At 41.9% G+C, this 144,179-nt stretch overlaps 1 protein-coding gene across 1 annotated transcript; it reads right to left on the minus strand.

Moving 5' to 3' along the window:
* Positions 1-23,379: 23,379 nt before the first annotated feature.
* On the minus strand, positions 23,380-51,998 carry LOC124121509 (thyrotropin-releasing hormone receptor-like). Its single transcript, XM_046484521.2, has 3 exons — positions 51,631-51,998; positions 27,041-27,870; positions 23,380-25,876 (listed from the first exon to the last, which is right to left on the minus strand). The coding sequence occupies exon 3, from the start codon at positions 25,849-25,851 to the stop codon at positions 24,784-24,786; it is 1,068 nt and encodes a 355-aa protein (XP_046340477.2). The 5' UTR covers positions 25,852-25,876; positions 27,041-27,870; positions 51,631-51,998; the 3' UTR covers positions 23,380-24,783.
* Between the last annotated feature and the right edge of the window lie 92,181 nt (positions 51,999-144,179).

A 144,179-nucleotide genomic window follows, 5' to 3' on the forward strand; every position in this document is an offset into this window, starting at 1 on the left:
CTACATCGAAACGTACGCTTAGAATGCCAACCAAACATATTTATAACCGCGTTTAGTCTTACACCGATATTCTGTGAGGCGAAACTGTTTCAGTATACTTAAAATGCTAAATATCTGATTGACATGATAAGTAAATTGCATGTGTATGGCTACACAGAAAAAAACATTGTACGAATTGTGGGAATTTGTCATTGACATAATCAGGGGTAGACAGATAAAGCAACTATATATAGAAGATATCCGTCAGGTTTAATAACTGTAACGATAATCTGTTGAGAAATGTTAATAACTGTAACGATAATCTGTTGAGAAATGTTAATAACTAACGATAATCGGTTGAGAAATGTTAATAACTGTAAGGGTAATCGGGGGAGAAATGTTAATAACTGTAACGATAATCGGTTAAGAAATGTTAATAACTAACGATAATCGGTTGAGAAATGTTAATAACTGTTAAGGTAATCGGGGGAGAAATGTTAATAACTGTAACGATAATCGGTTAAGAAATGTTAATAACTAACGATAATCGGTTGAGAAATGTTAATAACTGTAACGATAATCGGTTGAGAAATGTTTATAACTGTTAAGATAATCGGTTGAGAAATTTTGATAACTTTAACGATAATCAGGGGAGAAATGTTAATAACTGTAACGATAATCGGTTAAGAAATGTTAATAACTAACGATAATGGGTTAAAAATGTTTATAACTGTAACGATAATCGGTTGAGAAATGTTAATAACTTTAACGATAATCAGGGGAGAAATGTTAATAACTGTAAGAGTAATCGGGGGAGGAATGTTAATAACTATAACGATAATCGGTTAAGAAATGTTAATAACTAAATATAAACGGTTGAGAAATGTTTATAACTGTAAAGTGATCGGGTGAGAAATGTGAATGACTGTAAAGATAATCGGTTGAGAAATGTTAATAACTGTAACGATAATCGTGTGAGAAATGTGAATAACTGTAAAGATAATCGTGTGAGAAATGTGAATAACTGTAAAGATAATCGTGTGAGAAATGTGAATAACTGTAAAGATAATCGTGTGAGAAATGTGAATAACTGTAACGATAATCGTGTGAGAAATGTGAATAACTGTAAAGATAATCGTGTGAGAAATGTGAATAACTGTAAAGATAATCTTGTGAGAAATGTGAATAACTGTACCGATAATCGGTTGAGAAATGTGAATAACTGTAACGATAATCAGGTGAGAAATGTGAATAACTGTAACGATAATCGAGTGCAAAATGTGAGTAACTGTTATGTTTATCTGGTGAGAAATGTTAATAACTTTAATGATAATCAGTACAGATTTATATTTCGGATTTATATCAGTACAGCTGTCACAGACACAGTACTCCATCAAATACATAAAACGGATTTAGACCGGTTTGATTTAATGCACGCTGATGAAGAGAAAATATATTCTATAGGATGTTTTTATATTAGAAGCCGATCCAGCTGAGAAGAGGAAGTCCCCCAACCCCTCCTCCTTCCTCACTAAGTCAAATATGCTTCAGTCGTGTGATTGGTGGATTGAAAAAATAATGCATGATGATATTAATATATCAGTAAATACAAGTAAAACGTTCAGAATATTTTTCGAACACTTATGCGTGGAATATGAGTTAGATTTTCAATAGTAGGAAAAATGTACGTAAAATAATTAAGCGTGTTTTAAGTAGTACGGAGAAAGGATTTACGACAAAATTTAAAATCAGCGTCCTTGTTAACAGGCATGCATGGACGTTTATTTTGATGCTTACTATTGACATCAACAGGTTTGCATGCTCTCACCATAGTTTGTGCTCCTTGTTCTGGTGTCAACGTTAATGTTTACACAATCCGACCACAAGCTAAGACATTCTCACATGTGCATTCATTTTATAAACCCTGTTTGTTCAGCGTTTAATTGGCGAGGTAACCTTATCAATGGTAACGTGATTGGTATTCAGAGATGTCCATCTTTTGCCGAAAACAATACAAAAATGGCATGATTAATAAAGCAAGGAATAGAACCTAGAGCCTGAAGCGCGAACGCACAAGTCTCCAACCCTAGCGAACGAGCCTTCCTTTATCACGTTGTTATTCTAGAGGTAATCACTCTTGTATATGGGTCATAAACCAGCAACAGAATAGATTCAGCAGTGAACACATCAATAAGCCGCTTTACAGACTTGGTTGATCGATAAATCGATTACAGTTAAACGTTTCTTTAATACAGAATTTGGAACCAGATTCTGTCAAATTATCCACTGCCGTCTCAAACTTGGATGTAGTGAACTAAACGGACATAAACTCGACAGATTCTGACACCCCAACCCATGTGGTCACTACTATGAAGCACCGCTACACTGCTTCTTTGTTTGTTGCCACCATGACCTAATTTGAAGCATTTATTTATATTATAATTATAAAAGGATATGATATTAATACATTACTTTACGGATGTGAAGGCAAATCATCTGAAACAAATCGAGAAATTCTTCAATCTATCCATACTTTCATCACAATTTCTGGTAGATTTAAACTTAATACACTCAACCATCACATATAATATATATGTATCTTGTGTACATGATGTAGTACTTTATATTACCTATAATCTCATCATTGTGACTATCAAAGCTGAACACTGCTGATCATTCTTGATAACTGACCACAAAGGTATTTTTGTGTAAACATTACTTAAACACCTTGACTGTCTTCTGTTACTTTATTATATAACATTACTTAAGCAACTTGACTGTCTTCTGTTACTTGATTTTATAACATTACTTAAACACCTTGACTGTCTTCTGTTACTTGATTATATAACATTACTTAAACACCTTGACTGTCTTCTGTAACTTGATTATATAACATTACTTAAACACCTTGACTGTCTTCTGTTACTTGATTGTATAACATTACTTAAACACCTTGACTGTCTTCTGTTACTTGATCATATAACATTACTTAAACACCTTGACTGTCTTCTGTAACTTGATTATATAACATTACTTAAACACCTTGACTGTCTTCTGTTACTTGATTGTATAACATTACTTAAACACCTTGACTGTCTTCTGTTACTTGATTGTATAACATTACTTAAACACCTTGACTGTCTTCTGTTACTTGATTATATAACATTACTTAAACACCTTGACTGTCTTCTGTTACTTGATTGTATAACATTACTTAAACACCTTGACTGTCTTCTGTTACTTGATTATATAACATTACTTGAACACCTTGACTGTCTTCTGTTACTTGATTATATAACATTACTAAAACACCTTGACTGTCTTCTGTTACTTGATTATATATCATTACTTAAACACCTTGACTGTCTTCTGTTACTTGATTGTATAACATTACTTAAACACCTTGACTGTCTTCTGTTACTTGATTATATAACATTACTAAAACACCTTGACTGTCTTCTGTTACTTGATTATATAACATTACTTAAACACCTTGACTGTCTTCTGTTACTTGATTATACTCTGTCATGTTTACCGATCCCAATTCTTAGTTGAAATAAGAATATGTGTAAACTATAAATCGGTTGACTGATGAATGGACACAAGGCAGTGCTTTGTACCACGACGAATAAAATGTTTAACTATTGATCTTATCTTTGAGGCTTACGAATGTGATACGTCACACAACGTAAAACATCAAGGTAATAAACAGACCAGTCTCGATCATCTGTCGAAAGCGGTTAAAATACAAAAAAGAGGTGACAATTATGTGAATGGATCACTGCAAATCAGGTGTTTGCAAAAAGGGAAAACAACTCCTGCATTTGGGTAGCAACCGCCAGGTATCCAGTCACTTGATAGCGCAATTTGCTACTTTTGTTGAATCTAGAACGATATGTTAATTTTCAAATTACGTCTGCTGTGTATGGGTGAAGATATTCTGCTGCTTGCATGTAATGTACGAAATGTACATATGAGCTTTAATATTAAGTTCCACCTACTTTTTCGGATATATGCTCCATCAAAAAAATGATTGGTGAAATTCCTTTTTTGAAACAGGACAAAAGAGTTGTAACATAAAGTCTGGCACCACCACCTCTCAAATAATGAAGCTGACCCTAGCAATAGCTACAGATTTATTGTTGTTATGCGGAGAAGTCTCAAAACGTTCATTTCAATGCTGACCAAAATCAGCACCAGCTCACATCGCGAATCAGACTGTCACATAATGCACTGACTATTATTGCCACCCTAGGAATCACCACTGACTCTGCAATCAGTATGTAGAGTATTTACTTCTCTCACGGATTACATTCGCGAAAATGGCTTGTCTGAACGAATGTTAAATGTTCGGCTCCTAACAGACAAAATTACGTGTTCTAAAGCAGTACCTGAAGAAATGACTTACACAAATCCCAGACCCGCCCCCACATTATTAAATGGTGGGTGCCTTGTAATGACTGTGATGACGAAGCAGGTGTTCTTAAATTGGTAAGAACGACCTAGCAATCATGACATACGCCATCTGTTGACGTCAACAGTGTTCTCATTTTTTCCCATTATCAAAGGTTACCTATCACGAATCGTTTAAAATCGTCTGTCGTAGCAGTTATATGAAAGGTCAGTGCACGAGCACAATCAGTCTTGATCATCGACATTGTCCTAAATTTGTGACTATTATCCTTTGACAATGCACAAAACAATGAAAACCGGGCCTCATAATGACAAATTTAACAGACCCATTGTATATTTAAAACTAAAATTAACTTGAGTTGTTCCCAACTGAAGAATCTTGACCTTTTCTTTATGGCTTACCTATTTGGCTTGGCTTACTCGGCTTACCTTTTTTTATTCATACATACATGCTCATGATATAGTCGGAATCGTACGGTTGACTGTCCTTTGCCAGACATTTCTATTAAATATGTAAAAGGTTTGTAGCTTTTCTTCGACATTCAATCACAACGCACACTTCCTTTGCTGGGCGTTAGTGCCAGTATAGATCTATCACTGCAGATGACAGATTATTAACAGTAACACATCGATCACTTTCTATGTTCGTGATTCACACGTCAAACGAAAGTAAAAACGGTATGCGGCTCCTGCCGATTCAATCTCGTACATAGTATGTGACCGGTGCTGCCGATATGTAAGAGCAGTCGGCCTACATTTAGAGAAGAAGAAAAAGAAAATTAATTTTATTAAAGTGTCGTATTATTTACGTAATGAATATGAAGATGATGGCAATTGTGTATAACACAAGGGCCCCGGCAAGGCCTATGAAACACTAAATTAAACAAATCACAAAAAACGATGGATTCAAATGTAAAACTTAAAATAAAAGCATAAAAAAGGGAAAAAATGAAAAATAAAAATAACAAATACTTAAATCAAGAAGATTAAAACTTAACACAATGAATACCTGAATTATACTGAACATGACAAATATCCGATTATAACATTGACTTAAGAGTTACAAATAGACGATTGTATATACATTATTGAGGTAGTTGCAGAGAGGGCTTTAACTAATCTTTAAGTACATTATAATACTGGTTGGTCATGAGGTGACATGTCTGGACAGTCACTGTATAAAACGGATACAGATTACCAAGAGACAGAGTCTTTGGTATAAATACTAATCACAGTCCGCCTGAAAATGTCACTCATCCTCTAAACATAGCTGATTACAACATTGACACGTTCGATAATGTAATAGGGTTCTGGTCTAAAAATATCCTGACTTCAGCTTCTTATATCTCCATTATACTAAAATGGTAAGCTGGGATCTATGTTTAATAGTAGGATCGCGACACTTGATGTTCCTATATGCTCTTTATTTGTTTCCATTAACTACGCCTTTGTCAATCCAAAGTACCTTCACCGTCCATTTTAAACAATTTGTTCTTCACAACTTTGAGATCTTCAGGTGATAAATCAAATATATCCGTGGTCGGTAAACTTAAAGCATTACATAGTCGGATAACACTTTTATCCCTTGATTTACAATACCTGACAGACCAACTTCTTATTTTACCTATTATGCCATTTGGTCGAGGGTAAACCTTCTAAAACGAATATATATTAAAACGAATATTTAAAAAACCCGACAGGTTTTATTCTGGAAATTATTAAATCACCTCATTCTCTACCTCCCTAAATCGCTGAAACATATAAGAAAATTGGCAAATCTACATTTGTGTACAAAGTATTATATTAACATCATGGGCCAACTACCAACATCATACTACCAACATATTTTAGTTATTTTTGAGTGGGGGGCACGGGTGGCCCAGTCGTCTAAGGCGCCGCGATTCGCTGTGCAGAGTTGTGTCCCTTGGGCATGCCATAAACCTATGATTGTGGTTTCGAATCCCGGTTCGCCCCGATTATGTTTCTAGGTTTGTCAGCACCATACTCGTGCTCGTGGGTCTCACCGAAGTGGTAAACGTCTTAGACCTGCATCACTTCGGGATTTCCTTCCACATTAAGCTGACACGCCGCGATATAACTGGAATACTGTTAAAAGCGGCGTTAAACCCAACTCACTCACTCACTATTTTTGAGTGCACCAAGTGCTCTACCGACGGACCAAGCAATTACGTTACATTTCTCTACTTTTAAGGTTTTATCGAGCATGCCCTCTCCTCCAAGGTTTCAAAGAGCCTCATACGATCCTTGCTCAGACGACCTTTGATCAAGGTTACAACATTCAAGGCTTCAGTGAAGCTTTCAAAAAGCATAATGGTAAACATATGGAGGACTTCTTCAAATTTGAGGCATCAATGAGAAATGATGTCCGATGCAATTCCTATTTTGACTTATACCATCTGTTCCCGTGTTTTGTTTCAGGCGAACAACTAACTTTCCCGTAAATGTGTTTGTGACGGGTGCCCCTGGAGGAGAAAGATGCTGACCACATACAATCGAAATTTCTTATGAATATGGAAAGGGTTTTGTCGCTTTTAATTAGGTTTTACGGTTTAAACCCAAATGCGCATTCAGCTAAAGCCAAGATACGTATAGGCATGAATTTTATCTAGTTGGTCTTTCTTCACATAAAATCAAACTTTTTTGGTTTCAAGAAGAAGGGCGATAATGGAACTATTTTAGTTTTTTAACTTAAATATGTAATTGTCACTTTTTACACCAATCAGTAACCAAGGTCAACATGCGTTGTAGTGATTTTTTTCAGCTGCAATAAGTGCTATATCGGTTGTGTCTTGTAGAGTATTTATAATAGAATCATAAAAAAATATCACAATGCAACTTGAAGTTTCAATATCAAACAGAAATAATGTTAGCGATAACACATATTTCACCCCGCTGATAACTGAAAACTCAATTAAACCATGGGTCTCCTTGATATATTGTTGTCATATTAAGACACCACGACTGAACAGAATTTACATGTTACTCCAAGATTGTGTACCTCATACCAGGTCTATGTTTACCCTGTCAAACGTCATTATTGGTCAATGTAGTAAACAAATGTCGATTTTAAAAATCAATCATATTAATAATAATGGAATACATATATCAATACGGACATTTCTTTTTCTCTTGCTTTGAAAGCCATTTTGTTCATCAGCTAACAATTCCTGCAAGTCAAGCCACATTGTGAAAAAACGCTGAAACATTGTGGAAAAGCGTTGAAACATTGTGAAAAAACGCTGAAACATAGTGAAAAAACGCTGAAACATTGTGAAAAAACGCTGAAACATTGTGGAAAAACGCTGAAACATTGTGAAAAAACGCTGAAACATTGTGAAGAAACGCTGAAACATTGTGGAAAAACGCTGAAACATTGTGAAAAACCGCTGAAACATTGTGAAGAAACGCTGAAACATTGTGGAAAAACGCTGAAACATTGTGAAAAACCGCTGATTATAATTATCGACATATAGTTTACCAGGTATAGAGATCTATGGTATTCCTCTACAGCTGAGAAGGTCTTAAGGGTGTGTGTCAGAAATTAAAGCTAGCTTTATCCTCACTGTTATAAAGTGCTTTGAAGTGATTTAAAGTCCTTTTTGCTAACCTGAATATCGATTTATATTTAAGCCAAACTCATCGGCCTCGCATAATACATTCCAATGAAGCTGCAGATCATTGCATCAGTAAGGTTTGTAAATAGATATAGCATTCAGCACCATAAAGTGTTCAAACTCGTCACAATACCCTATGACGTAATTGTGTGAAATAATTTTGCAAGATCCACCGGCGAAACAAGGCAAAAGCTCCTTTCAGTGATCTGTTTTCTCTACAGGTGCTGCGGTTGGATAAGCCAAGCGATGTTGAGAGTTTATAGATATCGTTACAGCCTGCGGAGTATTTTACGACAAGCGCTAGTTTATGAAAGCACTTTTCTTTTCAATATATTCTATACTTCGATGTCAACTTAATTCAGAGGGATACAGGGATTATACATGGATAATAATATAAATATAAATGTTTAGTAATTCAATTCAGTAATTTTAATCATTATGCTCAGTTGGTTGGTTCGTTGGTTGTGTCAGCGTGCATGTTGACGGGGAATTAGCTCTTGGGGGAATAAAGGACAAAATCGACATCACTGTCCCGGAACGCTTTATGCACAACATGTAAACAATAAACAACAATTGCACAATGAGCGGAATACCTGCTCTGACAACACAAACACAGCGATGAGCGGACGTTCCAGCTCAGGCGAACAAGAGGTGAGCGGAGCTCCAGCTCACCTCAGGGCGTTTCCTACGAGCAGCACATCCTGCTCGAGGTCGTCCCTATGCCAGCACTCGGAATACCAAGCCTGACTAACACCCTAGTAACTGTGTAATGGTAGCACATATATAGTAATGAACAACAATGGACAGACAAAGAGACAACGACGTTGCTTTGGACACTGGACATGTGGGCGTGATTAACAAACACAGTTCATGGGATGATCAATTAGGGCAATAAATGTTATACTATAGAAAACAGTAATTAACGGGAAGTGATAAAGTAGCCCAGTTTGGCTGTCAGTCGATATACAATGGAATGTTGGTGAGGATTAACAACAGGGATTAGCGCCTAAAACGTAATGACAATTAAGTAATGGAGACATGGCTACAGGGTAATTTGCCTTCGGAGTCAAATGTACTGCAGACAATGGTAGTCATAAATCAGTCGCTATAACAGTTGTTTAACGCCGCACTCAGCAATATTACAGCTATATGACGGCGGTCTGAGAAATAATCGAGTCTGGACCAGACAATCCAGTGATTGACATCATGAGCATCGATCACCGCAATTGGGATCGATGACATGCATAAAAAAAGTCAGCTAGCCTGACCACCCGACCCCGTTAGTCGCCTCTTACGACAAGCATAGTCGCCTTTTACGGCAAGAATGGGTTGCTGAAGACCTATTCTTCCCCGGATCTTCACGGGTCTATACATTATGCTCAGGTTGCAGGACATTAGGTATATAATTATGGACGATGCACACATCCAAATGTGTATGGTCCGAACAATGTCTACCGTGGGAACTTTTTACAATAAGGCAATTAGTTTTATAGGCTCTGGTTTGTAATGAAAACTATGAGTGATATCTAAGACCTGTGAGATGGGTAACATTCTTTTTTCACACAAAAACGTCGAACGAGCAGAATGAAGTGAGAGGTGAGGTGAAATTGGGTTTAACGTCGCGTCCAAGATTATTGCACTTATATAGCGACTTGCATACATGTGTTTGTGTGAGTGTGTGGTTGCTTATACTAGTCCGGACTGATGCCAATGTACAGTGCTAGCTCACTTAGATACCATGCCGCAGGTGTAACAAGAATACCCCACTCACTGACTCCGAGCCGACCAGTCCTTGTTTTAGCCCCGTAATGCCGAGCGCCAGACAGGGTAACAACAAGTACCATCTTGTAACGTCTTTTGGTATGACACGGCCGGGGATCGAGCCCCGGACCTTCCGCTCTCCGGGCGGTCGCTCTACCACAAGACCACGGAGGCGGTCCGCAGAATGAAATGGTTTAGTATCGAATATATTGGCTATAAGAAACTGTGCTGGAACCTCCTGCCATGCCACTTAACCCGCTACATTTGTTCAGTAATTATTTACAACCCTCGTGGTATTGGTGAATTTGAAACGTCGGGCGCCTATATCGGCTCATTCCACACCACTGATATCTTGAAGGTTATATTTATAATTCATATTTTGTTCAAACCATTAGGGGGCACGGGTGGCCTAGTTGTCTAATGCGAGGCGATTTGCTGTGCAGAGATGGTCCCTTGGGCACGTCAGAAACCTATGATTGTGGATTCGAATCCCGGTTCGCCCCGAGTATGTTTCTAGGTTTGTCAGCGCCATACCCATGCTCGTTGGTTTCACAAAAGTGGTAAACGTCTGAGACCTGCATCGCTTTGGGCTTTCCTCTCCATTTAGCTGACGCGCCGTGCTATAACTGGAATACTGTTAAAAGCGGCGTTAAAACCAACTCACTCATTCAAACCATTATGGCTGTTTAGTTTCTAGAAAATAGTTTAAATATCAATGTTGGCAGCATCTTTTGGCTGTCTTTGCAGGTAATTTTAACTTTTGACTACATGTCCTGGTGCACGACAATGCCGTGGCATCGTTTTTGAATTCTAGCAGATCACGATAAATCTTTCTCCATTGAAAATGTTGTTAGATGTAATTCATGATTGTTCATCATAGGGAGCTTTCGAATGTTTCTGCCCATCATACAGTAAACTACGTTTATAACGAACACGCTTATAAAGAACTGACCGATATAACGAACTTATTTTTTAGTCCCGACCTTTTGTTGTATAAATGCTGTATGTATGCCTATAACGAACTACGGTTATTACGAACTAAAGTTAGTGGTCCCTTCGAGTTCGTTATAACCGTAGTTTACTGTATACGCAAGTCCGATAATATTGTCAGAAACTGTTTAGTGCATCGTTTACAGCTGCAGAGACGGAGGTCACGGTGAACCACCTTTGAGAAATTTGTTCGGGGTCTCAGGTCGTTCTGAAATTATCTAAGCATATAACATTCAATTTAAATTCCACGTCAACAGATTCCGGAAAATACGATAACACACTTGCACGCACACAAACGTGTACACACACTCGCTCGCACACTTTGTAATCATTCAATGACATATTTCACCTGTTAGTTTCCACCTATTGTAGAATCCTAATGCGTCTTCGTTGGATCAACTCTCGCACACATTCTCTCTCCTTCAGACACGTACGTGAAGATCCGGGGTAGAATAGGTCTTCAGCAACCCATGCTTGCCGTAAAAGGTGACTATGATTGTCGTAAAAGGCGACTAACGGAATCGGGTGGTCAGGCTCGCTGACTTGGTCATCGACCCCAATTGCGTGGATAGATGCTCATGACATTAATCACTGTATTGTCTGGTCCAGACTCGATTATTGACAGACCGCCGTCATATAGCTGGAATATTGCTGAGTGCGGTGTTAAAAAACCAACCAACCAACCAACCTTTCTCCTTCACTCTGCCTCTTTCTCTCTCACACACATGCACGTTGCTTTATAAGTGAAATATTTTGAACGTGACGTTAAACCCCATTTTTATCACAGCTATAGATAAGGACATGTAAGAAAAAAAGTAACCTGACCAACACCATAGTGACACACGTTTATGCTCACGAAGACACATGCTTGGTTGGTTGGTTGTTTTACGTCGCACTCAGCAATATTCCAGCTCTATGCCGGCGATCTGTAAATAATCGAGTCTATCCTGAGCATCGATCCACGCAATTGGGATCGATGACATGCATCAACCAAGTCAGTGAGCCTGACCACCCGATCCCGTCAGTCGCCTCTTATGACAAGCATAATCGCCTTTTACGGCAAGCATGGGTTGCTGAAGACCTATTCTACCCCGTATCTCCATGAGTCAGCACATATGCAGGTGGATTGCGAATTAATATGCTTCAACTTGTCAATGCAAAAACACAGTTCTTACGGAAATACTATTTATAACAAATACGAGGTGATGTACCTTTTTTTCGAAATTTGTAATTCAATATGTGTACAAACAAGAGCATTACAATTGCAAAACACAACGTAACTACATAATAGGTTCGCTGACAGAACTCGTTGAATAATACATATATGCAGGATTATGCAAATTAATCCCCTGTACACCCAAATCATGCTGGGAACATCTATTCGTCCTATGATTTGATCACATGGAAGGCATCCTGCTGGTAACAATGAATTCTCAGCACGACTTGAGAGGAAATGATTCACCACTATGAGGATTAATCACGCTAACAAGCATGCCTCCTTTGGTAATTGCCAACAATCGACAGTCAAAGAATACTGAACAGTGTGTTGAATGTCGACAGTAATGATAACACCATCACATCAGAATGAAAAAGCCAGAGAAGACAAGGTGTTGATCATGTTAATTTGCGGTTATATATATACCAACACCGTGTAGGTCTGTGTGGCAGTGTGTTGTGGATGACAGGTTTGCTGCCTTAAAGAACCTCCGTGCATTATAGATACACTTTGGACTTTCGCAGCGAACTGGACAACTGAGAAATCATTTCGTAATTATCGAGCGTGAATGAAATCCTTGCAGGTGATTTAAAGTCTTTCCATCTTCGTAAATGGAACCTTCATAACAGTGAATCGATTCTGGCTGATTCAATTAGTAGTATCTATGAATATTAGAGTGTATATGGGTCTTCATGCTCTGGGTGTCATTGAGAATTAGGTCTTCATGCGCTGCGTGTCATTGAGAATTGGGAACCGTAGGGTATTCCTATTCTCCTCCACAAAAAGTCCGAATCGTATAGTAAAAAATCAAAAGCTTTTCCTGAAGGATTATGCCACTAGGTGTTGATGAACCTCGTGAGCGTGTCTTGTCCTAATGACGGGGTTCTTAAAGTGTTGTGCTCCTGATTCCTGATTAGTTTGTTTGTTTGTTGTTTAACGCCGCACTTAGCAATATTGCAGCTATATGACGGCGGTCTGTGAATAATCGAGTCTGGACTAGACAATCCAGTGATTGATATCATGATCGTCGATCCACGCAATAGGGATACGATGACAGTTGCAATGTGCTCCCCAAGCCTTCATCCGAATGATCATCTGACAAAAATAGTTTCTTCCGTACTTGATTTTATAACCAAACTGTTATAGCTGTATGTTGGTTTCCAGGTTTGGATTGTTTATTTGTTGTTTAACGCCGCACTCAGCAATATTCCATCTACATGACAGCTGTCTGTAAATAAGTCTGGATCAGACAGTCTAGTGATTGACATCATGAGCATCGATCTTCACAACTGGGATACGATGATGTGCATCAACCAAATCAGCAAGCCTGACCACCCGATCCCGTTTGCCACCCTCATGAGACCCGTGAAGATCCGGGGTAGAATAGGTCTTCAGCAACCCATGCTTGCCGTAAAAGGCGACTATGCTTGTCGTAAAAGGCGACTAACGGGATCGGGTGGTCAGGCTCGCTGACTTGGTTGATGCATGTCATCGACCCCAATTGCGTGGATCGATGCTCATGATGTCAATCACTGGATTGTCTGGTCCAGACTCGATTATTTACAGACCGCCGTCATATAGCTGGAATATTGCTGAGTTCGGCGTAAAACAACAAACCAACCAACCAACCTCTAACATGAACGTCAAGCATAGTCGCCTCTTAAGACAAGCATGGGTTGTTGAAAACCAATTCTAACCAGGATCTTCACGGGTTCGTCATTTGGTGTGATATCCATAATAATATAGCGTGATGCGGTTCTATGTTTACATGTTGACTTCATTGTATTCATACGCACTTCTTCTCATTGTAAGGACATAGCGTAATTTTATTGATAATACATTAAATATGACGGTTGGTAATAGTAGGACACACAGCTCGTTCCAATTTCATGTAAAGTTATGTCCCTCGGGAAATATATGAAATATCTTTTGTCTGTAAGTTAACAAAATTTAACTTTGGTCATAAGATTGACATCCGTGAAGCTCGTTTAATATCCTGTAATTAAGCAGCGCCGTTTCCCTGTTAAGGGCATGCCTTGCTAGGATCACAGAGATTGGGCAGAAATAGATTGGCAAAATGTCTTGTTCCAGTTGTACAGCGTTAAAGCGGGTTACATAGAATTTTATCAAAACGCTGTTGCACTTATATAACGACGTGTGTGTGTGTTTGTGTGTGTGTGTGTGTGTGTGTGTGTGTGTGTGTGTGTGTGTGTGTGTGTGTGTGTGTGTGTGTGCCCAGACTCATGTCGGTGTTATATCCCGTAGTATCATTGTACTGCTATAACGACGTTCATGCACTCAGACACAGTTGACCGACTCCGAGCCGGTTCATGGCTATCCAGAGGGTACAACAAACTGTAATCCTGAAAAAAACCTTTAACTGATTATTTAGCTTAAGAGAGTTGCAGAACATATGTGTGTGTGTGTGTGTGTGTGTGTGTGTGTGTGTGTGTGTGTGTGTGTGTGTGTGTGTGTGTTTGTGTGTGTTTGTGTGTGTATTTGTGTTTGCCCAGACAGTGCGTGTGTGTGTTTGTCCAGGCTAAAGCCGGTGTTATATAGCCCGTAGTATCATTGTACTGGTATAACAACGTTCATGCCCTCAGACACAGTATACCGACTGAGCCGATCACTGCTTGTTTTGTAACCTTAATACCGAGCGCCAGGCAGGGTAACAACAAGTACCACCGATCCCGTTAGTTGCCTTTTACGACAAGCATAGTCGCCTTTTACGGCAAGTATGGGTTGCTGAAGACCTATTCTACCCCGGATCACGGGTCCGTCTCAAGTAAGCTTGGATCAAAACAGTTGTACAATGCGTTTCGTACATGACCAGTACTCAAGCTCACACGGTGTTTGGGAATGTCACTTGCACAAGAGAACGAGTTGACAGATGCCGCTTTGAAGAGAAATTTAGATACAGTAAACTACGGTTATAACGAACTCAAAGAGATCACTCATTTTAGTTCGTTATGACCGTAGTTCGTTATAAGAATATGTACAGCATATATACAGCAAATATGCAGCAAATTGACGGGATCAAAACACATTTCGTTATATCCGTCAGTTCGTTATAAGCGTGTTCGTTATAAATGTGACGTGAATCTATTTAGCCAGATCTCAGACGGTAGATCTTAAGAAAAAAACTAGTAAAAATGGCGATAAAGCAAAGGTCGTAAACAGGTAAACATTCATGAAGCCGTGTCAGCTGAGACAAATCTTAACGACAACGACAAGAACTACGACTGCGATAAGAGCCATCTTGTAGCTATTTTAAACCCACGTCATCGACACATATCTTGGCTAAGGCAGAGAGCTCTTTTAAGCTCTTTTTAGCTCTTTTTAGCTCTTAAGAAAATTAAGCCCAATGACGTCATCTATTTATCATGGAATTCCCAAGAGTGAAACTAATGCCGTACTATCGCCAAAATATTAGGGAGCTGATGATTTAAATGTAGGTATCACTGAGGGGTACATTGACAAATACAGTGGCGTCTGGACACAATATCTCATTACACAGTTGTGGGGCGGTCGGGTAGCCTAGTGGTTAAAGCGTTCGCTCGTCACGCCGAAGACCCGGGTTCGAATCTCGACATGGGTACAATGTGTGAAGCCCATTTCTGGTGTCCCCCGCCGTGATATTGCTGGAATATTGCTACAAGCGGCGTAAAACCTAACTCACTCACTCATTACACAGTTGAACCAATCAACTCAACTCGAAAGAGTGCACGGGAATCACGGACGTTGAGACGCCCAACGCTAACACCGTATTCATGCGTGCGTGATTCCCGTTCACCCTTTCGAGTTGAGTTGATTGGTAAAACTGTGTCATATGGCCCTGTGACGCAGGGGTAGCATTATGCAGATGTTTCAATGAATGCTCGTTCCACCCGTGACGAACAGGTCTGGTTGTTGATGAAATAAAGTGATAGCTAAATAGACAGATTTTTTATTCATGCACCGATTGTCTTTAAATGTAATATCCAGTTATGTATGACTGTTTACTAATCTCATACCAACTTTGACTGGAGTAGGTCCGATAGTTTTTCAGATATTGTAGTAAACGTCGGTACCTTAAATTACCTTCCAGACTACACGGAAACGAAAGTGTGTGCGCTTGTAGGGAAACTCACAATCCCTACAACAACTGAGCTAAGCATACGCTTATGGTGCCTCCGAGACAGCGTCTCAATGAACAGGCATAATAGTCGGTCAATATCCCAAGTTGCCCGAATGTTTGGCAAATCAGACAGTGTAATTTATCGACTGTTGGACATGAACCGCCGACCCGTGAAGATCCGGGGTAGAATAGGTCTTCAGCAACCAATGCGTGCCGTAACAGGTGACTATGCTTGTCGTACGAGGCGACTAACAAGTCAGGCGGTCATGCTCGCTGACTTGCTTGATGCAAGTCATCGTATCCCAATTGCGGAGAGCGATGCTCACGATGTCAATCACTGGATTGCCTGGTCCAGACTCGATTATTTACAGACCGTCGTCATATAGCTGGAGTGTTGCTGAGTGCGGCGTTAAACAACAAACAATCAAACAAAACACGAACCGCCAAAAGGGTGGGATTGCATTGAGACCTGAGCGTCGCACGCCGAACAAAACGAAACCTTGACAAGATCGTCTCATTACATTGGGGCGGTCGGGTAGCCTACTGGTTAAAGACTTCGCTCGTCACGCCGAAGACCCGGGTTCGATTCCCGACATGTGTACAATGACTGGTGGCGCTATGATTGAGCCTAGGAATTCCAACCAAGTTCGGCAGGGGTGGAAACTTGACTTTTAAAGTCAGCCTCGGTAAGATGCGTGGAGAAGGCACACGGACATTTGACTTGCCCGATTAGTCCCGTGACATGTCCCTAATAGAGCATCAGTGCAATATTGTCCAAGAAATCATTAGTTTATGAAATTAACAAATAAACTGCATGCTCTTTAGTGCATCATTCGCCACTCTAAAAAATAGCTATCATCAGGTACTATGCAATTTTACGCTCCTGTCTGACAAACACCTTGTCCTGACTTTCACTGCCTATCACATATGTGTATGTATATGCTTGTCTGTGACAGACCGCCTCCGTGGTCTAGTGGTAGAGCGTCCGCCCAGAGAGCGGAAGGTCCGGGGTTCGATCCCCGGCCGCGTTATACCAAAAGACGTTAAAAGATGGTACATGTTGTTACCCTGTCTTGCGCTCGGCATTAAGGGACTAAAACAAGGACTGGTCGGCTCGGAGTCAGTATACTGTGTCTGAGTGGGGTATTCATGTTAAACTGCGGCATGGTACCTCAGTGTGCTAGCACTATAAATCGGCATCAGTCCGGACTAGTACAAGCAGCCACACAAACACACACACGTGCATGCACTATATAAGTGCAATAATCTTGGACGCGACGTTAAACCACATTTCACCTCACCTCACCTCACCTCACCTCACCTCACCTCACCTCACCTCACCTTGTCTGTAACATGTTGTTTAAGTCACTTGATATAATAACAAATGTCCGATTGTCACAGTCATTGCGTCAGTGTCTGGCATGGGGGTGATCGGGTAGCCTAGTTGTTAAAGCGTTCGCTCGTCACACCGAAGACCCGGGTTCGATTCCCGACACGGGTACAATGTGTGAAGCCCATTTGTGGTGTCCTCCGCCGTGATATTGCTGGAACATTGCTAAAAGCGGCGTTAAACCATACTCACTCACTCATCTTGTATGGAATGATTGTTAAACGATCATCTGTTATCGACTCACTGCTAGAAATTGAAAAGTTATAATCCGTAGATGCGATTTCTGTATTCGTGTTTTGAAAGAAGAAACCACTCGGTTTTGTAGTCGGGAATTATACTGTAGACATAAAATCGCAAATTGTTTTCTCCATCGTCCCAGGTCTGACATTTTTTGTCGTGAAATAAAGATAACTTTTTCGCTACGACACCTTCCGACAATGGTATCGCTTAGACAGCTTCATGAACAGACAGTCATTCGCATAAGGGGTCGAAACCATGACCTAAGCCCTGTGGCACACGTTAGAGCCGCAACCGTGACCAGCTAATTGCGGTCTCAAGGCCACACGTTAACACTGGAATTAAGACGTTACATTCATTCATAAACACTTGCCTCGTTCAGACTCGATTATTTACAGAACGGCGTGATAACTTGAATATTGTTCCCTGAAACTTTTAATGGATGGGAATATCACCCTTTACAGGGGCGGTCGGGTAGCCTAGTGGTTAAAGCGTTCGCTCGTCACGCCGAAGACCCGGGTTCGATTCCCGACATGGGTACAATGTGTGAAGCCCATTTCTGGTGTCCCCCGCCGTGATATTGCTGGAATATTGCTAATAGCGGCGTAAAACCATACTCACTCTCTCACTCACCTTTACACATGTGTTGAGTAGCACTTAGGTTTCTTTGCTTGACGAACGGACCCCGTATATACTAGGCTTCCCTACTATACCTTAATGGCTTCAGAGTAGACGCAGTAGCTGGAAGGTTTCATCTCGAAGGAGCGGTTAGATAGCCAAATGGGTAAAGCGTCGACTCAGTGCGCCGAGTTCGATTCCAGATGTGAATAAAAGCGATAAAACCATGGTAAATCTCTTATGATTCCTACTATATCAGACCGCCTCCGTGGTCTAGTGGTAGAGCGTCCGCCTGGAGAACGGAAGGTCTGGGGTTCGATCCCCGGCCGCGTCATACCAAAAGACGTTAAAAGATGGTACTTGTTGTTACCCTGTCTGGCGCTCGGCATTAAGGGGCTAAAACAAGGACTGGTCGGCTCGGAGTCAGTATACTGTGTCTGAGTGTGGTATTCATGTTAAACTGCGGCATGGTATCTCAGTGAACTAGCACTATAAATCGGCATCAGTCCGGACTAGTACAAGCAGCCACACAAACACACACGTACATGCACGTCGCTATATAAATGCAATAATCTTGGACGCGACGTTAAACCCAATTTCACCTCACCTCACCTCACCTCACCTACTATATCACGAGCATGTGATTATGAATCACTATGACATAGTTATAATACCACCGAAAAGGTGAGCGTATCCTGCCCCACCGGTGAAACCCGTCACAGACACACGCAAAGGCAAGTCAGCTTGAACATATAGTAATAGTACATATTGCAGTCAAAATAGAGAATGCATCTAATATTATTTTTGTCACTGATGCCTCAAGTATGGAAATGTTCCCAACATGTCTACCATAACTCTTTTTGAGAGCTTTACTAAGGCCTTGAATGTCGTAACCGTGATCAAACAACTCCTGAACAAGAGTTGTATGACGCTTTTTGAAATCTTGGTTCAAAGAACATGCTCGATTGTAGCTCAAACGTTGTGAAATGTAAACACCAAGGGCTGGAGCTGCTGGGATAATGTTAGACATAAAGGGGAAGTTGACTATTGGAAGGTTGAAGTCATCTCTCTTGTCATACAGTCTGGTGGAGAGTGTTTTCATGCATAGATCTTAATAGGAAACAGATGAAGCTGACTGTCTGGTCTCCTATATTTCTAGTTCAGGTGGGTACATCAGTGGAAAGGATTGGCTAGTTGATTTTTATTGAACGATATCAGATCATCGATATACCAGAAGCTTAAGTTACATTTCTTGGCTAATTACCTTGTTTTGACTTTGCCAATCCGTGCATAAATTCTCATATTCACAAAGAAACAGCAAGAAATACCCATTGGGATGCTAACTTCATGCCTACATGTTTTACCCCAAATTCTACATAAATTGTATCAATGAGAAAGGTCAGCATTTCACATATTGTTTTCCCAGTAAACTTTAGATGGCATTTGCTTTCATTTTTGACAAATTGACCTGAACCTCTGAATATAGAGACGTAACTGTATCTGTGGTCACCACGTTTTGTAACAAAAGCCCTATGGATCAAGGAATGAAACTTTCAATAAGTGTTGTACAAGTTAAAAAATCAAATGATTTAACAAAATTGAACCTGATTCTTTTTTAAGTCAAGCAAATCCTTTGAGTTTTTGAGAATCCTCATGGTATTAATTGTTTCCAATACTTTCTGTGAATATAAAGACAGTCCTTCCTTGATTGTATTAAGGATTATGGTTAATATTGTGATAGGGATTTGGTGGTACATTCGCTGGACTGATTTTTATGGAGCGTTGGAATCCTGTACAAAAGAGGAATGGACAGGCACAGGTCTTAGAGTCAAGTCAACAGTTGCTAGGACAGGTTTCTTCCTCAGTTGACATACTGACCTTAGATGTGGCATTTGGTGAATATTGATTAAGGTGTTCTGTAAGCTGATTTGTTGAAAAACAGTGTAAATGGAATTGGATACAGAACCTTTTTCGAATTGTTGACTTCGTATGAATATTTCATCAATATATTTTATAATTCCAAATTTGAAAAGAAAAACCAACCGTGTGATTCGTCATGGTGTAATGGATAACACGTCAAAAGATATATATTAATTTTGCACGACAGCCTTTATTTGGAAAAGCTAGTATTTTTGCTACACTCGTTTAATCAGGCGTCTTGATACCACTGTTCACATGGAAGAACGTGACGGCATCACGTTCAAGAGTGACGTCATAGCATCGCAGAGTGACGTCATGTCCGTCAATGCATGAGAGAGTTGTTGATAGCTTTTGTAATTCGAAATGTCAGTAACCATTATGTGCCTCTGATTAGTGGCCGTTGTGTAGTCCATTCCCGGATATATCAACATTAGTTAAAAATTAAAGCTCATTAATAAAAACTTAATGAATCACTTCATCTTCCAGTGGTAACACTATCTACTCTGTCTACAAATGTCAGAGGACACGCATGGCCCGGTCGTTTTAGGCGCCGCAATTCGCTCTGCAGTATTATGTCCCTTCGTGCGCACGTGAGACCTGTGATTGTGGGTTCTAATCCTATATTCGCCGGGATTATATTTCTATTTTTGTCAGCTCCATACACGTGCTCGTGGGTTTCATTAAGGTGGTAACCAGTGTCTGAACCTCAGCGGAGTAAACTGATAGCATATAGGGCCAGCTCATTTAAAAAACTGTTGGCCAAGTGGAAAATCTGAAGGCCAAAACAATTTAGCTGATGCAGGGAGACATACTCCTGCAATATATATTACAAAACACAACCAGTCAACCAGTAGCGTTCCTCAGCGAAGAGATGAAGCCTACATTTATCAAGGAAATTATCAGCTTGTAAAACATCTTTGCTACTACATGTCACATACAATTTGAAAGGTCGAATCCTACTGTTTAGTAACATAAAGGTTATCTAAGTAATGCATTAATAACTTAATTAAGATTTTGAAGACTTTTATTTTCATTGTTATAGTAATCGGAAAATGATGATAAAACAAATTTAGTTCATAGTTCATGTAGCTTGACGTCGAGATTGCGCTAAGACGCCAAAAATGGCAAAGAGAGGGGCTCAAGTCGCTATTCGGCTAGTCCCGGAATAACACGAGTTGGTCACGAATGTGTTTGGAGAGTACTCACACGACCCGGCGTGATTTTTAAAGTACCAGCTATTCACCAACAAAAGCAAAGGAAACATGCATATATTTATTGTAGAATACATTTAACAAAATCTGAGAAAAACGCACGCTGTGGCCGAGGTAACTAATACGTAAATAGTAGCTCTGTGGCACCAGTGGTGAACTACACCGACATGCGCAGATGGGTAGCGTATCGGGGTCGTTACGCTAGATTCTTCTGCGCATGTGCGTACCATTTCACAATAGTTCATCGCTGGAAAAGCAAAGACGTTGGTATAGGTCTCATGAGGGAGAGACCCGGCTGTCATCCTCAATGTCTATACCTGATGCTGTTGAGTACAGCGCTAATTGACGAGGGTATTGTCAGTTTTCTAAAATATGACCATTACATTGAAAGAAAGAACAAGCTTAAGTATTTTATCCTTGTTACTCAGGAGAGGACAAGAGCGGGACATGTAGCTCAGTTTTTGCTGAAATGTCCACAAACGTTGTCTCAGTGGGAGGCTACGGATTCGTCTTCAAATCATATCTGACCACTGCATCTCCAAAGCCAGACCGTATGTCTCTGAAGGCTGGCCACGCCCAGACCAAACGCCGACCACACCCAGGTGTACCTTCACTATATATTGGCCACAACGTCTCTACACCATGGCCACACCTCTGTCTTGTCCACACTGACCTAACACAGGCGATGTTCTTGGCACATAACTGCCTCGTCCAGTACCCTGGCTGTCACATACCTTAACCACACTAAGTCGAGTTATGTCAAGACCACGCACTATAATGTAGACATTAATGGAGGATTCATCATCACAAGGCACATGCTAAACATGACCATCGCCTGATTTTGTGGAAATAGTGTCTCGAATAACACTCATGTCTCAACAGCATCCTATACGTTCCTTTTCAAGTAGAACAGAATAAGGGAGGAACACACATATGCCCACTTACGTCCGCCCTTTCCCAAATCTAGAAGGATCGGTTATCTCCCTTTGGTATCCGTGACGTCAAGCTGTCGACACTCTTGCATCATAGGATGTAACTTTGAATGAACACCAGTTTGAGTCAGGCAACACGCGTCCTCAAATCCTAATCGTTATAAACCCGACTCTGACAATATGAAGGCGTTGATGCGTTATCCAACTTCATCGACGAAATTTGTTTTCCTAGCGCTGCACACTGTCATTTTGGTGTCCTAGGGCTGCACACTGTGTCACTTTGATGCCATAGGGCTCCCCACCGTGTCACTTTGACGTCCTAGCTCTGCACACTGTGTCACTTTGATGTCCTAGGTCTGCACACCGTATCACTTTGATGTCCTAGGGCTGCACACTCAGTCACATTGCCATTTTATGGGTGCACACTATGTCACACTGCTGCCTAAAGACAGCACACTCTCATTGTTGTCTTTCACGGACACACACTACTGTCCTCGGGCTGCACACTGTGTCAGACTGCTGTCCTAGGGCTGCACACCGAGTCACACATATGTCCTAGGGATGCACACTGTTTCACACTTGTTTTACACCGCTGTGCTAGGGTTGCACACTGTCACACTGAGTCACACTAATGTCCTAGGGTTGCACACTGTCACACTCAGTCACACTGCTGTCCTAGGGCTGCACACTGTGTCACACTGAGACACACTGCTGTTCTAGGTTTGTACACTGTGTCACACTGAATCACACCGCATTCCTAGGGCTGTACAATGAGACACACCGCATTCGTAGGGTTGTAGGGGGCACGGGTGGCCCAGTCGTCTAAGGCGCCGCGATTCGCTGTGCAGAGTTGCGTCCCTTGGGCACGCCAGAAACCTATGATTGTGGGTTCGAATCCCGGTTCGCCCCGATTATGTTTCTAGGTTTGTCAGCACCATACCCGTGCTCGTGGGTTTCACCGAAGTGGTAAACGTCTGAGACCCGCATCACTTCGGGCTTTTCTCCAACATTAAGCTGACACGCCGTGATTTAACTGGAATACTGTTAAAAGCGGCGTTAAACCCAACTCACTCACTCACTCCTAGGGTTGCACACTGTGTCACACTCCTGTCCTTGGGCTGCACACTCACACTGAGTCACACTGCTGTCCTAGGGCTGCACACTGAGTCACACTGCTGTCCTAGGGCTGCACACTGAGTCACGCTGCTGTCCTAGGGCTGCACATTGTGTCACGCTGTGTTACACCGCAGTCCTAAGGCTGCACACTGTGTCACATTGCTGTCCTAGGGCTGCATACTGAGTCACACTGCTGTCCTAGGGTGCACACTGAGTCACACTTTTTTATACCGCTGTCCTAGGGTTGCACACTGTGTCACGCTGTGTTACACCGCAGTCCTAGGGCTGCACATTGTGTCACACTGCTGTCCTAGGGCTGCACACTGCGTCACACTGCTGTTCTAGGATTGCACACTGTGTCACACTGCTGTCCTAGGGCTGCACATTGTATCACACTGCTGTCCTAGGGCTGCACACTGCGTCACACTGCTGTTCTAGGATTGCACACTGTGTCACACTGCTGTTCTAGGATTGCACACTGTGTCACACTGCTGTCCTAGGGCTGCACATTGTATCACACTGCTGTCCTAGGGCTGCACACTGCGTCACACTGCTGTTCTAGGATTGCACACTGTGTCACACTGCTGTTCTAGGATTGCACACTGTGTCACACTGCTGTCCTAGGGCTGCACACTGAGTCACACTGCTGTCCTAGGGCTGCACACTGTGTCACACTGCTGTCCTAGGGCTGCACACTGAGTCACACTGCTGTCCTAGGGATGCACACGGAATCACTCTGCTGTCCTAGGGCTGCACACTGCGTCACACTGTTTCACACTGCTGTCCTAGGGCTGCACACTGTAACACTCAGTCACACTGCTTCCTAGGGCTGCATACTGTGTCACACTGTGTCACACTGCTGTCCTAGGGCTGCATACTGAGTCACACTGTGTCACACTGCTGTCCTAGGGCTACACATTGTGTCACGCTGTCTGACACCACAGTCCTAGGGCTGCACACTGAGTCACACTGCTGTCCTAGGGCTGCACATTGTGTCACACTGCTGTCCTTGGGCTGCACATTGTGTCACATTGATGTCCTAGGGATGCACACTGTGTCACACCGCTGTTATAGGGCTTCACACTTAGTCACACTGTGTCACACTGCTGTCCTAGGGCTGTACACTGTGTCACACTGCTGTCCTAGGGCTGTACACTGTGTCACACTGCTGTCCTAGGGCTGTACACTGTGTCACACTGCTGTCCTAGGGCTGGACATTGTGTCGCTCTGAGTCACCGAGTCGTTGAGTCACACCTTAGTTCCCTCCGTTGTCTGGGACACAGGAGCATACACCTGGCAGCGCCTGCATCCACCCCCAAAAACACCCTTCCGAAAATTAGCACTGAAGGCGAAAAATAAGAAAAACTTGATATAAAAATTGATGTAGGACACCTGCTCAAAAATCAACAGGATGAAACTCAAGAAGATTGAACTATTTTGTGTATAGCCCAATATCTGTACCGTGAGCGCGTACAACCTGACGCTGTGGACGGGGATGTTGAGTAGCAGGTACGTCAAGGAGAGAGCAAAAAGCATCTTGGCCACACGGACCTGAGGGCAGCTGGATGACCGCTGGCTCTCCCGTGTCGTTCTCTTCCTTCTCTTCCTCAGGGATGTGACGATAGCGCACACAATAGCCACCAACATGAACATCATTGCAAGGAACGGCAACAACAGCGTCAGAACGGTATCTATAAGGGTGATGATGGTCATGAAGGTGCCCCAGCTCGGTTTGGTCTGACACATGGGGATGCCGGTATACGAATTCGTAGCAACGTGGGTGGAGAATATATAAAACATATATATCAGAAGCGCGGATACAAGTAAAGATATAACGACTCCACGAGCTCGGGTTAGAGTACAGAGTGTTCTTATCCTCATCGGATGGCATATCGTGATGTAGTTCTCTACAGTGATGCACACCATGAACCACACGGAGAGGAAACTAAAACAATACTGAAAGTACACGTATAGCTGACATATTCCTGGTTTGTGGGTGAACTTGTACCCCAGCGTCTCCAACCACTGAAACGACATCGTCAACAACAAGCCGGTGTCGGCCGACAGCACAGATAACACGTACACACTGGAGGACAACTTCCTCAGCTCCTTGCCCGCGAACACCAGGATGGACACAATGTTGGCAACCAGGCCAACGAACACGTCGGTTGGGGTCACGTATTTATGAAACATGGAAGCGACTGTCTGCAGCAGCATGTTGTCGTGATTGGTGGTGTCGTAGTAGGGCATGGTGTCGGTAACGTTGAGGTAGTCGTCAGTCGGGCAGTCGACACAGGAAGATGTGGAGGACTCCATCGTCAGAAGCGTGATGGTGAGAGCTCTACATAGAAAAGGTTACAGCCATTGAATACTTATATAATATAATTAATAACATGACTTTATAACAAGTACAATATTAAAAATGACACGTGGACAGTGTTATCGATACGATAAACTAATCCGATAGATTTGGTTTCACGATCCTTGAAATATGAAAATGAGATCAAATATCAAAAATACTTCCAGCCTGCTTTCATCGATATCTGCTTCTCAATAACCTATTGACCAACCCGCCCAAAAAATCCAATAAAGTTTTTTCCAATGTGTGGCTGGTCATACGGATAAAAAATACTAAACATCATTCGCCACTATATGCAAAAAGTGGCGTTTCACTCAAACACTGTACTCGCATGTGGTTTCCAAAAGTTACTTTAAAGATCGAAATTACGTCTAAAACATCGACTGATTTGAAGAATGACAAAACATGACTGAAATTATTACCTTCGTGTGTTTCCGTATCGTAAATATGAAACATTATGAGAAAAGATCGCATAATACATGATATGTATGATACGGCGTGAGTGAGTGAGTATGGTTTTACGCCGCTTTCAGCAATATTCCAGCATTATCACGGCAGGGGACACCAGAAATGGGCTTCACACATTGTACCCATGTAGGAAATCGAACCTGGGTCTTTGGCGTGACAAGCGAAGGCTTTATCCACTGGGCTACCCAGCCGTCCCTTATGATACAGAAACTCATCCAGGTAATAATCTCTATGTATCGATGCAACTTGAAATATAATAGGGAGATTATTGTGTATTGACAAAGATTTTAGCCCAGGCTGTTAACACTGTATAAAGTTGTGATTGGACTATTCCAATTAAGTTAAGAAAAATCTTGCTTTTAAAAAATGCTTCCATAAATTTCTTCACAGTTTTAACCTAAATTCACGAGGTGTAAGGGGCGGTCGGGTAGCCTAGTGGTTAAAGCGTTCGCTCGTCACGCCGAAGACCCGGGTTCGATTCCCGACATGGGTACAATATGTGAAGCCCATTTGTGGTGTCCCCCGCCGTGATAATGCTGGAATATTGCTAAAAGCGGCGTAAAACCTCACTCACTCACGCACGAGGTGTAAATATACTGAATGTAAAACACGTAAAAAGAACTTATCATAGGCTATGATATGATAATATTAAAATTTGATAAATGTGAAAAAACTTACTTTACAGTCCTATCTGTTTCCTCAGTGGTGATGACTGGCGAGATGAGCTTGAGCAACGTTATGACACTGTTGACAGTTTGTATGATGGCTTGAGAACGTCTCACAGTGTATCAGGTATCCCCGACTCCACTCCATGGGAGAAGAAGCCAACGAACACTATTGATTCCTGTCTTTCACAGATTCACGTATGTTGAGCACATGCGACTCATCATATTGACGACATATTTGTCTACAAAGCTCCCATTCTGTATATTTCCACACAAAACAATGTAACATGTTTAGACCAACATTCGACAAACATCTTATCTCGTTATCTGGCAAATGTGGTCGATAATTCAAGGTTACTTACGACGAATGGACTTGGTGTATCAAAATAGATGCTCCTTCCTTGAAATGAATCAGCTGTATTATCGATGCGCAAACATCCGATACTTTTCGAATGTGGTTGATCGTAAGGGCAAAACCAACACGCCTCACTTAGTCGAGCGTCGGAAACATTAAACAGGTTTGAAGTAATGGCACTTCTTTCAAGTAAATATTGTTAATCGAAAGAAGTTTTTTTTTCAACATATGACAAAACCACAACGTGTTTGAAGACTCAACGGAATATGGATTGTTTTAAATGAATGAGATTCGAGGCAGGTACCAATCTGCTAACTCATAGCGATCGTTGGTCTGACTGCCAGCACACCTTGCAGACGTAAGCATCACACGGAGACAACCACGAGAATCCTCTTCTAGTCGGTGGATAATTGCATTGATCAGGGGGTACGATGGTAGCAGCGTGCAGGGCTTAACATCGATCAGGCTTTAAAGCGTCTTCTCACACCCTGCAATAAAGTGACAAACTTGTAAACACCATTTATAGTGACTGGCGGGACGATTAACATAATGGCCAGATACAAGCCCAATATTGTTCCGTGAACCAATAGGGAGCGATGTGGTCAGTGGAAGGACAGTGTCAGACTGCGTTGGTGCCACGGCGGGGAATTATTGAGGTAACAACTTCAAAATATATCTTTCATTTAGAAAACAGCACATTTATTTATACGTATTCGATTTTGGTGTGGCGCTCTGTGTAGTTAATGGCGAGTGTGGTTACCTGGGGACAGAGTGGTAGGTTCGGACACAAACTTTGTGTCACCGATCATTTGGTATTGTTGGGGTTGTAGTGGAGTTTATCTGTTTGTGTTTGCTCGGTTTGTTTAGTGTTTTTTGTGTTGTTGTTTTTTGTGTGTGTGGGATTGTGGTTGGGGGATTAAGAAAAAAAAATATGAAGAAAATAATGAAAATGAAAATATATATTATCTCTAACAATAAATACCCGCCCTGAAACCGCTGTTATTTGGGCATATATGGCTTCTGAAACCCGTTATTGGGGAGTTATTAAGGAAAGAGCTCGTGCACATCCCTCCCGGTGTCCCGTATACTGCATTCTTCCCATGTCTGAGACTGAAATTATATATATAGCCAGTGGACAGTTCCAAACTTGACGCGTCAGTAACAAATATGATGTCTCATGCAGTTCCCTATTTTGACTTGTACCGTATATACTCGTGGGTTTTTTTCAGGTGAAATATTGACTTGCCTTTGCATGTGTTTGCCGATGGTGTGGCAGAATACGGTCACGTTTTTGCAAACACTTCGTATCATCACTACTTGATAGTAATTCATAAACACATGCTTATGATATACTCGGAAACGGACAATCGACTCTGCGTTTATTCGAGATTTGTTACGTTTCTTGGAAGGGTTTTGATTTGTTATTGACTAGGAAATTTGCATAACTGATACAAGATGAAGTGAACGTCGCGCTCTTGATGAAATGATGGAAAACTATGAAACATTTTTTATTAAGTATACAAAACTACTTTCAATTAAATCATTATTGTATGGTTCATTAAACAAATATTTGTATTTCTGATCCTTCATGTAAAATAGTTTCCTCATTATGCAAATATTAAGTTGTCGGTAGAAAAGTGTATTACAAATGTGAAACAGACACTGATGATATATAAATATACAAAGAAACAATATCACTTCTTTGATAGGTTATTAACTGCACATTTAGAACATCGTTCTATGCGGGGGCACGGGTGGCCCAGTCACCTAAGGCGCCGCAATTCGCTGTGCAGAGTTGCGTCCCTTGGGCACGCCAGAAACCTATGATTGTGGGTTCGAACCCCGGTTCGCCCCGATTATGTTTCTAGGTTTGTCAGCACCATACCCGTGCTCGTGGGTTTCATCGAAGTGGTAAACGTCTTAGACCTGCATCACTTCGGGCTTTCCTCCCTCATTAAGCTGACACGCCGTGATATAACTGGAATACTGTTAAAGGCGGCGTTAAACCAAACTCACTCACTCACTCGTTCTATGTATGATTGTGAAGGCCAGAAGTTTCTGACCTTGATGACTTGTGTGGTTCTGTATACCGTGGTTGAGTGTCATGTGATAAAATTGTTTAAAAAAAAACCCCAAACTACAAAACAGTCCGTATGTCAGAGCGGTGGTTCAAGCTGACATCCAGGGAGCGCATCAGAGTGAGTGAGTGAGTTGGGTTTAACGCCGCTTTGAACAGTATTCCAGTTATATCAAGGCGTGTCAGCTTAATGTGGGAGGAAAATCTGAAGTGTTGCAGGTCTCAGACATTTACCACTTCGGTGAAGCCCACGAGCACGGGTATGGGTCTGACAAACCTAGAACATTATCGGAGCGGACCGAGATCCGAACCCACGACCAAAGGTTTACGGCGTGCCCAAGAGTGGCAACTCCGCACAGCGAATCGCGGCGACTTATAATTAAACGACTGTGCCATTCGTGTCTCCACAACGCAAATGCAGTTAAGAAGAAAAAATAGAATTGTATGTATGCAATGCATTTTTAGAATAATATGCATATGTATAATGCGCCAAATCCATGCCCTAATGCATGCTCAAAGCGCTGCATTATTGCCCCAGTCAATGGATCAGTGAGCACTCGAGTTTCATTCTCAGCTCCCTGGGGAGTATACAACCCAAGCTGTCTGTGAGGCGATAGAAAGGTAACACCTACATTACATCTCATCCTACCGGATATATATACTTTATTTCTTTTCTAAGATGCTGATTTTTATTTTATTGGTTCTGGGTTTAAAATCAAATCCGTGATGGCCTCTGACGTAAATTGAAAATCCTCGAACAGGGCGAATTGAAGGGCTCTTCCACCTTATTGCTTGCATCATTATGTTAAGGAACATATCTACCTTTTGAACATATTAAAACACAACTAAAATAGGTAGTTTGTTATTTAAATTCGTCATATTTCATTATCCGTTCAGTGTGCGGTTGTCAATGATCCCATGCAGCAATAAGTAGGATTTTTAACTTTATGGTTTTAATATTAATTTGCTTCAAATTAATCACGTGACACGAAGCATATCACAAGTGCATTGTGGGGCCGAGCTGAGAAATGTAAGCAAAGCCAGCCAAAGTTCGCATTCGTGACCAACTCGTGTTATTCCGGGACAAGCCGAATAGCGGCGAGTGGTGACGAATGCCGAAGTTTGGTGTCGCTGGATAAATTGTGAGTTGAGGTGTTTTCTGTTGTACAAGATCCAACTTCGTTAAACCACTGATGTTAGTAAACTGCAGCAACTGCAAGCTATAAAAGTGTGTGCTTGCCGAGTTGGTTGCGCTACACGATACCGTTACCGAGGAAGAGCAATTTAGCGGCCATTTTGGTTGACTGTAGTATACTGCAAAACGTACTCTTAGCAACAAGTGTACGTGTGTTTATGAAACGTTTCATGGAGCGCTCATTCCTTTTGGGTAGACTGCAGTTGACCTATTCCTTTGTCCAGGGACAGACATAATTCGGGGCACCAGCGTCCGCCTCGGACAGTTGTATGACTACTGTGGCATGGATACAAAGGTTTGAATATGTGTGTGATAAGCCTGCGGCAAGATTTGTTTGCTTGTTTGTTTGTTTGTTGTTTAACGTCGCACTCAGCAATATTCCACTTATATGACGGCGGTCTGTAAATAATCGAGTCTGGAATAAACAATCCAGTGCTATACAACATGAGCATCGATCCACGCAATTCGGATCAATGACATGCATCAACGTTAACCAAGTCAGCAAGCCTGACCACCCGATCCCGTTAGTCGCCTCTTACGACAAGCATCGTCGCCTTTTACGGCAAACATGGGTTGCTGAAGACCTATTCTATCTTCACGGGCCCTGCGGTAAGAGAGGAGGTTGACGCCATCTTACCGTATATCTTCCAACGTAATAATATTGAAATATTAGACAAGATTAAAAAAAACTATAAAACATTCTGTAACTATTCATAAACTATAACGTTGTCACCAAAGATGCGTCAAATCGCGGGGGAGGAAATTTGAACAGCGCCATGATGTTAGTCTATTATGAACGAACTAAAAATGTTTAAAAAAAATAATACTATGAACAATGATATAAGTTTGCTACGCCATAAATCGAAAAGAACAATAAAGAACGAAGTGTGGTTCATTTCACGAAAACAACATTGTCTATCGTGACGCCATTTCTGGAGATTCGAACATGCGCTCGCAACTTGATGACGTCGTATATTGGACGTCGTTATTTTTGCGAGGGAAGTGTCTAGTGAGTTGTTCCCTATGGATGTAGCTGGGGTACGCAGATAAACGTGATGGCCGAACGATCGCAACCAAAAACGGGAGTGATATGGGCATCGTCATCGGGAAAAACAGATAATCGACGTGAGGATTGTGAGAATATGCGAAATATGCCCAGCTGTGCACAAACTGGACTTGTCTGACATTGCCGAGGTCGAATTCTATAAAGGGAGTCGTCATTATAAAAATATGGGTAAATATTTTTCAAAGCTTTTTCCCTTCGTCATCAACCTTAAAATATGTTGATATTAAGGTGTATTCTCCCTGCAGTGTTTTAGTGTTTTATATCTATATTTAATGGATGCTAGTGCATATTACATTTGAACCACAGAGACCCGCCTTACATGATGGATAGGGATATATGTGGTTTACGTGATTAAAAGTAGTTATGAAGAAGTCAGTGCGAGTGTAAAATATCGCCTACACAAAATACCGTTGCTCAAAGAACATGCAATATATAGTTTACTTTCTAAAAAAACATGTTTTTGAAAAGAAACGTATATATTGCAAGGTGAAAGTGAGGTGAAATTGAGTTTAACGTCGCGTCCAAGATTATTGCACTTACATAGCGAGGTGCATGCACGTGTGTGTGTGTGTGGCTGCTTGTACTAGTCCGGACTGATGCCGATTTATAGTGCTAGCTCACTGAGATACCATGCCGCAGTTTAACATGAATACCACACTCAGACACAGTATACTGACTCCGAGCCGACCAGTCCTTGTTTTAGCCCCTTAATGCCGAGCGCCAGACAGGGTAACAACAAGTACCATCTTTTGACGTCTTTTGGTATGACGCAGCCGGGATCGAACCCCGGACCTTTCGCTCTCCAGGCGGACGCCCTACCACTAGACCACGGAGGCGGTCCTACATTGCAAGGCCAACGCAAGGCGTAATCTTGTGACATCACAGGGAGGCTGCAGCAATCTACAGATTTGAACGCATCGGTGATGCTTCTTGTTGGGGTATACACACACTGGCGTCACAATTTTACACTATTTTGTAGGGATGGGTATTGGATGTTTAAAGTGTATTACAACATTCTACAATGCAGAAAGTCGTTTTGCGATACGTATCACAATATAATGTATAATTCAAATTTGGTATTCAGAAGCAATTTGAAACATCAATGTGCAGGAATTAAAGTTTATAAATGGAATAAAACAAGATGCTGGAACAGCATAATGTTTACTCATTCAAGAAATCCACAAGGATGCATGCTCCGGGACAGTGATGACTTGGTGTTACACCGCTGCCACAGAAGAACTCCAGAATGCGAACTTGGATTTTGGAATTACGGAAACATTTCGAAGGTACATGTACTTGGCAAGCGTATAACATTAAATACATGATAATAATAACTACTATTGGAAGTCACCCGACATACGCGCATTAAAACAAGATATTGTGATACGTATCGTGGAAAGAATGAACCTCAATACCGCGCACCCTTACTATTTAGTATACATGCCACCTACTGATATTGATTTAGACAGTGAAACCTCAATAGTCCGGACTCCTGCTGTATGAAATCACCGCCCTCTATATAGCATGAGAAGTTCCCAATCGCATCAGTGTTTATTTGTTGCTGACGCTGCAAACACAAGCTCTCCAGAAGAAATTGCACTTTGAGCGACACCTTCCAGATGACCGATGTTCAACTGTGTTAACATACACGCAATTTACGGTTAAAAATCTTACTCCACGGGACTATTCAAAGGAAATAGTAGAATATAACGAATAGACATAATGCGTTCACAGAAGTATACCTGACGATTCAGAATTAAACAAATCAGTGACAATAAAGACACCGTTTTCAGACACCTGATCCGCTGACCAAAGCCCATTTGTTGTTCCTTTGTCGAAACACAGACGTTAACGACGTACAGATAATTGAACCAGCAAGCACCTTTCTGATTCTTCCAAATCAAACCCAGACAAACCGCTGCTAAACACGCTACCTTGTGCAAAAACTCATATCGTTAACTTTAATCCTCAACCACTAATTTTGTAAAACAAACAGACCAGTGCGGGCTGAACGCAACAACGCTCTCCAGAAAATACGTTCAGAACATTTTATGTTTTAATTCTGTAATTTTTGTTAATTCTTGACATTAACACCGATAAATTGGTAGTCGCCTTTGCTTGCAATCCACGATCTGTTTACAGGGCGGGCCGTGCTCGACCATTAAATTGTAAAACGGCTTGAGCCAAGATTTGTTTGAAGGACAGATTATGCTCCGACCGTCAGAGTATAAAACGGTTTAAAGCAGTTGCGGGCAACATTCAACGCACCAGAAACCCATTATAAATTGATTGTAACAAAGTACCCTTCTCGATCGATCGCTCGTCATACCTGCGCGGTCTTCCATTGCTCGCCGAGAGTACTTACTACCTAGTTTGTTAAAGGGGCAGACAGCTTACTCCTGTCGTACGGGAGATAGGGAAGGGTTGTTCTAGGCAAAATCCCGCGATTGACAGCAACGATAACTGAAACTGGATCTATGGTCGTTTGTCACTGTCTCTAAATGGTATCAAACACTAGATTTGAACATGAGTGATAAGACGTTTATTGTATGGCACGAAGTATAACCCATGGGGGTTTCCACCGAATCTCATTGAATATATCAGGATCTTTGCTCAACGAGGTAATTGGAAAGGAAGCTCCATCCCTCTGTATCTGGTGATAGTTTCAGAGGTAATTTAACACATAAAAGAGAAAGCAATGTGGAGGAAGATTTCCAATTAAAGATAAAACTATTTGTGTTCTTGGCTTTAAAACAATCAAATAGACAATAGACTCAAAGTTAATAATCCTACACGTCTGGGGACCCTTAAATGGGAAAGAGGAGAACTTGTTAAAATGAGCTGACTGCTCACAACACAATGTATTCTGTGGGTATCAATTACCGCAAATGTGTTAGAAACTCGGGAAAATGAATTATGCTTTTTCGTAATACATTGCCTCCAGCAATATGTAAAACGATTCTTTAGAATGGCAAGAACGAAAAGTTAGCATTTGATAAGCACCTGAAAATGCTTTAGGGAGTGGAAAAAGATAAGAGTAAATGTAAGTGTCCTATATCATAAAGGGATGGCAGCTGAAAAACTGGAGAAGGATTCCACATCCATCCAACAGAAAACACCAATCAAACCATGTTTTTATTTGCCACCACGGAATGACATATTTTTTATATATTCATACGCAGTTTCCTGAAATGTGAGATCTACTGATATAAAAGCCAAACAGACGAGGCAACAGAGAGTTTTAGTGAATAGGAAGGACTTGCTTGTCGTGGCAGTTTTGACAAAAGGAAGCTTTCAGGAGGAAATTGTTTAAAACTTCAGCACACGGTTATACGATTTTAAGGATTCCCAAAGGTCGTTCCAAGTCCGCGTATAATAGCGAGAAGATTAGTAATCTACTTAACCGATTGACTCCTTAGGTACCTTTGGCGACCGACCATTATTGGTACAGAGCTGTAGTGGAGACAAGTATCGAGTGATATTAGAAGTCTAGGGGTGGCTCGTCACATTCATAGTCCTGTCAAATATTCTGCCAGAGAAACTTTTGTTGTCGGCATATTACGATCTCAAGGGCAAATGTCAAAACGCTAATCTTGTTGGTGGGTGTGCACCAAGTAACTTGGTGTCTGCAAGTTGATTGACATTCTAACAAATGGAAGTCTGAGAGCTCTGGAGTGAAAATGTGAGCCTATGCACACCGCAGTACCTAAGCATGTTTTGCTTTGCTTGTTGTTTAACGCCGCACTCAGCGAAATTCCAGCTATATGACGGCGGTCTGTAAATAATCGAGTCTCGACCAGACAATCCAGTGATTGACATCATGGGCATCGATCCACGCAATTGGTTGGTTGTTTAACGCCGCACTCAGCAATAGTCCAGCTATATGACGGCGGTCTGTAAATAATCGAGTCTGGACCAGACAATTCAGTGATTGACATCATGAGCATCGATCCACGCAATTGGGATACGATGACATGCAACAACCAAGACTAAGCATGCGAATCTTCGACCACCTCATTACAAATGTGAATCTAAGGACACTGCAGTGGCATTTGTGAATCTTTGGTCGCAACAGTTCAATAATGTTGTTTGTTTGTTGTTTAAGGCCGCACTCAGCTGTATGATTTTTGGTTTGGTTTGTTGTTTTACGCCGCACTCCAGCAATATTCCAGCTATATGACGGCGGTCAGTAAATAATCGAGTCTGGACCAGACAATCCAGTGATTGATATCACGAGCATCTTTTCACGCAATTGGAATCGTTGACCTGCATCAACCAAGTCAGCGAGTCTGACCACCCGATCCCGTTAGTCGCCTTTTACCACAAGCATAGTCGCCTTTTATGGCAAGCATTGGTTGCTGAAGACCTATTCTACCCCGGATCTTCACGGGACCTCAGCTATATGACGGCGGTCTGTAAATAATCGAGTCTGGGCCAGACAATCCAGTGACAGACATCATGAGCATCGATGCATCGACATTGCTATTAAACTATGTGAATGTTTGAATGCGCAATAAAAACAAAACGAAAGTATGTGTTGTCAGTTTGTATGTTTTATTATTTACAACCATTTTGCAATTATCAATAGCTTTTACCCCGGACTCGGCTTTTCAGATATTGTTTTTAGGATTATGGAAAAAGTTGTATTGCTTGTGTTTGAAGTAGCAAGAGTATTGGCGAAATAATATGAACAATTCTCGCTTGGCATTGTCACGAATGCTCAGTGCTTCTTGACTGAAGAGGTCAGGTGATCGAAAGCGACTGTCGTTGCAGCAATCATGACAGCATGTGTGGGAGTGTAACGGAAGCTCATTACAACGCGTGTCTGAGTGTAACGGACATTCATTACAACATGTGTCTGAATGTAATGGACACTCGTTACAACATGTGTCTGAATGTAATGGACACTCGTTACAACATGTGTCTGAATGTAACGGACACGCATTACAACAAGTGTCTGAATGTAATGGACATTCTTTACAACACGTGTCTGAGTGTAACGGACACTCGTTACAACATGTGTCTGAGTGTAAAGGACACGCATTACAACATGTGCCTGAGTGTAACGGACACGCATTACAACATGTGTCTGAATGTAATGGACACGCATTACAACATGTGTCTGAATGTAATGGACACTCGTTACAACATGTGTCTGAGTGTAATGGACACTCGTTACAACATGTGTCTGAGTGTAACGGACACGCATTACAACATGTGACTGAGTGTAATGGACACGCGTTACAACATGTGTCTGAGTGTAATGGACACTCGTTACAACATGTGTCTGAGTGTAATGGACACGCGTTACAACATGTGTCTGAGTGTAATGGACACGCATTACAACATGTGTCTGAGTGTAATGGACACTTGTTACGACATGTGTCTGAGTGTAACGGACACGCATTACAACATGTGTCTGAAAGTAATGGACACTCGTTACAACATGTGTCCGAGTGTAATGGACACTCGTTACAACATGTCTCTGAGTGTAACGGACACGCATTACAACATGTGTCTGAGTGTAACGGACACGCATTACAACATGTGTCTGAAAGTAATGGACACTCGTTACAACATGTCTCTGAGTGTAATGGACACGCATTACAACATGTGTCTGAAAGTAATGGACACTCGTTACAACATGTGTCTGAGTGTAACGGACACGCGTTACAACATGTGTCTAAGTGTAATGGACACTCGTTACAACATGTGTCTGAGTGTAACGGACACGCATTACAACATGTGTCTGAGTGTAATGGACACGCGTTACAACATGTGTCTGAGTGTAAAGGACCATCGTTACAACATGTGTCTGAAAGTAACGGACACGCATTACAACATGTGTCTGAGTGTAATGGACACGCGTTACAACATGTGTCTGAGTGTAAAGGACAATCGTTACAACATGTGCCCGAGTTCCATTTCCCACATCTGGTGTTCCTCGCCGTGATATTGGTGGAATATTGCACAAAGCGTCGTAAAACCATACTCGCTTCCTCAATACAGCATGTGTCAACGTTACATGTTGTATGTACGTGATTGTAAAAGCTAGTAATTCTAGTTATTTCTACGATTCATTCACATTCCAATCACCTCTTGCTACCAAACAACATGTGCTTTTTATCACGCATAACATATATTGGTTTATTGACGCCCGAGTGGGAATCTGGGTTCTAAGCTCCAATCAATGCCAGATTCCAACTGATAAATTGGAATAGGATTTTGTGACAGTTGGTCCGCCTCCCCAGTGACAAAGGTCGTGAAGTGTGGCCCAGAATGCATGCAGCTGATCACTGGCCGCGCCATTATTGGGAACAGAACAGATTAATTCATTAAAAAACACGTTCTGTGCCGGCATCCTCTGGTCGGCCGTTAGCCATATCTGAACGCAAAATGATCTCTGACCAAATCAATAATGCAGTGAGATTAATTTAATATCGGTTTAATCATTTCATGCACAATTATCTGATGTTTACCGAAAGTGTGCCGAGCATCGGGACTATCTGCCGGACATGATCACTTTGACATGACGCAGCTACACCATATTGCAGACTGTTGCAAGTCTGCAATTGCATTCCAAAGTATGGTTCCAAATATTTAGATATGCATCTGTTGATATATAAAATTTGATATAATTATGCTGTTATCATATTAACAATAATTTGCCTTTCTGGAGAAGGGTCACTCGCTCGCTCACTCACTCACTCACTCACTCACTCACTCACTCACTCACTCAATGGTTAAATGTACACAACTTTAGCGCTGCGACTGTTGAAGTCTATGTTAAGGTATGGGAGTTACGATCACCTTAGAGCTGAGATGGCTTTGTACAACGGCACCCTGGTTCGGTTGATGTACCCCGACGGCGTGGTCTTACTCACTGTTAATAATACCCGTGAAGATCCGGGGTGGAATAGGTCTTCAGCAACCCATGCTTGCCGGACATGGTGATTATACGGCCATGATTTTTTAAATGACATTGAACTGGGTGCGTGATACAACAACGTGTCGTTGTGATCGAGGTCCCCCTATTATCTACACTTAATGATACAAATTACCATTAATAATCTTTCTCTTGTTCGTAATTTTATTTGTCATCATCATCATCATCATCAGCTGTATGATCAACATCATCATCAGCTGTATCAGCAGCAGCAGCTGTATCATCATCACCATCATCATCAGCTGTATCATCATCATCATCCTCATCATCAGCTAGGGAGCACGGGTAGCCCAGTCGTCTAAGGCGCCGCCATTCGCTGTGTAGCGTTGCGTCCCTTGGGCACGCCAGAAACCTATGATTGTGGGTTCGAATCCCGGTTCGCCCCGATTATATGTTTCTAGGTTTTCCAGCACCATGCCCGTGCTCGTGGGTTCACTTAAGTGGTAAAAGTCTGAGACCTGCATCACTTCGGGCGTTCCTCCCACATTAAGCTGACACGCCGCGGCGTTAAAAGCGGCGTTAAACCAAACTCACTCACTCATCATCAGCTTGACGTAAAAAGCGACTACTCCTGTAAGAGGCGACTATTGGCATGGAGTGGTCAGGCTCAGTGACTTGGTTGGTGCATATGATCGTATCCCAGTTGTGTGGATCGATGCTCATAATGTCAATCACTGGATTGTCTGGTCCAGACTATTATTATTTATATACCGCCATCATATAGCTGTAATATTGCTGAGTGCGGCTTTAAACAACAAACAAACAAACACAATATCATCATCATCATCATATTTTCATGTTGCCATTCCCATTAAGCTATCCTGATCCTCATACAGAGACCTGTGAAGATTCCGGGGTAGAATAGGTCTTCAGCAACCCATGCTTGCCGTAAAAGGTGACTATGCTTGTCGTAAGAGGCGACTAACGGGATCGGTTGGCCAGGCTCGTCGACTTTGTTGAAGCATGTCATCGTATCCCAAATGCGTGGAGCGATGCTCATGTTGTCAATCACTGGATCGTCTGATCCAGACTCGATTATTTACAGACCACCGCCATATAGCTGGAATATTGCCGAGTGATGCGTTAAAAAACACACACAAAAAAAACAAAAAAAACAAGCATCATACAGCAGCATTATTTTTTGTATGATCATCATACATTATGATCATTATGATTCATGGTAAGTAAACCTAAAGGAGACTGGGTGTGATATGCCTATGGGCTCCGTAGCTGTATAGAACATGGAACACGAGCATATACAGTGAATTATTATGCGTCTAAAAGTATTCGTTTGGTATAATATGTATACCATGATGCTACTTGTACATTACGAGGTCTCTTACACCATTCACATACTGCAAAATCCCATTAATCGGAGGTTCAGTTTAGTGTAAAATCATCGAAACTGACCGAGATTTCCGGAGTGACGTACAACGACGTGACGTCCCGTTAATTATAGGAGGCTCGCTTCCGGGGACGGGATTACACTCGGTAACAAAGGACATGTCAAGAACAGCAGCAGGCTAAATTAAAATAACCAGCTTCACCTGAAGATGCTTGCTTATCGTTACACTGCTCAGGGTATTTGTATACGTACGGATCTCACAGGACCATGTTCTATTGGCCAGATGTCTCCGTCCCATGAGAAAGAGAATTTTGACCTTCCTTTCGAAAACCGTCGAAGACAAACATAAGATTACAGTGGAGAGATCTGAACCATATGTGCCCAGCGTCAATAAAGCAAACTTAACCTTTGACGACGAATGCCAAGACGTGGATAGGAACAATGTCACCGTGCCACAGTTACAGAAAAAAACACTTATTTAAGGCTAAAAAAATAATAGTCTTGGTTCTCAGGCACAGCCCATGCCATATCATCATAAAGTTCATTCCACGTTTCGTTTGTGGTTCCATTTTCAATTTTGTGCATTGTGTTTAAGTATTAGGATTTTTATATCTTTTTGAGGTGAGGTGAGATGAAATGGGGTTTAACGTCGCGTCCAAAATTATTGCACTTATATAGCGACGTGCATGTACGTGTGTGTGTTTGTGTGGCTGCTTGTACTTGTCCGGACTGATGCCGATTTATAGTGCTAGCTCACGGGGATACCATGCCGCAGTTTAATATGAATACCCCACTCAGACACAGTATACTGACTCCGAGCCGACCAGTCCTTGTTTTAGCCCCTTAATGCCGAGCGCCAGACAGGGTAACAACAAGTACCATCTTTTAACGTCTTTTGGTATGACGCGGTCGGGGATCGAACCCCGGACCTTCCGCTTATATATCTTTTTGAAAATGGAAATAAAAACAAAACATGTGGCAGACTTTTTAGCCTAACCGTTATCATCTGTTAAGAGGGGCTGTGGGGTAGCCAAGTGGTTAAATCGCTCGCTTGTCACGCCGAAGACCCGGTTTCGATTCCCGACATGGGTACAATGCGTGAAGCCCATTTCTGGTGTCCCCCGAGGCTCAGACAATATGTGGTTATCAATATTCCGCTTGAAGTCTGTAATGTTTCAAGTACTTACATTACGAACGGCCAGCTCATGAATCAGGACTTACGGACAATCTGTTTAGTGTTCAACCATAACTTTGGCAATTCATCACCAGAGAGCCGCCAGACAGCGTGTTTCAATGAGGACAGTATCGGGATAAATGATGATAATAATTATTGGCAGGTCATTATTCAGGGGGTTGAATCAGTTTAGGAGATGCCCATCACGTCCACCAGCATCAGACCACCATCTGAACCAGTAATGGTTTTGTTTGTTTGTTGTTTTTCGTGGACCAAACAATAGTCCAGCTATATGACGGAGGTCAGGAAATTGTCGAATCTGGATGAGACAATCCAGTTATTGACATGATGAGCATTGACCTACGCATCTGAAATATGATGACATGCATCAATTCAGCGAACCTGACCACCCGATCCCGTTTATCGCCTTCTTTCGTACCTAGCATTACTTTACAAAATTACGAGGTTTTGAAACAAGAATAATATAGTCGTCTAAGCAATCTGAATGTCACTGTTTGAAATATATCAGGGTTGGCACATGTGATTACTCTCACTTAGCGATAGATAAGTCAAATCAATGTTTTCAATCAAGTTCAAAGAATGGTCTGGATATGAAACATATTTCAATGTGACAATTTTATAACTAGTTGTCGAGTCTGGAATGTTTAGACGTTATTTGTTATATTTGTTAGGAGGAAGAAACCAATACCCTTGACACGCGTGATCTTCCTGAAACTAGTTTCATGAAATCAATCGAAACCTCGGCAGATATATTGGCGGATAACCCTCGTCAAAACTTGTTCGTGTAAAACCATCGATTATCAAACTCCAACACCACCATCATCAATAGCAGTACCCAAACCAGCAACGACATTAACACTACCAATATCACCAACACTACCAATACCACAAACACTACCAATACCATCAACACAACCAAAACAGCCAACACTACCAATACAACCAACACTAACAATACCATCAACACTACCAATACCACCAACACTACCAATACCATCATCACTACCAATACAGCCAACAGTTAGTGTGAATACCATCAACACTACCAATACCATCATCACTACCAATACCACCAACGACATCAACACTACCAACCACCAACAATACCAATAACACAACACTACCAATACCACCAATATATACTACCAATACCACAACATTACCATTACCACCAAAACTACCAATACGACAACTCTACCAATACCACCAAAACTACCAATACCACCAACACTACAGATACCACCAACACTACCAACACCATCAACACTACCAACACCATCAACACTACCAATACCACCAAAACTACCAATACGACAACTCTACCAATACCACCAAAACTACCAATACCACCAACACTACAGATACCACCAACACTACCAACACCATCAACACTACCAACACCATCAACACTACCAATACCACCAACACTACCAATACGACAACTCTACCAATACCACCAAAACTACCAATACCACCAACACTACAGATACCATCAACACTACCAACACCATCAACACTACCAATACCATCAACACTACCAATACCACCAACACTACCAATACGACAACTCTACCAATACCACCAAAACTACCAATACCACCAACACTACAGATACCACCAACACTACCAACACCATCAACACTACCAACACCATCAACACTACCAATACCACCAACACTACCAATACGACAACTCTACCAATACCACCAAAACTACCAATACCACCAACACTACAGATACCACCGACACTACCAACACCATCAACACTACCAACACAACCAACACTAACAATACCATCAACACTACCAATACGACAACTCTACCAATACCACCAAAACTACCAATACCACCAACACTACAGATACCACCAACACTACCAACACCATCAACACTACCAACACCATCAACACTACCAATACCACCAACACTACCAATACGACAACTCTACCAATACCACCAAAACTACCAATACCACCAACACTACAGATACCACTGACACTACCAATACCACCAAAACTACCAATACCACCAACACTACAGATACCACTGACACTACCAATACGACAACTCTACCAATACCACCAAAACTACCAATACCACCAACACTACAGATACCACCGACACTACCAATACCACCAACACTACCAACACCATCAACACTACCAATACCACCAACACTACCAATACGACAACTCTACCAATACCACCAAAACTACCAATACCACCAACACTACAGATACCACCGACACTACCAATACCGCCAACACTACCAACACCATCAACACTACCAATACCACCAACACTACCAATACGACAACTCTACCAATACCACCAAAACTACCAATACCACCAACACTACAGATACCACCGACACTACCAATACCGCCAACACTACCAACACCATCAACACTACCAATACCACCAACACTACAGATACCACTGACACTACCAATACCACCAACACTACCAATGCCACCAATGTTAGACTACAGAGACATGAAAGAAGGAGTCTAACAAAATGTCTTTTGTCCAGTGAAGAAATTCTTTGTGTCAAACATTTTTTTCAAACATATTTATTTACACATGCCAAAGAGCACTCAGTTTCGAGTATACACCGATAGAGATATCATTTGGCGTAAAAGGCAAAATAGCGATGAAATCTTTATGAAAATGGATTACTGAAACTCTGGTTGGTTGGTTGGTTGGTTGTTTCTTGTTTAACGCCGCACTCAGCCATATTCCAGCTATATGACGGCTGTCTGTAAATAATCGAGTCTGGACCAGACAATCCAGTGATTACTATCATGAGCATCGATCCACGCAATTGGGATCGATGACATGCATCAACCAAGTCAGGAAGCCTGACCACCCGATCCCGTTAGTCGCCTTTTACGACAAGCATAGTCACCTTTGACAGCAAGCATGGGTTGCTGAAGACCTATTCTACCCCGGAATCTTCACGGGTCCTGAAACTCAGGAATGACACAAGGTGTTTGCGAAGAGGGCAAGCATTATACTGCCGGTAGCGCACGCCACTCACACAATTTGCCAATTTGATTGTTGCCTAACGCAACACAGCATCACTCCTGTCATGCGACGGCGGTCTGTAAATTATCCATCTGCAAAGAGCATGGCATTTTAACATCAACGTTTATTCAATGCTGCCATTGCAATGAGTCGACGTCAAACTTCAAAGCCTCATGATCGCTCATGTACGTATGGTTGTCTCGTATTAAGTTCAAATGAAAAACAAAAAAAATTATTTTTCAATTTTCCAGGAATAGAGTTTGAAACGTCCACTGGTATTTTTAACACTACAAACGCGTGACATTTCCCCTCGGAAGTGGAATCTCTGATGGTATTTTGAGGCAGATGGAATCAGGTGTCATCTACTCATCAAACAGGAATACCTTTGGGATGAGATGTCAGCCGCTCTGGTCCTAATTCAGGTTGGATACTGACTTGAGACAAACCGTTCATAAATCTCAAGGCCCGGTGAGGGTGACACTGCTACATGTTTGAGCCGAAGATAATGCTTAATGACAGCCACCATTTAAATGTAATTAATGCATTGGCTCCGTTACAACAGGCGATATTACATGTCCTGCCTTTGAACTATGTCAGTCATGCTGCAGCGTGTCACTCGAAGATGACGAGAAAGTAATGTAACACAATGCTTAATCGATTCCCCCTCATGTGCAGGTAAGTACAATCGTATAATTAATGTACATATGAGACTCACACGGGCAATTTAAATGACTGAGTGAGTTAAAATTTAACATCCCATCAACAATATTGCAGCCATATCGCGATGACAACAGGTTAATTATTACTGAATGCCCGTCCACAAAGTAAGGTAAGTTTAGGTTAAAAACACTGGGTCAAAATTTAAACTAACCATTTTTCAGTAGGTTAGTTTGGGATCCCCTCTCTCCCCTTTCCTTACTGAAATCAACATGACACATTTTGAAGAAGCCAGCAACCTTGACCTTGATCATGAGCTTAAACATCTGCAGCATGTCTTCACCAGTCTCATTCAGTACCCTATCAAGCTGGCACGGGGGACCTCAACACACTCCTCCCCAAACCAAAAAGCAACCAACTGCAGACCAGCATCCGCCCCCAACACAGTCACTCTATCATACATTGGCAAGACCTCTCATCAAATCAAGAGATGGCTCCCCATCCTCCAGAACCATCCTCCAAGCCAATGCCCCCCCCCCCCCCCCCCCCCCCCCCCCCAACAAGCAACCCCCCAAAGGAGTAATCGAAAGATTAATTGTGTGACTGTGGTGACTCGTACATTGGTGAAACTTCCCGCCTAGTAGATACCCGCACATGAACTAGATTGTTCACATACATTTGCCGTTTGTAAAGGGTAAGAGTATTAGTTAGAATAATACCCAAATGTACACATGCGCTTTACGTATATTTTTTAATGCTTGATAATCATACATCCATGTCAGAATGATGAGATCTGATTGATCCACGTGATCGTGATAAAATACTGTGTAATTATAACCCGCCTTGGAGGGAAATACATTTCTCAACTAATGAATAAATATCTTATACCCCGCCACGAGCAATACAGGATGCACGTGGATTTCGGGGAGGCAGAATAAATCCCCTATACCCCGCTTCAAAGCAAAAAGCCGCACGCTTTTTCCGGGTCAATGGAAGTCACGTGATATAGCTCAAGGTAACCTCAGCTCAATCGAACAACAGCTGTCAATTTTGAATTAGTGTTAATTCTTTACAATGTCACATGAAAACATGTTGTTGTGATAAATTCGTTGTAGCATGATCACTCGGGGTACATGGGATTTTATGTCTCCGACTCGTGGTATAAAACCTAACGCGAGACGCATAAAACCCCATGTACCCCTCGTGATCCTGCTACAAGTTATATTATCCCATGTGAATGCAGATATATTATACTCGTGTGTTAATATACCTCCGCAGTTTATGACAAACAAACAAAAAATGGTATAAATCGTTTCGGAAATATTATTTTATATCTATTGCCAAACTGGAGGAACAACCCTTGCGTCATTTTAGGAGGAGACTTATATGCACGAACTGGTTATTTGTCTGATTACTCGAGTGATAATATTGCTGCTGAGAATAGAGATCCTTAGATGCTCCCCGTAAATCCAAAGATACTGTTGTAGACAAATGTGGTCAAAGCCTCATTGACTGATGCATTTCCTTAGATATCCACATAATAGATTACATGAGTCTTGGGCAAGAAAACGTATTTTATGGACAGCAACGTGTGGTTATTGCATATAGCGATGATGTGGATTCTTGCACCGTTATCAAGAAGTGACCTCAACCAAGTGATGAGAGGTATATATGCATCAATATTAAGCTTTATATATCCGACTCGGGCACGAACAAAATTGGTAGCAAATGTAGACAAGGTCGAATCTATAATTAAATATTTCTCATTAGTCAACATAAGTCTCAAGTACTTATATTCTGACAGTAATTCATGTAAATCGAGGAATAATTGTACACCTCTTCGGCATATATAAAAACATTCAACTCATTGATGTTTTGCTGAGGATGGAACCACTGGTGAATAATTGTACATTTTTTATCAGATTATTGTCTGTTATCTAGAAACCTTTTCTCTTGTTATAAATCATTTTAAATTCATAGCAGAATGAAACCACTTTCCTCTGCGCATGTCCTTACCAGCACAATCTGTGCACTCTGAACAAACACTATTCGTCATGAACGTTATATGTGGGACGAGTGTCGGCGTAGGGAGTACTGTAACAGATTGCATTCTGACATTTGTAAACATGATCTGATCTGTACTACTGTGACGAAGGCAGTACTGACGTCTTTTCACGTTCGTTACTACAAGCGACCTCTATATTTATGCGGAATGGTCTACTAAGAGATACGTCTCAGGGAAATGGTAATATGATAAAGAATGTCACAATAGTCAGCTGGAGGCCTTTGAAGGTATAGAAGCTGTAAAAGTTCAGCTTCGTTAATAATATTTTAGCAGCTTCGAAATAGATATCACAAGATATAAATTCCCTTCATTTCGGAAAGAGCAGCTGCCTACATAGAGAGATCGCTTTATGACAGTAAACTACGAGTATTTTGGAAGTTAAATACATGAGTTATAATCAAATAGTTTTGCAGATAATTGGTATGAGTTTTTAAATGATTTGTTTCAGGTTTCTGCTAGAAAAGAGATGAGTTTAGACATGCACTGGATGTTTATGGTTTTTGGTCTGTTGTATTACGCCACACTCAGCAATATTCCAGCTATATGACGACGGTCGGTAAATAATCGAGTCTGGACCAGACAATCCAGTGATTGATATCACGATCATCGATCCACGCAATTGTGTTTGATGACATGCATCAACCAAGTCAGCGAGCCTGACCACCCGATCCCGTTAGTCACCTCTTACGACAAGCATAGTCACCTTTGAAAGCAAGCATGGGTTGCCGAAGACCTATTCTACCTCGAATCTTAACGGGTTTATTATTAATGAGTTGAATGTTTTTATATATGCCGAAGAGGTGTACAATATTTTTTTATTATTCCTCGATTTACATGAATTACTGTCAGAATATAAGTACTTAAGACTTATGAGGACTAATGGGAAATATTTAATAGATTCGACCTTGTGTACATTTGCTACCAATTTTGTTCGTGCTCGAGTCGGATGTATAAAGCTTAATATTGATGCATATATACCTCTCATCACTTGGTTGAGGTCACTTCTTGATAACGGTGCAAGAATCCACATCATCGCTATATGCAATAACCACACGTTGCTGTCCATAAAGTACGTTTTCTTGCCCAAGACTCATGTAATCCATAATTTTATTGCAATAAAGCTGCAGTAATTATAGCTCTGAAATTGATAGCTAAGACATTGCAGTTAGGATCATCCCACAATAGCACGACACATCCACGCTGCTTGGTATTTTAGTTTTACATCCTTAAACCTATAAACGCGAGACCGTCTTCGTGTTCATGCATTCTGAAACTGATACAGTGTACATATGTATCAGTAGTCAGCTGGAAGAATGCATCATGATGTGTGTATTCAAAAACAACGATCACATTTAACAGTCACAAAAAAATAATAATGAGTTATCATATTTAACTTAAATGGTATGATTTACGTTATGGAAATATGAGGAAAACACATAACGGTACCTTCCAGCGTTTCCCGATACTGCGTTATCCACGGCTGCAGCTTGGTAACTGACACTGACACTAGGTCCAATTTTCTTCGACGATGGTGCCAACGGGAAAGGCCAATATGGCAGAGGTATCGGTGATGGATCAGAGTCGGAGATTAGATTAAACACACACATAAGTTGGGTCACTAGGTGATCGGGCAGGTTTGTGACGTGATATGTCTTTCCGGAGCACTGATTAACCTTCTGTTGTAATGAGATCGATAGTAATTCACACCTTCCGCAGGTGAGTAACGAGATTGGAAGCCAGCAATGAGAGTCGATAGAGTATGACAAATATGTATTATAGCAAAGCATACCCTTATCAGACAGACTGGCGTGTAGGATTAGAAGTCGAGAAATGTCATTAACTGCAATTTGGCCATGATAGATGAGCCTTGTTCATATCTCCTGAACTCACGGCTACGACTATAATGAGTCGTCTATACAAAGACTAAGGGAAATGAGGGGGAGGCGGGAGTTCTCTAAGGCGCCGGAATTCGTTACGCAATGCCAACATTAGGCGTGCTAGAAATCTATGATCGTGGGTTCAAATCCAAGTCGGGGCGGTCGGGTAGCCTAGTGGTTAAAGCGTTCGCCCGGGTTCGATTCCCGACATGGGTACAATGTGTGAAGCCCATTTCTGGTGTCCTCCGCCGTGATATTGCTGGAATAATGCTAATAACGGCGTAAAACCATACTCACTCACTTAAATCCTAGTTCCACCACAATGGCATCGCTCTGTAATTTCCTTCCACACCACGTTGACACGCCATGGTAGAACTGAAATATAACACTCACTCATTCATCCACCCACCTCCTTTGTGAGAAAGAAATGTATAACATTGTCTTCTTGCGCTGTAATACTTGGTATCAAACAAATATCCAATTCCCAACGACCTGATAAAATTGGGCGACTTAATATGAGTTATATAGCACACTGAGATACTATACCGCATTTGCACATGGTTACCCCTCTCAGACGCATTACACTTAAGACCTGTGAAGATTCCGGGGTAGAATAGGTCTTGCAGTAAAAGGCGACTATGCTTGTCGTAAAAGGGGACTAACGGGATCGGGTGGTCAGGCTCGCTGACTTGGTTGATACATGTCATCGATCCCAATTGCGTGGATCGATGCTCATAATGTCAATCACTGGATTGTCTGGTCCACACTCGATTATTTTACCGACCGCCGTCATATAGCTGGAATTTTGCTGAGTGCGGCGTTGAACAAAAAACAAACAAATATTACGCTTGACTCATGATCACGCAGTCACCCAGCCCTTGTTTTATCCCCTTAAGTCTGACAGAGAGTCAGGATGACAAATACCAAAAGGCGTTTGCAATGACGCGGCCGAGGATCGAACCCCCGACATCCCCACTCTGGGCACACGCTCTATCTACTAGACTAGTGCAGTAGTACATGTAAGCATACGCCGGCAGCAGTGACTGATCGAAGCAATCTGAGATGCGTCCAATAATATAGAAATATTACTTGTCGAAGTGGCACACCAAACACATGAAAGTTACATCTTTCGCACACAGAACTACTTGAAGTGTCCGTCAGGAGGTGACATGAATAACGACGACCTTTTCTCTCACTGTGGTTTGACCTGAAACACATCGATCATAACGCCTCTCCGTTTCTGTGAAGTTTAAAAGGATGTTGGTTGGTTTGTTGTTCAAGGCCGCACTCAGCAATATTCCAGCTATATGATGGCGGTCTGTAAATATTCGAGTCTGGACCAGACAATCCAGTTATTGATATCATGAGCATCGATCCACGCAATTGGGATTAATGACATGCATCAACCATTCAGCGAGCCTGACCACCCTACCACCCGTTAGTCGCCTCTTACGACAAGCAGGGGTTGCTGAAGACCTATTCTACCCATGATCTTCACGGGTATATTTAGGAGATAAACATACTGTGTTTTCAATGTAGAGCTAGGTTACCTGTAGATTTAACCCGGCTAAATTGAATTTGGAACCGAACGCGCAGCGTGAGGTTTCAAATGTTAAATTTAGCGGGGTTAAATCGACAGGTAACCTAGCTCAACATTGAAAACACAGTATGTTTATCTCCATTCTACCATGACTAAATAAAATGCGAACTCTTTGGTGTTAGCAAATATACTGAGTGAAGCGTCATGGGTTGAGTTCAGTGTTTTGAGTGCGTTATCGATCTGAATTACGGAATCACCGAAAAAAAAATATGGTGCTGTATATCCTCAAGCAGTTTGTTTATACCGTAATACTTCAATCGAACATATGACAGGCATTGGAAGCATATAAGCACGGCAACTTGGTAAGCAAACATGAGGTGGACATCCGTAAAGAAAACAAAGCAAGCTTTGCAAGGCTTTCGCTCTACATCGCACGTCACCATTATGACGTCATGCCGCTCATTGTGACGCAAAAGATATGACGTCACAGTCATATATAGAAAAGCGCCAAAATTCCAAACTCTGTTTTGTCTCCAAAACGTAAATACATTCCCTTTGTTGATTTCTGTCGTGTTTTTCTGCACAAAATGTATTGCCACACATCCTTTGTATATTGTATTAACCGCATCTGTGCATTTTGTAACCTGTAATTGCAGATATAATTATTTAAATACGCCTACCGGCAATGACTGAAAATAGTACCATTCTACGAATATTAGCTTCCGTGGTGAAGCGGCCGTCAAACCAGCTGTTTCAATCAGAGGGGGTTTATTGTGATTTAATAGCCTCTGATTGACCAATCAGAGTCGAGTAACTTCCAAATTCATGGTAGAATAAAGGATGACTGGTTTTTTGTGTGTTTGTCTTACTGAGTTTTTGTTAACCACACATGTACCCGTATACGCTCATGTATACTTTAGATGATGTATTCTCGAAATGTATGTGCGACATTAAAGGTCCATGTACAGATTCCCAGGTCATTTTCCCCAAGGTCTGATTCATACACATCTGAATTCATATGAATATTTATAATCTCTGTAATTTCACCTTGATTTGAATGAATTTATTACGAATATTACCATGTACTGTTGCCTACATAGACATGGCATTGGCGGTGTTTTTGTGTGTGGTGGAACATTGCGCAATGATTTTATATCACTTTACACTTTCAAGAATTTAATCTGCATTGGAAGCAACAACAAATGTGGGCTAAATATGTTTTAAAGTTTGAATTTGAACTTGAATCAATGACACGTACCTGTCTCAAGCTTCAGCTGTTCCGTGGCATGTCATCGTGTCTTGGTCCACACTTTCCTGCAATAGATAAACACAGTCCGTGAAGGCAAACACCCAACACGCACCACCGTCGATGTTCGCCATTTGTCGTTGTCGGTGTAGTCGCAGTAGGAGGAGGTTATTTCTGATCATTAAGGGTTCCGTTTACTCCTGCCGCATTCCTATCCGCGCGGACGTGTATTTAATTCAGTCTACCATTTATTTAATCGACCGTAGCCAAATCTCATAAGGGCAAATGTGATGACCCGTTCTGGAGATTAGACGGAATCTTGGACCAGCTCTCTGTTCATGTAAAGAAAATCCACCGTGTCTCACCAACCTCTTTCCCCACGAGTCAAATATTCTCGACTGCATTGCTTGGAGGGTTGGTCCAAAATAGGCTGATCCAGTGTTTACGCAAATCGTATTACGGAAAGCCCTGGGATGTAGAAAGACGGAGCCGTTAATGACTACAACATCGTCGTGCCCATGGAAGCTGGAAGAACCCTAAGCAATAGGCCAATAATGCCCCAAATCCCATCATTTAATACACTCAAATAGGAATGATCCGAGGATATGCGCTTTCCGACAGGAATATAATCGTTGTCCTTATTAATGTAGAGTGGCATAAATATGGACTGACATTACTTGATAGATGGATTAATTAATGACAAGGCTGTGGTCGTCACACGGAAAGATATAGATTTCTCTTCATCTCTTCGTCGTCATTTGAGTACACGACAAACTTAGCGCCATGCACTTTTGTTATACGTTAACACGGTCATCGATCGTTATGTTATTCCACTGTTAAGTGACAATCGGGTAGCATGGTGATTAAAAGTTCGCACGACATACCGAAGACCCGATTTTGTTCCCACCTGGGTAAAATGTTCGAACTCATTCCTGGTTGCGACACCTGGCTATTGTAATGTTGACAGCACTGTAAACCCTCCGTCTCGCACTCTCTCTTCCAGTCACTGTGGTATTCAATACATTGAACGGTTGAAAAAAGATTGTAACCCAAGTGTGCAACTTATACTTTATATTTAAACCTGAGCTAGCAGAACAACTGTGCGGCATCAGGCTTCAAATACGTTTTTATCCCCCCGGCATATAATGCGGGGGGACATAGCGATCAGCCAGTCTGTCTGTCCGTCCGTCCGTCCGTCCGTCCGTCCGTCCGTAATCATTTCCTTTTCCGGGGCAGAACTCGAAAACAATTCAGTGTATTTGATCGAAACTTGGCAAATCTATCAGTTACATACTGACGTTGTGCCTTTTGCTGTTTAGGAATTTTAGACATTTTTATTTTTTACGTTTCCATGGCAACAAGTTTTAATATAGGGTGGGTTCACTTATGGAGTAAAACAAATAAACTGTTAAATATTTCCATGCCAAACATTGCATGTCTACGAGATATATAAAGCACATACTGAACTGGTGCAATTTGATATTAAGGAAATTAATAAGTTTTAGAAATGTTTATATTAGAATTTCCATTGCAGCTATTTTGACATGGGCTAAGAGAAATGTTGGGTCACTTACCTGGTTTGGGACCATAACGTGTTAAAATGGGTGGGGGATATAGATGACTTCGTTGACAATACGCATGTTTAGTTATTGTTTCTTGTAATTTGTCATTTGTTTGCATAAAACCACAGAGTACAGAATTGCACATTTACTTGTGGTTACTTTACAGACGGGGGGGGGGGGGGGGGGGGGCTACCGAAAGGACATGCCATGCTTACCCTTTTCGCAAACACCTGCTTTAACTGGTTTTCAGTGATCCATTCACATAATATTCACTGCTATTTTGCCTTTTACAATGAAATCTGTTCGTCGGATAATCGAGATAGTTATTCCCTGGCTTGACGTTTTATGTGTTGGTTGGTTGCTTAACGCCCCACTATATATTCCAGCTATATGACGGCGACTGTAAATAATCGAGTCTGTGCTTGCATATGGTATATATTTTGACTTTTCTTTCCTTCTTTAGTTATCTCAACAGATACAGCATATATATATATATACATATGTCATGTCAAAATATGTGGTACATGTTATTCAAGAGGTATTAAGCTATTGGGGCGGTCGGGTAGCCTAGTGGTTAAAGCGTTTGCTCGTCACGCCGAAGACCCGGGTTCGATTCCCGACATGGGTACAATGTGTGAAGCCCATTTCTGGTGTCCCCCGCCGTGATATTGCTGTAATATTGCTAAAAGCGGCGTAAAACCATACTCACTCACTATTAAGCTATTTATGCATATGAATTCTTGCCTAATAAGTCAATGTGCCTGTATCAGTGTGTATTACTGATTTGCTTTTAAACAAAGTGTGGAAGGAAGACCAGAAACTAAAAAGGTTTGCATAGTTACAATTTGAAATGACATTACCTTTGTAGCATTGTTATAATTCATTTTATTACTTTCCCGTGAAGAGATCACCCGTTTAATAAACATACAGCTTTATTACACATTGTGTAATACCAAAACGCGTGCTTATGTACTCTCGGAACACGTTTCACGAACAAATATTGAAAGCTCTCAACATCCCTTGGCGTATTCAACGACATTGTGTGTGGAGATGATAGATCACTGGGAGGAGCTTATGCACACTCGATGACCCCAGCAACCTTGTTGCTAGGCTGACGTCACATGGCATTGTTTCGCCGATGGATCTTGCAACAAAATTCAACAAATTACGTCATCGGGTATTGTGACGTCATTGTAAACTTTGAGCTGCAAGGCCCCGTTCCACAAGGCGATCGTACTCTAGCGCAACGAGAGTCTTTAGTCTAAGTTAAATTATGTGAGTTGTGATAGCCTTAGCACTACGATAATTTTGTGGGACGAACGCCTGAATTCTAAAGGTGGACCATTGTATGATATTAAATTCATACGTTTCAACTTTTGACGTGTTTGAAGTATTATTCTGTTAAACTCAATTGGATTATGCCATGGATCGTGTAGGTGTCAGCCTATTTACACTCAACAGTATAATTCTAAAAACATTATAAATGACAAGTAATAAATAAAATACTAAACTCGCTCTCGTGTAAAACCAATTTTATGAAACTCGTGAATAGTTGTGGTATCTGACTCGCTTTCGCTCGTCAGATACCAGAACTATTCACTCGTTTCATAAAATTGGTATTACACGGGAGCTCGTTTAGTATTCTATATATAGGGGCTATATTTTTAAAATGGTTCCTTCCACAACGGTTTTTTATTCAAATGTAGGAGTCGACACGAGCGCCAATGTGTCGCAGTTTGATTTACAACGCACTTCTACATGGCCACCATCAAAAAATGTTTTTAGATATACAACCAATATCTTGCTTTTTCACTCGCCTCCAAATAAGCATACTTTATTTTATCAAAAGCTATTTTTTTATGAAGACATCTGATCGAAATCATAAATCCGACAGCGCCCTCACAAATTACCTTTTTTTTATCTTGTGAGTCAAAAAGACTCCCGGTACTCAAATAAAACATAACAACGCAGCTGAACCAAATTCAGATTCCAGCATACACTCCCATTCACTCTATACATCATACATAATGTTTCAATTGTCATATCGTTCTGTTCTCATCAACACGCGTGCGGGCATTGTTTGTGGGGCACTGGTTGTTCATTACCGTGACTTACGTTGTTCTGATTTACGTTCTTATATGAATATCGCCCAACAATACGGGGATTCGTGTCTATGTAAAAGTATGGGCGTATACGCGGGAACCTGGAGTCATCACTGATTTTAGTGATCCATTCATATTGTCATCACAGTTTTGTCTTTTACACCCAGTGGAATCTGTTTCGGAAGATACTCGAAACTTTTTAATTTCTAGTGAGTGAGTATGGTTTTACGCCACTTTAAGCATTATATTCCAGGAATATCACTGGGGACACCAGAAATGGGCTTCACACATTGTACCCATGTCGGGAATCGAACCCAGGTCTTCGGCGTGACGAGCGAACGCTTTAACCACTAGGCTACCCGACCGCCTCTTTTTTTATTCCTTTTTTTGAACGTTTACGTTTTATATTTGGAGGTTGGTTGGTTTGTTGTTTTACGCCGCAAACAGCAATATTCTAGCTATATGATGGCGGTCTGTAAATAATCGAGTCTGGACCAGACAATCCAGTGATTGACATCATGAACATCGATCCACGCAATTGGGGTCGTTGACATGCATCAACCAAGTCAGCGAGCCTGACCACCCGATCCCGTTAGTCGTCTTTTACGACAAGCATAGTCGCCTTTTACGGCAAGCATGGGTTTGCTGAAGACCTATTCTACCCCGGATCTTCACGGGTCTAATAATATTTGTAGAACCGGACTATTAATGCTTTCCACGCCAAAAGACGGACCCTGGGTTTAGTTGCAAATCAAATGAACTATACAGCAACATAGTTCTAGGCACTCTCAGCAGCTATATGACAGCTCTACAGGCGGAGCCAATATTTGAAGATTTGAATAACAACATGGAAAGAAATTTGACAGATCTCATCTCGAAATATATTTCCAAATTGATATTAATACGTTCTATATTTTGCAGGTTTCCGTGTTTTCCGGATAAAACTTCGAAATTTATATAAAAAGAGATGCGTCTCAAGTTCAGGATGTCCAGAGACAAGGCTAAAGTCGATACTCATGAAATCCTCTACTGTCGACTCACAGACATATATCTTCATGACACGCAATCTCACTGTACCGGAATAAAGGTCGGTGAAGCTCAATCCATAAAACGTATTTGTTCAAAATAGAGTATAGTTTTAGGTTTTATGTCGTTTTCAAGGACAAATTTACATAAGAGACATAAAGGTTCTTTTCTATTCCTATCAGTGACTTACCATCAGGAACACCCACTCGAACACGACCTTGGAGTTCGGGAGCATCTCTAAAGGTAAAGTACAAATAGTGTTACGAAACTTTAAGCAAATATGATATGGAATAACACTTTTAGTTAATATAAAATATCAGTTATATTGACTTGTAAAATCCACAGTGACGCAGTGAGTCTGTATATATAGTGTTGACAGATCAAGGATAATATACGGGATTCGAACCAATGACCGGCATATCCCTGCGCAGGTTTATCTGTATGTAGGATATAATACGCCCGTGAAGATCCGGGGTAGAATAGGTTTTCAGTACCCCATGCTTGCCGTAAAAGGCGACTACGCTTGTCGCTTGTCGTAAGAGGCGACTAACGGGATGGGTGGTCAGGCTTCCTGACATGGTTGATCCATGTCATCAATCTAAATTGCGCGGATCGATACTCATGATATCAATCACTGGATTGTCTGGTCCAGACTCGATTATTTACAGACCGCAGCCATATAGCTGGAATATTGCTGAGTGCGGCGTTAAACAACAAACAAACAAACAAACAATAGAAATATTCTGTACTAAGATTTTATAGGGCTTCCGTCCCACTATCAGGTTGGTTGGTTGGTTGGTTGTTTAACGCCGCACTCAGCAATATTCCAGCTACCTTACGGCGGTCTTTAAATTATCCAGTGATAGATATTATGAGCATCGATCTTCGCAATTTGGGATCGATGACATGCATCAACCAAGTCAGCGAGCCTGACCACCCGATCCCGTTAGTCGTCTTTGACGACAAGCATAGTCGCCTTTTACGGCAAGCACGGGTTGCTGAAGAACTATTCTACCCCGGATCTTCACGGGTACCACTATCAGGAGGACATAACGTTTACAATTCTTCAACCCATACTCAAGGTGTCATTATACACACATCTCTGTAGAAATAAAGTATGCTGTAAATAGTTGTGTGTGCCTGTACATACATACGTTATGTCTCATTAACATACATTTCCATGCTCGTTATCTCTTTGCCAAAGAAATCCGCCATCGTTATGGACATGAAAGAAATGGAGCTATTTGTGTGATTCTGCCTAGCTCCTGCACAGCCGATGGCTATTGAATCTTTAACTTTTGACGTAATGGAAATTCGCAGTAAGCTACGATTAAGAATCTCCATCCACCTTTATACGTGGTCAGGTCCCATCGCGTTCTCTTTCCGAAGATAAATACATCCTTTGATTACAGATACATGGCTGCTGTCAAAGAGGTCGGCTTCTGTGCTTGATAAAACTACGCTTTGCTTGCTCCTGCTGAGGTCATGGACGTACGCAGTCATAACCGCTGGGCAGCTCTTTGACATGTGATGTTTTAACTTCAAAGACTGTCGCCCAAATGCTAATGTGTTGTCATAGTCGATGGTTTCGTGGCTGCCTTGATCTAGCTTGCCCATGGCTGACACGTCTACCAGCACTTTCTGTACCAGTTCCCGGGAAAGTCTGAAAATACTAGCAGCTGTTTGTCAATAGACTTTAACCTTGAGACCGCTGGGGGCGTGCCTGCAATAATTAGGATCTATAGGGCAAATGTAGACATTTGTTTGTCTCTTTATCGAACAGGGGGGCACGGGTGGCCCAATCGTCTAAGGCGCCGTGATTCGCTGTGCAGAGTTGCGTCCCTTGGGCACGCCAGAAACCTGTGATTGTGGGTTCGAATCCCTGTTCGCCCCGATTATGTTTCTAGGTTGGTCAGCACCATACCCGTGCTTGGTTTCACCGAAGTGGCATCACTTCGGACTTTCCTCCCACATTAAGCTGACACGCCGAGATATAACTGGAATACTGTTAAAAGCGGCGTTAAACCCAACTCACTCACCCACTCACTGTATCGAACAGTCGTTAAATGGAAGCCAGGCTTCAACCAAAACTCAGTGCAGTTTATGGATAAATAAAGTTTATTATAAATCCAAACACAATCGCGGAATTGAAACACTAGCGGATACTAAACACTTCAATATAGACAGACTCACGTGCCACTGTCATGGGCACAGTAATTTTACACTACTTTAACACCCAGAGTGGCACCGCCTTCAATAATACCACCCTATTCTAGTAAAATCAAAATTTATCAAATAATACTTTTTACTTTAGAAAATGAGAATGAAATAAACACTGATATTATTAAAAAATCATTTTAAGATGTTAAATGATACCAGTTATCCCTTGTGAGAGAAAAATTAACACAGTCAAGCTAAATATTCTTGACTGTGAGTTTCTCGTCACAAGGGACACAAAACGGAGGATCCTCAACTTTAAAAAAAACATTCATGCGTATATCAACTTTTGCCAATGTGACATCGTCGCAAAACAACTTCATCATGTCTCGAATGTCAACTAAAGTAGGTATAACATGAAGTTTGTTGATACCTACTTGGGGTGTACCAGTTCTTCTGCATCAGATCTTTGATGTAGTACATAATTATGGGCGTGTAATCACTGTATGGTAAAAGATGTGGTGTCACTGACTTGGTTGTTGCATGCCATCGTCTCCCAATTGCCTAGATCGATGCTCATGATGTCAATCACTGGATTGTCGGGACCAGACTCGATTATTTACAGACTGCTGTCATATAGATGGAATATCGCTGAATGCGGCGTTAAACAACAAACAAACAAACAAACAAACAATAGCATGTGATGTGTTTCCATAATACAACTGAGGAAGTGACGTTTGTAAAGACAAGGCCTTCCTTCAACACAGACGTCTGGAATGTTGTCAGTGTGAACAAGCGCGACAGAGGGTGAAATGAAGAGGTGGGTGTATATGTTACAAGGCCCGTGAATATCCGGAGTAGAATAGGTCTTCAGCAACCCATTCTTCTCGTAAAAGGCGACTTAGCTTGTCGTAAGAGGCGACTAACGGGTTCGTGTGGTCAGGCTCGTTGACTTGGTTGATGCACGTCATCGATCCCAATTGTGTGGATCGATGCTCACGTTGTTAAGCACTGGATTGTCTTGTCAAGACTCGATTACTTACAGACCGCCGTAATATAGCTGGAATATTGCTGAGTGCGGAGTTAAACAACAAATAAACAAGCAAACAAACATGTTACAAGATCAATGGATAAAAGGAACATAGAAGATATCATGTCTCTGGAAATACACCCCTCCCGCACACAACTACTTCTACACCTCTGAAAACCATTAAGTCAGATTCTTGTGAAGATGCAATGGGCAAGGCCTGTGATGACTAGATCTTTGAAAGCTGCAGTTAACACTGTACATTTTAAGAATTTCACTAGAGTCTTCAGTGATTTGTACGTTATTGATTTTTTATTTATTGCATATTTCAAAGACAAAGATTTTTTTCACAATATCACTTTGAAGGTTCATTTGTTTAATTTGTTTAATGTAAAGATTTTTAATTTAATCATAATGATAGAAATAGAACATGATTATGGTTTATAGAATCTCTACGTGGTCTGGTTAGCATATCGGGACAATTGACATTGCTTTTATTTACAGATATTACTGAAACAATGATTGTACTAAAAGTGATTATTTTATTTCATCGATGGATTTATATTGGTGGAAATATGACAACCCATTGCACAATGTAGGAACACAAATCCAAATCGCCCAAAAAGGCAGCATGATTTCGCTGGCACAAAACATACTTTTGATAAACATGCTGGTAATAAGACTTTTTTCCATTCAAGCCAAACAAATATTTTACACCAGTGTTCTTAACAATTGCGAGTTATTGAAAAGTAACTTTGTGAGTGGTTTCTCTTGCTGATAGTCAAAGGCTGAGTAATCAACGACCTTTAATGTCGGCCAACAACAACCTACAAGGCTCTTTCATAACTATCGTTGTATGGTTACCGCAGGTGAGTAATATACACTTTATTTAACATAAAAAAGGACTTTATTTTTGCGTAGGTGCTATCACGAAATGTCTGCAAATAGTCTCATTTGGTGATTTACCCAAGGCTGTGTTATTATAATCCATACCTGAGACTGTCAAACCCGACATGACCCTCGTTTACGAAATGGTTTATTTGAGAAGAACTCTTCATGTATTTCATTTCTTTGGCTGTTTGTTGGCAGTGATAAACAAGTGTATACCGTTATATAACAAGAGCTCATTATGTATTATGTTTATTTGGCTGTTTGTTGGTATTTATACCCAAGAGTACACCGTTATCTAAACATAGCGTCCTATGTATTATGTTTTTTTACTGATAGTCTGTATTTATGACATTGAAGAATACTTGATTGTGACGTCACACACATGCAACACCCCCACCACACCCCAACCCATCCCCGTGTCGTTAAATGCCGGCTGGTCTGCAGCCTGAAAAACGGATGTTCAGTCATATTCCATTGGCAGCAAGCTCATTCCCAACCTCAATCGCTTGGTTCCAGTTGACAATGGGACGCATCAAATTTCAAACACAGTAGGTTTAGTACCTAAATGTATACCGTTATCTGACAACTATCAGTCGAGTAGACACAATACCCACAGAGCTCTAGTTTGGTAACGGTATACACTGGGGTATATACAGCAACTACCCACATTGAACTCCGTACAGCAATAATTCATGAACATTAAACTTCATGTAAGAATAGTTCATGAAGCATCAAACTTCATGTCACAATAATTCATGAAGCATTAAACTCCATGTAAGCTAAACTTCGTGCAGCATTAAACCCCATGTTACAATAATTCTTGAAACATTTACCCAAATGTGACTCTGGTTCATGAAGCATGAAACTTCATGTCACAATACTTCATGAAATATTAAACTCCATGTAATCTATAGTTCGTGCAGCATTAAACCCCATGTACCAATAGTTCATGAAGCATTAAACTCCATGTAATCTATAGTTCGTGCAGTATTAAACCCCATGTAACAATAGTTCATGTAGCATTTAACTAAATGTACCAATAGTTCATGAAGCATTTAACTTCATGTCACAATAGTTCATGAAGCATTCAACTCCATGTAATCTATAGTTAGTGCAACATTAAACCCCATGTAACAATAGTTCATGAAACATTTAACTAAATGTAACAATATTTCATGAAGCATTAAATTTCAAGTTACAATGCTTCATAAATCATTAAACTCCATGTAATCTATAGTTCGTACAGCATGAAACCCTATGTAACAATAGTTCATAAAGCATTTAACTAAATGTGACAATTGGTCGTGAAACATTAAACTCCGTGCAATATATAGTTCGTGAATCATTAAAATCCATGTAAAAGTAATTCATGAGCATTAAAGTTGTAACAATCCTATATGAAGCATTAAAAACATTGTAACACTTGCACACGAAGCATTACCAAATAGTGGTCTTTGTCTTTCTACCTTACAGACCAGGCGAGACATGTTTTGGACTGCGAGTTAAAAGCGATTTGGTAACTGTTTCTCTTCGAAAGATAAGATCATATAATAACACAGTTGTCACAGTTCAGGGAAAAGTCAGGGAAAGTTGATATTCAGAAAAAGGTCAGGGAAAACTGGCTTTTGTAGATCGAGGACTGTCAAGTGTACGAAGAGATGTTAATGAAGTTCTCATCTGACTGTTCATATTCGCGAATCGTCACGATATGGCTGAAATATTGCCGATGTGACGTTAAACCTTAAACTTTAACTCACTCACTCATATTCGCGAAAAAGTTCTAATGTTTAATTTCAATTATAGATACCAACGTGTTAACCAACAACATGGTATAAGTAAGTAATACTTAAACAGTCTGTGTTTAATTTTGTATAGGTTAGACCACGAGGATCCCATATTTAATCGTTGAAATGGTCAATTAAACCCCGAGGCGCGGATTAAACATGGGAATACCGAATGGTCTAATCTAACCTGGTCAACATTCACAGCATCTAAATATGTTTTGTGAAAGACATGAAGGAACTCCATGTGCAAATATGAGAAAATTCTTTGAGAGGCCCCTGTGTGATGCACGTGAAATATGTTGCCCCGAGCCTTTCGCACGTGCACCTCGCACTTTGTTAACTCGTGTTAAGAAATGCATATCCCTGGGCAAGAGTATTATTCATTATGGACCAACTCGAGCACGTTTATCAATTTCCTAAATAGTACTTGCCGATGTTGATAGGCCAATGTTAAGAAAAACATAGCCCTGATCAAGATAATAGTAATATTATTTATTTTCCATTTGCTCGTTTCGTTGTCCGAAAAGCTACTAAATCACATGTACGTACAATGCATAGAGTAACATAAAACGTACTACATAAAACACATATTTGGCATATATATGAACTATGATAAAAAAATTCGACAGTGTCACACATGCCAAAGCGTAAGCTCGACCAGTAGATCTCATATGAATTTAGTTGGCTTTGTAGGGAAATCTTGACCACAAAATATTTAATTTTAGTTTCTCATTTTTTGGCTTAACCTTATCTTTCGCATCGTTCGGGTGATAACCTAAAAATATTAGGCCAGAGAGGAATTTGTGTATCTTTGAGTTCTTATATTTAATTCATGTCATCTATGCTAATATAGAGCCTGATAATTTGCAATGCTTGATTTATCTTGTAGATTGTCAATACAGGTTTAATGAAATGAAACATAACATTTAAATATATGCTATGGGTCTGTTTCAGATTACTCTACAGGCTACCAGTATTGGTTACTTTGGATTTCCACTTTTGGGCAGTAATTTAAATTATCACTAGGAACAGGAGGGGATTCCTTGCTCCACTATGGAACACCAGTATTTATGCTTTTATATTTCTATGTTCATCTCTTTTTTATTTTGCAAAAAAAAGAATGTTCTCTGGAGTTAATGGAAATCAAATACCCACTGTAGCTCATCATAGTACATTTCAACCTGCAAAAGTAGATTGTAGCTAATATTAAAAAAAATGGAACTGATTTCGGCTAATTGCAGGGGTTTAGAGAAAAGAAAGGTCTCTATTATTTGTTTGCAAGACATTCACATTTAAAATAAATGATGTTTCTCTTATGATGAATGAATGGGGTCTACAAAGCATAATTGCACCATATAAATCCAATGCTGGAGGTGTTGCTATAATATTTAATAGTAATGTAAACATTATAATTCACAGCACTAAGGTACATCTATATGAAAATGACAATTATATAACAGCTGATATAACTCTGGCAGGTACAAGACTTAAATTAACCAATCTCTATAGACCTCATAGTGATGACCCTGATTTTTATAAACATCTATTTGATAATGTGGATAACTTTAAAAATGATTCATTAGTTATTGTAGGTGACATAAACCTTATTGTTAATCCTGCAGTTAATTTAGAAAATGATAAAAATATAAATAACCCGAAAGCAAGACGGATAGTATTGGAAAAAATAGAATAATTAAATATGAGAGAGAAGGTATATGGAGAGAATTGAATAAAAACTTTAAATAAGCAATTTACATGGTGGCAGAAAAACCCAAGATAACAAGCTAGGATGGACTTCTTTTTAGTGTCTGAAGATATAAGAAATATGACATTGGAAACAGATATTTTACCCGGATATAAAAGCGATCACTGTCATAACGTTATCTTTCTCTTATACAATTACTCAAGAAAGTGAACGCGGATATTGGAAATTAAATACTTCACTCCTATTAAATAAAGATTATACAGATTTTGTTAAAACAGTTATAGAAGAAACTAAAAAACAATATTCTGAGAATAGTGATAGTGAACAAAGTGAGTTAAACATCAAACTTAAAATGGATGACAAGATATATGCAATAAAAACGGATTGATGTCATTTGCAGAACTGAAACTAAGATATCCGATAAAAGGTACAATATTAGACTATAGATATTTGATTTTCAATATACCATAATTATGGAAAACAACAATCAAGAAAAATAGAAAATATTTTTTACAGAATTTGTATAATACACGATTGCTTAAGTGATCTGATGAAGCTTGTTTAAGGCGCTAGAAACATTTATGATAAATTAACATCAAATGAAATAATCCTAAAGTTTGTGATAAATGACAATCAATTTTGTTCAAAACTTTAATTTGAGAAATATATTTACTGTTTATAGATGTAAACTAAAGGATGTAAAACTTTTAGATTTTCAGTACAAATTTCTACATGGAATTATCTACACAAAGAAGGAACTATAAACAATGAATCTTGTACACAACAGTGTTTGTAGCTTTTGTTGTGTGGTCAATGAGGACACCAGCCATGTCTTTGGGGAATGTAATGAAACTAAACGATTGTAGAATGATCTTGAACTTTGGCTTAACAATTATCTTTCACAAACAAATATATTGAGAAAATATCTCGTTTGGTTTGGTTCTAACTACTCTAATACTTTAATCAATTCGGACTTTTATCGGGAAAAAGGCATTCATGTAAGGGGAATCAAAGGAACCAAACCGAAAATAGATATACTTTTAAAACTACTTAAAAACATATATTCAATCGAGAAATATTTTGCTGTAAGAAAGGATGACAAAAATAACTTTAACAAAACATGGTCACTTTTATTCTCAGCATATGCATTTGATTCTTAGTTCTCTGTTGATACATGCTATGTTTGAACCTATTTTGCAACCCTTTTGATTTGAATTATGACCATGTTTGTGTCCACCCCTGTAAATTTTTAAAGAGTGTATTTTGTCATTCTATAGAATCCGAAAAATGTTTTTGACGGAATACTGTATTAATCTACAACTCATGGAGCAATACAAAACACAAAAAACTATGATAAATATTTAGTTGTTCATTTCATACAATTTCATCAATGTCTCCGTTGCAGAAAATTACATTCATCTGGTGAAAAAAAACATGGTTTAATTACAATTTTCCATTGTTCGTGCTTTCAGATTTTCAAATGTTTGGTTTTAATCATGTAGATCTCTGTACCTTTTTGGGGGAGTGTATCACTGAAAACAGTAAACTTGCTATTTACCACTGACAACCAGTCCTTTCCCATGTTAATTTGCATGCTTTTTATGTTGAGCAAAATGGGTGAAACGGGAAAATGGAGGCCGTTAAACATTAGTGTTTTGTGTTTTTGTATTAAAGTAGATAAGTGAAAATTGATATCTGATAGGGAATAGTCAGTGAAACGTCAAGGAATATTAAATTCACGAAGCGTTCTCACAAACGTTGGTCATAATATTTGTTCTGCTTGCTTCTTTTTTGCTTCATTTCCCACGCAGATGATGCTGTATAAGAACTTGGTGGGAGAGTTTGCAAACACCTCAGCTGAAAATCTCGAATTAATATCAAAGTTCAAGGAAATGTTTATATAATGCTGAGGAAAACAGATTAAAAACCCACGTTATAATGAGATACTGAAGTTGATGCCTAATGTGAACTAAATCGCTTCGATGCATCTATATGTACCAGATTTCTGTAAGAAATGACAGCAGAATGTTTTTTTCTGATTCTATGACACATTATGGAATATTATATTTCGTCAGAAGGTCAGAGAATTGTCAGTCGGACAGTGACAACAGTCGATATAGTTTAAATTGAAATCTGTTTCCTTGACGTGTCGTTAGTACATATAGGCAAAATACCAGTTGCCTTGACATATTGTTTCTACTTGCCTTTTAGCGGCAATCCATTTGTCTGCTCGCTTGACATATTGCCCTTTGCCAAAGAAAAGCTGCTCTAACCCTAGCAAGTCATGTTTATAGAATCTGCCTCTCCTTTCATACCGTTACAAAGTACAGAGTCAGAAGTACCCACAGAGACAAAATGAAATACGGTAACAATTTGCGCATATTGCGGCCATAGACAACTGTTTTAAATCAGGGAAAAGCCCACAAGCCACAAAGGTCTACAAGAACATATGGAACATTGATAACCGATCCCTGTTTGCTGGAGTCGCTTATTTCATTAAAATAAATTTGGACTCGATCGCCGATTGACAAGGTCTTCAATGTCGTCTTCAAAACACCACAACCCCATTCCTTCCCAGCAAATCCCCTCCCCTCCCCATCAGCAACCTGTCAGCTACACTAACACCCTCCCTACACGGTCACCTCATCCCCCACCTTCCACCGCCATCAAACCAACATCCTGTTAACCTGTTAACCCTATATCCCTCTTTCCCTACTCAACTTGTGTATGGTTCACTCCGACCAAAGGGACCACTTGATACTCGAAAACGTGAAATTAATGCACCTCCAAATGAAGGCGACCGCTGGCCCCTAGCCAAAAATGCGACTCAATATGAATGCGACACCCCCTCCTCTCAAGCATCAGTGGATTTATATCTAAACAAAATGTCCTCTGTCAGGTTTACAGGAGAATCCTCACCTTAATCCAACCTTACATTAATCCAATCACACACCAAATAGCACTGCTTATTAGCGCTGAGTAGAGTACTTCAGCTAAAACAATACGTGCGCGCTGGCTCGTGTCGGCCTTTGATGCAGTCGCAAAGAGCAAAGACACCGTGTTGGGTGGCGTCTGTCTGGACTTGCAGGTGTGATCAGTGATGACATGAGTGAGTAGAACGCTTTTCTTGACCCCAGCAGTGACAATTCACAGGATGTAGAATTCTGGAGGGAGGCGTCTACCCAGGACAAGGGAGTTAACTCACTCTATACGTCCAGTTTCCTACCTTGCCGAATTAGGCTGGAGTTTCTGGGTTCGATTGTAGCACCACCAAGGGCTAGTATGAGTTATATCCCTCCTATGTCCCTCCCATTGACCAATCAAATTCCACCCCTCATATCACTTGCATTTGCTCCGTGCAACGTGGCAGCGCCCAGCGAAGACGACCTGATCATAAATCAAGATCTGTATATTAATTATACGGGTCTTACTTCGAGAAGTGCATCAAATCATGCGAACTTCTTGATAAAAAAACTGAAAAGATTTTGGAAATGTAAGTTGACGGTACACATGCTTTGCAAATCCTTCATTCGACCGAAATCTGCACGGCACTCTACGAACTTGATGTCGATTTCGATACGCGATTTTGATTGGATATGCATAGTTAGTCCAGCCAAAATGGAAACTCCATAATTCCAGCTGGGATGAAGGCTAGGACTTTTAATGGAGATCACTTTTTTTTGTTTTTCAGCTACACCTGCAAACCAGATATTTTTGTATTTAAGAAAACCACCCAGCAATAAAGTATTTTTTATGGCATCCAGTTCCCTTTTATTGCAGCAGATTGAATAATAATAATTTTATCAAAAATTCCCAGGGAGAATATATTGTTTTAACCCCCAACAACCCCTAATCCCCCACCCCCAGCATGCCAAATGGTCTGTCCCCAAGAGGGTGAAGGCTTTTCATTCAAAACACTAAACCATTGTCGTTAATACGAGTGGAACCTCATGTAAAGATTACTGTTCCATCGTTGCAGTTATATGAATTTCAGATTCAGACATCCAGAAATGCTCTTCTGATCCACTTCATTGGCTGGTAACGATCCGTATCATCCTCTACCCTCACTTTCTGGATTACGTTTTGTTTGAAACTCATTACGACTACCTTGTCTCGTTTGAGCCGAGATAAACCGAGTTAAAAACGTTGTGTGCAGTTTTTCAATCTTGGCTGACGTTCGGATCAATCGTGTGGACTCAACTAAATCAACGTTTTGCAGCAATTCAGTTCAATTTCCATAAGCAATTACCTTCAGTTGACCTGTCAATAGGAATCTCTATAGAAATTAACCATCCTTTATAACCTGAACAGTTGAGTCGCCTCCGTGTGGCTATGCCTATCGCTGTAGTCGGAGATTAAACGGTTGAAAATTGAGAATCAGTTATAGCTATCTCTATGAAATTCAAAAGCAGCAAGAGTCGTGTTCAATGCCAGTTTGAAGTGCCAGTTTAGATCACGGAATTAGTTTTCAAATGTAATCAGACAAAACTAATCTGCTAACTGTTCAGTGTGGCGTTAAACCCAATAATTGTCTGCTCCTTTCGGTAAACACCTTCACAATCATAATTTAAGTTATGACATTTGTTCATATGAAAGCGAATTTGAGTTTCTTCATCACGACAAATGTTGGTAAATGTACATCTCAAAGGTGTCACGATACTTTTCCAAATTCCGTATCTTCAACAAATATATATACCCTCAGAAATTCGCAAAATATGGAAATTTCCTTCACGAGACTAAAACCTCTATGTTATTCTTTTTTCCAATCATCTGTGATGCTGTGGAAGGGTATTGAAGGTCAACTCAACATTTTAAGACACTTATAAGTCAAAATCAGCCCAAAACCCCATCATGCTTCTCCTGTGGACATAAACATAATATTTTCCACAAGTCCTTTGGGCATAGGAAACATGATATTATCCACACTAAGCTAAGACATAAGGTTAGTCAGCTTAATTATGATTTGGTTTTCATGCGTAAAAGATACATTTTACTTAGAAACATAAGCAGTATCGCCGAAGATACATCAGCTGATCTCAATTTGAACGCTTCCTGACAACCTCTGAGTAAAATGTGTCGTCCTTCATTAAACACGCCACATTCAAAGAAAAAAAGATATGCATGAATGCCAAATTTAACTGACTAACCTTATGTCTTAGCTTAGTGTGGATAATATCATGTTTCCTATGCCCAAAGGAGAAATATGATGGGGCTGATTTTGGCTTATATGTGTCTTAAAATGTTGAGTTGAACTTTGCGTTTTTTCATTTAATGGAATATCCTTACACAGCTTCACAGATCATTGGGGAAAAAGAATCACGTGGAGGGAATTTGGATATTTTGCGAATTTCTGAGAGGTATATATTTGTGGAAGATATCGAATTTGGTAAACTATATTTTAAGTAAGATAAGGCCAAGTTGTGATGTATTTTATAAAAAAGGCAACGGTTTCGTTTCCTTCTACGTTCTCAATATGACATTCAATGGAAATGGGGATTCACCAAAACAAGATAACAATTATAAACAAACTTTCAATTGTGTACAGAGTTATATGCGTAATACAAAAAGATTTATGTTACTATTTTTTCTCACTGTTCACTAAGCTTTTATATTCTTTTCTTGTTTTTCTGTTCTGTTTATGTTGAGTACAAGTTGTACATCAATTGTGTAAATATCTGGGAGAAGGTGTCCTAAGTTGGAGAACTTGTACCCAATCTCATTCACTTTCTGTGGTTTCGTTTGGTTTGTTGTTTAACGCCACACTCAGCAATATCCCAGCTAGATGACGGCGGTCTGTAAATATTCGTGTCTAGACCAGACAGTCCAGTGATTGACATCATGAATATCGATCCAAGCAATTGGGATACGATTTGCTTTGGTTTGTTGTTTTACGCCGCACTCAGCAATATCCCAGCTAGATGACGGCGGTCTGTAAATAATCGAGTCTGGACCAGACACTCCAGTGATTGACATCATGAGCATCGATCCACGCAGTTGGGATACGATGACATGCATCAACCAAGTCAGCGAGTCTGACCACCCGATCCCCTTAGTCGCCTCACTCACTTTTGTGAATAAAATATGTTCAAATCGGGAAGAGGTTTTCTCACATTTGAACATTAGCAAGTCTTTGACCCAAACGTGTTTCACTGAATTGAAGAGTTTGTTTACAAAACCATACCATCGCATGACGGGAGAACTGCAGTGTGGCCCCAGGCAACAAACTTTACTCTTCATGCAAATTGTGTGAGGACAAGGGGAGTATATATCAACAACTTAGTTTTGACTTTGTTTCTGAAAAGTTTCTGAAAATTAACTTAGCCTAGTCAAAAATTCTGCCGTGAGATACTAATTTCATCGAATGCTATCATGTGATCACTAAGGACTATACCATCTATTTTTAGTCTACCCATTTTACTAATAGAGAGAAAAACGTCATAGGGGAATACCCGGACAGCCCAGACGATAATAAACATCGCGGCGAGCTCCAAGATAGGCCAACACCATGACTGAAGACTCGACACAAAGACGGCCAAACTTTACCAAAGAAGAGTCGTTATTACTGAAAAGCTGGTGGCAGGAAACAAGGTCTTTCTTGAAGGAAAGTTTGGCCCCGGCATCACCTCCTTGAAGAATATCTAATTTCAATCAGTTCCAAATTTCAGAAATCAGCTTTAGTGTAAATACCACTTAGGAAAAGACGAGAACAGAGATAAAATCTTAAAACGGTATACATTGTACAATGTGGTTCTAGCAGGAATTAATACTGTCAAAAACCATTGCCAAATCATGCCATAGCTGTTTTACATGATGCATATGTGTAACGATACAGGATTAAAATATGAAAGGTAAGTGTGCATGGCATACAATATCGTCAGACAGTAGGATATGGATGTCATATCATGATATATATTTGGGAAAAAATATTTAAAAAAAAATCTACTTTTTGGCTAATGTTCATATCATATAATAACAGTAATTACATGTATATTATTCTCTTGAATGTCCATTTATATAGCTTACAAGAAAGCTTATTATTATTATTCAAAACCATTTCGTGGCCTTAATCTAACGACAGATATTTCTAAAGTGTTTTTCTGGCATCATATGTTATGTGTATAGGTTTAATTTTACGACCATGATTTATGAGTCATAACTCATTGTAAGGGTTAAGGGGCATAACTTGAACTCGCATTTGCCAAGTCTCACCTTTGGATGAAAGGCGATTTCATTGTAATACTTAATTATATACAATATGGTGTCAGTTAAGATGCAATCAATCAAAACTACCTCTAGGCGTCTATTAGTGTTGTTCCAATTAAGATCGGTGATGAAGTATGTTCAAATTATTTTGCCATATTTTGCTGGGATAATTATAATGCGGTCACACTTCCAAGGCCTGTTCCTTGTGAAATGTCTCCCAGACCATGGTTTACATCCATTAATCTATTGACGAGGCATTTCCAAAACTCCGCCTCGCCTTAGCTGACAATTTGAGTATTTGAGCTTGGCAATATTGACAATTTAATTCGGCTGCCACATAGAATATATCTTTATGGGCCACTACTCAAATATATGAATTTTGCTGAATTTGTCAAAGAGTGAAATGTATGGTCTGCATTTAAAATATGTTACTATGAATCTCAGAGTGAGTGAGTGAGTGAGTGAGTGAGTATGGTTTTACGCCACTTTTAGCAATATTCCAGCAATATCACGGCGGGGGACATCAGAAATGGGCTTCACACATTGTACCCATGTCGGGAATCGAACCCGGGTCTTCGGCGTGACGAGCGAACGCTTTAACCACTAGGCTATGAATCTCAGATATATTTACCTAAACATTCTCTTAAGCAAGATATGACATAAGTGAAAATAATGAATATTGAACATCGATACAGATACAGAATACAGATTTGGAAATCGCATTGTCTTTGTTTACAAGTACACGTGACAGTGAGTGAGTGAGTCAGTGAGTGAAATGTGAAATTTATGAAATGTTACTGTCTCCATTGAATAAAAAATAATGTTCACTGTATTGTGTTTGTTTATTTATCAACTTACAGTATATTTAATCCTGACAATAATTATTGTTAAAAACAAATATTTCTATTAAAGTCTAAGTCTGTTATATAAATTAAGACTCTCAGTGTTTTTACTGAAATCGAATAAAAAGAAAAAAAACATTTTTTAATTTCTATACCTTGCAAGAACATTTTGGAATGGCTAGTAGTTAGTCTAGATTGTATAGATTAAGTCGTTAAGACCGTAACTATCGTTAGGAATACCCCGTGTCAAAATTTTCGACGTTGCATGATTAGACATCACATTTCGACTTTCACTTTCATGATCTGGTAAGCGACGCTCTGATTGGTCGTATGAAAGGTCGTTGTGACGTGACCCCTAATGGGATGTCCTCAGTTCTTTGTTTTGCAGTAGCGAGAAGATTTGATTTTTTAATGAGATTGGTTGTAGTCTGTCTGTGTTCCTGGAGAGGACGCAAAATTGGTTTTAGGATCCATCTCCGACAAGGGTGGCCACTGTTGCCAAGCAGACGCCAACTTACTGGCAGCCGGGCCCCCTAAAACATCCGACATAACCCACTTGTGGTCAAAATGCGGGAGTCGTGCGTTGAGCCAGGCCAACGTGCCACAATGTCGATGATGCGATCGTCGCTGTCAAACACTATTTGTGTCTTTACACTATGGTAATTATGGCTGTTGACACATTCATTCTCGTTAACCAATGGGGCCTGAATCTGAATGTGGGTGCCGTCAGCTACCGGGTTAGTTGGCAGTCTGAAAGAAACGATATTGATGTCGTCTTATGTCTTGGCTTCAGTATTCCAGTTATATCACGGTGTGTCAGTTTAATGTGGGAGGAAAGCCCGAAGTGATGTAGGTCTCAGACGTTTACCACTTCGGTGAAACCCATGTGCACGGGTATGGTGCTGACAAACCTAGAAACATAATCGGGGCGAACCAGGATTCGAACCCACAATCATAGGTTTCTGGCGTGGCCAAGGGACGCAACTCTGCACATTGAATTGCGGCGCCTTAGACGACTGGGCCACCCGTGCCCCCTCTTATTTCGTGGGGTTGCACAGGGAAGGTGACAGATCTACGAAGAATACGGTGACTTGTGTGGGAGTCAAGCGTTTGGAAGATAACCCTAGAGATAGTGGGTTGGCTAAGACCATTGTCATCACCATTACACATTTGAAACTTGCCAGTAGCAAGATAGCGCAAAGTGACAAGCACCTTGGTAACGCAGGACACGGCACAGCTCCTCTGGGTTGTCAGACTCAACTCCTACTCAAGGATAATCACAAATATAAACAATACTGTTCCTAGCAAATCTGTAGCGCTGTATCAGTTCAGTATCATCTAATGAATTTTATTTTAATACATCTCTTCTCTCATTAAATATTCTTGGATTACGTCTGGCAGCCATTTTGTTTTACATGACTTTAGTCAAACATATATATTTTAAGTCTAGCGAGGTGAGTATTAAGGTTAAGTCAACAAATGACAAGACTTAAGTCTATGTCTTTTGATAAATATGACTTAAGTTGTTCCACTAAACTTAAGCCAATAAAACAAGAAAACTAAGTTTTTTAACTTACTTAAGTTTGATAAATACGGCTTCAGGTGATACATGTGTTGCAGGATATTCTTACCCTTTCCGTGAACATCTAGTGTCATCACCAATTGTCAGTGATCCATTCATATAATTTTCACCCCTATTCTGCTTTTCCACCCAATTGGAAACTGTTTGAGTGGATAATGGAGACTAGTTATTCTCTGGCGGGTTCCGTTTTAAACGTAAGAAATCAGGAGGAAAACTAACAATTTTCATACCAATATGTTGAAGTATTTCGCAAATGTAAGATTTGCCATTTCCAGTTCTAAGAGGCTAAACTACTGACTGGGGATAACTTTGTTTACACACCTGCGAACATGAAAACGTTGCTGTTATATATTTGATGCTCAAATGCCAGGTTTAAACAGAACCACAACACGTTTGGATAATCACGACACTGATGATGTGGAGTTAGAAGACAAGGGCGTTTATGAATCCTGACATTTCGAGACTGTCAAAATGTTTCAAAGAACTTTTCGAAATAGGACTTACTTTTTTGTTGGGTGAGTGGCGGGTGATACCGGTAGAATATGCTAACCCTTTACCCCACCTGGCGATCATCCTCACTGAGTTTCAATTGACCATTCATGTGATTGTCACCACGATTTTGATTCTTGCACCCAATGGAATCTGTTACTTCAGACAATCGAGACTGATTATTCTCTGACATTGTCGATCTATATTCCAAGGGGCGGTCGGGTAGCCTCGTGGTTAAAGCTTTCGATCGTCACGCCGAAGACCCTGGTTCCATTCCCGACATGGGTTCAATGTGTGAAGCCCATTTCTGGTGTCCCCCGCCGTGATAGTGCTTGAATATTGCTAAAAGCGGCGTAAAACGAAAGTCACTCACTGTATGTTTCAATATTCTGTGTTTAACTAAGCCTACATCATACACATTCACGGTTCCACTCTTATCTTTGCATTTCATCTTCTCTCCAGACATCACGTAGGAAGGCGAGTCTTAGGAGAGGAACATATGTTGATGCTTGGAGGTATATTGGATTTGAGAAATAATTGCAATGATCAATCACCTCAGAACGATTATTTATCAGATCCAATTCACACACCCTCCCTTCATGTATTGTGAACACCCACCGCGGTCCGCGTTATTCACGCTCTGTGACGGTGGTCTGTAAAGAATCAAGCCGAAGAGACCGGAAGCGTGAACAGACCGAACGCATGCACAGACCGGAAGCATAAACAGACCGGACGCATGCACAGATCGGAAGCATGAACAGACCGGACGCATGCACAGACCGGAAGCGTGAACAGACCGGACGCATGCACAGACCGGAAGCATGAACAGACCGGAAGCGTGCACAGACTGGAAGCATGAACAGACCGGACGCATGCACAGACCGGAAGCGTGAACAGACCGCACGCATGCACAGACCGGAAGCGTGAACAGACCGGACGCATGCACAGACCGGACGCATGCACAGACCGGAAGCATGAACAGACCTGACCCCGACTTCGGGACACACTGACGCGAAACCATCGATGTCGGAGATCCTGATCATCCGACCCAAAGTTTAGTTTTCTCTTGAGGTTAACATTGAGGACTGGGTACGTGTTCTGACCCAGCATACCAGACCTGTGAGGAAAACGATTTATATGCTTTAGGCCATAGTTACAGTTTTCTCACAGCGTTACATCTGAATGTCAACCCGTGAAGATACGGGGTAGAAAAGGTCTTCAGCAACCTATGCTTGCCGTAAAAGGCGACTAACGGGATCGGTGGTCAGGCTCGCTGACTTGGTTGATGTATGTCATCGATCCCAATTGCGTGGATCGATGTTCATGATATCAATCACTGGATTGTCTGGTCCAGACTCGATTATTTACAGACCGCAGTCTTATAGCTGGAATATTGCTGAGTGCGGCGTAAAACAACAAGTCAACCAACCAACATCTGGACGTCAGGGCAAATACACAATGCAGTGCTGCATGTCGTGGATGCCGTGTCTAGTTGACCCCCAGCACGGGTATGGTGTTGACAGAACAATGATCATGATCAGGGCGAATGTGTTACCATCAGAGGATTCTGACACATCGAAGGGGAGACATTGCGCACAGTAAGCCTAAGACATCAACTCCAGTCACGAATATTTATCGAAACAGATTCCATTAGGTGTAAAAGGCAACATATTGTGAAAAGTACATGTGATAAATAGGGGTCCGCAACATGTACAATCCGCCAGTCAAATGATTTTTAGTGGCAGTGAGTGACTGTGTGAGTGAATATAGTTTTCGCCGCTTTAAGAAATATTACATCCCTGCCTGGCACTCGGCATTAATTGGAAAAAAAACAAGGAGTGTTCGGCTGGGTGTCTGTATGTGGGATCTGAGTGGTTTATCACGTTAACACCACGACATTGTACCTCACTCAACTGCCACTAAAACAGACATTGGTCCGGACCAGTACAAGCAATAACACATACACGTGCATGTATGTCGAGTGACATAATCTTGAACGTGACTTTAAAACCCACACAAGCGTCTCCAAAATTAGAGGACACGAGCGAGGTTTAAGGTCTTCCTTCCACGATCTGACTTGCTGTCGTATCTACTTGTCCAGTGCAGAGAGGATACCTATCGGAAAACACTCGTCTTTCTGCTTTCCCTGCTTCTAGAACTGAGGACGTACGTCAACCTTGGAATCAACCCGTTACACTACCGTAACGGGATAAGCGAACTTGTGTTCACAAGGCAGGAAATGGATGTAATTAATGGTTGCGAATATCCGAAATAGCTTGAATTACCTTGGCAGAAGAACGCAGGACAATGTATATCGATTTAGAATCTCTTTTGTTACAATACTTGTGTATGATTATTTTCTATTGTATAGGGATAAAATGTGAACTATTAAATGTTTTATCACAAAAGATGCAATGAACCTCATCTCTTAGTTCATGAACACAAAACGACATACAAAGAAATGGAAGCAGACCCACATTAAGACGAGAGAGAGAGAGAGAGAGAGAGAGAGAGAGAGAGAGAGAGAGAGAGAGAGAGAGAGTATGAATGTCGCCCTGTTGGAAGATACATAAAACATTCATCTTAAGGGGGATGGTAGTTCGAGTGGGATAAGCATGTAAACTATGATCTTAAGAGAGAGAGAGAGAGAGAGAGAGAGAGAGAGGGGGGGGGGGGGAATTTGAATTTAAAAGGTGTGATTACATCCCAGTCGCTGATGTAATACAGTGATAAATATATATATATATATATATATATATATATATATATATATATTCAGTCAATTTAGAATCTCAAACACACAAACATGCACACACACACACACACACACACACACACACACACACACACACACACACACACACACACACACACAGAGTTTTAATACAATGGTCATCGCAAAAATAGTTTTTTTTATATTTACAAAAAAACAAATATGATTATTCTTCAATTACAAAAACAATATGTCATATTTCTTTATCAAATGAATCATTTTAGAAAACAGACGGCTACAATAGTTTTACTTTGTCACAAATTCGGGATGAATATGACCGTGTGACTTTTCACTTCTCAATATTTGTGTGATATGAACCCAAAGCGGTATAATGCCAACTCAATCGACTGTGCTGTTTGGCCCGCCATGTCCGTAGGAAACATGAGCTGTTTGTTATACATATCTCAGTCTTTTACTTTATCAATAACAAAAACTAAAAGGTCAGGCGTCATGGTTGCCATAATGGTCACGAAAACACCATTGTGTCCATGAGGCTGAAAATGAAATGTAAATAATGGCATCTGAAAATAGACTTAAATTATCTTAGAAGAAGAAGCTCCAAGGATCTAGAAGCGGAGAAACTCCAAGGATCTAGAAGCGGTGCATACCCGTGAAGATTCCGGGGGAGAATAAGTCTTCAGCACCCGCTGCTGGCCGTAAAAGGCGACTATGCTTGTCGTAAAAGGCGACTAACGGGATCGGGTGGTCAGGCTCGCTGACTTGGTTGATGCATGTCATCGATCCTAATTGCGTGGATCGATGCTCATGATGTCAATCACTGGATTGTCTGGTCCAGCCTCGATTATTTACAGACCGCCGTCTTATAGCTGTAATATAGCTGAGTGCGGCGTTAAACAAGAAACCATACCAAAAAAGAAGCGGAGAAAATTTATGCAGAAATTCTGCCGTTAACAATATTGTCCTATATAGATGCATGCATACATGTTATGTGTGTGTGTGTGTGTGTGTGTGTGTGTGTGTGTGTGTGTGTGTGTGTGAAGGAGAGAGAGAGCGACAGACAGACAGACAGTTGTTTAGGTGACAGACAGACAGACAGTTGTTTAGGTGACAGACACACAGACAGTTGTATTCGTGAGTTCATGTTCATATCATGGCGGGGCCAGACCGATTATTGGTTGCATACTGAATACGGCATGCTTGGCTGGTTGGTTGGTTGGTGGGTTGTTTTACGCCACACTCAGCAATATTCCAGCTATAAGACGGCGGTCTGTAAATAATCGAGTCTGCACCAGACAATCCACCGATTGACATCATGAGCTTCGATCCACGCATATGCGATAATTCAATTATTCCCTTTTTAGATTACTTTGGTCATTGAGTGAGTGATTAGGGTTTCAGGAGTATTCAAATAGTATAATGGAAGGTCAGCATAATGTGGGGGAAATGCCTAAAGTGATGCAGATCTTAAATGTTTGCCACTTGTATGGAACTCACGAGAACCGGTATTGTGCTGACAAATCTAGAAACATAACATTCCTCATTACATATTACACAATACTAGAAGGTGAGGTGAGGTGAGGTGAGGTGAGGTGAGGTGAGGTGAGGTGAGGTGAGGTGGGTAGGGTAGGGGTGGGGTGGGTTGGGGTGAGGTGAGGTGAGGTGATGATATGTGGGTTGGGATGGGGTGAGATGAGGTGAGGTGAGGTGAGGTGAGGTTGCACGTATGAATTCGGTTTTACACAACTTTCACCAATATTTCGGCAGGGAGAACCAAACATGAGCTTCACACATATGTACCTATGTGGGGAATCGAACCCGGGTCGTCTGTGTGACGAACGAACGCTTTAATCACTTGGCTACCTCACCGCCCCTTTAACATGAATACCCACTCAGACACAGTATACTGACTCCGAACACACCGGTTATTTTTTATCCCCTTCATCCGGAGGAACGCATCCGTGGTCTAGTGGTAGAGCGTCCACCAGCAGAGCGGAAGGTCCAGGGATCGAACCAGCCGCGTCATACCAAAAGACGTCAAAAGATGGTACTTGTTGCTACCCTGCCTGGCGCACGGCATTAGGGGCTAAACAAGGACAGGTCGGCTCGGAGTCAGTATACTGTGTCTGAGTGGGGTATTCATGTTAAACTGCGGCACGGTATCTCAGTGAGCTAGCACTATAAATCGGCATTAGTCCGGACTAGTACAAGCAGCCACACACACACACGTACACACACTCACACACACACACACACGGGGATGGAACCACCGACCTTCCGCATTACCCGACAGACGCTCTCTCAACAAGACAATGAATGTGGTCTACAATAGTAGGATAGACATACTATACATTATACATATTGCAGCTTATGTTTAATGTATTTCATAAAGAAGTGTATATCCATGGCATGGAATATTACTTCATTGCTCATTTCGTTCAAAAATTGAAAATTAAAGCCTACACGTTGAACGGGAATTGAATCCCTTAACCTTTAAATCACATTGAACCCATATAAATAAATTGCAAGCCCTTTCGTGGCATTTGATTGGCAAACCGAGCAATATTTTTCGCGTTTATTTTCCATAAACCAAAATAGAATAGGCCACGCCCCCCTAGATAATACTGTTTCCTGATTGGCTGATACTAGGATGGGCGGGGCTTGTGTTGCATTATTGAGCTGAACGATGTACCTGATTTCGTACTGTTGTCTACAGTTTTGTGTGTGTTAATCATTGAAAAAGAAGCATGTGAAGTAATTATTGTTGACTCTTTTTATTTATAAAAATTGACTTAAAACCGGTGTGCACTATTTGCGTAAATCTCCATAAAGTCAAAAATCAATTCAAGTCGATTGTATCACAACCCCGCTAAAGTAGGTTATCATCTGAAACATGCTAAGTACGTTGCCTTGGAGACCGCTTCGGAAAATGGGAAGTTCAACTTTGTACCATTTAAGTTAGTGATAGATTAGTGTCAAGAAAAAAATGTTGCCGGTGTCCCGGTATAAACTCTCCCCCGTACAAATTCTCCCCCCGGAGATTTTATACCGGTACAGATTCTCCCCCGGAGAATCTGTTCTGAAATAAAATCTCCCCCGGGCGGATATATATTTAACGCCCCCCTCAGTATAAAGTCTCCCCCTGATTATTCGGTTTGTTGCAATGTTTTTAAGTACTATATTCTTTAAATAGTTATCTTTAATGTAAGGAGGGTTACTTTAAAAAATAGATTATGAAACATGGTCATAATGAATTGATATTTCAGCATATTTTACTTGGTAACTGTACCTTCCATCCTAAAATAATTATAAGACATAATCTTTCCAACCAAATCTGAATGAAATGACATAACAAATACATGTACGGTTACTGTTGTAACTGAATTCAGAAATCTTATTAATCGTCGCAAACATTCGGTTTTAACACTAACGACGTAAAAGCTGTCAACATATCCATGCGCGCCTCCAGCTCAGGCTGTCCGTTATACTCTGATTTAAGATCTAAAATATTTTCCTTAATACAGGCTACGATTTGAAAATGGTAACAGTGTAACATCAGTGGCTAGAATATCATGGTGCTACCAGGTTTCTGTTAGCATTCAGCGTCTGCTGAAGTAGGCGACTCCACAGCGATTTGAAAGTGAATTGTGTGGAATTAACAATTTAATCGTTACATTGTGGTAATAGCTTATACCAACACGAATAAGGGAACTTATGATTCAAATGTAGCTATGGTTGAGGTGTACTATTAAAACACTGTGAGACCCGTGAAGATCTGCGTCAGAATAGGTCTTCAGCAACCCATGCTTGCTGTATAAGGTGACTATGCTTGTCGTAAGAGGCGACTAACGGGATCGGGTGGTCAGGCTCGCTGACTTGGTTGATGCATGTCATCGTATCCCTTTTGCGTGGATCGATGCTCATGATGTCAATCACTGGATTGTCTGGTCCAGACTCGATATTGCTGAGTGCGGCGTTAAAAAACACCAAAAATCAACATTTTGGCGTTGCACCCGAACGCAGTATCTAATCGCAATGAACCTTCACATCATGCACGAACAGCACATTGTGCACGTGCACGCTAAAAGCCAAAATGTGTGCGTATAGAAGGGAACTCACAACAAATGGGATAAGCCCACGCTTAAAATGCTTCTAAGACAGTTTTTCAATGAAAAGAAAGAATTGTGGGTACGCTCGAGAAGGGGGTGGGTCGGGTGGTGCGACGTCAACACCCCAAGTTGCCCGAAAGTTGCCCGAAAACTACCAACAAAACAAAAAGAGGAACTTCACGAGTGTGGTTGCTATGCGACCTGGCGTGATGCACACGTTCATTCGCAAGAGTTTTATGCAGAAACATTGAACTGCGATTTGACAATGCCAGACCACATCGTGGCCAGGTCGTACTCGATTATCTCCGACGAGAAAGCAACGGACTGGCCCGCTAATGCATGTCCTTAATGGAGCATCCGTGGGATGAAGACTGTACGCTAGAGACCCAGCATCCACCCACGTGGCCCAGTGTGGGGTGGCTCTTGATGCGGATTGGCGGATAGTGACAAGGGCAACCGTATGTAAGTTAATCAACAGTATGCCACCATGGTGTATGTTTCACGTTTCACGCAGTGTGTGGATAATTACCTACACGACCTCCAGCTCTCAATTCAAATTACGTCTCTCTCTCTCTCCCTCTCTCTCCCCCTCTCTCGCTCCCTCCGTCCCTCTCTCTCTCGCTCTCTCTCTCTCTCGCTCTCTCTGTCTCTCTCTCTTCTCTCTCTCTGTCTCTCTCTCTTCTCTCTCTCTGTCTCTCTCTCCCTCTCTCTCTCTCTCTCGCGCGCTCTCCTCTCTCTCTCTCTCTCTCTCTCTCGCGCGCGCTCTCCCTCTCTCTCTCTCTATCTCTCCCTCTCTCTCTCTCCCTCCCTCTCTCTCTCCCTCCGTCTCTCTCTCTCTCTCTCTCTCTGTCTCTCTCTCTCTCTCTTCTCTCTCTCTCTGTCTCTCTCTCTCTCGCTCGCTCTCTCTCTCTCTCTCTCAGAGCGACGTATTCACGAAGGGGATTTTTACATTGTGATCTCCATATTATGCGATCTCTTAAACGAAACATAAACATAGTCATTTGAGATGAGCCTCTAATGTTATTTGTTTTTTACGGCGAAATGCAGAGCGACGTATTCACGAAGTGTATTATTACACACCGATCTCCATATCATAATCCACTCTAAAACGAAACATAAACACAGTCATTTGAGATGAGTCTCTAATTTTATTCGTTTTTTTATAGGTCACTGGAGACTTATGGGTAAGTAATAGAAAATACAACCTATGAATTATAAAACAGTGTTTTTATCTTTTGATTGAAGGCAAAATGTTTTGTACACACGAATCATTATCAAAAGACAACAAGTGTTATTTTTAAGACACTGTGGCTTCCAGAGTGTTTTAAATGCTACCCTGGCTCATCCCTGAGCTGATGGTTGCTTTATAAAATCGACTTTTTTCACATGGTCGGGAGCATTTACAAGCTCTGGAGAAGTATGCTATGATTATTTGCCGAACATAATTTGTCTGTTTAATTTATTAAAATGAAAACAAAACCCTTTCGTTTATCGTAGAAAATATCGGCTAAAAGATCATTGCGCTACCGACTATATCATAAGCAATTGTTTATGCATGTGTTTGAGAAAGTTCACTATTGGAAATTAAAATCAGCCCTCTGTCATACAGTCTTTTGGATTTTTTTGTCACTCTGAATCTTTATGCGCAGTTCTCTATATGAAACAGATGAGGCAAAATGCTTTAAATGACACTTGTGTTTGTCTGTTTTTATGTTGTTTAACGCCGCAATATTCTAGCTGTAACATGGCTGTCTGCAAATGATCAAGCCTGGACCAGAAAATCCAGTGATTAACATCAGGAAACTCGATCCACGCAATTGGGATACAATGACATGCCTCAACCAAGTCAGCGAGCCTGACCAACCGATCCGTTAGTCGCCTGTTACGACAAGCATAGTCGCCTGTTACGGCAAGCATGGGTTGCTGAAAACCTGTTCTATCCCGGATCTTCACGGATCCTTTAACAACTGAAAGCATGACATCTTTATACACACATGAGACTTCATCAATCATGCATGTAACAGTATTCAAGATATTCATCTGAGGAATCATAACACAGTCAGTCATTCCCTCTGTCCTACCTGAGTGAAGCAGACTGATGTTGTCCCGGTGTCCAGAGCGTCAGTTCTGACGTACAACGTTGTGCTCTGTCAAAAGTCCAAATACGGACGTAGCGTCTCAGCCTTGATTTCTATGTGGGCCGAATCCTTCCGTATGGTAATTAGTCCGCTCGATCAAACACCATATAAACTCGGGAATATGACAGCATCGCCAGCAATGGACATAGTTCTGCTACTTTCAAACCATTTTTGGAAAACGCACCACAATCAATACTGTAGATGCCTCGTATGATCCCACTCAAACGCAAGCTTAGAGCAGACGTGGTCGGCACATTGCCTCGCCGTTTGACCGGGAGAGAATACTACAGGGAAGCTGTCGTTGTCAAAGACGTTGTCACTTTCAAAGACGTCAAAGCCGCGGTCCATTACCTGTAGGCATCTAGGTCAGACTCGCAGTAACAACAGGAGAGCGCTAGCAATGTTCTTGCCTTTGGGCTTTCACAAGAATAAGTCTGACATTTGACTTAAAAGACAATATCCCCATTTGTCCGATGTTTATAGAAAGCAAATGCATTTCAGATACATATTTCAATATAAATGATTGATTTGATATTCGTGTGTTCTTATTTCAAAGGGTTATTAATGTGTTTGCTGTTATCTTTTGATGGTTGTCACGTGGACATAAAAAACCCAAACACTGGCGCCATTTCGTGCAGCTTTGCCAGTAGGCTGTCGCCCCGAAGCCTGTTTTCTCTTCCTCTTTGCAAGTCTTGGCATGGCGCTAGTATCGATACAAGAATGTTGGATCCAAGTATTGGGGAGCCTTTTATCCGAAAAGCACAAGGAAACGCAAGTGAATTTTGGTTTCATGGAAATAAAAGCCACAAAATCCGTTCATATTCATAAAAAAATGAGGTTTGTATGATCAGATTGTATCATGATCATGTGTTTTTGATTCACTATCAAATACTAGTAGTGATGATACGAAGTGTTCGCGTGAGGTGAGCGTATCCTGTCCTACCAGTGGCACCCGTCCCAAACACATGCAAAGGCAGGCCAATCGTCACCTGAAAAAAAACACGGGAATTGCATCAACATGATATTTTTATCACTTATGCGTCAAATTTGAAAAATGTCATCCACATGTCGACCTTAAAATTTTGAAAGCTCAAGTGATGCCTTGAATGCTGTAGCCTTGGTCAAACAACTTCTGAGCAAGAGTTGTAGCGCTCCAGGAAATCTTGGTAGAAAAAGCATGCTCGATTGTGAGCATGTCATACAGTCTTGTGGAAAGCGTTTTGTCACAATCTTTATGCACCGATCTAAATCTGAAACATATGTGATGTTTTCGCTGATCTCCTATATTTCTAGTTCAGGTGGGTAAATCAGTGGAAGGGAATTGGCTATTTGATGGTTATTGACCGATATCAGAACATCAATGTACCTGAAGCTTAAGTTAAACTTCTTGGCCAAATTACTCTGTTTTGACTTTGCCAATCCGAGCAGAAATTCCGATTCATATGCATAAAGAAACAGATCCGCAAGAAGGGGAGGACAAATGCTTTCCACGGTGAAACCTACTACTTGGCCGTGAAGATTCCGGGGTAGAATAGTTCTTCAGCAACCCATACGTGCCGTTAAAGGTGACTATGCTTGTCGTAAAAGGCGACTAACGGATCGGGTGGTCAGGCTCGCTGACTTGGTTGATGCATGTCATCGTTCCCAATGGCGTGGATCGATGCTCATGATATTGATCACTGGATATTTGGTCCAGACTCGATTATTTTACAGACCGCCGTCATATAGATGGAATATTGCTGAGTGCGGCGTTAAACAACAAGCAAACAAACAAATACATAAACAAACAAACTTGACTAAATGTCTTACCCTCAAAGTTTACATGGGCGGTCGGGTAGCCTAGTGGTTAAAGCGTTCGCTCGTCACGCCGAAGACCCAGGTTCGATTCCCCACATGGGTACAATGTGTGAAGCCCATTTCTGGTGTCCCCCGCCCCGTGATATTGCTGGAATATTGCTAAAAGCGGCGTAAAACCAAACTCACTCACTCAAAGTTTACATAGAAGTTGTTAATGAGGATGTCCCGGATTTCACATTTGGTTTTTAAGTAAATTTCAGATGACGTTTGCTTTCATATTTCTGAAGATAGAATATTCTATCTTCTCGATTATTTACAGACCGCCGTTATATAGCTGTAATATTGCCGAGTACGGCGTTACAAACAAACCAAACCAAACCTGAAGCATAGAAAAAAATTGCAATTTTTTCCATGGCATTTGATTGGTAACCAAGTAACAGTGTGTTCAGGTTTACGGTTTCACGAACCTGAAACTAACTAGGCCAATAGTCACTGTTTCCTGATTGACTGATAATAAGGTGGGTGGCGTTCGTGTTGATCGATGTCACGTTTCGATGTATCGTTTTGTAATTTTTTAATTTAATCATAAAATACGCTGTCCGTGAAGTTATTATTTTTGACTTATTTAATTATAAAAATTCGAGAATGGAATCCGAGCAGAAACTCCAATTCATTTTAATACTCTCTGAAGCATTGTGCAAAATCGTAATGAAATCAATGACATGGAATTTCTGCAATTTCAGGTTTGTGATTGGCAAAATCAAACCAATGGATTTTGGAAAGAAGTTGTCCACTTAAGATACGCGTATATCGATGATCTGATGTCGTTCAATAATGGAAAATAAGCCAGTTCTCTTCCACTGATTAACACACTTGAACCTGAAATAAATGTGAGAAGTGATGCCGAATTATGTGTTTCGGATTAATTTATTAGATCTGTGCATACATATTCGGAGTATCAGAGAACTATCCACAGGGCAGTGTGGAAAGAGGGATGACCTGAATATTACAGGGGTCAATTTTTCCTTCATGTCCAGCAATAGTCCAGGGGGAAGGGGAAAACCCGGAGTGATGCAGGTCCAAGACCACTTTGGACCCGTGAAGATTCCGGGGTAGAATAGATCTTCAGCAACCCATGCTTGCCGTAAAAGGTGACTATGCTTGTCGTAAAAGGCGACTAACGGGATCGGGTGGTCAGGCTCGCTGACTTGGTTGATGCATGTCATCAATCCCAATTGCGTGGATCGATGCTCATGATATCAATCACCGGATTGTCTGGTCCAGACTTGATTATTTACAGACCGCCGTCATATAGCTGGAATATTGCTGAGTGTTGCGTTAAACAACAAACCAACCAACCAACCAAGACCACTTTGTGATATCAAAGAGCATGGACATGGAGCTGACATGCCCAAACACTTTGTTCTCAAAGAACAGAAAGAAGATTATCATCCTGGCAACGAAAGACCACATGAAACAACATTAAACAACTTAGTGAACCGAGCTATCACAAGGTTCTGTGATGGAGCAAGCTTTTCGTAAAAGCGAGAATAGTGCAGCTAATTGAACAATGACAACAGGAGACCCCAAACAAAGAAGAGAATTTGACCAGAAACGTGAGACATACGAGGCTGAGAATATTTCAACATCTGTAGTCTGATATGAACTATAGCTTAATGGGTATGGAAATGCCAATTAACCACATCGCTACGCATTGCTGACTTTGAGGTGACTCAGAACAAACAGAAACTCCCATACTTCTTTGGAGTGAGTCAGTGAGTGAGTGAGTTGTGTTTAACGCCGCTTTTAACAGTATTCCAGTCATATCACGGCGTGTCAGCTTAATGTGAGACGAAAGCCCCAAGTGATGCAGGTCTTAGACGTTTACCACTTCGGTGAAACCCACGAGCACGGGTATGGTGCTGACAAACCTAGAAACATAATCGGGGCGAACCGGGATTCGAACCCACAATCATAGGTCTCTGCGTGCCCAGGGGACGCAACTCTGCACAGCGAATTGCGGCGCCTTAGACGACCGGGCCACCCGTGCACCCCCCCGTGCACTTGGTTGATGCATGTCATCGATATCAATTGCGTGGATCGATGCTCAAAATATTAAATACTGGATTGTCTGGTCCAGACTCGATTATTCATAGACCGCCGTCTTAGAGCTAGAATATTGCTGTGTGCGGCGTAAAACAACCAACCAACCAACCAACCAACTCTTGAGAAAACCCATCCGAAGAGCAAAAGATCAAAAGTTTGATAGCAAGTTGAAATAATCTAGCAAATTGAACATACATTTTACTTTCTACTGTATGCGTTACATGTAACACTGATATACGTTACGAAAGATATGATCTATTCAGTGTCAAGAGGAACGTTCCTTAATCTGATGCAGATCACTCTCCCTGAAAATTATGGCAGCTGTACTCTATCAATCTCATCAGATAGTTGACACCTCATCATACACAGTGATCGATACGTTTGTTGTTAGCACACTGAGAAACCATGTCGCAGTTAAACATGGATACTCCACTGAGAAGCATTATACAGACTCAACATCGACCAGTCCTTGTGTTATCCCTTTCATGCCCCGCGATAGAGAGGGGAACAAGAAGTACCCTCTTGGTAAGTATTTTGATATGACGCCCGGGGGATCTTTGGGCAGAGCCTTTACCCCCTAGATGAGCCAGTAAGTGAGTGATGAACCATGATGCGAGTCAGTCATCGTGTTGGGTCATGATTTTGACATCATCCGTTTTGCAGCCATGTTATTCCTGCCATGGACGTCTCTTGAGAAAACCCATTCGAAGACCAAACGATCCAAAGTTTATCAGCATGTTGAGTGAGTGAGTGAGTAAATATGGTTTTACGCCGTTTATAGCAATATTCCAGCAATATCACGGCGGGGGACACCAGAAATGGGCTTCACACATTGTACCCATGTCGGGAATCGAACCCAGGTCTTCGGCGTGACGAGCGAACGCTTTAACCACTAGGCTACCCGACCGCCCCTTGATAGCATGTTGAAGTAATCTTGCAAATTGAACATGCATTTTAAAAGGAATTTACACAATATTCCTGTTGTCTGTTTCCTTTGCTGTATCATAAGAGAAATGAGATTATGATTGACCAGCTGATTTGAGGGCCGCTTCAACGTGCACTTTTTCTGCAAATATTTTCCATTCCTGATATTTCCGCTAGATCTGATGCTTCCTTTCTAGCTAAGCCAATGTCATTTTTTCAGTTTGTGTGAAACACCAGCCTTTCCAATACAAGCGTGTGTCTGTTTGTTGTTTAACGCCGCACTAAGACATATTCTGACAATGTGACGGTAGTTTGTAAATAATCAAGTTTGGAACAGACACTAAAGTGAATCAGCATCGATATAAGCTTTTGTTGATTCGATGACATGCATCGACCAAGTCACCGAGTCTTTCCTCTTACGTCAAGCATGGGTTGGTGAAGACCAATTCTAAGACAAGTGATAAGTCTTGTGGATGTGTTGTTACTTGAAAAATGGATATCATATTTTCAATGAAAATATTTACTATGAACGCCACCACTACCAACTCGTTCCATACAACTTCCAACATTAGCCACAATCAACACGTTCGACATCACTTCCAACAGGTCAAACTCAACTACATTGTACCAACACGCCCCATGTCATTACCAACACGTTCCACGCCACTACCAGCAAGCCCCCAAAACACCAACAACACGCCTTACGCCACTACCAACAAGCCCCACGCCACTACCAACACGTTCCACACCACTACTAACACGTTCCACACCACTACCACCATGGCCCTACGCCACTACCAACACGTTCCAAACCACCACAAACACGTTCAACACCACCACCAACACACCCCACGCCACTACCAACAAGCCCCACGCCACTGCCAACACGTTCCACACCACTACCAACACGTTCCACACCACTACCAACACGCCCTTCGCCACAATCAACAAGCCCCACGCCACTGCCAACACGTTCCACACCACTACCGACACATTCCACTACACTACCAACACGTTCCACACCACTACCAACACGTCCCACGCCACTACCGACACACCCCACACCACTACCAACACCTTCCACACCACAACCAACCCGCTCCACGCCACTACCAAAACATTCCACACCATCACCAACACGTTCCACACTACTACCAACACGCCCCCACGCCACTACCAACGCGCCCCAAGCCACTACCTACACGTTCCACTACACTACCAACACGTTCCACGCCACTACCAACACGTTCCACAACACTACCAACACGTTCCACACCATTACCGACACGCCCCACGCCACTACCAACACGCACCACGCCACTACCGACACATTCCACACCACTACCAACACGTCCCACGCCACTACCGACATACCCCACACCACTACTCACACCTTCCACACCACTACCAACCCGCCCCACGCAACTACCAACACGTTCCACACCATCACCAACACGTTCCACACCACTACCCACACGCCCCACGCCACTACCAACGCGCCCCACGCCACTACCAACACGCCCCACGCCACTACCAACGCGCCCCACGCCACTGTCAACACGTTCAACACCACCACCAACACACCCCACGCCACTACCAACACGTTCCACACCACTACAAACACACCCCACACCACTACCAACACGTTCCACACCACCACCAACACGCCCTACGCCACTTCCAAGTCCCACGCCACTACCAACACGTTCCACACCACTACCAACACGTTCCACACCACTACCAACACGTTCTACACTATCCCCAATACACCCCACGCCACTACCAACACGTTCAAAACCACTACCAACGCGCCCCACGCCACTACCAACACGCCCCACGCCACTACCAACGCGCCCCACGCCACTGTCAACACGTTCCACACCACCACCAACACACCCCACGCCACTACCAACACGTTCCACACCACTACAAACACACCCCACACCACTACCAACACGTTCCACACCACCACCAACACGCCCTACGCCACGTCCAAGTCCCACGCCACTACCAACACGTTCCACACCACTACCAACACGTTCCACACCACTACCAACACGTTCTACACTATCCCCAATACACCCCACGCCACTACCAACACGTTCAAAACCACTACAAACACGCCCCACGCCACTACCATCACGTTCCACATCACTACCATCAATTTACACAACACTACCAACACTTTCCACATCACTACCATCAGTTTACACAACACTACCAACACGTTCCATACCACTACCGACACTTTCTACACCATTACCATCAGTTTACACACCACTACCAACACGTTCCATACCGATACCAACACACCCCATACCACTACCAACACGTTCCATACCACTACCAACACGTCCCACGCCACTACCGACGCACCACACACCACTACTAACACCTTCCACACCACTACCAACCCGCCCCACGCAACTACCAACACGTTCCACACCATCACCAACACGTTCCACACCACTACCCACACGCCCCACGCCACTACCAACGCGCCCAACGTCACTACAAACACGCCCCACGCCACTACCAACGCGCCCCACGCCACTGTCAACACGTTCCACACCACCACCAACACACCCCACGCCACTACCAACACGTTCCACACCACTACAAACACACCCCACACCACTACCAACACGTTCCACACCACCACCAACACGCCCTACGCCACTTCCCAGTCCCACGCCACTACCAACACGTTCCACACCACTACCAACACGTTCCACACCACTACCAACACGTTCTACACTATCCCCAATACACCCCACGCCACTACCAACACGTTTAAAACCACTACCAACACGCCCCACGCCACTACCATCACGTTCCACATCACTACCATCAATTTACACAACACTACCAACACTTTCCACATCACTACAATCAGTTTACACAACACTACTAACACGTTCCACACCATCACCAACACGTTCCACACCACTACCCACACGCCACTACCAACGCGCCCCACGCCACTACCAACACGCCCCACGCCACTACCAACGCGCCCCACGCCACTGTCAACACGTTCAACACCACCACCAACACACCCCACGCCACTACCAACACGTTCCACACCACTACAAACACACCCCACACCACTACCAACACGTTCCACACCACCACCAACACGCCCTACGCCACTTCCAAGTCCCACGCCACTACCAACACGTTCCACACCACTACCAACACGTTCCACACCACTACCAAAACGTTCTACACTATCCCCAATACACCCCACTACCAACACGTTCAAAACCACTACCAACACGCCCCACGCCACTACCATCACGTTCCACATCACTACCATCAATTTACACAACACTACCAACACTTTCCACATCACTACCATCAGTTTACACAACACTACCAACACGTTCCATACCACTACCAACACTTTCTACACCATTACCATCAGTTTACACACCACTACCAACACGTTCCATACCGATACCAACACACCCCATACCACTACCAACACGTTCCATACCACTACCAACACGTCCCACGCCACTACCGACACACCACACACCACTACCAACACGTTCCACACAACTACCAACCCGCCCCACGCCACTACCAACACGTCACACATCAGTTCCATTAGGTATACACACAACTGCCAACATATACATGTATTTGTAATCGAAATGCAGCGATGCAGCAATCCTGGTTGTAGACATTATGGCATTGAATCAGTTCCATACACCTTCCAAAATTTACCACAATCAACACGTTGGACATCACTTCCAACAGGTCACATTCAACTACCAACACGCCCCACGCCAGTACCAACACGTTCCACGGCATTGTAGGGGCTTGATCAAATAAGCCTTTGCTCTCTGTCACGGCGACCTCTTTCATCAGATGACACCATATCAGTTTTCCTGCACACACACACGCTGGTCTTCTCACGGCAGCTGAAAAAATAATTATTAGAATGTGATAAGGCGAATTATGACGATCCCTATTAATTTGCCATCTCTGGGAGATCTCCATCAAAGTCATATACGAGGATTCCACGATGAAGGGTTTGCTATAGGGTAATGGTATTAGAACTAACAGGTAGAACACAGTCGCCATGATATTATGTTTTAGCTTTGATGATCATGTACTTTAGTCTTTTCTTAAGAGTATTCCGATGACTAGATCGGTTCTAAGACATGTAGCAAGTATGCAAACTCTACAAGTGGACTGTAAATTGATATAAATGGCATTTATACTGAAAAACCCTTAGACCCTAGAACGTCCAGTTCATTTGTGGCAAAAATTACAGACAATGAAAATTGTTGTTTAGGCCCGCACAAAAAGCGGACAAATTTACAAGGTATATATAAACGCCTAAGCGTACAATTCGCCAATCCGAAATTGTATGAAATAAGCCACAAAGGTGGGGGAATCGACGCCACTATAGTGGAACACTATGCCCCCACCCGATGACGGTCTGGGGACGAGTTTTAGTAACGTATCAATAAAATTTAAAGCAGCTTCCTCCTCCCTAACTCTATGCACGAAATATGATATATGCAAGCTATTAAATTACGTATGGAATATTTGTGAAAGTTTATTGTTCACTGCCTTACAAGGCCCGCGAAGAGTCTTGCAACTTTGATCAAAAATGTTTCCGGATTCCAGGAAAATGTTCCATGTAACTCGATCTGCATTGTTTTTTTTCCCATAAAACATTTTTTTTGAAAATGTTGCATTTATGGCAATATAAGATCTGTGAAGTAATGACGAGATGAGGTTTAACGTAATCCCATTTCAATTATACCATCTTCGCATCTCTTTTGTTTTCCTTGGATCTCGCTAACTTCTTAAGCACCAGAAAAAATTATCTAAGTTAACAGATATCTAAATAAAAGCGACTAAACTCTTTCCATCACACAAGACCTCTGCTAAAGCATTAAGACTATAAGTAGTACTCTATTCGCAATTAATCTGCTCATTCTACGAGAGTGAGCTTTGGATCTACCAGATATTCCCTCAGTGGCTCACAGATCAATACAATCTCTTTGAAGAAAAAGAAGAAAAGGCAGCCACTTAAATAATTGAAATTTTGCTTTTGATGAACAAATTTCTAATTGAGATAAAGCTCAATCGACGCAAGTAGGTTATGCATGTCGTGCATCTTCAAGGCGTGTAGAAAAAACGGCGACAAGAAGTTAATATACACTTACCAGATCATCTGGATGCTTCCTAATTTTGCGATATTGACTTCAAATTGAAGTGGATGAGGATATAAACGTCAGCTGTTTTAATTAAGAATGTCACCAAGGCTCTCTTTCATACCGGATCCCCTCAAAGTGAGCTGAACATTAAGAAACCTAAAAATGTTGGCCACAATTCCCTGCTAATTGGCCCTACATGGATTTAAAGAAAAAGCATTTATACTTGCGCGTTTGAATACTCAAACATAAACTCTTTTTCAAAAGATATGTACACACGTTTTGGTTTTGTTGGTGTAGGAAATATATCAAATCGTAATCGTTGAATTCCATCTGAAAATGCTTCGGCATAGGATTATTGACGTCAGCAAAAGTATTGTATTACTTTTTTACGATCACGTGTAAATCTTATTCAGCCGTAAAAAAACGAACGTCTAAGAGGGCTGATACGACACGTGAGCGTCTACTGGTCATCTTCTGCATTGTGCCATGACCTTCTTCCTCTGCTTTATATAACATTGATCTGTTCGTGTTGATTCACATAAACGGATTTAGAACGAAATAACATCGCAAGGGCGCTTAAAGTCACGAGGTATCAAATGTGTCACTCTGATACAGCTAATCCAAAATTACAAAACTGTTAGGAGAAACATGGCATGACAAGGCTCCGTTTTGCTGTAATGATCTGCATAATTTAGGACATGAAAATACATTTACAGATATTTTGTTTGGTTGTTTGCTGTTGAACGCCACGCTCATCAATATGCCAGCTCATTGAAGATCGTTTGCAAATAAACGAGACTGGACAGGTCAAGCAAGGGATTGACATGAGCATCGATCTTCGCAATTGGGATATGATGACATGCAACAATCAAGTCAGCGAGCCCCACCATCTGATCCCGTTAGTCGCCTCTTATGAGAAGCAAGCTGCCTCTCACGAAAAACACAGTCGCCTCTACCGACAATCATGGGTTGTTGAAAACCTATTCTGAACCTGATCTAACTGAATGTCAATTCTTTAAAATATAAGGACATCACTCACTCCGTACCCAATATTGTTTCTCTTTGTTAATCCGTAGGATTTCAAAGGGAATAACGAGGTTTCTCAGTAGATGTTGACAATGTTGAAGTGACTGTGCTGTTGACATTGTCTAGGTATTGTTGCCAAAGGAAATAAGAGATGATGCACCTACGTAAACGCCTCTTCTAAAAAAATATTTTCGTCAGCTTTAACACGTAGACATCAGAAAACACCTGTGTCGACATATTTACGGTTTATGTTCCTATCTCGTCCCCTAAAAGAGGAAGCAGTGACCTTGGTTTTCACAGACAGTTCTGGAAAAATCGTGAATGATGATTCATTGTCAAACAAAGGTAAAGGTTTGTCTGTACATCAGCACTAAGAAAGTAAGGCGTATACATGATCATACAGGGTGTATTGTTGGTGCACGCGTTTCTTGTCCTGAATGACATTTACATATATATGACACAAGGTGTTCGTGTGACAGTGTGAACTCTTATCCACGTGACATTCATGGGGGAAACACAATTGAAATCACATTTGTTTCATGACAAGAAACGTGTTCAATGAACACTTATTTTAAATCTGAGTCATTTTGTGTTTTCCAGCAAACCTCAGTATATCTCCAAACAAGAATATCAAATCCTTTGCCACTTAGACATTATCGACAAAGTCTTTCACGGACATTTGTCGATCACTGGCTTGTCAGCTCAAGACTCGATTGTTTACCGGCCGCTGTGGTATGGCACAAGAACTGCTGTGTGGCGTAAGGCAACATACACTTTATTTTTTAAGTGAATTGTGTGAGTAGGTGATCCTGCTGTACTCTACTCGCGACATTCCGGTGTCGTCGATGATTTTCATGATCCATTCATATGATTTTCACCGCAATTTCTCATTTTTCGCTCATTGGAATCTGTTTGGGCAGATAATCTGAATAGATCATTCCCTGCCACTGACGTTTAATATATTTTACTTTCTACCATATGAGTTACATTTGACATGCCTGATATACGTGAAGATCCGGGGTAGAAGAGGTCTTCAGCAATCCTTGCTTGCCGTAAAGGGTGACTATGCTTGTAAGAGGCGAATGACGGGATCGGGTGGTCAGGCTCGCTGACTTGGTTGATGCATGTCATCGATATCAATTGCGTGGATCGATGCTCATAATATTAATTACTTGATTGTCTGGTCCAGACTCGATGATTCATAGATCGCCGTCTTATAGCTAGAATATTGCTGAGTGCGGCGTAAAACACCCAACCAACCAACCAACCAACTCTTGAGAAAACCCATCCGAAGAGGAAAAGATCCAAAGTTTGATAGCAAGTTGAAATAATCTAGCAAATTGAACATGCATTTTACTTTCTACTGTATGCGTTACATGTAACACTGATATAAGTTACGAAAGATATGATCTATTCAGTGTCAAGAGGAACGTTCCTTAATCTGATACAGATCACTCTCCCTGAAAATTATGTCAGCTGTACTCTATCAATCTCATCAGATAGTTGACACCTCATCGTACACAGTGATCGATACGTTTGTTGTTAGCACACTGAGATACCATGTCGCGGTTTAACATGGATACTCCACTGAGAAGCATTATACAGACTCAACATCAACCAGTCCTTGTGTTATCCCCTTCATGCCCCGCGCCAGAGAGGGGAACAAGAAGTACCCTCTTGGTTAGTATTTCGGTATGACGCCCGGGGGATCTTTGGGCAGAGCCTTTACCCACTAGATGAGCCAGTTAGTGAGTGATGAACCATGATGCGAGTCAGTCATCAAGTTGGGTCATGATTTTGACATCATCCGTTTTGCAGCCATGTTATTCCTTGCCATGGACGTCTCTTGAGAAAACCCATTCGAAGACCAAAAGATCCAAAGTTTGATAGAATGTTGAGTGAGTGAGTGAGTGAATATGGTTTTACGCCGCTTTTATGAATATTCGAGCAATATCACGGCGGGGGACACCAGAAATGGGCTTCACACATTGTACCCATGTCAGGAATCGAACCCAGGTCTTCGGCGTGACGAGCGATCGCTTTAACCACTAGGCTACCCGACCGCCCCTTGATAGCATGTTGAAGTAATCTTGCAAATTGAACATGCATTTTAAAAGGAATTTACAAAATATTCCTGTTGTCTTCCTTTGCTGTTTCATAAGAGAAATGAGATTATGATTGACCAGCTGATTTGAGGGCCGCTTCAACGTGCACTTTTTCTGCAAATATTTTCCATTCCTGTTATTTCTTCTAGATATGATTCTTCCTTTCTAGCTAAGTCAATGTCATTTTTTCAGTTTGTGTAAAACACCAGCCTTTCCAATACAAGCGTGTGTCTGTTTGTTGTTTAACGCCGCACTGAGACATATTCTGACAATGTGACGGTAGTTTGTAAATAATCAAGTTTGGAACAGACACTAAAGTGATTGAGCATCGATATAAGCTTTTGTGGATTCGATGACATGCATCGACCAAGTCACCGAGTCTTTCCTCTTACGACAAGCATGGGTTGGTGAAGACCAATTCTAAGACAAGTGATAAGTCTTGTGGATGTGTTGATACTTGAAAAATGGAGATCATATTTTCAATGAAAATATTTACTATGAACGCAACCACTACCAACTCGTTCCATACAACTTCCAACATTAGCCACAATCAACACGTTCGACATCACTTCCAACAGGTCACACGCAACTACATTGTACCAACACGCCCCATGCCACTACCAACACGTTCCACGCCACTACCAGCAAGCCCCAAAAACACCAACAACGCGCCCTACGCCACTACCAACAAGCCCCACGCCACTACCAACACGCCCCATCCCACTACCAACACGTTCCACACCACTACCAACACGCCCTACGCCACTACCAACACGTTCCACACCACTACCAACACGTTCCACACCACTACCAACACGCCCTACGCCACTACCAACACGTTCCACACCACTACCAACACGTTCCACACCACTACCAACACGCCCTACGCCACAATCAACAAGCCCCACGCCACTGCCAACACGTTCCACACCACTACAAACACGTTCCACACCACTACCAACGCGTTCCACACCATTACCGACACGTCCCACGCCACTACCGACACATTCCACTACACTACCAACACGTTCCACACCACTACCAACACGTCCCACGCCACTACCAACACACCCCACACCACTACCAACACCTTCCACACCACTACCAACCCGCTCCACGCCACTACCAACACGTTCCACACCATCACCAACACTTTCCACACCACTACTAACACGTTCCACACCACTACCAACACGTTCCACGCCACTACCAACGCGCCCCACGCCACTACCAAGACGTTCCACACCACTACAAACACGCCCCACGCCACTACCAACACGTTCCACAACACTACCAACACCTTCCACACCACTACCAACACGTTCCACGCCACTACCAACACTTTCCACACCACTACTAACACGTTCCACACCACTACCAACACGTTCCACACCACTACCAACACGTTCCACGCCACTACAAACACGTTCCACACCACTACCAACACGTTCCACACCACTACCAACACGTTCCACACCACCACAAACACGTTCCACACCACCACCAACACACCCGACGCCACTATCAACAAGCCCCACGCCACTGCCAACACGTTCCACACCACTACCAACACGTTCCACGCCACTACCAACACGTTCCACACCACTACCAACACGTTCCACACCATCAACAACACGCCCCACACAACTACCAACCCGCCCCACGCCACTACCAACACGTCCCACATAATTCCATTAGGTGTACACACAACTGCCAACATATACATGTAATGGATTGATGCAGCAATCCTGGTTGTAGACATTATGGCATTGAATCAGTTCCATACAACTTCCAAAATTTACCACAATCAACACGTTGGACATCACTTCCAACAGGTCACATTCAACTACCAACACGCCCCGACCGCCTCCGTGGTCTAGTGGTAGAGCGTCCGCCCGGAGAGCGGAAGGTCCGGGGTTCGATCCCCGGCCGCGTCATACCAAAAGACGTTAAAAGATGGTACTTGTTGTTACCCTGTCTGGCGCTCGGCATTAAGGGGCTAAAACAAGGACTGGTCGGCTCGGAGTCAGTATACTGTGTCTGAGTGGGGTATTCATGTTAAACTGCGGCATGGTATCACAGTGAGCTAGCACTATAAATCGGCATCAGTCCGGACTAGTACAAGCAGCCACACAAACACACACACGTACATGCACGTCGCTATATAAGTGCAATAATCTTGACGCGACGTTAAACCCCATTTCACCTCACCTCACCAACACGCCCCACGCCACTACCAACACGTTCCACGGCATTGTAGGGGCTTGATCAAATAAGCCTTTGCTCTCTGTCACGGCGACCTCTTTCATCAGATGACACCATATCAGTTTTCCTGCACACACACACGCTGGTCTTCTCACGGCAGCTGAAAAAATAATTATTAGAATGTGATAAGGCGAATTATGACGATCCCTATTAATTTGCCATCTCTGGGAGATCTCCATCAAAGTCATATACGAGGATTCCACGATGAAGGGTTTGCTATAGGGTAATGGTATTAGAACTAACAGGTAGAACACAGTCGCCATGATATTATGTTTTAGCTTTGATGATCATGTACTTTAGTCTTTTCTTAAGAGTATTCCGAAAACTAGATCGGTTCTAAGACATGTAGCAAGTATGCAAACTTTACAAGTGGACTGTTAATTGATATAAATGGCATTTATACTGAAAAACCCTTAGACCCGAGAACGTCCAGTTCATTTGTGGCAAAAATTACAGACAATGAAAATTGTTGTTTAGGCCCGCACAAAGAGCGGACAAATTTACAAGGTATATATAAACGCCTAAGCGTACAATTCGCCAATCCGAAATTGTATGAAATAAGCCACAAAGGTGGGGGAATCGACGCCACTATAGTGGAACACTATGCCCCCACCCGACGACGGTCTCGGGACGAGTTTTAGTAACGTATCAATAAAATTTAAAGCAGCTTCCTCCTCCCTAACTCTATGCACGAAATATGATATATGCAAGCTATTAAATTACGTATGGAATATTTGTGAAAGTTTATTGTTCACTGCCTTACAAGGCCCGCGAAGAGTCTTGCAACTTTGATCAAAAATGTTTCCGGATTCCAGGAAAATGTTCCATGTAACTCGATCTGCATTGGTTTTTTTCCCATAAAACAATTTTATTGAAAATTTTGCATTTATGGCAATATAAGATCTGTGAAGTAATGACGAGATGAGGTTTAACGTAATCCCATTTCAATTATACCACATCAATGTCCAAACAGCTTCGCATCTCTTTTGTTTTCCTTGGATCTTGCTAACTTCTTAAGCACCAGAAAAAATTATCTAAGTTAACAGATATCTAAATAAAAGCAACCAAACTCTTTCCATCAAAATGCTAAAGCATTAAGACTATAAGTAGTACTCTATTCGCAATTAATCTGCTCATTCTATGAGAGTGAGCTTTGGATCTACCAGATATTCCCTCAGTGGCTCACAGATCAATACAATCTCTTTGAAGAAAAAGAAGAAAAGGCAGCCACTTAAATAATTGAAATTTTGCTTTTGATGAACAAATTTCTAATTGAGATAAAGCTCAATCGACGCAAGTAGGTTATGCATGTCTTGCATCTTCAAGGCGTGTAGAAAAAACGGTGACAAGAAGTTAATATACACTTACCAGATCATCTGGATGCTTCCTAATGTTGCGATATTGACTTCAAATTGAAGTGGATGAGGATATAAACGTCAGCTGTTTTAATTAAGAATGTCACCAAGGCTCTCTTTCATACCGGATCCCCTCAAAGTGAGCTGAACATTAAGAAACCTAAAAATGTTGGCCACAATTCCCTGCTAATTGGCCCTACATGGATTTAAAGAAAAAGCATTTATACTTGCGCGTTTGAATACTCAAACATAAACTCTTTTTCAAAAGATATGTACACACGTTTTGGTTTTGTTGGTGTAGGAAATATATCAAATCGTAATCGTTGAATTCCATCTGAAAATGCTTCGGCATAGGATTATTGACGTCAGCAAAAGTATTGTATTACTTTTTTACGATCACGTGTAAATCTTATTCAGCCGTAAAAAAACGAACGTCTAAGAGGGCTGATACGACACGTGAGCGTCTACTGGTCATCTTCTGCATTGTGCCATGACCTTCTTCCTCTGCTTTATATAACATTGATCTGTTCGTGTTGATTCACATAAACGGATTTAGAACGAAATAACATCGCAAGGGCGCTTAAAGTCACGAGGTATCAAATGTGTCACTCTGATACAGCTAATCCAAAATTACAAAACTGTTAGGAGAAACATGGCATGACAAGGCTCCGTTTGGCTGTAATGATCTGCATAATTTAGGACATGAAAATACATTTACAGATATTTTGTTGGTTGTTTGCTGTTGAACGCCACGCTCATCAATATTCCAGCTCATTGACGATCGTTTGCAAATAAACGAGACTGGACAGGTCAAGCAAGGGATTGACATGAGCATCGATCTACGCAATTGGGATACGATGACATGCAACAATCAAGTCAGCGAGCCCCACCAACTGATCCCGTTAGTCGCCTCTTATGAGAAGCAGGCTGCCTCTCACGAAAAACACAGTCGCCTCTACCGACAATCATGGGTTGTTGAAGACCTATTCTGAACCTGATCTAACTGAATGTCAATTCTTAAAAATATAAGGACATCACTCACTCCGTACCCAATATTGTTTCTCTTTGTTAATCCGTACGATTTCAAAGGGAATAACGAGGTTTCTCAGTAGATGTTGACAATGTTGAAGTGACTGTGCTGTGTACATTGTCTAGGTAATGTTGACAAGGGAAATAAGAGATGATGCGTAAACGCCTCTTCTAAAAAATATTTTCGTCAGCTTTAACACGTAGACATCAGAAAACACCTGTGTCGACATATTTACGGTCTGAGTTCCTATCTCGTCCTCTAAAAGAGGAAACAGTGACCTTGGTTTTCACAGACAGTTCTGGAAAAATCGCAAACGATGATTCATTGTCAAACAAAGGTAAAGGTTTGTCTGTACATCAGCACTAAGAAAGTAAGGCGTATACATGACCATACAGGGTGTATTGTTGGTGCACGCGTTTCTTGTCCTGAATGACATTTACATATATATGACACAAGGTGTTCGTGTAACACTGTGAACTCTTATCCACATGACATTCATGGGGGCGACCGAAATCACACATTTGTTTCATGACAAGAAACATGCTCAATGAATAATTAATTTTAAATCTGAGTCATTTTTTGTTTTGCAGCAATCCTCAGCATATCTCGAAACAAGAATATCAAATCCTTTGGCACTTAATCGACAAAGCCTCACACCAATATTTGTCCATCACTGGCTTGTCTGGTCAATACTCGATTGTTCACAGGTCACTGTCGTATTGCATGAGTACTGGTGTGTTGCGTCAGGCAATAAACACTTTTTTTTTATGTGAAATGTGTGAGTGGTGGATCTTGCCGGAAGGCACACATGTGTACCCTTTTAGCGAAATTACGGTGTCATCGATGATTTTCAGTGATCCATTCATATGATTTTCACCTTTGGAATCTGTTTGGGCAGATAATCTAAATGGATCATTCTCTGCCACTTACGTTTAATATATTTTACTTTCTACCCTATGAGTAACATGTGACATGCCTGATAAAAGAAGACCCGTGAAGATACGGGATAGAATAGGTCTTCAGCACCCTATACTTGCCGTAAAAGGTGACTATGCTTGTAAGAGGCGACTGACAGGATCGGGTGGTCAGACTCGATTACTTGGTTGATGCATGTCATCGATATCAATTGCGTGGATCGATGCTCATGATATTAATTACTGGATTGCCTGGTCCAGACTCGATTATTTACAGACCGCCGTCATACAGCTGGAATATTGCTGAGTGCGGCGTAAAACAACCAACCAACCAACCAACTCTTGAGAAAACCCATCCGAAGAGCAAAAGATCCAAAGTTTGATAGCAAGTTGAAATAATCTAGCAAACTGAACATACATTTTAGAGGGAATTTACAAAATATTACTGTCGTCTTATTTTGCTGTTTAATATGAGAAATGAGATTATGATTCAACAGCTGATTTGAGGGCCGCTTCAACGTGTACTTCACCCAGCACTTTCCACACTACCACCAACACTTTCCATACCACTACCAACAATTCCCACGCCACTACCAACACGTCACACACCACTACCAACACTTTCCACACCACTACCAACACTTTCCACACTACCACCAACACTTTCCATACCACTACCAACACTTCCCACGCCACTACCAACACACCCCATACCACAACCAACACGCCCTACGCCACTACCAACACGTCACACACCACTACCAACACGCCCTACGCCACTACCAACACACTCAATACCACAACCAACACGTCACACACCACTACCAACACTTTCCATACCACTACCAACACTTTCCACACTACCACCAACACTTTCCATACCACTACCAACACTTCCCACGCCACTACCAACACACCCAATACCACAACCAACACGCCCTACGCCACTACCAACACACCCCATACCACAACCAACACGTCACACACCACTACCAACACTTTCCACACCACTACCAACACTTTCCACACTACCACCAACACTTTCCATACCACTACCAACACTTCCCACGCCACTACCAACACACACCATACCACAACCAACACGCCCTACGCCACTACCAACACGTCACACACCACTACCAACACTTTCCACACCACTACCAACACTTTCCACACTACCACCAACACTTTCCATACCACAACCAACACTTCCCACGCCACTACCAACACGTCACACACCACTACCAACACTTTCCACACCACTACCAACACTTTCCACACTACCACCAACACTTTCCATACCACTACCAACACTTCCCACGCCACTACCAACACTTTCCACACCACTACCAACACTTTCCACACCACTACCAACACTTTCCACACTACCACCAACACTTTCCATACCACTACCAACACTTTCCACACTACCACCAACACTTTCCACACCACTACCAACACTTTCCACACTACCACCAACACTTTCCATACCACTACCAACACTTCCCACGCCACTACCAACACGTCACACACCACTACCAACACTTTCCACACCACTACCAACACGTCACACACCACTACCAACCACTACCAACACTTTCCACAGCACTACCAACACTTTCCACACCACTACCAACACTTCCCACGTCACTACCAACACGCCCTACGCCACTACCAACACGTCACACACCACTACCAACACTTTCCACACCACTACCAACACTTTCCACACTACCACCAACACTTTCCATACCACTACCAACACTTCCCACGCCACTACCAACACGTCACACACCACTACCAACACTTTCCACACCACTACCAACACTTTCCACACTACCACCAACACTTTCCATACCACTACCAACACTTCCCACGCCACTACCAACACGTCACACACCACTACCAACACTTTCCACACCACTACCAACACGTCACACACCACTACCAACCACTACCAACACTTTCCACACCACTACCAACACTTTCCACACCACTACCAACACTTCCCACGTCACTACCAACACTTTCCACACCACTACCAAAACTTCCCAAGCCACTACCAACACGTCACACACCACTACCAACACTTTTAACAACATCACCAACACATCACACACCATTACCAGCACATCCCGCACTACTACCAACACGTTCCACGCCACTACCAGCAATACCCACGCCACTACCAACACACCCCATACCACTACCAACACGTTCCACACCACTACCAATACACCCCAAGCCACTACCAACACACCCCATACCACTAGCAACACGTTCCACACCACTACCAACACACCCAACGCCACTACCAACACACTTCATTACCACTACTAACACGCCCTACGCAACTCCCAACACGCCCTACGCCACTACCAACACACCCAATACCACAACCAACACGACCCACGCCACTACCAGCACACCCAATACCACAACAAAACACGACCTACGCCACTACCAACACACCCCATACCGCTCCCAACACGCCCTACGCCACTACCAACACACCCAATACCACAACCAACACGACCCACGCCACTACCAACACGTCACACACCACTACCAACACGTCACACACCACTACCAACACTTTCCACACTACTACCAACACTTTCCACACCACTACCAACACTTCCCACGTCACTACCAACACTTTCCACACCACAACCAACACGACCCACGCCACTACCAACACGCCCTACGCCACTACCAACACGTCACACACCACTACCAACACTTTCCACACCACTACCAACACTTTCCACACTACCACCAACACTTTCCATACCACTACCAACACTTCCCACGCCACTACCAACACGTCACACACCACTACCAACACTTTCCATACCACTACAAACACTTTCCATACCACTACCAACACGTCACACACCACTACCAACCACTACCAACACTTTCCACACCACTACCAACACTTTCCACGTCACTACCAACACTTTCCACACCACTACCAACACTTCCCAAGCCACTACCAACACGTCACACACCACTACCAACACTTTCAACAACATCACCAACACATTACACACCATTACCAACACATCCCGCACTACTACCAACACGTTCCACGCCACTACCAGCAATACCCACGCCACTACCAACACACCCCATACCACTACCAACACGTTCCCCACCACTACCAACTAACCCAACGCCACTACCAACACACCCCATACAATTACCAACAAGTTCCACACTACTGCCAACAGGTTCCACGCCACTACCAACACGCCCCATACCACTCCTAAAAAGCCCTACGCCACTACCAACACACCCCATACCATTACCAACAGGTTCCACACAACTACCAACACGTTCCACACAACTACCAACACGCCCTACGCCACTACCAACACGCCCTACGCCACGACCATCACACCCTACGCCACTACCAACACACCCTACGCCACGACCAACACACCCTACGCCATTACCAACACACCCTACGCCACTACCAACACACCCTACGCCACTACCAACACGCCCTACGCCACTACCAACACACCCTACGCCACTACCAACACACCCTTCGCCACGACCAACACACCCTACGCCACGACCATCACACCCTACGCCACTACCATCACACCCTACTCCACAACCAACACTTTCCATACCACTACCAACACTTTCCACACCACTACCAACACTTCCCACACCACTACCAACCACTACCAACACTTTCCACACCGCTACCAACACTTTCAACACTACTACCGACACGTCCGACGCCACTACCAACACACCCTATGCAACTACCAACAGACCCTACGCCACTACCATCACACCCTACGCGACTACCAACACACCCCATACCACTTCCAACACTCCCTACTCCACAACCAACACTTTTCTTACCACTACCAACACTTTCCACACCACAACCAACACTTTCCACACCACTACCAAACACTGCCAACACTTTCAACACCACTACCAACACTTTCGACACCACTACCAACACGTCCCACGCCACTACCAACACGTCACACACCACTACCAACACTTTCAACAACATCACCAACACATCACACACCATTACCAACACATCCCGCACTACTACCAACACGTTCCACGCCACTACCAGCACATCCCACGCCACTACCAACACACCCCATACCACTACCAACACGTTCCACGCCACTACCAACACGCCCCATACCACTGCAAACACGCCCTACGCCACTACCAACACAACCCATACCACTACCAACACGTTCCACACCACTACCAACACACCCCACGCCACTACCAACACACCCCATACCACTACCAAAACGTTCCACGCCACTACCAACACGCCCTATACCACTACCAACACTTTCGACACCACTACCAACACTTTCCACACAACTACCAACACGCCCTACGCCACTACCAACACGTTCCACATCATTGCCAACACGTTCCACACAACTACCAACACGCCCTGGGCCATTACCAACACGTTCCACAACACTTCCAACACGCCCCACACCACTACCAACACACCCCACACCACTACCAACACGTTCCACAACACTTCCAACACGCCTCACACCACTACATTCCACGCCATTCCACGCCATTATCCATACGTCCAACGCCACTACCAACGGGTCACACATAACTGCCAACACATATCTGCAGTGACATACCAGTCCCGGTTGTAGACATTCCGGCACTGTAGGGGGCTTGATCCAATAAGCCTTTGCTCCCTGTCACGGCGATCTCCTTCATCAGATGACACCATATCAGTCCCCCCCCACCCCACCCCCCCCCCCCCCACCCCCCACCCCCCACCCCCCCCCACACACACACACATACACACACACGCTGGTCTTCTCACGGCAGCTGAGTAAAATATTCATTAAAATGTGATAAGGCAAATAATGACGATCTCTGTGTGCACTCCATCAAAGTCATCTACGGAGATGAAGGGATGCGGTAGTAGTTGTACAACTAACAGGTTTAGCACAGGCGTTAGGATAATATTTGATATCAAGGGTATTATGTCTCAGCTTTGATGATCATATTCTTTAGTCCTTTTTAAGAGTGATGAAATGACTAGATGGGTTCTTAGACATGTAGCATGGATGCAAAATGTGTATGATCCCTGGTAATTGATCTACATGACATTTTATGGCAATATAACATCTGTGACGTACTGGCAATATGAGCTTTAAAGTTTTTTAATCCGGGAGGGAGCTCTGGATCTACAGATATTCTTTTAGTGTCTCACAGATCGAAACGGTCTCCATGAAGCAAAAAAAGCCACATAAATATATTTTTAGATTTTTTAAGAACATATTTCTAGCTGAAGTTCAATCGGCTCAAGTAGGTATGCACGTTGTCATCTTCAAACGCAAATACAGTGTGTAGAAGAAAAACGGTGATCAAAAGTTTATGTGCACTTTCCAGATCATCTAGATGCTCACTAATATTGCAACACTGACTTAAAATTGTAGTGGGATCTATATAAACGTATTTGTTATCAGCTCTTAATTGCCAATTTCACCAAGGCTCTCATCTTAACCATGTGGGGGGCACGGGGGGCCCAGTCGTCTAAGGCGCTGCGATTCGCTGTGCAGAGTTGCGCCCCTTGGGCACGCCGGAAATCCCGGTTCGCCCCGATTATGTTTCTAGGTTTGTCAGAACCATACCCGTGCTCGTTGGTTTCACCGAAGTGGTAAACGTCTGAGACCTGCATCACTTCGGGCTTTCCTCCCACATTAAGCTGACACGCCGCGATATAACTGGAATACTGTTAAAAGCGGCGTTAAACCAAACTCACTCACTCACTCTTATCCATGTGCAATCAAAGTGAGCTGAACATTAAGACACCGTCAGCCATCAGGAGATGAGTGCGGCTGTTTTTTGGCTTTGTGTTTGAGTTTCCGAAAGTAATCGCATCTGGACCAGACAATCCAGTGATTGACATCATGAGCATCACTCTACGCAACTGGCAGTCGATGACATTCCAACCACGTCAGCGAGCCTGACCACCCGATCCCGTTAGTCGCCTGTTACGACAAGCATTGGTTGCTGAAGATCAATTCTAACCCGGAATCTTCACGGGACATTTGGCTTTGTGACGTTGGACATTGTTCAGAGGACAAAATGATATCGATTTTGTTATGTTTCGTTGACAAGGTAACAGATAGTCGTGCTAAAAAAACAGTATTTGAGACATTTGACTTTCGCAACATCTTCAATGGACAAGGTGAGGTGAGGTGAAATGGGGTTTAACGTCGCGTCAAAGATTATTGCACTTATATAGCGACGTGCATGCACGCGTATGTGTGTGTGTGTGGCTGCTTGTACTAGTCCGGACTGATGCCGATTTATAGTGCTAGCACACTGAGATACCATGCCGCAGTTTAACATGAATATCCCACTCAGACACAGTATACTGAGCCGACCAGTCCTTGTTTTAGCCCCTTAATGCCGAGCGCCAGACAGGGTAACAACAAGTACCATCTTTTAACGTCTTTTGGTATGACGCGGCTGGGGTCAATGGACAAAGATGAGCAGATGGTGATGTATTGTTGTTTCAGCAGTTACTGAATTAAGAAAAGAAGATTCATTCTTGTTTCAAACAGCACGGTTCTTTTCCAAACCCCATTGTAATGCTACATAGTCTGCCCAAATATCAGCCTTTTCAGCCTTTGATTTATGGGAAGATGATGGTTAAACATATGAGAATGTTGTTTTATTCCTTGCCCTTCAGAAATAATGTCCTACCTGTGCGTTGGAGTTTTTTTAATTTTTCTGAAAATAAGTGAGTGAGTGAGTTGGATTTAACGCTGCTTTTAACAGTATTCCAGTTATATCACGGCGTTTCAGCTTAATGTCCGAAATCCGAAGCTACGCAGGTCTAAGACGTTTACCACTTCGGTGAAACCAACGAGCAGGGGTATGTGCTGACAAACCTAGAAACATAATCGGGGCGAACCGGGATTCGAACCCACAATCATAGGTTTCTGGCGTGCCCTAGGGACGCAACTCTGCACAGCGAACTGCGGCGCCTTAGACGACTGGGCCACCCGTGCCCCTTTTGTTCTGAAAGAAAGAAGCCTCTGTTTTAAAAACAACTTTTTTTTAAAAATTGTACACTGGCATGAATATATTTGAGTTCATATTGATGTGGTCTTGGTTTTTGTTTTATGATTTTAGAAAGAGTATTGTTTAACCACTGAATCAATCAATTCTTGAAAATAGCAGAAAATAATAACAAATCCTAGTTTGATGCTAAACATCTTCCCAGCAACAAATACGATTTTTCACACTATCAATTTAATCTAAGAATAGTAACACCGGCCGGCGAAGTACATTCGAGTCATTCGTATTGACAGGTACACAACGTTTGACCAAATACATTTACAATCTGTGACGTACTCAAAGATACATATTTGGAACAAGGGGGTAAAAACACTTCCCACGATGTAACAAATGTTATATTTGGGATAACACTTTCTTAAAAGGACAGATTCTCGTAATTTTGGGTTGAGTCCCGTCGATTGAGTGTCGAACCAACACTGCCAGAGTGAGGCACCTAATTAAGCGTCTGCATACATTCAATATACTCTTTCATGTGGACAGTCACCGTGCTTGTCAGAGGGCCTTAAAAGGTGAAGTCAAAATGGCCACAAAAACGTTATAACATAAATTAAAAAAGGCCAAAACACCACAAAAAAAAAGAGAATACAAACTCAATTATTGTGTCACAATAAAGACAATAGACGGTTTACTCATTAGGGTCAATGTTTATTGATGTTTTGACAACAGAATGGTACACTTGCCAGTACAGAGATGAAGATAATTTAATCAGATGGATCCCAAACCACCAAACATATTAGTGACTTTTCTGATCTCTAATTTTCGAAGGCATTATCAAACCTGTTATCAATTGCAAATTAACTGATTCAATTTCCTCTCTAAAACAATGTCAAATTGGCTTAAGATTTTTCTTTCTTCCTATAAGCAACACAATTGTTTAAATGAGTGAGTATGGTTTAACGCCGCTTTTAGCAATATTCCAGCAATATCACGGCGAGGGACACCAGAAATGGGCTTCACACATTGTAGCCATGTTGGGAATCGAACCCGGCTCTTCGGAATGACGAGCGAACGCTTTAACCACAAGGCTACCCGACCGCCCCACAATTGTTAAAGAGAGTTCGAGCATGCTGTTAAGCTGGATCTCTGTTGTACATGCAAAATGTTATAAAGTGGTTTAAAATAGATTGCCATAAGCTATACGTGAATGAAAACACATATGGATTTAATTATACCTTTGTAGAGGTATGATATCATCCTAAGCATTAAAGTCAACATCATTTATTTATTATTTCAACGAACAGCGGATCCAGGAACGGACATTACTGACCTACGGACATGGGGTAGTAACAGCGAAGCAGTACAGTGATGGCTACTAGTACATTTAGAGGGAGACGACGGGAGCAACAAGAAAAATAAAATTCTTCTTCTCGCATGACCATCCTAAAGCGATATTGACTAGCATTTCCCATGCTTTTAATGTCTAGTGGTATTTATATACAGCAAGTTTTACTATATTTAGAGCTAATACATTTTCGGCCAACAAATAACTTAATGTTTTGATTAACATTGAGAGAAATGCGAAAGAGCCCCGGGGAACAACGGATTATCTGCCCCGAATGAATGAATAGTTTTAATCCCGAGCCTTGTTAATTCCTAGTTTCGAATAGATTATTCAATTTATTCGTCATATCGTATTTTTCTCAACAATGAAACACTGTGGCGTCATATGGCTTCAATTGACCAAGGGGCACGGATGGCCCAGTCGTCTAAGGCGCCGCGATTCGCTGTGACACGCCAGAAACCTATGATTGTGGGTTCGAATCCCGGTTTGCCCCGTTTCTAGCTTTGTCAGCACCATACCCGTGCTCGTGGGTTTCATCGAAGTGATAAACGTCTGAGACCTGCATCTCATCGGGCTTTCCATCCACATAAAGCTGATAAATACTGTTAAAAGCAACGTTAAATCCAACTTACTCACTCACTCACTGAATTGACCAATAAGCATTGCGAATCTCTTAAATGCACAGGTGGTAACATTGGAAAGATATTACACACAATCATTCTACCCTACTTGGTAATGTAACAAACGTCAGCTTGTCATTCCCACGAACGAACTGAAATCCTTGGTGCCCGAACTTTCGAAGTAACTGCTGCACGAAAATCTGACTTCTCGTAGCGTTCGAAAATCAGGCAAAAAACTAGAATGACTTTACTTTTAAATGTTGCATTTTGTCTAAGAAAAGTCTGGATCACGAACAAACATGGACGCTGCTAAGCCACTAACATTCCTCCGCATGGACAAAGTAAACACATCCAGATCTGTCAAGGTAATGTATAGGTAGATAAACTGATAAATAGATCCTTTCTTTGAAAATGCCAGTTGTTCAGTTTTCTCTGAAATGTCTGAAATCTCTTTAAAAGGACGATCTTTTTGCAATTCTGATTACTCTTTCTTCTTTTGTCTCACGCATAGTGATTTTTTCATTATTTTTGTCACATTACAAGCACTTTTTTGGCTATTTTGGCTAATCGCAGGATACTATCTAAATGTCGACTTAATATCTAGAGCAAAGTATTCTATAGTTCATTTACCGTATTCGACGTCATAAGAGCCCAGTGCGCTCTCAAAATTAGAAATAAGGGGCTCTTATTAGAATATTATTTTGGTAAATGGTGAACGTAAATTTTGTGGTCTACGCTGCCACCCTGAAATGTTTATATACGACTGATATATTTTTTCCAGAATTTAATTGCCCATATAACACACGAGTGCGTATAATACACGAATAAATAAGTCTTGTGTACATTGGTCAATCGGAAGGGGTGCTAATTGGGATTGTTCACTAGCCAATATATTAGCTAATATCGCCATGGGCGCTTATTACGTCGAATACGGTAATTTCTGTTTTGAGGTGATTACAAAAACGCATATGACTATAGACTCTACTAAATGCACACACAATACGAAGAGGATAAATTCAGCTTTTGGATGATCACATGATACCATCTATATATGTATGTGTACCTAAAACATTTTGTTTTAATAGTTCCTTTGATAACAGTTTTAAGGTGATTGCTTAAAACGTATTTGACTAGCATACTCTTCTTACAATACAAAGAGATCAATTTTAGATTCGATTAATCGCAGGATACTATCTACATATAATTCAGGAACTGTAAAGACATTTTATATCCGCCCGTTTTTCTTAGTTAGAATCAAGAAAGTGCACGCATGATAAAAAGGAGGAATGGAACAATTGTTTAAAGAAACATCCCAACCCCAACCCCAACCCCAACCCCAGCCCCAACCCCAACCCTAACCCCAACCCCAGGCCCAACCCTGACCCTTACCCCAACCCCAGCCCCAACCCTGACCCTAACCCCAACCCCAGCCCCAACCCCAACCCCAGCCCCCGACCCTAACCCCAACCCCAGGCCCAACCCTGACCCTAACCCCAACCCCAGCCCCAACCCCAGCCCCAGCCCCAACCCCAGCCCCAGCCCAAGCCCCAATCCCGGCCCCAACCCCAACCCCAACCCAAACCCCAACCACAGCCCCAGCCCCAGCCCCAGCCCCAGCCCCAGCCCCAGCCCCAACCCCAACGGTTGTGCTCTTACGGTTGGTGAAGAAAACGTGGTTCTATTTCCTTTTCTTCATCGCACTGTTATGTATCCCTGTAAACGATCTCAAACGTTACATTCAGGGACATTCTAAGTTTATCACTCCCTGACAGTGATGATGGGAGCGAGAAATTCAATCAGACATACTTTTAGAGAGTCTGGAAATGGCATTAGGGTCTAGACTGCTAATACAGTTAAAATTGCCAGAGCATATTGTCCTTTAAACTTGTGAGACCTGCAATGTGCTGACCACAGCTGATGTCATTCCGCATCCGTGGAAGCAATGTTGAGGAGAGCTCGTTGTTGAAACAAGGCGACAGTTGACTTGGTTTTGGTGTTATGAGGCCCAAGTAGCTCCAATGGGATAAGATTAGGGTTAGGGTGGAAAGATCGCGTTCACAAGTTTAGTATTTGCTTAGCTTAGCCACAGGTTACCTAATGGAGAAAACATACACAATGTTCATCTCTTTGTGAGTGAGTGAGTGAGTTGTGCTTAACGCCGCTTTTAACAGTATTCCAGTTATATCACGATGTGTCAGCTTAATGTGGGAGGAAAGCCCCAAGTGATGCAGGTCTTAGACGTTTACCACTTCGGTGAAACCCACGAGCACGGGTATGGTGCTGACAAACCTAGAAACATAATCGGGGCGAACCGGGATTCGAACCCACAATCATAGGTTTCTGGCGTGTCCACGGGACGCAACTCTGCACAGCGAATCACGGCGCCTTAGACGACTGGGCCACCCGTGCCCCCTTATCTCTGTGTGAATGCAGTTGATATGTAATGGTCAATAACAGTTTAATATCTGAGATTATCAGTGCTGAGAGTGTGTTCCCACAAGAAGTTGATACTCTATGAAGTTATGTTCATCACTAGAACACATACATTTTGGCATAGGCAAAATATAGTCGCCGTATTGTGTACAAGGATCCTCCTTTAATTATCACCCTGAGAACCAGGGGTAGAATGTTTCTCCAGCACCATGTTGCTTGTCGTTAAGGGTAACCGCATTGGGCAATCTGTTTGCTGTGGGTTGCGCCCCTGTGTCGGCAGAGGAAAGGAGTCTGATGGTTGAGGACGCCGGAGCCGGCAAAAGCGTTCATTTTCCCAATACACCTATTTGACCCTTACTTCACCTAGACGGGCGATAGGATGGGCCTGGTCCTATCAATCAGCTGGTCATGACAAGCCCTGTGCATCAATATTGTGTGGCACTAGTGTGTCAAAATGTAGAAATAATTTGTTTTAGTCTTGGCCAATTGATGTTTTACTTACATTCCAAATGTATAGCTTAAAAGTTACAATTTGCCTGGAGTCGTATGCCCACAATGTGGTGTTCTGCTTGAGAATAGGTGAGGTGAAATGGGGTTTAACGTCGAGTCCAACATTATTGCGCTTATATAGCGACGTGCATGTACGTGTGTGTGTTTGTGTGGCTGCTTGTACTAGTCCGGACTGATGGCGATTTATAGTGCTAGCTCACTGAGATACCATGCCGCAGTTTAACATGAATACCCCACTCAGACATAATATACTGACTCCGAGCCGACCAGTCCTTGTTTTAGCTCCTTAATGCCGAGCGCCAGGCAGGGAAATAACAAGTACCAGCTTTTGGTATGACGCGGCCGGGGATGGAACCCCGGACCTTCCGCTCTCCGGGCGGACGCTCTACCACTAAGCCACGGAGGCGGTCTCTGCTTGAGTATGACATTACTGTATCACTATAGTATAAGTTTCCTGGAAAACAGCATCTGCCTTGCTGGCGCACCGCGGTGGGCAGGGTACAGGTTTGCTGAAGCACAACTAATACAATCAGGGGGAAAAACAACAAAAAACAAATAAAAAACACAAAAAACACGGCAACTCCCAATCTGATTCTGAACTCGATTCATCTTGAGATGAAACAGTGACAAGGTTATTGTAGTCCGAGAGGGGTACTCTGTCTCGTTCCTTGTGACTGTATGCTAGCTTCGTATTCACAATTTCTTTTAGAAAAAAAACAACAAAAACTTCAAAGGTAAAGCTAGGATGAGTTGAAAGGATGTAAAGAAATTACGATCGGGCGCTCTTTTGATAGAATGTACCAGGAAAAATAAAAGACATAAATTTAATTACTTTATAAAATTGGCTGATATCCCAGCTAACTGCTCTGCACTCAATACCCTTAATTTCAACAAAGGCCTAATTCGTGACCGTCATCGCAGTCTAGCTGATGAGAAAATTGTTTCAGAACTTCGCAGTCTAGGTGCGATTGAAGTCAAACGATTCACATGTCTTTAAGATAGATGTGTGTTTACTTCAATACATATCTGTTGACTTTCGATACAACGGCTCTACCAAGTTCCATTAAAGTTGGATGTTTCTCCATGCCTTTGGACCTCTACATCCCACGTCCTACACGTTGTTTCAGATGTCAGAATCTTTTACGTGGGCAGATTTTGTGTAACGGTAAGGCTAACTACTTCAAATGTGGTGAAATTGATCATGACGGTAATACCTGTACTTAGCCACTGACATGTTCTAACTGTCAATTAAGGTGATCATATGTCATCATCAACTGACTGCAGTGAATATAAGCTTCAGTCCATTGTGCAAAAAAAAATGAAAAAGATCAGCTACGCCGATGTCAGGAAACAAGCAAATTTGGTTGCATCTGCAAATACAACAGGGCATACTTATGCTTTTGTTGTTAAAACAGCTAAAACAGTCAAAATAGTATCGACCCGTGAAGATTATGGGTAGAATAGGTCTTCAGCAACCCATGCTTGCGTAAAATGTGACTATGCTTGTCGTAAGAGGCGACTAACGGGATCGGGTGGTCAGGCTCGCTGACTTGGTTGATGCATGTCATCGTTCCCAGTGGCGTGTATCGATGCTCTTGATATTGATCACTGGATTGCCTGGTCCAGACTCGATTATTTACAGATATAGCTGGAATATTGCTGAGTGCGGCGTTAAACAACAAACCAAACTAAAACCAAAACAGTATCAGTACAACGTCAGACAAATCTGTCACGGGCAATAGGAGACACGCCTAAGAAAATTTCTGATATTGAAAACAAATTTACACCTCCAACATCAACGCAAGTAGCATCGACATGAACAGAAACATTAACAATCCCATCATATACAGCATCAAATAATGTTGAAATTCCGAAAAATAAAAATAAAAATTGACCGAGTGTCAAAGGCACTTAAAGACCATGTGCATCTCTACAACAAGTATGGGTCGCTCGCGGATATGGATACGGATGTGTCCTGTGACATTAGCAGTAGTAGTCATTCACCTGACCAATCTGTCAAAAAAGAAAGACAGGAGTCAATCCCCCGTTCCTCCACCTTAATGAGTAAAAAAATAATTTAATTCAGTGGAATTGCAGTTATATTAATTAATACAAGATTTTAAGCATTCAGCAATCTGTCTCCAAGAGACGTATGTCAAACATACAGGCAACTGTTATCATTCAGTTTCTTCTCTGGGGGGAAAAGGGACTGGAGGCTCAACTGTTTAATCAGACAGGGCATCATTCATAGTGCAGTTCATTTAAATATTAATCTTCAAGCTGTTGCCATCCGACTTCCATTGCAAAACTGCAATTACTTTGTGCTCTTATTATATCCCATCTTCATCTGATCTTCGACAATCTGATCCCCAGAATCTATCTGATCAGCTCTCAAAAACCCTGTGTAATCATGTGCCATCTAAATGTTCAAAACCCTCTGAGGAAAAGTGCAAGTACTTACTATAAGGGGAAAGTCATTGAAAGTAATTCAGTTCTGATAATTCTTATTGAATGACGATTCAAGCACCTATTTACACCCTGCCACTGGAACATATTCTGCCCTTGATCTGTGTAGAAAGAAAGCACAAAAAATATTTCTGAAAACATTATTCTGTACAAAACTTGAATAATGTTAAAGTTACTAGCGCCAAAGCACAACGTGCTTCAAAACAAAATAAGCGCAAGTGTTGGAGGATCTGTTTCCAAAATTACGTTACGCACACCCTTGTCCAAGATGGTTCTTAGTTTCTACCCTTTGTTATTTCCACCTTTTGTTATCTCATTACTTTGTTGTCCTTACCTGTACATATATATGCTCTTTGCCTCACTGCATACATTCACCCGATGAAGGAGTAAGCATATACTCCGAAACGTTGTGTTCCTCATAATAAAGAAGTTGACATCCATATATATTCTCTTCCTTAAATATATTTAATAGAAATTTCAAAGACCTCATCACGATGTGCCTGAAGTTATGCCGATGTTACATTTTAAGTCACTTACTCACTTCATGAATTATATTTCCCTATTTTAACATTTACTATTCGTCCTTTGTATTTTTCATCACAATGTAATAGTACACTATATGCCAATATATGCCGTAGAATCGATGTTGCATTATGTTTGTGTTGATGTAACCCAATGCATATTATAGAACTATTTTATGCAGCCGGCGTAGCAGAATGTCATAGGCAATATGGATCGTTGTTGGAAACATGTTAGAGGCGATGTTGCACACTGTTAGTTTTGATATAACACTATCGATGTAGCTTAATGTTAGCGCCGTTGTGGCACTATAACAGCGGTTGTTTACCGTCGTTGTAGATCCATGATAAAGTGAGTGAGTGAGTATGGTTTTACGCCGCTTTTAGCAATATTCCAGCAATATCACGGCGGGGGACACCAGAAATGGGCTTCACACAATGTACCCATGTCGGGAATCGAACCCGGGTCTTCGGCGTGACGAGCGAACGCTTTAACCACTAGGCTACCCCACCGACCCCCATGATAAAGTCAATGGAGCACAAAGTTTGAGAATATTGACTCCTGTAGTCGAGTCAAAACATACGTGAAAATTCGTCTATTTTTTAAATAAATGTACTCCATTATATATTAAGCATGGGGAAACAATGGCTTGCATCCAGTTTATGTATTACACATGACAGCGTGTTTTGTCATTGGTGTCTATGTTCTGTTATCTGACAGTGCAATATATGTGTCTTTTGTTGTTAATTTCTTGCTTTGGTTCAATCAGGAGATGTACATACCGTGTTTTCAATGTAGAGCACGGTTATCTGTAGATTTAACCGCGCTAAATAAAATGTTAGATTTAGATTTCAAATGTTAAATTTAGCGCGGTTAAATCTAAAGGTAACCTTGCTCTACATTGAAAACACAGCATGTTCAAATTACATGCAAGTAAGCATTATGTTAGAGTAAATGAAGCATGTTATCAAATTACATGCAAGTAAGCATTATGTTAGCTCAGTGAAGCATTTCATAGTATTGTATGTACCATACTGTTTCGTACGGATAACACATCCATTGCGATTTCGAGTTAGAATGGATCCCAAGAAGGACGTGCTGTAGTTTTGTCTTCGGACAACTCGCCCTACACATCTGTCTGTGAAGTATGCAGGACAATTTGCCCAACACATCTGTCTGTGAAGTATGCAGGACAATTTTCCCTACACATCTGTCTGTGAACTATGCAGGAAAATTTGCCCAACACATCTGTCTGTGAAGTATGCAGGACAATTTGCCCAACACATCTGTCTGTGAAGTATGCAGGACAATTTTCCCTACACATCTGTCTGTGAACTATGCAGGACAATTTGCCCAACACATCTGTCTGTGAAGTATGCAGGACAATTTTCCCTACACATCTGTCTGTGAACTATGCAGGAAAATTTGCCCAACACATCTTTCTGTGAGGTATCCAGGACAATTTTCCCTACACATCTGTCTGTGAACTATGCAGGACAATTTGCCCAACACATCTTTCTGTGAGGTATCCAGGACAATTTGCCCTACACATCTGTCTGTGAAGTATGCCTGAAAACTCACCCTACACATCTGTCTGTGAAGTAGGCGGGACAACTCGCCCTACACATCTGTCTGTGAAGTATGCCTGGAAACTCGCCCTACACATCTGTCTGTGAAGTATGCAGGACAATTCGCTCTGGACATCTGTCTGTGAAGTAGGCGGGACAATTCGCTTTATACATCTGTCTGAGAGTATGCCTGGAAACTCGCCCTACACATCTGTCTATGAAGTAGGCGGGACAATTCGCCAGATACATCTGTCTGTGAAGTATGCGGGTGAACTCGCCCTATACATCTGTCTGTGGAGTATGTGGGACAACTCGCCCTATACATCTGTCTATGAAGTAGGCGGGACAATTCACCCTATACATCTGTCTGTGAAATATGCGGGTCAACTCGCCCTATACATCTGTCTGTGGAGTATGCGTTCCAACTCGCCCTATACATCTATCTATGAAGTAGGCGGGACAATTCGCCAGATACATCTGTCTGTGAAGTATGCGGGACAACTCGCCCTATACATCTGTCTATGAAGTAGGCGGGACAATTCGCCAGATACATCTGTCTGTGGAGTATGCGGGACAACTCGCCCTATACATCTGTCTATGAAGTAGGCGGGACAATTCGCCAGATACATCTGTCTGTGAAGTATGCGGGTCAACTCGCCCTATACATCTGTCTGTGGAGTATGCGGGACAACTCGCCCTATACATCTGTCTATGAAGTAGGCGGGACAATTCGCCCTATACATCTGTCTGTGAGGTATGCGGGTCAACTCGCCCTATACATCTCTCTGTGACGTATGCAGGCCAATTTTCCCTACACATCTGCCTGTACATCTGTCTGTGAAGTAGGCGGGACAACTCGCCCTATACATCTGTCTGTGAAGTAGCAGGGACAACTCGCCCTACACATCGGTCTGTGAAGTAGGCGGGTCAACTCTCCATATACATCTGTCTGTGAAGTAGGCGGGACAACTCGCCCTATACATCTGTCTGTGAAGTATGCGGGACAACTCGCCCTATACATCTGTCTATGAAGTATGCGGGACAATTTGCCCTATAAATAGGCAGGACTACGAGCCTTATTCATCTGTCTGTGAAGTAGGCGGGACAATTTGCCATACAAATCTGTCTGTGAAGTATGCAGGACAATACGCCCTATACATCTGTCTGTGAAGTAGGCGGGACAATTCGCCTTGTACATCTGTCTGTTAAATATGCAGGATAATTTGCCCTACACATCGGTCTGTGAAGTATGCCTGACAACTCACCCTACACATCTGCCTGTACATCTGTCTGTGAAGTAGGCGGGACAACTCGCCCTATACATCTGTCTGTGAAGTAGGCGGGACAAATCGCCCTGCACATCTGTCTGTGAAGTATGCAGGACAATTTGCCCTACACATCTGTCTGTGAAGTGGGCGGGACAGTTCGCCCAACACATCTGTCTGAGAAGTAGGCGGGACAGTACACCCTCCACATCTGCCTGCGACATTTCGTGCCATATGGATGTAATAACAAACAATATAACCACCGAACTGCTAAAGGCAACGTATTGAGTGTTTTCTGGCATCCCACAGACGTAAACGCAGCCATTGTCACAAGGAAGGACGAAGGCCAAATGACGCAATTCATATTGAAGATTTGTTGCCTCTCCTTCAGGAACCATTGGGACTGCACAATGTATGAACAAGACTATACTCTGTGTCATTGAAAGAAATTAAACGACTCCAGCAACTTTTGCTGTGGGTGGACCTACAAACGGTAAGAGCCCACAGTATCGACTAGGGAGTAGAGTTCGTTATATCACTTCGTTTGGCCAAACCAGAAACAGACTCCATTAAATCAGACAAAGGCTGCTATTTCTGGAATTTGAAATTTGCAAACAAGGGAATTGATGCCTTAAAATCAGAAACATTCTCAGAGAAAGATCAGTTTCCCGAAATGTCCCACAATATTTCAGGAACCCCCAACAATTTCATTTTGTCATACGAACACAATTTCATCCAGGTTGTTCCACTATAGGAACGTGTTGCAGAACGTGGACGTGGCAGCTCATGGTGTAAATTCCACTATTTGTGGCTGCCAAGACGAATATTACTGCTATCAACCTGCAGGTCATTTAATTACAGGTGACTTCTCTATTGTTGACAATAACAACCTTCGTCATTTTTTTCAAATATGGACCAAAATACCATGAGCAACCTCCTACCAATTGGGATCACAACTTTAAAATCCTTTTGGATGCTTTCGAAGAATATGCCAAAAATGGGCCAAAAGAGAAGACGAACCTGTTATACGTCTGTCAGAGTGGATTAAGTCAGTGCGTGATGTTGTCATTGGTAGAATGCCAATACGTAAAAAGAGGAAATGGAATTGGAATAAACCCATTCTGTCCCAGCCAGCTGTAATCTACGGAAGCGTAGTAGGGCCACGGTGAACTTTTTTTGTCTAAGAATTTCCTACGTAGGACTTATTATCTCCTACGTAGGACTTACTATCTCCTACGTAGGACTTACTATCTCCTACGTAAGACTTAACATCTCATACGTAGAAGATACTAAGTCCTACGTAGAAGATACTAAGTCCTACGTAGAAGATACTAAGTCCTACGTTGGGGATACTTAGACAAAAATAAAATCACCGTGGCCCCACTACGCTTCCGTAGTTTTCCTAAGTCTGCCCTACACGATAAAACTTATTATCTCCTACGTAGGACTTAGCATCTCCTACGTAGGATATACTAAGTTCTACGTAGGAGATACTAAGTCCTACGTAGAAGATTCTAAGTTCTACGTAGGGGATACTTAGACAAAAAAATCACCGTGGTCCCACTACCCTTCCGTAGTTGTCCAAAGTCTGCCCTACATGAAAAGTTTGTAGTTTTTCCCTCTGACAAGTAGGCATCCCCACGGGGACCAATTGTGCTCCCCTTCTTGCGGATCTGTTTCTTTATGCACATGAATCTGAAAACAAAGTAATTTGGCCAGGAGGTTTAAGTAAAGCTTCATATCGATGATCTGATATCGTTCAATAACAATCAATTAGCCAAATCCCTTCCACTAATTACCCACCTGAACTAAAGATAAAGTAGACCAGTGAGACCGCCTCATCTGTTTCATATTGAGATTTATGCATAAGATTCCGAGTGACAAAACATTCTCCACATGACTGTATGACAAGAGGGATGGCTTCAACTTTCCAATAGTCAACTTTCCCTTCATGTCGAGGAATATTCCAGCAGCTCCAGCCATTGTCTCCAGCAACTTTTGAGATACAATCGAGCATGATCTTTCTGCCAAGATTTCAAAGAGTGTCATGCGACTCTTGCTCAGAAGTTGTTTGGTTACAACATTCAAGGCTTCTAGTGAAGCTTTCAAAATGTTTTATGGTAGACATGTGGAGGACATTTCCAAATTTGACACATCAGTAACAAACATGAAGAGCTTAGAGCCATAAGGGCCAATGTCATGTGGAGTCCGTTTTGAGAAAAGTGATGAAAACACATAATATTATGCATGTTAATGAACTTTTTTTTTACCGATAATTTCCTAGACATTAACGCATTCTGACAGCAGAGATATAAATTTTGTGATAAAAAAAACATTCAAAAAAAAGGAAATTAACTTATGTTTTTAATTTGTGTAAGGGTGGAATGGGCCAATGTCTGTATTTTGCCCCGTTTTGACCCTCAGGCATTTGCATGGGATTTAACATGTGAGATTGATAAACTACTACTGGAAGTACAAACACATACTATTTAAGTACTTTTAAATGATTTAAACTAATGCCAACATTGTTGAAATAGTTGAACTATGATAATAAGGTGACAAACTTTCAAAATCTCTCTCAGACAACCAGTCTCAACCACACACGGAAATGAGAGCTAAAAGGGCCAAAATCTCGCAAAGTTACTTTGGCCCTTTTGAACGTTGACTAATTTGGCCCTTTCATAGAATTTTAGGTAGCTATATTTCAAAAACGCATCAATGAAAACATACAATATTTTTTCTACAGGTAGACAAGGACTCATAGATGTTATTTATGCCATAATATGCGAAAAGGGCCAAAGTGCATTTTGGCTCCTTTTAGCTCTAAGCTCTTCACACGATGTCCGATACAATTCCCTATTTCGACTGGTACCATATGTTCCCGCGTTTTTTCAGGTGAACAACTTGTCTTTTCATGTGTTTGTGACGTGGGCCACCGGTAGGGCAGGATACGGTCATCTTTTCGCGAACACCTAGTATCATTACTAATCGATAGTGATTCATAAACACATGCTCATGATATAGTCGGAATTGTACAATCGACTCTGCTGTATGCAGATATTTCTATTTGATATGGAAGGGTTTTTGTAGCCGTTATATGATTATCTAAAATGGAGAAGCTAATCTTAAGAATAATCATATATTAAGCAACTTACAACATATTATTGTACACTTTCAATGAACACTGTGAATAATGACATAGTGGAGGTATTTATTAGTTTCAAGGAAGATATTTTTTTTATTTTGTGGTACTTTATTTATAGACATGATTCATTTTTGTTTATTTTTGTGAGGATTAACATGTGCTTTATGCACACTTCATTAAGAGGCAATTAAATGGAATACTGGTTTGTCTGGTCCATGCTGTAATATTCCCGACTGGCGTTAAGCAAAGAATCAAATTATATTACAGTCCTCTGAATTCCAAAACTAGAATGGCACGTTGTTTATGAACGTGTCTGCTTCAACTTGAGCGAAACATGAAACTCGAATCAGTCCGAGAAAAATGTTGTTATCACATAAGAATTTGGCCAAAATAGATTCCCGGTGAATACATTAACTGTTCAATGACATCAGATAACCTTGTCTGAACAACATCAGGCATGATGCATAACCCTGTATTTCCATAAATAAATCCAGAGCAGAAAGGGATGGAGTTTCATCAGCATCAAACAAGACGCAATTGCTAACCGATGCGATTTAACATCTTAACGATTTAATATGCTGCACATGCAACACATGCTGCACATGCTACACATGCTGCACATGCTGCACATGCTACACATGCTACACATGCTGCAAATGCTACATATGCTAAACATACTACACATGCTACACAGGCTACACATCCTACACATGCTGCACATGCTGCACATGCTACACATGCTACACATACTACACATGCTGCACATGCTACACATACTGCACATGCTACACATGCTGCACATGCTACACATCCTACACATGGTACACATGCAACACATGCAACACATGCTGCACATGCTACACATGCTGCACATGCTGCACATGCTGCACATGCTGCACATGCTACACATGCTACACATGCTGCAAATGCTACATATGCTAAACATACTACACATGCTGCACATGCTACACATGCTACACATGCTGCACATGCTACACATGCTACACATGCTACACATGCTACACATACTACACATGCTGCACATACTACACATACTGCACATGCTACACATGCTACACATGCTACACATGCTGCACATACTACACATGCTGCACGTTACACATACTACACATGCTGCACATGCTGCACATGCTACACATGCTGCACGTTACACATACTACACATGCTGCACATGCTACACATGCTACACATACTACACATGCTGCACGTTACACATACTACACATGCTGCACATGCTGCACATGCTACACATAGTGCACATGTTACACATGCTCCACATGCTACACATGCTACACATGCTACACATGCTGCACATGCTACACATAGTGCACATGTTACACATGCTGCACATGCTACACATGCTGTAGATGCTGCACATGCTGCACATGCTGCACATGTTACACATGCTCCACATGCTACACATGCTACACATGCTGCACATACTACACATGCTGCACATGCTACCCATGCTGCACATGCTGCCCATGTTACACATACTACACATGCTGCACATGTTACACATACTACACATGCTGCACATGCTACACATACTACACATGCTGCACATGCTACACATGCTGCACATGCTATACATGCTGCACATGCTACACATGCTGCACATGCTGCACATGCTGTAGATGCTGCACATGCTCCACATACTGCACATGCAACACATGCTGCACATGCTGCACATGCTACACATGTTACACATGCTACACATGCTGCATATGCTACACATCTCCACATGCTACACATACTACACATGCTGCACATGCTACACATGCTGCACATGCTACACATGCTACACATGCTGTAGATGCTGCACATGCTGCACATGCTGCACATGCTGCACATACTACACATGCTACACATGCTGCACATGCTACACATGCTACACATACTACACATGCTACACATGCTTCACGTGCTGCACATGCTACACATACTACAAATGCTACACATGCTGCACATGCACTATGTGCACAGCTTAAGGTCGATACCATAACTTGACGGTCCGACAGATCCAAAAAGCCAGGACTGTGTTGAATGTATCATATTTACAACCAAACAACAGCCTTGCATTTGTTTGTTTCTAATTACAGCAAAAGCACACCTTGTTTTTCTTGTAATTGTCGATCTGTTAAGACATCCTCTGAAGGTTCAGGCACTCTGACAAAGACATGAAATGAGCCCTAGTTCAGTTAGTAATTTGTCATTATTAAAATTCCATTCGGCGACAAACTGGAAGAGGGCGTGACAATGCACCAAAGTGAGTGGGAATGAAATATGGGCTTTCCTTGAGAGAAAAAGGTATCCGATTTCATGTCATTTATTTCAATTACAAATGTGTTTCAGTGTTGTGCTTCAATAACCCACAAACTAACACAGAATCTCGGACTACATGAATTATATCAAGGACAAATGCGACAGATGAGCCATCAGTTACTGCGTCATGGGATGCGCGTCTAGGCGGGTCTAGGCGGGTCTAGGCGGGTCTAGTAAATTCTTAAATTCGGTGGCATGGTGGTGAGAGGTGACATAAATCAGACACTCCGAGGAGGATTGTGGGGTACATTGATAAATGTAGTCTGTATTTTAATGAATGAGGATATTTCATGCATCAAGTGAAATTTCACAAGGCACATGGAGTATCCTATTTAATATACACTTTCTACTTGAAATTCGTGCGGTCGGGTAGCCTAGTGTTTAAAGCGTTCGCTCGTCACGCCGAAGACCCGGGTTCGATTCCCGCCATGGGTCACAATGTGTGAAGCCCATTTCTGGTGTCCCCCGCCGTGATATTGCTTGAATATTGCTAAAAGCGGCGTAAAACCATACTCACTCACTCACTGAAAGTCGTGTTTTTTCATTTCAAATGTAAAACCTTCAAACGTAAATTCTCCCTACCTAACACGCAGGTACGTTTCACCACCCTTTGTAATTTCGAGTTCAAAAGTAGTTTCGAGTTTGCAAAATTTTAACAAATACAAACAAAAGTAATAAACGATATTTGAGGTCACTAAAATACTGTATCACACATTTGGATTTGATAACATACAAAATCAACTTATATACAAAAAATATTCTTGAAAGATTCGGGACAGCTGTTGGAAGCGACGGAAAACACGCTGGTCAAGTAACAAATATGGCGCTTTTCGAAACGACCGAACAAGTTAAATGAGAAATTAACAGTTTATAACGAAACATTTTCAAAAGAATAACACACGGTAAGAAGCGATATTAACTCCATAAATGACCTCCTGTCATTATATTGCCTTGTCAATGTGGAACTAACATAAAATGAATGTCAACAGTTGGTGTAGGGGCATGACACTGACGATAAAGGGAGACAGTTTGCGGGGAGGTAGGTATTGTATCAAGCGTTATGTTCACTGTAGTGAAATATCGAGTGTTACATGTATGTTCACTGCAGTGAAATATCGAGTGTTACATGCATGTTCACTGCAGCGAAATATCGAGTGTTACATGTATGTTCACTGCGGTGAAATATCAAGTGTTATGTTCACTGCAGTGAAATATCAAGTGTTACATGTATGTTCACTGCAGTGAAATATCAAGTGTCATGTTCACTGCAGCGAAATATCAAGTGTTACATGTATGTTCACTGCAGTGAAATATCAAGTGTTATGTTCACTGCAGTGAAATATCGAGTGTTACATGTATGTTCACTGCAGTGAAATATCGAGTGTTACATGTATGTTCACTGCGGTGAAATATCGAGTGTTACATGTATGTTCACTGCAGTGAAATATCGAGTGGTACATGTATGTTCACTGCAGTGAAATATCGAGTGTTACATGTATGTTCACTGCAGTGAAATATCAAGTGTTACATGTATGTTCACTGCAGTGAAATATCGAGTGTTACATGTATGTTCACTGCAGTGAAATATCAAGTGTTACATGTATGTTCACTGCAGTGAAATATCGAGTGTTACATGTATGTTCACTGCAGTGAAATATCGAGTGTTACATGTATGTTCACTGCAGTGAAATATCGAGTGTTACATGTATGTTCACTTCAGTGAAATATCGAGTGTTACATGTATGTTCACTGCGGTGAAATATCGAGTGTTACATGTATGTTCACTGCGGTGAAATATCAAGTCTTATGTTCACTGCAGTGAAATATCAAGTGTCATGTTCACTGCAGCGAAATATCAAGTGTTACATGTATGTTCACTGCAGTGAAATATCAAGTGTTATGTTCACTGCAGTGAAATATCGAGTGTTACATGTATGTTCACTGCGGTGAAATATCGAGTGTTACATGTATGTTCACTGCGGTGAAATATCGAGTGTTACATGTATGTTCACTGCAGTGAAATATCGAGTGTTACATGTATGTTCACTGCAGTGAAATATCGAGTGTTACATGTATGTTCACTGCAGTGAAATATCAAGTGTAACATGTATGTTCACTGCGGTGAAATATCAAGTGTTATGTTCACTGCAGTGAAATATCGAGTGTTACATGTATGTTCACTGCAGTGAAATATCGAGTGTTACATGTATGTTCACTGCGGTGAAATATCGAGTGTTACATGTATGTTCACTGCAGTGAAATATCGAGTGTTACATGTATGTTCACTGCGGTGAAATATCGAGTGTTACATGTATGTTCACTGCGGTGAATATCGAGTGTTACATGTATGTTCACTGCAGTGAAATATCGAGTGTTACATGCATGTTCACTGCAGCGAAATATCGAGTGTTACATGTATGTTCACTGCGGTGAAATATCAAGTGTTATGTTCACTGCAGTGAAATATCAAGTGTTACATGTATGTTCACTGCAGTGAAATATCAAGTGTCATGTTCACTGCAGCGAAATATCAAGTGTTACATGTATGTTCACTGCAGTGAAATATCAAGTGTTATGTTCACTGCAGTGAAATATCGAGTGTTACATGTATGTTCACTGCAGTGAAATATCGAGTGTTACATGTATGTTCACTGCGGTGAAATATCGAGTGTTACATGTATGTTCACTGCAGTGAAATATCGAGTGGTACATGTATGTTCACTGCAGTGAAATATCGAGTGTTACATGTATGTTCACTGCAGTGAAATATCGAGTGTTACATGTATGTTCACTGCTGTGAAATATCGAGTGTTACATGTATGTTCACTGCGGTGAAATATCGAGTGTTACATGTATGTTCACTGCGGTGAAATATCAAGTGTTATGTTCACTGCAGTGAAATATCAAGTGTCATGTTCACTGCAGCGAAATATCAAGTGTTACATGTATGTTCACTGCAGTGAAATATCAAGTGTTATGTTCACTGCAGTGAAATATCGAGTGTTACATGTATGTTCACTGCGGTGAAATATCGAGTGTTACATGTATGTTCACTGCGGTGAAATATCGAGTGTTACATGTATGTTCACTGCAGTGAAATATCGAGTGTTACATGTATGTTCACTGCAGTGAAATATCGAGTGTTACATGTATGTTCACTGCAGTGAAATATCAAGTGTAACATGTATGTTCACTGCGGTGAAATATCAAGTGTTATGTTCACTGCAGTGAAATATCGAGTGTTACATGTATGTTCACTGCAGTGAAATATCGAGTGTTACATGTATGTTCACTGCGGTGAAATATCGAGTGTTACATGTATGTTCACTGCAGTGAAATATCGAGTGTTACATGTATGTTCACTGCAGTGAAATATCGAGTGTTACATGTATGTTCACTGCGGTGAAATATCGAGTGTTACATGTATGTTCACTGCAGTGAAATATCGAGTGTTACATGCATGTTCACTGCAGCGAAATATCGAGTGTTACATGTATGTTCACTGCAGTGAAATATCGAGTGTTATGTTCACTGCAGTGAAATATCAAGTGTTACATGTATGTTCACTGCAGTGAAATATCAAGTGTCATGTTCACTGCAGCGAAATATCAAGTGTTACATGTATGTTCACTGCAGTGAAATATCAAGTGTTATGTTCACTGCAGTGAAATATCGAGTGTTACATGTATGTTCACTGTGGTGAAATATCGAGTGTTACATGTATGTTCACTGCGGTGAAATATCGAGTGTTACATGTATGTTCACTGCAGTGAAATATCGAGTGGTACATGTATGTTCACTGCAGTGAAATATCGAGTGTTACATGTATGTTCACTGCAGTGAAATATCAAGTGTTACATGTATGTTCACTGCAGTGAAATATCGAGTGTTACATGTATGTTCACTGCAGTGAAATATCAAGTGTTACATGTATGTTCACTGCAGTGAAATATCGAGTGTTACATGTATGTTCACTGCAGTGAAATATCGAGTGTTACATGTATGTTCACTGCAGTGAAATATCGAGTGTTACATGTATGTTCACTTCAGTGAAATATCGAGTGTTACATGTATGTTCACTGCGGTGAAATATCGAGTGTTACATGTATGTTCACTGCGGTGAAATATCAAGTGTTATGTTCACTGCAGTGAAATATCAAGTGTCATGTTCACTGCAGCGAAATATCAAGTGTTACATGTATGTTCACTGCGGTGAAATATCAAGTGTTATGTTCACTGCAGTGAAATATCGAGTGTTACATGTATGTTCACTGCGGTGAAATATCGAGTGTTACATGTATGTTCACTGCGGTGAAATATCGAGTGTTACATGTATGTTCACTGCAGTGAAATATCGAGTGTTACATGTATGTTCACTGCAGTGAAATATCGAGTGTTACATGTATGTTCACTGCAGTGAAATATCAAGTGTAACATGTATGTTCACTGCGGTGAAATATCAAGTGTTATGTTCACTGCAGTGAAATATCGAGTGTTACATGTATGTTCACTGCAGTAAAATATCGAGTGTTACATGTATGTTCACTGCGGTGAAATATCGAGTGTTACATGTATGTTCACTGCAGTGAAATATCGAGTGTTACATGTATGTTCACTGCAGTGAAATATCGAGTGTTACATGTATGTTCACTGCGGTGAAATATCAAGTGTTACATGTATGTTCACTGCGGTGAAATATCGAGTGTTACATGTATGTTCACTGCAGTGAAATCTCAAGTGTTACATGTATGTTCACTGCAGTGAAATATCGAGTGTTACATGTATGTTCACTGCAGTGAAATCTCGAGTGTTACATGTATGTTCACTGCGGTGAAATATCGAGTGTTACATGTATGTTCACTGCAGTGAAATATCGAGTGTTACATGTATGTTCACTGCAGTGAAATATCGAGTGTTATGTTCACCGCGGTGAAATATCAAGTGTAACATGTATGTTCACTGCAGTGAAATATCGAGTGTTATGTTCACTGCGGTGAAATATAGAGTGTTACATGTATGTTCACTGCAGTGAAATATCAAGTGTTATGTTCACTGCAATGAAATATCAAGTGTTACATGTATGTTCACTGCAGTGAAATATCGAGTATTACATGTATGTTCACTGCAGTGAAATATCGAGTGTTACATGTATGTTCACTGCGGTGAAATATCGAGTGTTACATGTATGTTCACTGCGGTGAAATATCGAGTGTTACATGTATGTTCACTGCAGTGAAATATCGAGTGTTACATGTATGTTCACTGCAGTGAAATATCGAGTGTTACATGTATGTTCACTGCAGTGAAATATCAAGTGTAACATGTATGTTCACTGCGGTGAAATATCAAGTGTTATGTTCACTGCAGTGAAATATCGAGTGTTACATGTATGTTCACTGCAGTGAAATATCGAGTGTTACATGTATGTTCACTGCGGTGAAATATCGAGTGTTACATGTATGTTCACTGCAGTGAAATATCGAGTGTTACATGTATGTTCACTGCGGTGAAATATCGAGTGTTACATGTATGTTCACTGCGGTGAAATATCAAGTGTTACAGGATGTTCACTGCGGTGAAATATCGAGTGTTACATGTATGTTCACTGCAGTGAAATATCAAGTGTTACATGTATGTTCACTGCAGTGAAATATCGAGTGTTACATGTATGTTCACTGCAGTGAAATCTCGAGTGTTACATGTATGTTCACTGCAGTGAAATATCGAGTTTTACATGTATGTTCACTTCAGTGAAATATCGAGTGTTACATGTATGTTCACTGCGGTGAGATATCGAGTGTTACATGTATGTTCACTGCAGTGAAATATCGAGTGTTACATGTATGTTCACTGCAGTGAAATATCGAGTGTTACATGTATGTCCACTGCAGTGAAATATCGAGTGTTACATGTATGTTCACTGCGGTGAAATATCGAGTGTTATGTTCACCGCGGTGAAATATCAAGTGTAACATGTATGTTCACTGCAGTGAAATATCGAGTGTTATGTTCACTGCGGTGAAATATAGAGTGTTACATGTATGTTCACTGCAGTGAAATATCAAGTGTTATGTTCACTGCAATGAAATATCAAGTGTTACATGTATGTTCACTGCAGTGAAATATCGAGTATTACATGTATGTTCACTGCAGTGAAATATCGAGTGTTACATGTATGTTCACTGCGGTGAAATATCGAGTGTTACATGTATGTTCACTGCGGTGAAATATCGAGTGTTACATGTATGTTCACTGCGGTGAAATATCGAGTGGTACATGTATGTTCACTGCAGTGAAATATCGAGTGTTACATGTATGTTCACTGCAGTGAAATATCAAGTGTAACATGTATGTTCACTGCGGTGAAATATCAAGTGTTATGTTCACTCCAGTGAAATATCGAGTGTTACATGTATGTTCACTGCAGTGAAATATCGAGTGTTACATGTATGTTCACTGCGGTGAAATATCAAGTGTTATGTTCACTGCAGTGAAATATCGAGTGTTACATGTATGTTCACTGCAGTGAAATATCGAGTGTTACATGTATGTTCACTGCGGTGAAATATCGAGTGTTACATGTATGTTCACTGCAGTGAAATATCGAGTGTTACATGTATGTTCACTGCGGTGAAATATCGAGTGTTACATGTATGTTCACTGCGGTGAAATATCAAGTGTTACAGGATGTTCACTGCGGTGAAATATCGAGTGTTACATGTATGTTCACTGCAGTGAAATATCAAGTGTTACATGTATGTTCACTGCAGTGAAATATCGAGTGTTACATGTATGTTCACTGCAGTGAAATCTCGAGTGTTACATGTATGTTCACTGCAGTGAAATATCGAGTTTTAAATGTATGTTCACTTCAGTGAAATATCGAGTGTTACATGTATGTTCACTGCGGTGAAATATCGAGTGTTACATGTATGTTCACTGCAGTGAAATATCGAGTGTTACATGTATGTTCACTGCAGTGAAATATCGAGTGTTACATGTATGTCCACTGCAGTGAAATATCGAGTGTTACATGTATGTTCACTGCGGTGAAATATCGAGTGTTATGTTCACCGCGGTGAAATATCAAGTGTAACATGTATGTTCACTGCAGTGAAATATCGAGTGTTATGTTCACTGCGGTGAAATATAGAGTGTTACATGTATGTTCACTGCAGTGAAATATCAAGTGTTATGTTCACTGCAATGAAATATCAAGTGTTACATGTATGTTCACTGCAGTGAAATATCGAGTATTACATGTATGTTCACTGCAGTGAAATATCGAGTGTTACATGTATGTTCACTGCGGTGAAATATCGAGTGTTACATGTATGTTCACTGCGGTGAAATATCGAGTGTTACATGTATGTTCACTGCGGTGAAATATCGAGTGGTACATGTATGTTCACTGCAGTGAAATATCGAGTGTTACATGTATGTTCACTGCAGTGAAATATCAAGTGTAACATGTATGTTCACTGCGGTGAAATATCAAGTGTTATGTTCACTCCAGTGAAATATCGAGTGTTACATGTATGTTCACTGCAGTGAAATATCGAGTGTTACATGTATGTTCACTGCGGTGAAATATCGAGTGTTACATGTATGTTCACTGCAGTGAAATATCAAGTGTTACATGTATGTTCACTGCAGTGAAATATCGAGTGTTACATGTATGTTCACTGCAGTGAAATATCAAGTGTTACATGTATGTTCACTGCTGTGAAATATCGAGTGTTACATGTATGTTCACTGCAGTGAAATATCAAGTGTTACATGTATGTTCACTGCAGTGAAATATCGAGTGTTACATGTATGTTCACTGCAGTGAAATATCGAGTGTTACATGTATGTTCACTGCAGTGAAATATCGAGTTTTACATGTATGTTCATTTCAGTGAAATATCGAGTGTTACATGTATGCTCACTGCGGTGAAATATCGAGTGTTACATGTATGTTCACTGCGGTGAAATATCGAGTGTTACATGTATGTTCACTGCAGTGAAATATCGAGTGTTACATGTATGTTCACTGCGGTGAAATATCAAGTGTTACATGTATGTCCACTGCAGTGAAATATCGAGTGTTACATGTATGTTCACTGCGGTGAAATATCGAGTGTTATGTTCACCGCGGTGAAATATCAAGTGTAACATGTATGTTCACTGCAGTGAAATATCGAGTGTTATGTTCACTGCGGTGAAATATAGAGTGTTACATGTATGTTCACTGCAGTGAAATATCAAGTGTTATGTTCACTGCAATGAAATATCAAGTGTTACATGTATGTTCACTGCAGTGAAATATCGAGTATTACATGTATGTTCACTGCAGTGAAATATCGAGTGTTACATGTATGTTCACTGCAGTGAAATATCGAGTGTTACATGTATGTTCACTTCAGTGAAATCTCGAGTGTTACATATATGTTCACTGCAGTGGAATATCGAGTGTTACATGTATGTTCACTGCAGTGAAATATCGAGTGTTACATGTATGTTCACTGCAGTGAAATATCGAGTGTTACATGTATGTTCACTGCGGTGAAATATCGAGTGTTACATGTATGTTCACTCCAGTGAAATATCGAGTGTTACATGTATGTTCATTTCAGTGAAATATCGAGTGTTACATGTATGTTCACTGCAGTGAAATATCGAGCGTTACAGTATGTTCACTGAAGTGAAATATCGAGTGTTACATGTATGTTCACTGCGGTGAAATCTCAAGTGTTACATGTATGTTCACTGCAGTGAAATATCGAGTGTTACATGTATGTTCACCGCAGTGAAATATCGAGTGTTACATGTATGTTCACTGCAGTGAAATATTGAGTGTTATGTTCACTGCGGTGAAATATCGAGTGTTACATGTATGTTCACTGCAGTGAAATATCAAGTGTTATGTTCACTGCGGTGAAATATCAAGTGTTACATGTATGTTCACTGCAGTGAAATATCGAGTGTTACATGTATGTTCACTGTGGTGAAATATCGAGTGTTACATGTATGTTCACTTCAGAAAAATCTCGAGTGTTACATGTATGTTCACTGCGGTGAAATATCGAGTGTTACATGTATGTTCACTGCGGTGAAATACCGAGTGTTACATGTATGTTCACTGCGGTGAAATATCGAGTGTTACATGTAATGTTCACTGCGGTGAAATATCATGTGTTATGTTCACTGCGGTGAAATATCAAGTGTTATGTTGACTGCAATGAAAATATCACTTTTCTCAACTTAAGAAAACTCAGTCTTTCACATTGAAGTTTAGAATAATACAATGCCTTGATATAATTTTTTCATTCATCTCAGTTAGGTGGTGGTGGTGGTGGGGAGGGGTGTGTAGTGTGTGATGGGGAGTAGGGTGTATGTGTGTGTGTGTGGGGGGGGGGGGGGGGAGGTTGTCTGTGTGCTGCACGGGTGACCCAGTTGCGTCCCTTGGACATGCCAGAATCCTATGACTGTAGGTTCGGATCCAGGTTCGCCCCGAATATGTTTCTAGGTTTGTCAGCATCATACCCGTGCTCGTGGTAAATGTCTGAGACCTCTACCTTTCTGGATTTCCTCCCACATTAAGCTGACACGCCGTGATATAACTGTAATACTGTTAAAAGCGGCGTTAAACCCAACTCACTCACTCACTCACTCCAAGTAGACGGAAACGTCTATACATCTTAAGGAAAAGGGTGATTCTGACTATACAAACAATAAGACATAATATTTCCAGATCATATTTAAATTTAATTTGGGATTACATTTTGCAAAGTGCAAGCCGGATTTAAAGAAGAAAGGCGAATATTTTTACATTGAATTGACATAAAAGCTCAAAAAAATATTTCTATAGTCATAAGAAATCTCCACTAAAAGTAGAGTGCATTGTACACTTCCAACTGTATGTGGCTATGAATCACAATCAGAGAGTGATGTATCAGGTTTTTTTATTAAAAAAAGTGAGCGTACCCTTTCTTACCAATAGCACCCGTCAGGCACACAAGCAAGTGCAAGTGTTCCTCCGGAAAACAAAAAACGCTGATGCGTCAAATTTAGAAACGTCCTTCACACAACTGCCATACAACGTTTCTAAATCATAATGATGCCGTGGATGTTTAAAAGATCCATAACTTGCAAGTCAATTTTTTTAACATAATTAAAAAATCAAAAAGAATTAATAATATTCTTCAACTACGTCAGCTGATCTACCATTGAAAGGTCAATATGTGTTTTGGCCACATTAACCAACATCTTGTTGCCGTACTGTTTTGTATGTTTTTTCATCGCTAACAAAACAGTAGACAATTCGAAGTGCTCAAAGATCTACGTCTGAAAACTGAAACGTAATATTACACTGCTATAAAAGATACATGAAAGCAAATGTAACCTGAAGTTTACTTTCGACAGATTATGTGAAATGATGGACTTCCCATAAAGATCCGGGGTAGAATAGGTCTTCAGCAACCCATGCCTGCCGTAAAAGGCGACTATGCTTGTCGTAAGAGGCGACTAACGGGTTCGGGTGGTCAGGCTCGCTGACTTGGTTGATGCACGTCATCGATCCAAATTGCATGGATCGATGCTCATGATGTCAGTCACTGGATAGTCTGGTCCAGACTCGATAATTTACAGACCGCAGTCATATGGCTGGAATATTACCGAGTGCAGCCTAAACAACAAACAAACAAAGCATCAATAACGAATTTGACACTTAAGACACTAGGCAAGATGCAGGCTTCCGAATGGACACCAATATGCCATAATAAAAGGCAACGGCAATAGTGGGTTGGTGGGTTAGCAAAGCCAATACTTTATTAAAAACAACGATATCAGAGGCTTAAAGCTTTAGGCTTGTTGGGCATATTCATTTATCGTTATTTAAGACACGATTCTATTAGGCACTCTGCATCCATGCGAGGTACATTATTATGTTCACCGGCGATCGATAGGCAATGTGCATTGAGTTATGGATAACATTATTCAAGTCAGAAATTGTGGAGCAATATTGCCATTTATGGCACCATAAGATCTGTGGAGTAAAATAACAAGATCAAGATTAGCGTTTTGTAACCCTATTTCATTTCAATACCAATACCATATTCATTTCCTTACGTGTAAATCTATTTTGCTTTGCTTTGATCTGATCGACTTATTCTGTCCCTGCAAACGTGTTTTTTCCAAATATCAATACCAATACCAATATGAATATTAATATCAATACCATATTCATTTCCTTACGTGTAAATCTATTTTGCTTTGCTCTGATCTCATCAACTTATTTACTCCCTACAAACGTTTTTTTGCTCCAAATATCAATACCAATATCAATACCAATACTAATACCAATATCAATATTAATATCAATACCGTAATACTATTCATTTCCTTGCCTGTAAATCTATTTTGCTTCGCTTTGATCTCATCAACTTATTCAGTCCCTGCAAACGTTTTCTTTCTAAATATCAATACCAATACCAATACCACTATCAATATCAATATCAATATTAATATCAATACCATATTCATTTCATAACGTGTAAATCTATTTTGCTTTGCTTTGATCTCATAAACCTCATTGGTCCCTGCAAAAGTTATTTTTCCAAAGGGGTATCAAAGACTAACATGACTGTTGTGATCACCGTACTCTAAAAAGAGTGATCTGTCGATCCATCAGATATTCCGTTAGCATCTGACAGTAACAGATTTCTTTTTTGAGGTAAATGCGTGTAACTAAATGCCTATTATACTATTATTATAGAGTTTCTTCGTTGAAGTTCCAGCGCGGTGAAAGCCTTTCGAAAAAAGTGATCGCAACTTAAAATCCTATTCCTGGGGGAATGCACATAATCCGCTTAGCAATATCCTTTTGGTGGTCGATGTAACTTTTCATAAAAGGGGTTAGTTCCAGTGGTGTTGAAAGATTAAACATTTTATTCTCTGGCTTTGACGTCCTACGTTTCCTTGATCTTGATCGATGTTTCTGCTGGTGCTCTGAAGTCACCAATTGAAGAGCATAGAGCTAAAAGGAGCCAAAATGCACTTTGGCCCTTTTTGCATATTATTGCATAAATAACATCTATGAGTCCTTGTCTACCTGTAGAAAAAATATTGTATGTTTTCATTGATGCGTTTTTGAAAAATAGCTACCTAAAATTCTATGAAAGGGCCAAAGTCAACTTTCAAAAACTTTTTGCTCTCATTTCCGTGTGTGGTTGAGACTGATTGTCTGAGAGAGATTTTGAAAGTTTGTCACCTAATGATCATAGTTCAACTATTTCAACAATGTTGGCATTAGTTTAAATCATTTAAAATTACTTAAATAGTATGTGTTTGTACTTCCAGTAGTAGTTTATCAATCTCACATGTTAAATCCCATGCAAATGCCCGAGGGTCAAAAAGGGGCAAAATACAGACATTGGCCCATTCCACCCTTACACAATTTAAAAACATAAGTTAATTTACTTTTTTTTGAATGTTTTTTATCACAACATTTTTGATCTCTGCTGTCAGAATGCGTTAATGTATGGGAAATTATCGGTAAAAAAAAGTTCATTAACATGCATAATATTATGTGTTTTCATCACTTTTCTCAAAACGGACTATACATGACATTGGCCCTTATGGCTCTAAGCTCTTCAATTGTATTTAAAGGCTCAGTCGCATTTTGCAGTTATGCTGAGTCAACTACAAAAGAAATGTTTCCGCCGGGATATTAGAGCTGCCTACCTTTTTATTAACACGATCTCACCTTAATGCTTTCCTAATATAGCACCACTAAGCTTTAAAGGTAACATGTTTTTTGGTTTGTTTGTTGTATAACGCCGCACTCAGCAATATTCCATCTATATCACAGAAGTCTGAAAAATAATCAAGTCTGAACCAGACAGTCCAGTGATTGACATCATGAGCATCGATCCACGCAAATCGGATACGATGGCGTGCATCAACCAAGTCAGCGAGTCTGACCACACGACCCCGTCAGTCGCCTCTTACGACAAGCATAGTCGCCTTTTATGGCAAGCATGGTTTGCTTAAGATCTGTTCTACCCCGGACCTTCACGGTCGTAACATTAATGAATTGTGAGTCAATTGGAGTATGAAACTTCACAGGGTGAACTGACTGAACATCGTAATACGAAGATTTGCTCTGTGCTCTATTTCTGTGCTAAATACCCTGCAACAATATCCTCCTTGGAGCCGGAAATATTGATGCTAAAACACTACGAATTTGGTCAAATACACTATTGGATCCATATGTACATGGTACGGTGAGACCCACGTACACTTATGCCATACATGTTCTTGAAGCTTTTCTGAGGCATGTTGTAGCACTGGCCAAGAAATAAAAGCGCCAAAACCCTTTCCATATTCATAAGAAATATCTGCCAAAAGTCGATTGCACGATTCCGACTTTATCATGAGCATGTGTTTATGAATCACTATCAACTTGTAATGATACCCGATAGTTGTGAAAGGTGATTATTGGACAATTGAAGTCATCCCTCTTGGCGTCCACGTTTGTGGAGAGTATATTGTCACACTGAATCTTTATGCGTAGATCTAAATATGAAACAGATGAGTTGGACTCACTGGCCTCCTTTACCAACGTCTGATACACGAGCAAGAGACGTTTAAAGAGCATGCTCGATTATACCTCGAAACTTGAGCTGTGAACTGTGGACACCAAAAACTTCAACCGCTTGATTTTTGCTCGACATTACATGGACGATTCGCTCTTGAACTTTGGTGTGCGTAGGAATTGTAATTAACATTGATGCAAGGATTTATCTTCAAAGCGAGAAATATGTAACCTTCATTGATCAATCTTTTGATCCAGTTCAAATCTTTACCATTTGAAATACGGATTAAGGATTACAGATCGCACCTCACAAGGAATAAAGATTACAGAACGCACCTAATACGGATTAAGGATAAGAGAACGCACCTAATACGGATTATGGATTACAGAACGCACCTCACAAGGAATAAGTATTACACAGCGCACCTAATACGGATTAAGGATAAGAGAACGCACCTAATACGGATTAAGGATAAGAGAACGCACCTAATACGGATTATGGATTACATAACGCACCTAATACGGAATAAGGATTACAGAACGCACCTAATACGGAATAAGGATTACAGAAGGCACCTAATACTGAAGAAGGATGACAGAAAACGCCTCACATGGAATAAGGATTGCAGAACGCACCTAATACTGAATAAGGATTACAGAACGCACATCACATGGGATAAGGACCACAGAACGAACTTGATATTGAATAAGGACTACAGGTCGCATTCCAAACATAATAAGGATTTACAGGACGCACCTAATATTGAATACGGATTACAGAACGCGCAACACACGGAATAAGGATTACAGAACGGAACCTATTCTGAATAACCATTACAGAACGCAACTTATACTGAATACAGGACAGAGACACACACACACACACACACACACACACACACACACACACACACACACACACACACACACTGGGGCAGACAGATAAACACACACATACACTCGGACACACAGATACACACACACACACTCCCGGACAGACAGTTGTACACACACTCGGAAAAACAGATACACACACTTGGACAGAACGACACACACACACACACACACACACACACACACACACACACACACACACACACACACACACACACACACACACACACACACACACACACACACACACACACACACACACACACACACACACACACACACACTGGGGCAGACAGATAAACACACACACATACACTCAACTGACAGATACACACACACACACACACTCGGACAGACAGATACACACACGCTCGGAAAACAGATACACACACTCTGACAGACAGATACACACACTCACTATGACTCTCTCTCTCTCTCTCTCTCTCTCTCTCACACACACACACACACACACACACACACACACACACACACACACACACACACACACACACACTAGGACATATACACCCACGCACCCAGACACACATCAAACATGCACATTCAGACACATATGAAGACACGCGGACATGTAGATACACAAACCCGCACACGTACGCACACAGACAGATACAAACACACACACACACACACACACACATACACACATAGACAAACAGACAGAAACATAGTCAATGTCATACTCATACTCAGACTCGAACAGAAACCCACAATAAGAAATGGTCAGTCCTGTATCCTTTGAGGTTTTGAGAATTCAAAGTCGCAATCGTGGTTCTGGTCAGCACTGCCGTCAGCAAACGACAGGTCGGGAATATTCCAAATCGGAACACGAGAAAATGAGGATGGTAGCGAAAGATTACATCCGATATACTTGTAAAGAGAGTGTCATGAACATGACATTGAAGTCTAGACAGATAATAAGGCGTCGTACTGGGATCTGAAATGTGCTGATGGCATTCCACATCTGTTGAAACAATGTTCTGGAGAGCTCTTCGTTTACGCTAGCCGGCAGCTGACAACATTATGACATCATTAGCCTGGACCAACTCCAATTCGATGAGAGGATGCTTGATTGAGATGAGAGGCTAGATTTCTGAACAATATTTGTCCTTGGTTAGAGGCTGGTTACCTAATGTAATCAAACGCGCAATGTGAGTTCCGCCCTGTTGTCTGAAGCGCCGCAAATCACTGTGCAGAGGTGGGTCCATTGGTTACACCACCAACCTATGATTGCGGGTTCGAAACCCATTTTGGGTTTCACCAAAATGGTAAACGCCTGAGACCAGCATCTCTTCGGGCTTTCCTCCCACATTAAGCTATCCGTGGTGTAGTGGATAGAACGTCTGCCCGGAGACAGCCTCCGTGGTGTAGTGGATAGAGCGTCTGCCCGGAGACCGCCTCCGTAGTGTAGTGGATAGAACGTCTGCCCGGAGACCGCCTCTGTGGTGTAGTGGATAGAGTGTCTGCCCGGAGACCGCCTCCGTGGTGTAGTGGATAGAACATCTGCCCGGAGACCGCCTCTGTGGTGCAGTGGATAGAACGTCTACCCTGAGACCGCCTCCGTGGTGTAGTGGATAGAACGTCCGTCTGGAGACCGCCTCCGTGGTGTATTGGGTAGAGCGTCTGCCCGGAGACCGCCTCCGTGGTGTAGTGGATAGAACGTCTGCCCGGAGACCGCCTCTGTGGTGTAGTGGATAGAACGTCTACCCGGAGACGGCCTCCGTGGTGTAGTGGATAGAACGTCTGCCCGGAGACCGCCTCTGTGGTGCAGTGGATAGAACGTCTGCCCGGAGACCGCCTCTGTGGTGTAGTGGATAGAACACCTGCCCGGAGACCGCCTCCGTGGTGCAGTTGATAGAACGTCTACCCGGAGACCGCCTCCGTGGTGTAGTGGATAGAACGTCTGCCCGGAGACCGCCTCTGTCTTGTAGTGGATAGAACGTCTACCCGGAGACCGCCTCTGTGATGTAGTGGATAGAACTTCAACCCGGAGACCGCCTCTGTGGTGTAGTGGATAGAACATCGGCCCGGAGACCGCCTCTGTGGTGTAGTGGATAGAGTGTCTGCCCGGAGACCGCCTCCGTGGTGCAGTGGATAGAACATCTGCCCGGAGACCGCCTCCGTGGTGTAGTGGATAGAACGTCTGCCCGGAGACCGCCTCCGTCTTGTAGTGGATAGAGTGTCTGCCCGGAGAAGGCCTCCGTGGTGCAGTGGATAGAGCGTCTACCCGGAGACCGTCTTCGTGGTGCAGTGGATAGAACGTCCGCCTGGAGACCGCCTCCGTGGTGTAGTGGATAGAACATCTGCCCGGAGACCGCCTCTGTGGTGTAGTGGATAGAGTGTCTGCCCGGAGACCGCCTCCGTGGTGTAGTGGATAGAACATCTGCCCGGAGACCGCCTCTGTGATGCAGTGGATAGAACGTCTACCCGGAGACCGCCTCCGTGGTGTAGTGGATAGAACGTCTGTCTGGAGACCGCCTCCGTGGTGTAGTGGGTAGAGCGTCTGCCCGGAGACCGCCTCCGTGGTGTAGTGGATAGAACGTCTGCCCGGAGACCGCCTCTGTGGTGTAGTGGATAGAACGTCTACCCGGAGACCGCCTCCGAGGTGTAGTGGATAGAACGTCTGCCCGGAGACCGCCTCTGTGGTGCAGTGGATAGAACGTCTGCCCGGAGACCGCCTCTGTGGTGTAGTGGATAGAACACCTGCCCGGAGACCGCCTCCGTGGTGCAGTTGATAGAGCGTCTACCCGGAGACCGCCTCCGTGGTGTAGTGGATAGAACGTCTGCCCGGAGACCGCCTCTGTCTTGTAGTGGATAGAACGTCTACCCGGAGACCGCCTCTGTGATGTAGTGGATAGAACTTCAACCCGGAGACCGCCTCTGTGGTGTAGTGGATAGAACATCTGCCCGGAGACCGCCTCCGTGGTGTAGTGGATAGAGTGTCTGCCCTGAGACCGCCTCCGTGGTGCAGTGGATAGAACATCTGCCCGGAGACCGCCTCCGTGGTGTAGTGGATAGAACGTCTGCCCGGAGACCGCCTCCGTCTTGTAGTGGATAGAGTGTCTGCCCGGAGACCGCCTCCGTGGTGCAGTGGATAGAGTGTCTACCCGGAGACCGTCTTCGTGGTGCAGTGGATAGAACGTCCGCCTGGAGACCGCCTCCGTGGTGTAGTGGGTAGAGCGTCTGCCCGGAGACCGCCTCCGTGGTGTAGTGGATAGAGCGTCTGCCCGGATACCGCCTCTGTGGTGTAGTGGATAGAGCGTCTGCCCAGAGACCGCCTCCGTGGTGTAGTGGATAGAGTGTCTGCCCTGAGACCGCCTCCGTGGTGTAGTGGATAGAACGTCTGCCCGGAGACCGCCTCCGTGGTGTAGTGGATAGAACGTCTGCCTGGAGACCGCCTCTGTGATGTAGTGGATAGAACATCTGACCGGAGACCGCCTCTGTGGTGTAGTGGATAGAGCGTCTACCCGGAGACCGCCTCTGTGGTGTAGTGGATAGAACGTCTGCCCGGAGACCGCCTCTGTGATGTAGTGGATAGAACATCTGCCCGGAGACCGCCTCTGTGATGTAGTGGATAGAACATCTGACCGGAGACCGCCTCTGTGGTGTAGTGGATAGAGCGTCTGCCCGGAGACAGCCTCTGTGGTGTAGTGGATAGAGCGTCTGCCCGGAGACCGCCTCTGTGATGTAGTGGATAGAACATCTGACCGGAGACCGCCTCTGTGGTGTAGTGGATAGAACATCTGACCGGAGACCGCCTCCGTGGTGCAGTGGATAGAACGTCTGCCCGGAGACCGCCTCCGTTGTGCAGTGGATAGAACGTCTGCCCGGAGACCGCCTCCGTGGTGAAGTGGATAGAACATCTGCCCGGAGACCGCCTCCGAGGTGTAGTGGATAAACGTCTGCCCGGAGACCGCCTCCGAGGTGTAGTGGATAGAACGTCTGCCCGGAGACCGCCTCCGTGGTGCAGTGGATAGAACATCTGCCCGGAGACCGCCTCCGAGGTGTAGTGGATAAACGTCTGCCCGGAGACCGCCTCCGAGGTGTAGTGGATAGAACATCTGCCCGGAGACCGCCTCCGAGGTGTAGTGGATAAACGTCTGCCCGGAGACCGCCTCCGTGGTGTAGTGGATAGAACATCTGCCCGGAGACCGCCTCTGTGGTGTAGTGGATAGAACATCTGCCCGGAGACCGCCTCCGAGGTGTAGTGGATAAACGTCTGCCCGGAGACCGCCTCCGTGGTGTAGTGGATAGAACGTCTGCCCGGAGACCGCCTCTGTGATGTAGTGGATAGAACGTCTGCCTGCAGACCGCCTCTGTGGTGTAGTGGATAGAGCGTCTGCCCGGAGACCGCCTCTGTGATGTAGTGGATAGAACGTCTGCCTGCAGACCGCCTCTGTGGTGTAGTGGATAGAGCGTCTGCCCGGAGACCGCCTCTGTGGTGTAGTGGATAGAACGTCTGCCCGGAGACCGCCTCTGTGATGTAGTGGATAGAACGTCTGCCCGGAGACCGCCTCCGAGGTGTAGTGGATAGAACGTCTGCCCGGAGACCGCCTCTGTGATGTAGTGGATAGAACGTCTGCCCGGAGACCGCCTCTGTGATGTAGTGGATAGAACGTCTGCCCGGAGACCGCCTCTGTGGTGTAGTGGATAGAGCGTCTGCCCGGAGACCGCCTCCGTGGTGCAGTGGATAGAACGTCTGCCCGGAGACCGCCTCCGAGGTGTAGTTGATAAACGT

The sequence above is a fragment of the Haliotis rufescens genome, unplaced genomic scaffold (assembly GCF_023055435.1).
Source record: "Haliotis rufescens isolate VD_foot unplaced genomic scaffold, xgHalRufe1.0.p SCAF_47, whole genome shotgun sequence".
Classification (NCBI taxonomy): domain Eukaryota; kingdom Metazoa; phylum Mollusca; class Gastropoda; order Lepetellida; family Haliotidae; genus Haliotis; species Haliotis rufescens.

Excerpts from the sequence above, each read along its gene's own strand:
- LOC124121509 (XM_046484521.2), bottom strand. The coding sequence starts at position 25,851 with ATGGAGTCCTCCACATCTTCCTGTGTCGACTGCCCGACTGACGACTAC.